Source organism: Tamandua tetradactyla, chromosome 16 (assembly GCF_023851605.1).
Source record: "Tamandua tetradactyla isolate mTamTet1 chromosome 16, mTamTet1.pri, whole genome shotgun sequence".
In the NCBI taxonomy this organism is placed as follows: Eukaryota; Metazoa; Chordata; class Mammalia; order Pilosa; family Myrmecophagidae; genus Tamandua; species Tamandua tetradactyla.
Genome location: NC_135342.1, coordinates 26,133,878 through 26,278,056, shown reverse-complemented (window position 1 = coordinate 26,278,056; position 144,179 = coordinate 26,133,878). Strand labels below are relative to the sequence as shown.

Sequence of the window (144,179 nt, the reverse complement as noted above, 5' to 3'; positions counted from 1 at the left end):
AGCTTTTGTGTACCTCTAGGACTGCTATATTCTACAATGCAATCTCTGAAACTACCTTTACCAGAGTCATAATAGCAAAATCATACTGTATCTGTCCCTTTGTGTCTAACTTATTTCACTCAGCATTATGGCCTCAAGATTCACCCTTGTCATATAGTTCAGGACTTCATTTCATCTTATGGCTGCATAATATTCCACCATATGTATATACCACACTTTGTTTATGTACTCATCCATTGATGGGTATTTGGATTTTTTCTATCTTTTGGCAATTGTAAATACTGTTGCTAGGAACATCAATGTGAAAATGTCTGTTTGTATCACTGCCATCACCTCATCTGAGTATATAATGAGTATTGGTATAGCTGGGTCATAGGGTAACTCATTATTCAGTTTTCTGAGGAAACGCCAAACTGACTTCCACAGCATCTGCACCATTATACATTCCCATGAACACTGAATAAGTATCCCTGTTTTTCCACATGCTTTCCAACACTTTTGGTCTCCCTGCACCAAGTCCATAACCCAGTATAATCATGACAAAAATACCAGACAAATTACAATTTGCAGAAATTCTACAAAATACCTGACCAGTCCTCCATCAAAACTGTCAAAAGTTCTCAAAAGCAAGCAAAGTATGAAAAACAATCACAGCTGAGAGGAAGCCAAAAAACATAAAGACTAAATTGTGATGGGTTATACTGGATAGGATCCTAGAAAAGAAAAAAAGTATATCAAGCAAAAATTAAGGAAATATGAAAAAAGTATAGACTTTAATTAATAATAATATATCAATATTGGTTCATTAATAGTGACAAGTGCCCCGTAAAATCATAATGATAGTGGAAACAGGATATGGGGTGTTGTGCCGGTTTGAAAGAATTATGTGCCCTAGAAAAGCCTTTTAATAATCCTGATCCATGTTGTGGAGGCAGCCATTTCTTTTAATCACTATCAACACTGTAGGCTGGAAGCTTAATTGGATTATCTCCACAGAGATGTGACATGCCCAATTATGGTTACTGACCTTTGATTACAGGGAGATGTGACCCCACCCATTCCAGGTGGGTCTTGATTAGTTTACTGGAATCCTTTAAAAGAGGGAACATCTTGGAGAGAGCCACAAGAGCCATGAAAGCCCATGCAGCCAGAGACCTTTGGAGATGAAGGAAAATTCCCCTTGGGGGGCTTCATGAAACAAAAAGCCAGGAAAGAAGGCAGCAGATGCCATATTTGCCATGTGCCTTTCTAGCTGAGAAACTCTGAACTACATTGGCCTTTCTTAAGTGAAGGTAACCTCTTCTTGGAGCCTAATCTGGACATTTTTATAGACTTGCTTTAATTGGGGCATTTTCACAGCCTTAGGATTGTACACTTGCAACTTAATAAATTTGCCCTTAAAAAAGCCATTCCATTTCTAGTATATTGCATTCCAGCAGCTTGCAAACTAGAATAGGGGTATATAAGGAAAACTCAATACCATCTTCACAACTTTTCTGTTATTCTAAATCTATTCTAAAATAAAGTTTGTTAAAAAGAAACTCAATATCCTTCATTATAAAAACTTTCAGGACTCTAGGAATAGAAGGGAATTTTCAGTTTGTTCAAGGAATATAGGAAAAATGTACAGCTAACATATTTAATGGTGACATATTGAAATTTCTGCTCTGGACCCCAAGATTGACAACAAGGTAAGGATGCTTATTTTGATTTGCTAAAGTTTCCCAAATACAATATACCAAAAAAAGGGTTGGCATTCCAATGGGGATTCATTAGTTTGCAAATTTACAGTTCTAAGGCCATGAAAATGTCCAAATTAAGGCATCAAGAGGGAGATACCTTCTCTGGGGAAAGGCTGCTGGCATCCAGAGTTCCTCTGTCACAGGGGAAGTCACATGGTGATGTCTGCTGGTCCTTCTCTGGGTTCTGGTTTCAACAGTTTTCTCTCTCAGCTCCTCAGGGGGCATTTCCTCTCTCATCATATCCATGGCAAACTCTGGATTTCATTTCTTAGCTTCTCTGAGATCCCTGAGTTTCAGCTACCATTTATCCTCTTATAGAGAACTACAGCAAGGAGATTAAGACCACCCTGAATGGGCTGGGTCACATCTCCATGGAAGCAATCCAATGAAAAGGTCCCATCCAACAAAAGGTCTACACCCACAGGGATGGATTAAAAGAACATAGGCTTTTAATAGAGTCAATCCAGCACACTACTTTTTTTCCTTTTTTCTTTTTTTCTCATTCATGTCTTTATTTTATTACTCTTCTATCCATACACTGGACAAAGGGACCATCTGTCAAAAGGTTTTTACAAATCACCAGCCACACAATAAAAGCTATAAGGTTATATACTCATTATCAAAGATCAAGGTTGTTGGATTACAGTTCAACAATTTCAGATATTTTCTTCTTGTTTTTCCAATACACTAGAAACTAAAAATAAACATTGATATTATGATTCAGTAGTCATAATCATTTGCTAAAACCTAATTTCTCAGTTAGACCTCCTCCCTCTCATTTATCATTCTTCTCAAGAATACCCATTTTTACCACTTTCATTCAACATTGTACCAAAGGTACTGGTCAGTGCAACATGATAATAAAAATAAAATAAATGGGAAGACTGACTTCTGGGGAGATGGCAGAGTAGGGCAAACTGGATTCATCTCTGCTCCATAGAACAAGATAGGGGATGGGGAAAAAATAATCGGGACTGCAGTCCCAGAGGGTGAGTGATTGAAGAGGGTCTTCAATATTTTATAGGGAGGAGAGAGGTGGGGAGATGGGGACAGGGAGAACAAAGTGGGTCTGGTTGGCCATGAACCCCACCAGGGGTGGGCAGAGGTGCGCAGGGAAACATGGATCCAATCAGCAGACTGCCCTCCACTCCAGCCTGCCCCAACCGCTGGCTAGGGAAACATCCCTGCAAGGCTCTACAGCCAGCAATGCCAGGCCTGAAGGGAGGAGGTGCCGCAAGAGTGGCACCTGCTGTGAAGAACTGGTAAGTGCAGTCTGGCAATCTCCCTATCTGCCTAGGTTTTTTAAAAATATATTTTCTATATTTTTAAAAAATATTTTTATTGACAGAACAACTTACAAACATACATTCTTAACATATAAACATTCCATACATGTCGTACAATCAATGGCTCACAACATCATCACATAGTTGTATATTCGTCATCGCAATCACCTTTTTGAACAATTGCGTCAATCCAGAAAAAGAAACAAAATAGAAAAAGCTCATATATACCATACCCCTCACCCCACCTCTCACTGACCACTAGTATTTCCATTTACCCAATCTATTTCAGTGCTTGTTTCCCTATTATTTGTTTATTTTTATACATATTTTTTACTTATCTGTCCATACCCTAGCCAAAGGAGCATCAGACACAAGGTTTTAACATTCACACAGGACACTACAAAAGCTATATCATTATATAATCATCTTCAAGAAACAAGGCTACCAGAACACAGTTCCACAGACTCAGGTATCCCTCCAGACACTCTAACATACCATAAACCAAAAAGGGAGCATCCATACAATGCATAAGAATAACCTTCAAGATAACCTCACAACTCTGTTTGAAATCCCTCAGCCACTGACACTTTATTTTGTCTCATTTCTCTCTCCTCCTTTTGGTCAAGAAGGTTTTCTCAATCCTTTGATGCTAGGTTCCAGCTCATCCTGGGATTTCTGTCCTACATTGCCAGGGAAGTTCACACCCCTGGGAGCTATGTCCCATGTAGAAGGGGAGGGCAGTGAGTTCACCTGCTGTGCCAGCTTAGAGATAAAGGCCACATCTGAGAAAAAAAAGGGGTTCCCTGGGGGTGACTTTCAGGCCTAATTTTAAGCAGGCTTAGCTTATCCTTTGTGTGAATAAGTTTCATAAGGGCAACACCCAAGATCGAGGGCTGCACCTATTTATTTGGTTGTCCCAATGCTTGCTAGAATATCAGGAATTCTCCAAATGGGGAAGTTGAATAGTGGCCCCTTTCTCCCCGTTTCCCCAAAGGGACTTTGCAAATACCGCCTTGAGGAAACAGCTTCCCAGTCTCCAGTCTCCTCAGAGGAATCCACTATTCAACCTCCTCCTGATAAGGTTAACCATTCACCGCCTGCTAATCCCGTTGTAAGAATTTGAGAGTTTTGCCACGCAAAGGAGGACTCCAAGAGACGTTCTCTCATGCAACACGCAAGGGGTTTATTTACCACACATGTGTGGGGCTCACTGAACACACAGGAACAGAGAGCCCTGAGCCTGGGTTTCGGGAAGCTTTTAAGGGGTAGGAGGAGGGGGGTGAGGGTCGAGCATGGGTCACAGGTGCTGCTTCATGCAAGAAGCAGATAACAAACATTTTGCAAAAAGCAGATAACAAACATTTTGCAAGAAGCAGATAACAAACATTTTTCACGCATGAGTCATGGGAGCTGCTTCATGCAAGAAGCAGCTGTCTCGTTGTGCAAAACTCCCTTACTCAACCTTCTCAGTTGCATTCTTTGATAAACTTCCTCCAGCAGTTACAACCTTGCATAACCAAGGCAGCAGATAACCTTGCATAACCAAGGCAGCAGATAACTGCCCCTGGGAAGTTCTGGGTTGTTTTTCTTAGCCTGATGGGGCCCATAACTTTTTTCTTTACAATTCTTAACTCACACCAAATGCACAGCAGTGAATATAAAATGACACAAATGCTTTTGCTGGATATTTCTATCATTCAGAAGCTAAAATATATGTAAATGGCTAAATTAAGCAAGAAAAATTAGCTACTGTTAAGCTTTACAAAATCCTTCTTTACACCGTAACCACCTCCCCTGGGGAAACAACCCTCACTCTCTGTCTGGAGTGACTCATCATGTTTCACCTGATGAAGCTGCAATGGAACGCCCTGAAGTAACTGGCTTAAAAGACACTTCTATTTCTTTTCATAGCCCACATCCACAACCACTTTCCTTCAAGACCTATAACTAGACTAAAGCCCAAGAGGCCCAAAAAGGTGAGGTACAAAATGTGACCCATGAGGAGGTACAATATACTTCAAAAGAACTGTATGAGTTTTCCAATCTATATAGACAGAAATCAAGGGAATATTTATGGGAATGGATAAATATTCCAATAATGGTGGAAGGAAAATGAAGTTGGGTCATGCTGAATTTATTGATATTGGCCCACTATGCAGACTTTCTACATTGAATGTTGTAGCATGAGGGATTAGAAAGGACATTAATAGTTGGTTTGGGTGGTTGGCTGAAACATGGATCAAAAGATGGCTGGCAATACCTAACATTGAAATGCCAGAACTGCCCTGGTATAATGTAAATGAGGGGATCCAGTGACTTAGAAAGATAGTAATGTTAGAGTGGACTTACCATGGAAAGCATGGAAGATCTGCTCACATACCTCAGGAATATCCAAAGGACACATCTCTCACCAAAACCTTAAGAAATAAATTTATGAGACTAGTTCTCTCATCCCTGAAGAGCTATAGTTGCCCCTCTCTGAAGGTCAGATATTACCATAGGAACTGCTCTCACTGAACTGGAATCCTTAAACAATGGAAATGACTGGATCACAAGTTGGCAGAAGCCATGTGGTGATAGTTATTCATCATAGACAAGGTGAATGCAGCCACCATAATGGACAGCAGACTCAAAGCACCAGTCAAAATAACCAGACTTGCAAAGACTTCTGGGGTACCTAGAAGTAAAATAAATGGACACATAATGCTTTTTCCTAAATGCTTCCTCTTTTAAAGGATTTCAGTAAACTAATCAAGACCCATCTGGAATAGGTGGAGTCACATCTCCTTCTAATCCAAGGTTAATATCCACAACTGGATGCATCACATCTCTGTGGAAATAATCTAATCAAAAGATTCCAACCTAAATTATTGAATAGGGATATAAAGAAACTTTGCTTATGCAAGATTGGATTGGGATTAACGGTTTGCCTTTCTGGGGCACATAATCCTTTCAAACCAGCAGGCAAAATTACTAGGCAGATGAAAGGACTTAATTCCCTAAAAGTTGTACCTTCCCCAAGAGAAAGGAGGGGCCCAGTTCAGGTGGAATCCCTCTTTCAAGGAATTCAGGCCCCAGGGATTGGAAAACGGAAGCAATTAATGCCAACCAACAACTTCACCTCTGTCCCAACCATGCCCCCAGCAGGGAGAGTTTGCTGAAGTTAAAGGCATCTTATCACTTTATGTTGGTAGGAAGCCTCAGGCAGACAAGTGCAAAATACTGGGCAGGATAGGAAAAACACAGAGTCCAGAGGCTTCATAGGGAAGTCTGTCAATCTGCTCAGTTTCACCCTCAGGGAAAACTGTTACAGGTGACTCCTTCCTCCTGAGAGGAGGCCAGACCAGTCAGGAGAAATATAACTAGGGTCTATAATATCTGAGGAGACCCTCCTCAAAAAAGAAATAAAAGGCTCCATTATAGGAAGGCAAGAAACAGAAAAACAACTGAAAACTTCAGATCAATTAAACAGGACCTACATTAGAGGTCTAGACTAAGTTGAACTGAATATCACTGAACAGAAAGAGGACAAAATCATGCAACAAGAAAACCCTAGGTAAAAGAGTGAAACCAATTCCACAATAAACTAATTAAGGAAATCAAATATGCTTTGATGCCAACAAAAAATAACAGGTCATTCTAGGAAAATCAAAGATATGGCCCACTCAAAGGAACAAACCAACACTTCAAATGAGATACAGCAGTTGCAACAACTAATTCAGGATGTTCGAACAAACATCCTGACATTTCATTAAAAATGAAATCAATGGGTTAAAGGAGAATATAAAGAAGGCAAAGAAGAAATTGAAAATTTGAAAAAACAAACCACAGAACTTATGGGAATGAAAGACATTGTACAAGAGATGAAAAAAAATAGAAACATAGAATCATAGATTTGAAGAGGCAAGAGAAAGGACTAGTGAAGTGGAGGACTGTACATCCGAAATCTGACACACAAAAGAAAATAAAAGAACAAGAATGGAAAAATATGAGTGGGGTCTCAGGGAACTGAATGATAAAATGAAGCACAGGAAAATACATGTTGTGAGAGTCCCAGAAGGAGAAGAGAAGGGAAAAAGGAGGAGAAAGACTAAAGGAGGAAATTATCACTGAAATTTCCTGCTTCTTACAAAAGAAATAAATTACAGATCCAAGAAATGCAGCATACCCCAAACAAAATAGATCCTAATAGAAATACTTCAAGACACTTGCTAATCAGATTGTCAGATGTCAAAGAGAGAGAACTATGAAAACAGCAAGAGAAAAGAAATTCATCACATAAAAGGGAAGTCCAATAAGACTGTGTGTGGATTTCTCAGCAGAAGCCATGGAAGTGAGAAGGTACTGTTATGATATATTTCAGGTTCTAAAAGAGAAAAACTGCTAACCAAGAATTCTATATACAGCAAAATTATCCTTCAAAAATTAGGGGGAAATAAAAACATTTTCAGACACACAATCACTGTAAGAATTTGTGGCCAAGAGACCAGCCCTGCAAGAAACACTACAGGCAGCACTATAAGCAGATAGGAAAAAGCAGGAGAGAGGTCTGGAGTGGAGTGTAGAAATGAAGACTATCAGTAAAGGTAAAAAGAGAGACAGAGAGAAAAAAAGCTAGATGCAACATATAAAATCCAAAGGAAAAATGGTAGAAGAAAGAACTGCCTTTACAGTAATAACACTAAATGTTAAAGGATTAAACTTCCCAATTAAAAGACATAGATTGGCAGAATGGATTAAAAAACAGGACCCATTTATATGCTGTCTATAGGAGACTCATTTTAGACCCAAGGACAAACATAGGTTGAAAGTGATAGGTTGGGAAAAGATATTTCATGCAAACAGCAATCAGAAAAGAGCAGGAGTAGCTATACTAATATCTGACAGATCAGACTACAAATGTAAAACAATTCAAAAAGATAAAGAAGGACACTATGTATTAATAAAAGGAACAATTCAACAGGAAGACATAACAGTCATAAAGATTTATGCACCAAGCCAGAGTGCTCAAAAAACATGATACAAACACTGAAAAGAGAACTAGACACCTCTACCATAATTGTTGGAGACTTCAATTCCCCACTCTTATCAATGGATAGAATATCTAGACAGAGGATCAATAAAGAGAGAGGATTTCAACAATACAATAAATGAACTAAACTTCACAGATATTTAGAGAACATTACATCCAAAAGCAGTAGGATACAACTTTTTCTCAAGTGCTCATGGATAATTCTCAAGAATAGACCACATACTTAGTCACAAAGCAAGCCTCAATAAACTTTAAAAAGATTGAAACCTTCCAGGTCAAGATGGAGGCTTAACAACATGAGCGTTTTAGTTCATCCTCCAGAACAACTACTAAATAACCAGAAGCAGTACAGAACAGCTCCTGGGGCCACGTCAGTGACCAGACACACAGCATACCCCAGTCTGGACCAGCTGGACCAGCTGAGAGCACCCCCCAGAACCACACCTGTGCTGTGCCACTTGCTGTCACAATGACAGTGTTTACTGCATATCACTTCGATCTTCCCAGAGGCTCAACAAATGACTCTCCCACATGCAAAGTGGTGTTTCTGGTAAGTATATTAGGTTTAACAATTAAAAGTGCAAAGTCATCATCTGAGGATGTACTTTACCCAAGTTGAACTATGTAATAAGTAAATTTGAGGATCTAGAAAAGTGCCCAGGTGTTAGTTTTCATCCAGTTGACTGAAATTACCACAGGAATTGATACAATTTGGCCAAAGAGTAGCCTCCCAAAGAAAACCAATTCACTTTTCCACGTGACCCTATTGTGCTTCCTTCTGTTATGGTGTTTCAATTTCTTGCACTTTCCGTAAAATTGAAGCATAATAAACTGCAACATGTTTTGTAATTCAACCATTGCAAGCATTACACAGGATTGTTGATTTACTATGAGCTCTTTTTCCTTTTGAAAACTGCTTGCCATGATACACAAGTTTAAATTGCTCCAAAAAGTTTAATTATTTTCTGTACATAATGAGACATAAAATAATAAAAAGGGCATACTCATATACAATGCAGCTTAATTAATAGAATATTTCCTATAACTCCCATGTATACTTCTATAAATTACCATATTCCTTCCTTTTCACCAGAACTAATCGTTCCTAAAAGTTTTATTTATTATCTCTTTGCTTTTCTTTATAGATTTAACACATGGGTATGTTTCATTTAAAGAAACATGCTTACATAATGTTTGGGTTGACTTCCTATGGATGGCAATATACTATATTATTCTTATCAAAATTAGGTTTTTATGATAATAAATGCACAGTTATATGATGATATTGTGAACCATTGATCATATACTTTGGATTATTACATGGTATATGAATATATAATATATAACAATAAAAAAGAAAAAACTGGGTTTTTACCCTCAAAGATATGTGTATATGTAGGAATTATAGCATTCGAGGTTTGTAGTTGTAGCTAATTCATTTTCTCTACTGCATTGCATTATATTTTGTGAATATACAGTCTTTTTTTCATTTTTCCATTTTTAGTTGACAAATAACAAGTTATTTCTACTTATTTCACATGGCCCAGAGTGCCATAATCAACAAACCTCTGTCTGTCTTAAAATACAGTTACATATTGAGGATACAGTTACTTAATTTTTTTCTGGTCTACCTAAAAAGGTATGGAATTTGGGATATTAAGGTATTCAGCCCTTTAGTTTCACTGGATGACTTCAAATTATTTTCCAAAGTGGACATTTATATAACTAATAGCAGTGCTGAAATATTTTTTATTCTTCACATGCTTACCACTATTAGGTATCAGAGATTCTAACATTTAGCAATCTGATGAATTTAAAATGGTTTCTCTTTAGGGTTTGTTATAACAAGGAGTCAAAATTTTTTTAATGTCTTCAGTGTCTCTCATGGCTCATGATCTATGAAATCTTTCCTATAACTTTTGACCATTTTAAATCAGGGGTTTTGTATTTTTGTGATGATGCTAAATAATCTGCTATATACTATAAATATCATTCACTATTAAAAAAAAAAGATTGAAACCATACAAAACATTTACTGGAATCATAAACGAATCATAAAGGAAATCAATAACAGCAGAGATCCAGAAAATTCACATATTTATGGAGATTAAACAACACACTCATAAACAACCAGAGGGTAAAGGAAGATTCCAACAGAAAGTAAATACCTTGAGGAAAATTAAAATGAAAACACAACAAATCAAAATTTATGGAATGCAGCAAAGGCAGTGCTTAGATGGAAATTTATTGCTTTAAATGCCTATATAAAAAAAGATGAAAGAGGAAACACTGAGGAATTAACAGTTCTCTTGGAAGAACTAGAGAAAGAACAGCAACCTAACCCCAGTGCAAACAAAAGGAAAGAAAAAAATGAAGCTTAGAGCAGAAATAAATAAAAATGAGAACATGAAAACAATCGAGACAAACTTGGTTCTTTGAAAAAATCAATAAAATGGATGGACACTTAGCTAGGTAGACAGAAAGAAAAAGAGAGAAGATGCAATAAATAAAATCAGAAATGTAAAAGGAGACATAACCACTGACCTTGCAAAAATAAAGGAGGTAATGAAAGGATACTATGAACAAATATATCCTAAAAAACTAGACAATGTAGATGAAATGGACAACTTCCTAGAAAGGCAAGAACAACCACCATTGACTAGAAAAGAAATAGATAACATCAACAGATCAATCACAAATAAAGGGATTGAATCAGTCATCAAGAAGCTCCCAAGAAAGAAAAGCCCAGGACCAGACAGCTTCACATGTGAATACTAGCCAGCATTCATGAAAGAATTCAAACCAATCATACTTAAACTCTTCAAAAAAATTGAAGAGGAGGGAAGGCATTCTAGGAAGCCAACATCACCCTCATTCCAAAGCAAGACAAAGATACAAGAAAAGAAAATTACAGACCCATCTCTTTAATGAATACAGATGCAAAAATCCTCAACAAAATTCTTACAAATCAAATCCCATAGCAAATTAAAAGAATTTACACTATGACCAAGTGGGATTTATTCCAGGTATGCAAGGATGGTTCAACACAAGAAAATCAATTAATGTAACACACCATAACAAAAAATCAAAGCAAAAAAAGCACATGATCATCTCAATTGGTGCAGAAAAGGCATCTGAAAAAATTCAACATCCTATCTTGATGAAAACACTTCAAGGATAGGAATAGAAGGGAACTTCCTCAACATGATAAAGGGAATATATGAAAAACCCACATCATCCTCAATGGGAAAAGAATGAAAGCTTTCCCTCTAAGATCAAGAACAGCACAAGGATATCCACTGTCACCATTTTTATCCAACATTGTGTTGGAAGTTCTAGTCAGAGCAATAAAACAAGAAAAATAAATAAAAGGTATCCAAATTGGAAAGGAAGAAGTAAAACTTTCATTGTTTGCAGATGATATGATACTATAGGTTGAAAATCCTGAAAAATCCACAGCAAAACTATTAGAGCCAATAAATGAGTAAAGCAAAGTGGCAAGAAACAGGATCAACACCCAAAAATCAGTAGTGTCTCTATACACTAATAGTGAGCAATCTGAGGAGGAAATCAGGAAAAAAATTCCATTTACAATAGCCACCAAAAAAAATAAAATATTTAAGAATAAATTTAACTAAGGTTACAAAAGACCTATATGCAGAAAACTACAAGAAACTGCTAAAAGAAATCATGGACGACATAAATAAATGGAAGGGCATTTCACATTCATGGATTGGAAGACTAGATATAGTTAAGATGTTAATTCTACCTAAATTGATGTATAGATTCAATGTAATACAAATTAAAGTGCCAAAAACTTACTTTTCAGAAATGATAAAAAGCAATAATTGAATATATTTCAAAGGACAGGGTGCCCCAAATAGCTAAAAAAAACTTGAGAAAGAAAACTGAAGTGGGAGGTCTCACGCTACCTGACTTTAAAGCTTATTACAAAGCTACAGTGATCTAAACAGCATGGTACTAGCATAGAGATACATATACCAACCAATGGAATTGAATAGAGTGTTCAGATATAGACCCTCTATGAACAACTAATCTTTGATAAGGCAGTCAAGCCAACTTACCTAGGACAGAGCAGCCACCTCAATAAATGGTGCTTGGAGAACTGGATATTCATATGCAAAAGAATGAAAGAGGAGTCATATCTTACACCTTATACAAAAATCAACTCAAAATTGATTAAAGACCTAAATATTAGAGCAATGAATATAAAACATTTAGAAGAAAATATCTCATAAAACTTGTAATAGGAGGTAGTTTCCTATTACACCCAAAGCATGAGCATTGAAGAAAGAAATAGGTAAAGGGGAATTCAAAATTAAACACTTTCGTGGATCAAATAACTCTGTCAATAAAGTGAAAAGCCAGCCTACACAATGGGAAACAATATTTGGAAACCACATAACAGATAAGGGTTTAGTATCCAGAATATACAAAGAGATTCTTCAACTCAACAACAAAAAGACAAACAATCCATTAAAAACTGGACAAAAGACATGAACAGACACTTCTCAGAAGAGGAAATACAAATGGCTAAAAGGCACATGAAAAGATGCTCAACTCACTGGGTTTAGGGAAAAGCAAATCAAAACCACAATGAGATATCATCTCATGCCCACCAGAATGGCCATTATGAAAAAAACAAAAGAAAGAAAAGAACTAGTGCTGGAGAGGAGATGAAGAAAGAAGCACATTTATCCACTGTTGCTGGGAATGTAAAACTGTAGAAGGCAGTTTGGTGGCTACTCAGGAAGCTAAGTATAGAATTGCCATATGATCCAACAATCCCATCATTAGGTATCTATTCAGAGGACATGAGGGCAAGGACACAAACAGACATTTGCACACCAATGTTTATAGCAGCATTATTTACAATTGCCAAGAGATGGAAACAGCCCAAATGTCCATCAACAGATGAGTGGCTAAACAAGCTGTGGTATATACATACGATGTAATATTAATGCAGCTGTAAGATAGAATAAAGTCATGAACCGTGTAACAAAATGGATGGACCTTGAGGACATTACGCTGAGTGAAATTAGGCAGAAAAAAGGGACAAATACTGTATGGTCTCACTGATAGGAACTAACTTTAATGAATGAACGTGGAGAATAGAAGTTAACAACACAGGTTATCAAGAGACAGAAATAGGGTAGAGATTGGGCCACTCGTGCTGAAGGAATACAGATTGTGCAACAGGACTGAATATAAAAATTCAGAGATGGGTAAGACAATACTACTTAATTGTAGCACAATAATATAAGTACACTGAATTAAGCTGAATGTGAGTATGAAAAAGAGAGAGAAGGGATGGGGGTACGGATGAAACCAGAAGAAAACGTAGAGTATAAAGACTGAGATGGTATAATTTAGGAAAGCCTAGTGTGTACAATGATGGTGATCAAACGTACAAATTAAAAAATATTTTTGCATGAGGAAGAACAAAGCAATGTCAATTTTGCAGGGGGTTTAAAATAGCATATGGTGAAAAGTGCAATCAATGCAAGCTAGTGTTTATAGTCAATGGTAACATTGCTTCCAAAGAATGTACAAAGGCATGCCAAAATGAAATGTCAACAGGTAGGGGGATTGGGAAAGAGGCACGGATCCTTTGTGGAAGAAATGGAAATATCTTCAGATAAGTATGGTGGTGAAGGCATGTCTATACACTTAGGTTGGATTGTATAATGTGTAACTAAACTATTTAAAAAGGAACAGAAAGAAACAAGTGCTAGAGAAAATGTGGAGAAAGAGATGTACCTATTCACTGTCAGTAGGGAAATGAGAGGGGTAGCCCCTTGAAGGGCAGTGTGGTGGTTCCAAAGAAGGCTAGGGGTGGCTCTGCCACATGATCCTGAAACCCCATTCCTCAGTATATACCTCAGGTAGCTGAGTGTGGGGACACAAAAGGACATTTGCACATTGGTGTCTATGGCAACAGTGATCCTGATCCAAAATGAATGTGGGTGGCCTAAGTGTACAACAACTAAGGAACAGAGGGGAAACTATGGTATATATACAATGGGCTACTGAGTGACTGTAAGAGGGAATGAAGTTGTGAGACATGTAACTAGAAGAATGAAACATAAGAGCTGTATATTGAACGAAATGTCAGGAACAAAAAGACAAATATTATTATGCCTCAATCATATGGACTAACTATAATACAAAAATTTGGTGAACTAAAATTGAGAGCATCGGATATCAGGTTGGGGCCTATTGTAAAGGGTTGTAAGATACCAAGCTCTTACAGTAGTCGTATATATTCAGGAAGTATAACTTTTAATTCTAAATTATCAGATACTGAGCTATTTGTATAAACATGGTCTCTTCCAGAAACTTCGGGTATTTATGTGACACCTAAGACTCAGAGTTAGAGTTCTGAAGCTATGAAAGTCAGCAGTACCCCATATAGGAACTGTTCAAAAAGTTGAAAAAGTGATCAGACATTAAGTAGAGCCATGAATGAAGCTGATCTAGATAGGACTAACGTATATCAGAAGACTGGGTAAAGGGTGATATCATCCATATTTTAAAATTTCAACTTCCATATGAGACTAAAGGGAGGGATATTTATTTGGTGTAAAATTTATACTTTGGGTAGCGTATTTCCTAATTTAACTTCTATGGTGAGTTTCACCCAAAGAAGTGCATGGATGTGAATGGATCCAGTATTTCACTCAATTTTCAATACTGATCACACAAATACATGGAATCTTGAATAAGGGATGAGATTTTATTGATTTGTCCAGGTTAGTCCTGATAAATCCCAGAGTGATTTGCAGAGTGAATAAAAAAGTATTTCCAAAGTCCCCTTGGGGGAGTTGGATTCTCTAGAGAAACAGAACCAACAGGAAATATCCGCAAATATAAAATTTATAAAAATGCCTCACATAACCATGGCAATGTAGAGTTCAAAATCTGGAGGGCAGGCTGTGAAGCTGACGACTCTGAAGGAGGGTCTGGACAAACTCCACAGGAGAGGGTCACCAGCCAAAGCAGGAAGAGAGACTGTCTCTCCTGAATCCTCTTTAAAAGCTTTCCATTGATTAGATTAAATATCACTCATTGCAGAAGACACTCCCCTTGGCTGATTACAAATGCAATCAGCTGTGGGTGCAGATATTCTGATCATGATTTACTTTTATGAAATGTCCTCATAGCAACAGACAGGCCAGCACTTGCCCAAAGAGAAAAACGGGTACCATCACTTGGCCAAGTTGACACATGACAGACAGTCCACCCCTTGTCAACTTGGCAGCTATATACATCACCTTAAGCCATATTTAATTTCTAAATAGAAAACAATAAAAGACACATTTTTGTGTGTCTTTTATTGCATACAAAACTGGAAACCTAACCTGCATACAACTGGAAACACATTAAGTCTCCTCAGAATAGGGTGCAAGTCCTTGGGTAATATTCATTATTAAAGTTGATATCTTAAAACTTAAAAACTATAACATGAACAAAAGAGCTTTTCTGTAACTGATCATGTGGTCATAGTTCATATTTACAACTACCTTCTTCCACTACCCATTCCATGTTCCCTTTACCCTCAGCAAGCACTTCAGCTGGCCATGGTTCTTTGCCTGGTGGGGTGACCCAAACCTTTATTCCTGAAGTTTCAGAACCATTGGTAGCCCTGACTGGATTGGGTTGTTGCCACTTTCCACTGATTTAAATCACAGGGCGTGGTAGTACTAAAAGATGCCCTAAGGGATCGCCTATATTCCAGGAAAACTCTTCTTTACCTCCATAGTGTAATTGCAATCACATTTTCCCCTGATAGTCAGGGCCAATCACCCCAACCAGTAATGTAATCCATTTCTTGGCTTGTTGATCCCGGGGCATGAGAAGCCCAAACTGACTGGGTGGCAGTCTTAGCTACCAGTTCAATGGAATCATTGTTGTTTCTCCTGGTGGAAGTACTCCCCCTTTTGGAACTAAACCCTGTAGACCAGCAGAGCTCAAGGTCACAGGGACAGGAAGCAAAAATTTTCCTAATGGATCCCTAGGGGTAATAGTGAATGGTGCCACTCCCGTTTCCACCCTTTGGTTCCTGGACCCATAGCTCCTGGCTATGGGAAAAACGGCACCACACAGTGGACGCTCATTCGGAGCATACACAGCTTCCTGGAGAACATTACCCCAGCCCTTCGAGATATTGCCACCTAGTTGGCACCATGATTCAGTTTTCAAAAGGCCATTCCATCGTTCTATCAATCCAGCTGCCTATAGATAATGGGGTACATGGTAAGACCAGAGAACTCCATGAGCATGTGCCCATTCCCACACATCATTTGCCATGAAGTGTGTTCCTTTATCAGAAGCAATGCTGTGTGTAATACCATGATGATGGATAAGGCATTCTGTAAGTCCATGGATGGTAGTTTCGGCAGAAGCATTGCATGTAGGGAAAGCAAACCCATATCCAGAGTATGTGTTTATTCCAGTTAGAACAAATCACTGCCCTTCCATAAAGGGAGCGATTTAATGTAATCAACCTGCCACCATGTAGCTGGTTGGTTACCATGGTAAACGGTGCCATATCAGGCTGATTGTGGGTCTCTGCTGCCGGCAGATTGGGCATTCAGCAGAGTCTGTAGCCAGGTCAGCTTTGGTGAGTGGAAGTCCATGTTGCTAGGCCCATGCATAATCTCCATCCCTACCACTATGACCACTTTGTTCATGAGTCCATTGGGCAATGACAGGAGTTGCTGGGGAAAGAGACTGACTGGTATCCATAGAACGGGTCATCTTATCTACTTGATTATTAAACTTTCCTCTGCTGAAGTCACCCTCTGGTGTACATTCACGTGGGACACAAACATGTTCACATTTTTAGTCCACTCAGAAAGGTCTATCCACATACCTCTTCCCCAGACCTCTTTGTCACCAATTTTCCAATTATGGTCTTTCCAGGTTCCTGACCATCCAGCAAACCATTAACAACAGCCCATGAGTCAAACACATCTCTGGTCAGTTTTCCTTCCAAGCAAAATGAACAACCAGGTGCACTGCTCAAAGTTTTGCCCACTGGGAGGATTTCCCCTCATCACTGTCCTTCCAGGACGCCCTAGAAAGGGGTTCAAGAGCTGCAGCTGTCCCCTGCATATCATGCAGAACCATCTGTAAACCAGGCCTCAGTTTTCTCTTCCTCACTCAATTCACTGTAAGGAATTCCCCAAGAGGCCATAGCTCTGGTCTGGGAAAGGGAAGGTAATGTGGCAGGAGAGGAGAACATGGGCATTTGGGCCACTTTCTCATGTAACTTACTTCTGCCTTCAAGACCTGCTCTGGCCCTATCTTGTATATACCATTTCCATTTTATGATGGAGTGCGGCTGCATACACCCAACTTGATGCCTTGGTGGGTGAGACAACACCTGACTCATGATAGGCAAGTCAGGTCTCATGGTAACTTGGTGGCCCATGGTTAAGCGTTCAGTCTCTACTAAGGCCCAGTAGCAGGCCAAAAGCTCTTTCTCAAAAGGAGAATAGTTATCTGCAGCAGATGGTAAGGCTTTGCTCCAAAATCTTAATGCTGTGATTCTCTTAGAGGGGCCTGCCAAAGGCTCCAGACAACATCTCTACTTGCCACTGATACTTCCAGCACCATTGGATCTGCTGGATCATATCGTCCAACTGGCAGAGCAGCTTGTATAGCAGACAGGACCTCTTGCAGAGCCTCCTCTTGTTCAGCTCCCCACTCAAAATTAGCAGCTTTTCTGGTCACTCGATAAACAGGTCGGAGGAATAAACATACTGAGCAACTGGCAGAATCCTCACATTGGCTCTTTAACTCATGCAGTGAGGGCTATTATGGTGTGAAAGGCCAAGTGGAAGCCACTAGAACTGCTCCTACCTAGCAAAATAGTAAATCAGAAGCAATACCGAATTCCTGGAGGGATTGCAGTTTCTTGCAACTCTTAAGGACTTGAAGGTTGCAGGGGTGGTGTTCCCACCACATCCCCATTCAACTCTCCTATTTGGCCTGTGTAGAAAACAGGTGGGTTGTAGGAGATAGGATTAACATAAGACCTGCGGAACTACTTGGGAGTAGATGGCATTAGGGTGGTGGCGGCAGTAAGCTGCTTTATGTTATCTGATTTATGTAAGACAGTTTAGGAGGAAGAGAATGTTTGCTTACCCCAAATGGTTATTTTAAGTACGAAGGAAGAACACTGAAAGATAAGAACTTTATTCCCTCAGGAAATGCATGCATGCCTATTGTCATCCTGTGGTATATAACCAGGATCTGGTTAAGAATAAAATTGTCTGAAGTCAGTCTGAAGTAAACTCAAGCTTCAGACCCCCTGAGCCCATCTGTGTCTGTCTCTCTCTCTCTCTCTCTCTCTCTCTCTCTCTCTCTCTCTCTCTCTCTCTCTCCCTCCCTCCCTCCCTCCCTCCCTCCCTCCCTCCCTCTCTCTCTCTCTCTTTTTCCCTTCCCTTCCCTTCCCTTCCCTTCCCTTCCCTTCCCTTCCTTCCTTCCTTCCTTTCTTCCTTTCTTTCTTCCTTTCTTTTTTCCTCATCATTCCTTAATATCCTTCGAGCTCCGTTTCAACAGGAAGCAATATCTGGCACCCAACATGGGGCTTGAAGAAGAAGACTCCAAATCAATATTAAGGAACCAAGGAAAAGTCTCATTAGAGGCACGTATGTCCAGCCGATAGAAGAGGACTCAAGTCATATTGGTAAAGTAAGCATTTTCCTTGGATCATCAGGGTAATGGGTAATCATAATAGGCGGCTGGAGGAGTATGTATGTATGTATGTTTGTATGTTTGTGTGTTGAAAACATCATTAGGGTGCCATTACTAAAATAAGGTTCTAATAAAGTTTGAGTTATTTGTATTTTAAAGGAAAAAAGACTTTGTGGATAAAGCAGAGAAGAGTCTAAAGCAGACTCCCCATAGTGAGATTGGAGACACTGAGGGAAAAGGAGTGAAGAAAGTTCTGAATTGAAAACAGTTTTCCATGACAATACAGTGAGGCCACATGGGGCAAAAACAGAAGGGAGTTTAGGAAAAATAAAGAAACTGTGTTCTTGTTGTTAGGAAGAAAATAGTAAAGGGAAATAGTTAATAGCATAAAGATGACACAGCCAGGAAATAATAGCCAGGGACAAGGTAACTCTAGTTGGGAAAAAGAGGTTAAAAAAGCTTCTTCAAGAAAGAAGCTATTTATTAAAAAAAAAAACAAAAAACTTCAAAATAGAAACACAGAAGTGTAAACCTGAGGCAAGGGAAAAGGAAAGCAAATAAATAACTTAAGATGGGATGCATAATTATAAAAATTTTATATCAATATGAGCTGCCTTTATATAAAAATTCATATACACCTGAGTCAGAAAATATTCAATAGGAACAATGCCATGCCAAACAAAAGTCAGTACTGATTAATGGTTCCTGTAGAATTACAATAGATCGGTCCCCTAAGGGGTATGCAATTCAGGATTGTAGTTCTGACTCAAAGTGTTCTGTTAAGTTACCTTGGTTTAATCTAAATATTTATTCTACTGAAATTATACTTATGCTACAAATAATATCTGTGACAAAGAATGGGAATAGTAACCCCATCTCCTTTTGTTAACTTAGATTCTCAACAAGCAGCAATTTGGAAACTGGCCATGAGTTTAGCTCCTATTCATATTTTAAAAAGAAATATATTTTAAGAACTTTAAAAATAAAAATTCTTGTTAAAAACTATATCTTGATAGTTAATGCATATTTGAAACATTAATTAAAGTATTTTAAGTATTTAACATTATTCTAACAAATTTAATTTTGATGGTAATTATATGTGGTAAAATATTTGTTCAAAGTAATGATTTAAGTATGAAAAATATGAAAGATGTATTTTTATTAATAGGAAAACAGAATAGTTTTATCCTAAAATGAATAACTGTTACTAAATGAGAAAAATATAGGACAAAGCCTAAACTAATATAATAAGTGCTGAGAGTTTGTAAAAATAGAAATTATGGTTAAAATCAAGAAAGATTTAATGAGTCTAAAATGACAATGTTTTCTTGGACTCTTAGCCTGTTCTAATGAAAAGATTTAAAAAAATTTTTTTTCTAAATAATTAGTTAAAAAGCAAAGAGTCTGTGTTTTATCAAAATAACATGTTAACTTTTATCATGTTGTTATCTGTACAAAAAATACTGATTTTCTCCTGGGTATCATTATACTGGCAAACACTGCTTCTTTTCCTGCCCTAAACCAGGTGGCTTAATCTATTAACCTAAATACTATTACTATAAATGAATCTATTACTGGATAAATCATATTCAAATCGTATAAATACCTATATTCCTTTAAGCCAAAATATCTTAAGGCTTTGTCCAATCTTCATATAAACTACATATGTATAAACTAAATTTATCCTAAAATAACCATGGCTTATTTTGGGAGCAGATCAGATTTGAGGGCTGAATGCAAGGAAAAAATATACTTGTGGAGTCTTTTTGTTCACCTGATGTTGCCATTATATGCAACTGATGTTGCTATCACATGACCTTGGTAAGAAATAATTAAAATGTACACTCTAGCTGGGAGGACTGGCTATCCCCCCAGAAGGAGGTGTACTTTAATAAAGATATCTAGGTCTCAGGAAGCTCCTCTTGGTCCCTAGCCAGTTCCCAGAGGACCCAACTGGGCCCGGTCATGGAAGCAAATCGAAATTTGGCCACTATTGTGAGAAAATACCATAAAAACTGCATGCAATAAATTTAAAATTAGCAAAAACGCACAACCAATTATAAAGAATCCACATTCCCGCATTCCTTTTAAATCAATCCATTGAATTCAATTTTAAAAATCTGGTCATTTACTATGGGTACACGTCACTATTGGCACTCTGCATTCGTTTTTGCTACCTGCCACCTTACGGATTCCTAATTATATGTTACAAAACCTGTTTGATATTTTACAAGGAGATTCCGATTTATTAAGCAAAAGGCAGTTAACAGCTGCAGCTGAAAGAGAGTTACAGTTAATTGAACAATGCATTAAAAAAGGACAGCTTGTTCAAATAGATCTTAAAAAGCCTGTTGATTTTATTATTTTCTTTACCTTGCAATCTCCCACAGGCCTATTTTAGCAAGATGGTGTTTTAAATGGATTTTTTAACCAAACAATTGACAAAAATGTTTAAATACATATTTGCAAAAGATTATTTCGTTAATAGCCAAAAGCCACCAAAATATTATCAATTAAGAAGTCATGATCCTAATCACATAGTGTGTGATCTCACAAAGGAAGATTCAAAGTATATATATTTTCAATACCTCTTGGTAAATATCATTAAATAATTTAAAAGAACAAATGAATAATCATTTGCTATATCAAAACTTTTACAATTTTTAAAAAATGAACGCAATGGATTTTGCCTAAAATAGTTCTAGCTTCCCTGCTAGCTATTACTATCTTTACTGATAATAATATTAATGGGAATATGTCACCCCAATGGAAAACAAGTTAGAAAATGCCTTATACCTCAGTCCAGCGTACTGAATTAGCAGCTGTAATTCAATTATTGCAAAGTTTTCCACAATCTCTTAATATTGTTTCTGATTTTGAATATGTTTGCCAAACAGTTACTCACATTGAGACAGCTTCTTTGTTTGAAAGAGATGAACTCTCCGGAATGTTCTTACATTTACAAACATTAGTCAAAAGTCAAATTAATTCTCTTTTTATTGTGGATATAAAGAGCTCATACCAATCTTCCAGGTCCTCTGTCATTACAAAATCAGCAAGCAGATAGTCTTGTGAGTTTAATTCAAAATCCCACAACACTACACAAATTGACCGATATCAATAGCAAAGGGCTGAGAAAGAAATTTCCATCTTTATCTAAACAGCAAACTCAGGACATTGTTAGGACTTCTCAAATCTATGGAACTTTAAATGCTCATAAAATAAAAAGGGGGAGATCAGGAGGATGATGTTATGAAAATATGTACACCAAAACATCAATTAGTAAAAACCACTGTTTACTTTAAATTTTTTTAAACATTTTTTTCTTCTTTTTTTATTAATTAAAGAAAAGAAGAAATTAACACAACATTTAGAAATCATTCCATTCTACATATGCAATCGGTAATTCTTAACATCATCACATAGATGCATGATCATCATTTCTTAGTACATTTGCATCGATTTAGGAAAAGAACTAGCAAAACAACAGAAAAAGATATAGAATGTTAATATAGAGAAAAAAATAAAAATAATAATAATAATAATAAAAGACACAAACAAACAAAAAAAACTATAGCTCAGATGCAGCTTCATTCAGTGTTTTAACATAATTACATTACAATTAGGTAGTATTGTGCTGTCCATTTTTGAGTTTTCGTATCTAGTCCTGTTGCACAGTCTGTATCCCTTCAGCTCCAATTACCCATTATCTTACCCTGTTTCTAACTCCTGTTGGTCTCTGTTACCAATGACATATTCCAAGTTTATTCTCAAATGTCGGTTCATATCAGTGGGACCATACAGTATTTGTCCTTTAGTTTTTGGCTAGACTACTCAGCATAATGTTCTCTACGTCCATCCATGCTATTACATGCTTCATAAGTTTATTCTGTCTTAAAGCTGCATAATATTCCATCGTATGTATATACCACAGTTTGTTTAGCCACTCGTCTGTTGATGGAAATTTTGGCTGTTTCCATCTCTTTGCAATTGTAAATAATGCTGCTATAAACATTGGTGTGCAAATGTCCGTTTGTGTCTTTGCCCTTAAGTCTTTTGAGTAGATATTTAGCAATGGTATTGCTGGGTCATACGGCAGTTCTATATTCAGTTTTTCAAGGAACCGCCAAACTGCCTTCCACAGTTGCACCATTTGACATTCCCACCAACAGTGGATAAGTGTGCCTCTTTCTCCGCATCCTCTCCAGCACTTGTCATTTTGTTTTATTGATAATGGCCATTCTGATGGGTGTGAGATGATATCTCATTGTGGTTTTGATTTGCATTTCTCTAATGGCCAGGGACATTGAGCATCTCTTCATGTGCCTTTTGGCCATTTGTATTTCCTCTTCTGAGAGGTGTCTGTTCAAGTGTTTTTCCCATTCTGTAATTGGGTTGGCTGTCTTTTTGTTGTTGAGTTGAATAATCTCTTTATAAATTCGGGATACTAGACCTTTATCTGATATGTCATTTCCAAATATTGTCTCCCATTGTGTAGGCTGTCTTTCTACTTTCTTGATGAAGTTCTTTGATGTACAGAAGTGTTTAATTTTGAGGAGCTCCCATTTATTTATTTCTTCAGTGCTCTTGCTTTAGGTGTAAGGTCCATAAAACCGGCTCCAATTGTAAGCTTCATAAGATATCTCCCTACATTTTCCTCTAACTGTTTTATGGTCTTAGACCTAATGTTTAGATCTTTGATCCATTTTGAGTTAACTTTTGTATAGGGTGTGAGATACGGGTCTTCTTTCATTCTTTTGCGTATGGATATCCAGTTCTCTAGGCACCATTTATTGAAGAGATTGTTCTGTCCCAGGTGAATTGGCTTGACTGCCTTATCAAAGATCAAATGTCCATAGATGAGAGGGTCTATATCTGAGCACTCTATTCGATTCCATTGGTCGATATATCTATCTTTATGCCAATACCATGCTGTTTTGACCACTGTGGCTTCATAATATGCCTTAAAGTCCGGCAGCGCGAGACCTCCAGCTTCGTTTTTTTCCCTCAAGGTGTTTTTAGCAATTTGGGGCACCCTGCCCTTCCAGATAAATTTACTTATTGGTTTTTCTATTTCTGAAAAATAAGTTGTTGGGATTTTGATTGGTATTGCATTGAATCTGTAAATCAATTTAGGTAGGATTGACATCTTAACTATATTTAGTCCTCCAATCCATGAACACGGTATGCCCTTCCATCTATTAAGGTCTTCTGTGATTTCTTTTAACAGTTTTTTGTAGTGTTCTTTATACAGGTTTTTTGTCTGTTTAGTTAAATTTATTCCTAGGTATTTTATTCTTTTAGTTGCAATTGTAAATGGGATTCGTTTCTTGATTTCCCCCTCAGCTTGTTCCTTACTAGTGTATAGAAATGCTACAGATTTTTGAATGTTGATCTTGTAACCTGCTACTCTGCTGTACTCATTTATTAGCTCTAGTAGTTTTGTTGTGGATTTTTCCGGGTTTTCGACGTATAATATCATATCGTCTGCAAACAGTGATAGTTTTACTTCTTCCTATCCAATTTTGATGCCTTGTATTTCTTTTTCTTGTCTAATTGCTCTGGCTAGAACCTCTAACACGATATTGAATAATAGTGGTGATAATGGACATCCTTGTCTTGTTCCTGATCTTAGGGGGAAAGTTTTCAATTTTTCCCCATTGAGGATGATATTAGCTGTGGGTTTTTCATATATTCCCTCTATCATTTTAAGGAAATTCCCTTATATTCCTATCTTTTGAAGTGTTTTCAACAGGGAAGGATGTTGAATCTTGTCAAATACCTTATCTGCATCAATTGAGATGATCATGTGATTTTTCTGCTTTGATTTGTTGATATGGTGTATTACATTAATTGATTTTCTTATGTTGAACCATCCTTGCATACCTGGGATGAATCCTACTTGGTCATGATGTATATTTCTTTTAATGTGTTGTTGGATTCGATTTGCTAGAATTTTGTTGAGGATTTTTGCATCTATATTCATTAGAGAGATTGGTCTGTAGTTTTCCTTTTTTGTAATATCTTTGCCTGGTTTTGGTATGAGGGTGATGTTGGCTTCATAGAATGAATTAGGCAGCTTTCCCTCCACTTCAATTTTTTTCAAGAGTTTGAGGAGAGTTGGTACTAATTCTTTCTGGAATGTTTGGTAGAATTCACATGTGAAGCCATCTGGTCCAGGAGTTTTCTTTTTAGGAAGCTTTTGAATGACTGATTCAATTTCTTTACTTGTAATTGGTCTGTTGAGGTCATCTATTTCTTCTTGAGTCAAAGTTGGTTGTTCATGTCTTTCCAGGAACCCATCCATTTCATCTAAATTGTTGTATTTATTAGCGTAAAGTTGTTCATAGTATCCTGTTATTACCTACTTTATTTCTGTGAGGTCAGTGGTTATGTCTCCTCTTCCATTTCTGATTTAATTTAATGGCATCCTCTCTCTTCTTCTTTTTGTCAATCTTGCTAAGGGCCCATCAATCTTATTGATTTTCTCATAGAACCAACTTCTGACCTTATTGATTTTCTCTATTGTTTTCATGTTTTCAATTTCATTTATTTCTGCTCTAATCTTTGTTATTTCTTTCCTTTTGCTTGCTTTGGGGTTAGTTTGCTGTTCTTTCTCCAGTTCTTCCAAGTGGACAGTTAATTCCTGCATTTTTACCTTTTCTTCTTTTCTGATAAAGGCATTTAGGGCAATAAATTTCCCTCTTAGCACTGCCTTTGCTGCGTCCCATAAGTTTTGATATGTTGTGTTTTCATTTTAATTCGCCTCAAGGTATTTATTAATTTCTCTTGCAATTTCTTCCTTGACCCACTCGTTGTTTAAGAGTGTGTTGTTGAGCTTCCACGTATTTGTGAATTTTCTGGCACTCCGCCTATTATTGATTTCCAACTTCATTCCTTTATGATCCGAGAAAGTGTTGTGTATGATTTCAATCTTTTTAAATTTGTTAAGACTTGCTTTGTGACCCAGCATATGGTCTATCTTTGAGAATGATCCATGAGCACTTGAGAAAAAGGTGTATCCTGCTGTTGTGGGATGTAATGTCCTATAAATGTCTGTTAAGTCTAGCTCATTTATAGTAATATTCAAATTCTCTATTTCTTTATTGATCCTCTGTCTAGATGTTCTGTCCATTGATGAGAGTGGTGAATTGAAGTCTCCAACTATTATGGTATGTGTGTCTATTTCCCTTTTCAGTGTTTGCAGTGTATTCCTCACGTATTTTGGGGCATTCTGGTTTGGTGCATAAATATTTATGATTGTTGTATCTTCTTGTTTAATTGTTCCTTTTATTAGTATATAGTGTCCTTCTTTGTCTCTTTTAACTGTTTTACATTTGAAGTCTAACTTGTTGGATATTAGTGTAGCCACTCCTGCTCTTTTCCGGTTGTTATTTGCATGAAATATCTTTTCCCAACCTTTCACTTTCAATCTATGTTTATCTTTGGGTCTAAGATGTGTTTCCTGTAGACAGCATATAGAAGGATCCTGTTTTTCAATCCATTCTGCCAGTCTATGTCTTTTGATTGGGGAATTCAGTCCATTAACATTTAGTGTTATTACTGTTTGGATAATATTTTCCTCTACCATTTTGCCTTTTGTATTATATATATCATATCTGATTTTCCTGCTTTCTACACTCTTCTCCAAACCTCTCTCTTCTGTCTTTTCGTATCTGACTCTAGTGCTCCCTTTAGTATTTCTTGTAGAGCTGGTCTCTTGGTCACAAATTCTCTCAGTGACTTTTTGTCTGAAAATGTTTTAATTTCTCCCTCATTTTTGAAGGACAATTTTGCTGGATATAGAAGTCTTGGTTGGCAGTTTTTTGTCTTTTAGTAATTTAAATATATCATCCCACTGTCTTCTTGCCTCCATGGTTTCTGCTGAGAAATCTACACATAGTCTTATTGGGTTTCCCTTGTATGTGATGGATTGTTTTTCTCTTGCTGCTTTCAAGTTCCTCTCTTTCTCTTTGACCTCTGACATTCTAACTAAGTGTCTTGGGGAACGCCTATTTGGGTCTATTCTGTTTGGCGTGTGCTGCACTTCTTGGATTTGTAATATTAGGTCTTTCATAAGAGTCGGGAAATTTTCAGTGATAATTTCTTCCATTAGTTTTTCTCCTCCTTTTCCCTTCTCTTCTTCTTCTGGGACACCCACAACACGTATATTTGTGCGGTTCATATTGTCCTTGAGTTCCCTGATACCTTGTTCAAATTTTTCCATTCTTTTCCGGATAGTTTCTGTTTCTTTTTGGAATTCAGATGTTTCATCCTCCAAATCACTAATTCTGTCTTCTGTGTCTTTAAATCTACCATTGTAGGTATCCATTGTTTTTTCCAGTTTTTCTACTTTGTCCTTCACTCCCATAAGTTCTGTGATTTGTTTTTCCAGTTTTTCTATTTCTTCTTTTTGTTCAGCCCATGTCTTCTTCATGTCCTCCCTCAATTTATTGATTTGGTTTTTGAAGAGGTTTTCCATTTCTGTTCGTATATTCAGCATTAGTTGTCTCAGCTCCTGTATCTCATTTGAACTATTGGTTTGTTCCTTTGACTGGGCCATATCTTCAATTTTCTGAGCGTGATCCATTATCTTTTGCTGGTGTCTGGGCATTTAATCAGATTTCCCTGGGTGTGCGACCCAGCAGGTTGAAAGATTTTTCTGTGAAATCTCTGGGCTCTGTTTTTCTTATCCTGCCTAGTAGGTGGCGCTCGTGGCGCTTGTCTGTCTGCGGGTCCCACAAGTAAAAGATACTGTGACTCCTTTAACTTTGGAAAACTCTCGCTGTAGGGGAAGTGGCTTAGGGGAGTGCCAATCTGAACATCCCAGCCGGCACAGGAATCTGCACGTGGGGAGGGTCGCCGGCCTCCGCGGCTTGAGGGGATCGCCTGTCCAATTCTCCCAGCCGGCCCGGAGTGCCAAGCGTGGTGGGGGGCGCCGGCCTCCGCAGCTTGAGGGGATCGCCTGTCCAATTTTCCCAGCTGGCCCAGGAAGGAGGGAGGGAGGGAGGGACTCCGGCCACCTGCTGCCCCATCCCGGGGAAGCTCACGCCCCTCGGTGATTTCACCGCAGCAGGTTCTCCCAGCCAGTCAGCCATTCCAGAATGGGGTACGCTGTCTTCTTGGTCTCTGTCGTGGCTCCGGGAGCTGTTCTGTACCGTTTCTACTTCCCTAGTAGATGTTCTGGAGGAGGAACTAAGACCCGCACGTCTTACTAAGCCACCATCTTCTCTGGAAGTCTTTTTAAAACATTTTTGATAATTCATCACAGACTCCTGCAGAACAACATTTTAGTACTTTGGGAAAGAAAAATGATACAACCCAAACAGAACTGCAGCTGTAGCCAATCTATTGGAAAGATGTTAAAGATGATTTATGGAAACCAGGAATGGTAAAGGTGTGGGGGTAGGGGTTTTGCTCTTGTCATTGCAGTTGACGGAACCTCAGTTTGGATTCCCTCGAAGAGAATAAAACCCAGACATGTCAACCCGGACAAAAATAACTAAATGGGTAATGTATATTATAGGACATATAATTTTAATTGATGAAGGACAGGGACATACTTATACTTATTGGGTTTATCTGTGAGCCCTAACATGGGCCAATCCAACTTTACTAAAATAATCTAATACAAGTTTAGGATTCCCAGGTCCAGTAAGAAGAAAACTGGTGTCAAATTTAATTCTTCCATTTTTAGAAAGACCTGTATGCATAACTCTATGGATACAAAGGATACTTGCCTGATAGATGGGAAAGAAAGTTGGAATGGATGGCAGTCATGTCATATGGATCGAGCAGTTATCATAATTAATGATTCCTATGGAATTGTAAGATTCCCCTGTGGGGTTGAAGATAACTGAGACTATATGGATAGGCAAGTTAAACCAGAGTTATTACATAGAGGATGATTTGTGCCAAAATTTGGGATGATAAATACATTAGTCAGAGAAATTTATGGGAAATTTTTCTTAAGACTGGGACCAATTTTTACAGCGTATTCTGGTAACTATAACTTCTCTCTAAATAGCCACCATAAACACTATATACATACAGGAAGTCAAACTTTTAATTATAAGAATTATCCTCTATTCACTTGTCTCCAAGCATTTATATTGCAGAAAAATGAGACGATTATAGCAGCAAGGAGAAGAGGTATTTGGCTGCTGGTGCAGATGTCAAGATCTTTGCAATCCTCTCCAGAAACAAAAATCCTGATCCATTTGGCAAAAAAATATCTAAAAAGGACTAAGAGACTAATTGGACTCATTATTGCAGCTGCCATTGGAATCATTGGAAGCATCACAGTGGCTGCAGTCACTGGAACTGCATCGCATCAAACTATACAGATGCAGCATTGTTAGAAAAACACCAGTGAACTGTGGCATAGACAATCTCATTGATGAGCAAATTAATAATAGACTAAATGATATAGAAATGACATTGGTTCATATTAGAGATCAAATGTATAATTTAAATTTTTTACAAAGTTTAAAGTGTAAATGGAATGAGAACAGTTTTTGTATTACCCTCTTTTAACATATAACCTATCTGAAATAGAATAGAAAAAGGTAAAAAGGCATCTTTTAGGGCTTTCAGATAGTTTAAGTCCTGATATTTTAGAATTTAAAAAAAGGGGTATTAGAATTATCTCAGAATAATTTGCATGTAGCCTATGGAGGTGATATTACACAATCACTTACCCAAGAGCTAAATAATCTTAGGTTTGGGGCTTTTTATACTTTGCTTCCTCCTCAGCTGTGTTTAACAACAGATAATCAAAGTCAGAGAGCTTGACTGGCAGCCAATGACGGGTAAGACCCTTCAGAGCCTAAGGGCAACCTAAGACAGGCATGGTCACCTCGACTTATAAAATAAAAAGAGGGAAATGTAGGAGATAGGATTAACATAAGACCTGCGGAACTTCTTGGGAGTAGATGGCATTAGGGTGGTGGCGGCAGTAAGCTGCTTTATGTTATCTGATTTATGTAAGACAGTTTAGGAGGAAGAGAATGTTTGCTTACCCCAAATGGTTATTTTAAGTACGAAGGAAGAACACTGAAAGATAAGAACTTTATTCCCTCAGGAAATGCATGCATGCCTATTGTCATCCTGTGGTATATAACCAGGATCTGGTTAAGAATAAAATTGTCGGGCGGGCCGCGGTGGCTCAGCGGGCAAAGTGCTTGCCTGCCATGCCGGAGGACCTCGGTTCGATTCCCGGCCCCAGTCCATGTAAAAAACAAACAAACAAACAAAATACAATAAAAACAAGAAAAATGTTTAAAGATGTTTCCCTTCCTTCCTTCTCTCTGTCTTTCCTTCCCTTCCTCCCTCTCTCTTTAAAAAAAAAAAAAAAAAAAAAGAATAAAATTGTCTGAAGTCTGTCTGAAGTAAACTCAAGCTTCAGACCCCCTGAGCCCGTCTGTGTCTTTCTTTCTTTCTTTCTTTCTTTCTTTCTTCCTTTCTTTTTTTCTCATCATTCCTTAATATCCTTCAAGCTCCGTTTCAACAGGAAGCAACAGTGGGTCTTAGAGGATGACAGTGGATTATCGTAATCTCAGCCAGGTGGTAATTCCAATTGCAGCTGCTGTTCCAGATGTAGTATTATTGCTTGAGCAGATCAGTACATCCCCTGGTACCTGGTATGCAGCTATTGATCTGGCAAATGCTTTTTTCTCAATAGCTGTCAGTAAGTACTACCAGAAGCAGTTTGCTTTCAGCTGGTAAGGGTAGCAATATACTTTCACTGTTCTACCTCAGGGGTATATCAACTCTCCAACCCTATGCCGTAATCTTGTCCTCAGGGACCTTGAACGTTTCTCCCTCCCACAAAACACCACACTAGTCCATTATATTGATGATATCATGTTGATTGGATCTAGTGAGCAGGAAGTAACAACTACTCTAGACTTACTGGTAAGGCATTTGCATGTCAGAGGATGGGAAATAAACTCAACAAAAATACAGGGGCCTTCCACCTCAGTGGAATTTTTAGGTGCCCAGTGGTGTGGAGCATGTCAAGATATCCCTTCTAAGATGAAGGATAAGTTGCTGCATCTGGCCCCTCCTGTGACCAAAAAAGAGGCAGAACATGTAGTTGGTCTCTGTGGATTTTGGTGACAACATATTCCTCATTTGGATGTGCTACTCTGACCCGTTTATCGAGTGACCAGAAAAGCTGCTAATTTTGAGTGGGGAGCTGAACAAGAGGAGGCTCTGCAAGAAGTCCTGTCTGCCATACAAGCTGCTCTGCCAGTTGGACCATATGATCCAGCAGATCCAATGGTGTTGGAAGTATCAGTGGCAAATAGAGATGTTGTCTGGAGCCTTTGGCAGGCCCCTATAGGAGCTTCTGGAACTGGGGAAATTTCTACAGAATGGGTATGGGGGCCCTGCTGGACCCACTGTGAGATGGATCTCAGCTAAAACTCCATTGATCACCTAACCTCCACAACCCCCTACTCTGATTGGTAGACCAGAGTGACGTTTTGGGTCCCTTGGAATTAATGTCACTTCTGAACAGTGTCTAATAATCCCCCAAAATATCTGATCATTTCCTTTTCCCCAATGCACAGTTACCCTGGTAAAAGGCCACTGGTCTCCTTGGGGAAGGCTTGGAGGAAAATTAGCAGTATAAATTTGTGGCAGTGTAACAGGGTTCTCCCCCAAAGGAACCTGGCCTCCCCTTCATTCAAGGGGTTCTGGGTCTGTAAACTGTCTCAAGTCTGGGAATCGATTAAGGGGTCGTGACTCTGTATTTTTGTAATTCAGGTTAGACTTCTGTTCACTTGACCTAGAACTCTTTTGTTTATACAGCTCCAACAAGAATTTAGTAGACTGCCCTTCTATTGTATTTCTAGGTATCCCATGATTTACTAGCCAATGCTACAAATCTCTGCAAGTCAGATTATTCTGACTCCTGCTTTGAGTTTGCTGTCTATTATAATAGCTATCCTGTCTTTGGCCATTAAGTGCTGCCACCTGGTTTCTGCCAACTTGGGATCCGGTCATCCCCATTGTGTTTAAGGATTCCAGCTCAGCGACAGCAGTTCCTACAGTAATATCTGACCTACAGAGAAGTGCAACTACAGAGCTCTTCAAGGATGATGGTGCTAGTCTCACAAATTTATTTCTCACTCTTGTGGTAGAATTTGCATCCTCCGGACATTTCTGGGGTGTAAGAGCAGGCTTAGCATGATAAATCCATTCTGACATTCCAATCTCTCTAAGCCTCTGGATTCCCTCAACTACACTATACCAGGGCAGTTCTGGCATTTCAACCTCAGGTAATGTCGGCCACCTTTTTATCCACGTTTCAACCAACCATCCAAACAAACTGCTAATACCTTTTCTAACCCCTCAAGCCATAACACTGAATGCAGAATCTCTGCTTAATGGGCCCATATCAATAAATTCAGCCTGATACAGCCTCATATTCCCCCACCATTATCCCACACCCTTAAAAACTATTTCCACACATATTCCCCTGATTTCTGTCTATATAAATTGGAAAAATCACACAATTCTTTTGGAGTATAATGTACCTCCTCATGTGTGATACTTTGTACCTCACCTTTAGGGGCCTGTTGGGACTTTAGTCTAATTATAGATCTGGAAGAAATGAGGGGTGGTGGGAGTGGGTCATGAAAAGAATTAGAAATAAATTCCAAGCCATTTGCTTCAGGGCATTCATTTGCAGTTTCATCTGGTGAAACAGGATTGATCACTCTAGGGCTAATTCTTTCAGGAGGAGGTTCGGTAGCCAACTCCCCAAGGCAGGCTGGAGGTGGGGTGGCTATGTCCTCAGGGCAGACTATTACAGTGTTATCTAGAGAAGACTCAGCATGACCTAGGCTTTCAGCCTCACCCCCAACATCATTATCAATCCATATGTCACCATCCCATTTTTTAGGTCCCACTCCTTTCCAATCAATGCCCTCACTTTAACGGCAGTCACCATGCAACACTGGGATTTCAGTTTACATTGTAAAGTTGCTACTCTAACAATAAGATTCTGAGTCTGATTTTCAGAGATCTCAAGTCTAAGGCTGTAGGAAATAAGATTTTCCTTCAGGATCCTCATAGAAACATCTACATCTGTCAGATGGCACTTAAGCTTCTCGTTTGAAGCCATAAGCCCATTCGTTTCACTCCTTAATGTATCCAGTGTATCTAACAAAAAACAGCCAACATCTCTATACTTCTTATTTCCAAAAAACTCTGTAAAGTTGTCAAAAAACATTATCCCCCAGAGCCTGGCTTCGTACAAGCAAAGCATTAGGAGTACAAGCAAAGCATTAGGAGAATCAAACAGTGTTATTTTGACTATCTTTTTTGCCAACTCACTCCATGGATTGGGAGTGTCATTCTGATTATGGGAATCAAAGTCCTTAGTGCTTTGAGTCCAATCAGAGTAGAAAAACATTCATAAACACCCATTTTGAAGATTCTGTTTCTTAAGAACCACTCCCGGTACAAAGTTGTATTATTTAGCATTCTCTAGTGAAACAGAATCAACAGGGAACACTCGCAAATATAAAATTTAAAAAGTGTCTCACATAACCATGGGAATGCAGAGTCGAAAATCCACAGGGCAGGCTGTGAAGCTGATGATTTTGATGGAGGGTCTGGACAAACTCCACAGGAGAGGCTCGCCAGCCGAAGCAGAAAGAGAGCCTGTCTCTTCTGAATCCTCCTTAAAAGGCTTCCAGTGATTAAATTAAGAATCACTCATTGCAGAAGACCCTCCCTTTGGCTGATTACAAATGGAATTGGCTGTGGATGCAGCTGATGTGATCATGATTTAATTCTATGAAATGTCCTCATTGCAACAGACAGGCCAGCACTTGCCCAACCAGACAAACAGGTACCACCACTTGCCCAAGTTGACACATGAACCTGACCATGACAGAAAACAAGTCAGAAACAGAACTTTAGGTACCTCATGATTCCATTTATATGGTATCTAAAAAGGGGCAAAACTTATGTAAGGGGAATAAAATTTACAAAGTGGTTGCCTTGTAGAAGGGAAAAGAAGAGGTGACTGGGATAATCGAAATATTTTATATTGGTTTGAGCAGTTGCTACACATGTATACAATTGTCAAAACTCATCCAACCACTTTAATATCTGTACTTTTTATTAATTAAAACTCCAATAAACATCAAAAATTTTAAATATACATAAGGAACCTTAAGCTTGACTTTATTTCAAAATTTGTGAAACACAAATTTAGATAGCTGCACAAAGTTAGAAAACAATGATTAGAACAAGCACACATTATTTTAAAATTGCATTAATTGATGTAAATGAATTTGCTATAAGCTCAATAGTTGTTTTCTTTATGGGTCTGTTGTTCCTGGAATTTGTAAAAAGCTGGGTAAAACTCCTAGTGTTTAGGAAAAAATTTGCTCATCTTCCTGCTGCAGTAGAACTTACTAATAAAGTGATTATAACAGCTTTCCAAAAACAAAACATGATATAAAACCTTTTATTTTGCATTTTCTCCCATCTAAAAATATATGGAACATGACAGTCCTAGATTCTGCCTTTTTCTCCTAAGCCCCTTTGCATTTTGATTCCTCCCTCATGCCTCCAAACATTTCTCCTCCTCTCTAGCTCCTTCTCCCAAAGGGCTTCCTGATTTCTCCAACCTCAGAATCTGTTTCTTCCCTTGAGGTCCTAGCCCCTACCCCTAGCCTTTAGTTCTTCTACTATGTTCCCAGTACATTCAAATGGGCATAGCCAGAATCTTATTTGAGCCTCACAATAAGTATGAGTTTGCACACAATAAAACTGAAGCTTAGAACACATGTTAATTGCAGGGGAGGGATGTAAATCATGTTTTGATTCTACAATCCCTATTTTCATGCACACACTATCTCTCATTAGAATAGCATCCCATCAGAGACAAGCATTTCAATAGACATTATTATCACCATTTTCCTTTAAGAAAACCAAAACCTGAAATCAAAGAGCTACTAAATGAGTTAAAGAAATCAAAGAGCTTGTAAATGGATGAGAAAGGATTGGAATGAGATTTCTTCTGAATTCTCACTGAATTCTTAACTATTTCATTCTTTATCCCCATTATGTAGATGAGAACATTGAAGCTTAAAGATATTCAGGAACTTTGTAAAAGGGCAAAATTATAGCTTTTCTCTGCTTTCTCTCATATTAATGGTAAGTACAAAAATCACTGTACCAGACATTCTCCTTCCCAGACCCTCTGAGGGTCTGGGATAAAGAGTGCCAGGACAGACTTTTCTATCAAAGCCATCAGGTACTGGCCCCTAACCTTCTAACTGGAAAAAACAAATGTCCCTCTTTTAGGGCAAAGGATATTTGTTTTCTTTGACCATTTCCCAAGAGACTCTAGACTTAAAGAAGAAGAGAAACAGGCCAGGGTATTTGCTACAACTAAGAAATGTCATTTTATTCAGTATATAGAAACAGACCCTCTTCTAGCCCCACCTCTAAGTGGGCACCAAGTAAAGAGGTTTAAACTCTGTGGCCCAGGCTCATTTTCCAACAGGACCCCAAAGTCCTAATAGGTCAAATCAAAGAGTAGGAGTAGGGATGTTGGACAACTTCTCAATGAGGTTAAGAATCAACTTGTGGTAGGCTTTTCCAGGCAAGTTCTAGGAACCTATATTGGGCAATGCCCACAGGTTGGAGACTATATACAGTGTTCTGCCCAGGAAGGGGTATCACCTCCTGGAAATCTATGGGACCTGCAGTGGCTTGGGAACCACCACAAAATAAACCAAAGAACAACCGCTCACCAAGTACCAGCTCCTTGGTCTTCAGGGCTTTTTTATAGATGATCTCTTGGGGTTGGGGTTCCTCCCTCTGCAGCAAATCTAATAGAAGCCTCTGGATCCTGGGGGACTTAAGTTCATACAGGTCCATGAGCTGGTAGAATTGTTCCATCCAAGCAGTGCTGTCTTCTGCATATCGCTGTTGCAACATCTGTAAAACATGGTATAGTGCCAAAAATGTCTCCCATCGAGGTACTTCCTCCCTTTTTTTTAGAGACAGTCTGTGCTTTCTTTGCCACCATGGGCAATTTGGGAAATCTGTTCTTACCCTTAAAAGCCCAGAAGTTCTTCTGAAACATCAGTGCTAGTGTTTGCTTGTCCACAGAGGCACGGGCACCTGTGAAAACATCTCTTGTGAGAGGATAAAAATGTCGCGACATCATCTCTTTGCGAACATTGGTTAACTGCTGTGTCCGCTCACTCCTGTAAGGTTCTCCTAAAAGATGCCAATTTACAGCCTTTGGGACTTGAATCCTCTTGGTAGCTGATGATAACACTGGTGCAGAAATAGGCGGTGCTTTCTTCTTTGCTTTGGGAAATTTGGGGAGCTCACCCCTGCACTGCAAGACCTTGAAGTCCCTCTGGAATATCAAAGCCAATGATTTTTTGTCCATAGAGGGATAGAGAGCTGTGGGAAGATCTCTTCTAACTGGATAAAGATGCTTTATCTCCTTAACAGCAGTGAATACCTGTTGTGCCTCTTTCTTCCTGTAGGATTCGGCTAAGAGATGCCAATTGAAAGTCTGTGGGACACGATCCCTCTTTGTGGTTGATGGTAACGCAGCTTCAGGAAGAGGGAATGGATTTAGCCAGCTCTCCTTTTCTTTTCTTCTAATTGGAGGGATCACTTTTAAGTGCACTGGACTCAAAACAACCTTATAGAGTTGTGATATATCAGTGTGACTTAACTCTTGCTTCTGTCTGAGGTGTTTAGCAACAGCCTTGAGATTGGCCAGATGCATCCATTTCAAGTATCCCTTTGAACTGAAGTCTCTGAGGAACTGGCTCAGTCGATGGAAACTGGCCCTGGAAAGTTGCTCTCCTGCTTCCACCCTTATTAAAGCATTGCTAAACCAGTCCTCATCTGAGAAACTTGCTTCTGAATAGCCAGGCTTTTGGTATTTTTCAGCTGGCATTTCAGGTAAAAAGGGAAGGGCTGGGGCTGGGGCCGGGGCTGGGGCTGGGGCTGGAGCTGGAGTTGGGAAATCCTGATGATATTGCACAACCAACTTCCACCTGCCACCTGTGGGCCTGTGTTCATGTTTCTGTGCTTCCGTGTTAATATCAGATAACTGGAACTTTGGCTTATGGAGGCCTTTTGGGATCTGGGTTTCTAAGCCTGTTTCCATGGCTTGTAAAACATGTCCCTGGCTTTCTCCAAAAGTACATTCCTTTGTCTTCCCCATGAACTTGCTGTGGGGTATACTCTAAGAATTTGACTGTCCTGTCCATCCAAATCCAAATGATCCCTTAATATTTTCAAGGGCATTCCCCCCTTTTCCCTCATAGCTTCCTGGAGTGGTATTTTGAAGGAGATTTTTGTAAAACTTGACCACATAACCTTGTCCACAGTTATGGAGCCTCTCTGCATTCCCTCTTTCTTAAAAAGCATTTTCCTTCTAGCTGTATCCTTCCTTTCCTCAGCAAGATCTTCACCCGTTATCACTAGCTTGGATAAGCTCAATCCCTCCTTTAAGAGTGCTCTCTCTACATCTTTCTCCATTTATTCTTTTTCATTTTTCTCCACCTTCTCCAGCTCCTCCTCCACTTCCTCCTTGCTCAGACTCTCTTTTTCCTCTTCACTCAGGCTCTCCTGCCTCAGGCTCTCCTCCCTCAGGCTCACTTCCTCCTCCTCACTAGGACTCTCCTCCTCCTCTTCACTCAGTCTCTTTTCCTCCTCTTCACTCAGACTCTCCTTCTCCTCCTCCTCCTCCCTGCTCAGGCTCTTCTCTTCTTCACTCAGGCTCTCCTTCCCCTCACTCAGGTTCTCCTTCTTGCCAAGTTGCTCCTTTTCTTCCTCACTTGGACCCTCCTTTTTCTTCTTAGTCAGCCTCTCTTTCTCCGTAGTTAACCTCTCATCCTTTTCTTTGGTTGAGTCACTCTTTTTCTTATGTTTCTTAGCCAAACCCTCTAGTTTCTTTTCCCTCAGGCTTACCTTCTTTATCTTCTTCAGAATCAGGCTTTTCCCTTTCTCCTTCTTGGATAGGATCACCTTTTCCACAATCAGACTCTCCTCCTCTTTTTCCTTCTTGGGGGAAGTTAGACCTTCCTCTGTTTCCTTCTCAATCAAGTTCTCATATAATTCCTCAAACAGTATATTTCTCATATTCTTTAATAACCACTTCACCTGGATCTTTTCTGATTCATTCTTCTCAATCCTCTTCGAAAGCTCCTCTAGCTGCATTTTTTCAAACAGATATTGCTCCTGGATCTCCTTTAACATAATCTCTACCTGGATTTTATCTAATAGTGGCTTTTCCTGGACCTTCTCCAGTAACTTTCGGTCCTCCTCCAAGCTCTCTTCATCAGTCAGTATTCTCCTTTTCTGAGCCAGTTCTTTCTCTTCTTCAGTTATTTCTATTTCTTCCAAAGGCACATTACTCATTTTTCTGATTACCGTAGCCAAGATCTTCAACAGTTGATTCTCTTTCATCCTTAATAATTTCTCTGTAGAACTAGGCTTTTCTTCATAACTAATCCCCCTTTTCATAGCCAGTGTTCTCATTGCCTGTATTCTCTCCTCTTTGGGCATCTTCTCTTTGATCCTAATGTTATTAGTCAGTTTCCTCTCTTCCTGGGACAGTTTACCCTTTTTGTCCCAATTTTCTTTCTCTTCTTTCAGTATTTTCTCTCTTCTTTTAGTTATGGCAATTCCTTCCCTGGCTATTGCCTTTTCTTTTTTAACAATATGCCTCTCTTCCTTGACCAGTTTGCTATCTTTCTGGGCCAGTCTCTTCTCCAATGTTCTTGTCTTTTTTTCCTTGAACTGTTTCTCCATTTCATCAGCCTGTTCTTCCTTCTCTTGTGACAATTTCCTTTTTTTCCAGGCCTGTTGTTTCTTTTGCTTGACATCTGTCTCCTCTTTCCAGAACAATTTCTTCTCCTTCTGACCCCATATTCTCTCTTTCTTGGCCTGTTTCTCCTGTTGAAAGGCTAGTTTCTTACCCCAGGTCCATGGTTTTTTTTTTTTTTTTTTTTGTCAGTTGCTTTCCTATCTTTCCTAATCCATTTTCCCTCTTTCTCGGCCTGTTTCTCTTTTTCCATGGCCTGTTGTTTCTCTTCTTTCTGGGGGCTTTTCTCAACTTCCTCCACTCTTTTCCCCTCTTCTGGGGCCAGCTTCATTTTTTCTCTGGTGAACTGGGTTTTTTTCTCAGTCTCTCTCTCCACCTTTTGAGGTAATCTTTTCTCTTTCTGAGCTTGTCTCTCTTCTTCCTCAGCCTGACTCTCTCCTCCCTTGGCCTGGCTCTTCTCTTTCCAGGCCTTTCTCTTCTGTTCCAGGGCCTGCCTCTTTTCTTCCCGGGCTGATTTCTCTCCTTTTCATAAATATTTCTCCATTTCCCCAACCTGTTTCTCTTCTTCTAGGTCCAGTTTCTTTCTTTTCCAGGTTGCTTGTCTGTTTTTCTCAGCCTCTTTCTCTTCTTTCTGAGGCTGCCTCTCTCTCTGGTCTTGTTTCTCATGTTCATCCTGTTTTACAACTTGGTTTTTCTTTCCAAGATTTTGTTTCTTCATTTCATGAATCTGTTTTTCCTCTCTTCTATACCATTTCTCCTTTTGGGGGGTCAATTTATTCTCTTGGTCTGTCAAGCTCTCTCTTTCTAGCACCTCTCTTCCCTCTTCTCCAGACAGTTCTTCCTCTTCTGTAGACAAATATTTCTCTTCTGGGGTCAATTTCCCCCTTTTCCAAGGTTGTTTCTCTTCTTCATCAATATGCTTCTTCTCTTCCCATATGTGTTTCTTCTTTTCATGGGACTTTTTCTCTTCTTCTCTAACTTGTTTTTCTATGTCTGAGATTACTTCTTCTTCCCAGGCCAGTTCTTCTTCCCAGGCCAGTTCCTCTTCTTTCCCAGCCAGTTCCCCCTTTTCCCTGATCAGTTCCTCCTCTTCCTCACCCAGGTCCTCTGCCATCTGGGCCAACATCGCCTCTTTCCAGACCAGTAACCTCTCTTCCTTGGCCCACGTACCTTCTTCCTGTGCCAGCATACTCTTTGCCCAGGCAAGCTTTTTCCTCACCAAAGAGGATCTCCATTTTTTCCTGGCCACTTTCTTTCCTTTCTCTAGCAGTTTCCCCTCTTCTTCAGTCAATGTCTTGTCTTCTATGGCTATCTTCAGCTCTTTCTTTGTTAATTTCTTTTGTAAGAAAGCCAGTATTTCTTCTTCCCTAGACATTTTTCCTTCTTAATGGGTCAGTTTCTTTTGATCCTTGATTGGTTTTTCCTTGTCCTGCAATGATTTTTTCTCTGGCTTAGTCAGTTTTCTCTTTTCTTCAACTATTTTCCCTTCTTGCTTGGAAAGTTTCCTTACTTCCTTTTTAAATTTCCTTTTCTCTAAGTCTAGGTGATCTTCTAAGAAAGAAACTTTTTTTTTCTTGATTTGAGAAAATGTCCTGTTCTTCTTTAATGTTTTATTCTTTTGTTCCCTCAACTCCACTGTCCTTAAAGCTCTTTGATCTACTTTGTCTGCTATGATGGATGATTCCTTCAATACTCTCTTATTCAATTCTGACAAGAATCCTCCTGAGGCTTTTAATAGGGGGAAGATCTCTTGGAAGAGATCCCAGCTGGGCTGTCGGTCAACAAGCATAACCTGAGCCAACTCCACCAATTCTTTACCCAGGTCCTGTAACATTCCTGGATGGGAACTTGCTATCCTTGAGTGACAAGATAGCAAATGTCATCCCACCAAGAACTGATGCCTATTCTGCTTGTGTATCCAGGAGTCCCAGACAAACCATGGCTACTCTTTTTAAGTTTCTTCTTTATAACTTCTTTTTGTTCAGAAACTTGTATGACTTCTTCCTTGGGCTTTTCTATAGCCACCTGTGAAATATTCTGCAGATCTATTTTCTCTACCCTCTTCACATCGGCTTTCCTGAGGTCTTTCTGCACAGCCCTTTTCCAAAGCATTTTCATGTGTGCTTTTCTTTCCAGCTGAGAAATCACCTCTCTATCATCCTTCTTGTCATATTGATCTGTGACCCTCGTGATCTCTGTGACCTCCATGGCCCCTGTATCTCCCAGGGCTTCTGTGGCCTCCAATGTGATTTCCTTTGATTCAGCATTACCCTGGGACTGGACTGGGATGCAAGTGGTTAGTGGTGGCTCTGGTTCAAAGACAATACCCTTGGTATCAATTTGCCCTAAATCCCTGGTCTCTCTTTGTTCACCTTTCTCCTCTGAAGGCACCAGCACAGTGCTAAACAATCCAAATTCTGTCTTTCTGTGCTCCCTGGCAATTCTCAGGTCCTTTTTAACTGCAGAGACATTGGGAGAAAAATAGTTAAGAAAAACACAGTAGCTATTTGTCCGCCAGCCCGCCGCGCGGCGCCCACGCCCCGCAGCAGCCGACCCGCCCGCCCTCCTCTCCCCTCTTTGTCCGCCGGCCCGCCGCGTGGCGCCCACGCCCCGCAGCAGCCGACCCGCCCACCCTCCTCTCCCCTCTTCCGCCTTCACCGGCTACTCCGCCACCGGCCTCAACAGCCTTGCCACCCTCACCTATCCTTCTCCAGAACAGCTACGGGGGGAGTGGAGACAATACAGAGCAGCTCCCGGAGCCACGACAGAGATCAGAGGGACGGCGTACCCCATCCTGGAACAGCTGACTGTCTGGGAGAACCAGCTCCGGTGAGATCAGCGAGGGGTGCGGGCTTTCCTGGGTGGGAAGGCAAGCGGCCGGAGTCCCTCCCTTCCTCCTTCCCAGGCCAGCTGGCAGAATTGGACAGGCGGTCCCCTTGGGCCGCGGCGGCTGGCGCCCCCACCACGCGAGGCCCCCCAGACCAACTGAGAGAGTTCGGTCGGAAATCCCCAGACTGCGGAGAACAGTGACCGGGGGGTCCCTTCCAAACACATGACTCCCCGGTCCGGCTGGGAACAGTGCACTCTCCCGGGCTGCGACAGCTGGCGCCCTCCCGCCACGCTTGGCGCCCCGGGCCGACTAGGTAATTCGGCCAGACGCTCTCCCGTGCTGCGGTGGCCGGCGACCCTCCCCGCGTTCAGTCCCCCGGGCCGGTAGCACTCTTCCAAGACGCTTTGGCTGCCGAACCTCCCCTACGGCGAGAATTTTCCAGAGTTAAAGGACCCACAGCAACTTTCACTGGTGGAACCCGTAGACAAACGTGTGCCACAAGCACCACCTACTGGGCAGGATAAGAAAAACAGAACCCAGAGATTTCACAGAAATATCTTTCAATCTGTGGGGTACAACACCCAGGGAAATCTGACTAAATGCCCAGATGCCAGCAGAAGATAACGGATCACACTCAGAAAACTGAAAATATGGCCCAGTCAAAGGAACAAACCAATAGTTCAATGAGATACAGGAGCTGAAACAGGTAATGATGAATATACGAACAGAAATGGAAAACCTCTTCAAAAATGAAATCGATAAATTGAGGGAGGACATGAAGAAGACATGGGCTGATCAAAAAGAAGAAATAGAAAAACTGAAAAAAACAAATCAGAGAGCTTATGGAAGTGAAGGATAAAGTAGAAAAGATGGAAAAAACAATGGATACGTACAATGATAGATTTAAAGAGACAGAAGATAGAATTAGTGATTTGGAGGATGGAACATGTGAATTCCAAAAAGAAACAGAAACTATCCGGAAAAGAATGGAAAAATTTGAACAGGGTATCAGGGAATCCAAGGACAATATGAACCGCACAAATATACGTGTTGTGGGTGTTCCAGAAGGAGAAGAGAAGGGAAAAGGAGGAGAAAAACTAATGGAAGAAATTATCACTGAAAATTTCCCAACTCTTATGAAAGACCTAAAATTACAGATCCAAGAAGTGCAGCGCACCCCAAAGAGATTAAACCCAAATAGGCGTTCCCCAAGACACTTACTAGTTAGAATGTCAGAGGTCAAAGAGAAAGAGAGGAACTTGAAAGCAGCGAGAGAGAAGCAATCCATCACATACAAGGGAAACCCAATAAGACTGTGTAGATTTCTCAGCAGAAACCATGGAAGCTAGAAGACAGTGGGATGATATATTTAAGTTACTAAAAGAGAAAAACTGCCAACCAAGACTCCTATATCCAGCAAAATTGTCCTTCAAAAATGAGGGAGAAATTAAAACATTCTCAGACAAAAAGTCACTGAGAGAATTTGTGACCAAGAGACCAGCTCTGCAAGAAATACTAAAGGGAGCACTAGAGTCAGATACAAAAAGACAGAAGAGAGAGGCATGGAGAAGAGTGTAGAAAGAAGGAAAGTCAGATATGATATATATAATACAAAAGGCAAAATGGTAGAGGAAAATATTATCCAAACAGTAATAACTCTAAATGTTAATGGACTGAATTTCCCAATCAAAAGACACAGACTGGCAGAATGGATTGAAAAACAGGATCCTTCTATATGCTGTCTACAGGAAACACATCTTAGACCCAAAGATAAATATAGGTTGAAAGTGAAAGGTTGGGAAAAGATATTTCATGCAAATAACAACCAGAAAAGAGCAGGAGTGGCTATACTAATATCCAACAAATTAGACTTCAAATGTAAAACAGTTAAAAGAGACAAAGAAGGACACTATATACTAATAAAAGGAACAATTAAACAAGAAGACATAACAATCATAAATATTTACGCACTGAACCAGAATGCCCCAAAATACGTGAGGAATACACTGCAAACACTGAAAAGGGAAACAGACTCATATACCATAATAGTTGGAGACTTCAATTCACCACTCTCATCAATGGACAGAACATCTAGACAGTGGATCAATAAAGAAATAGAGAATCTGAATATTACTATAAATGAGCTTGACTTAACAGACATTTATAGGACATTACATCCCACAACAGCAGGATACACCTTTTTTTCAAGTGCTCATGGATCATTCTCAAACATAGACCATATGCTGGGTCACAAAGCAAGTCTTAACAAATTTAAAAAGATTGAAATCATACACAACACTTTCTTGGATCATAAAGGAATGAAGTTGGAAATCAATAATAGGCAGAGTGCCAGAAAATTGACAAATACGTGGAGGCTCAACAACACACTTTTAAACAACAAGTGGGTCAAAGAAGAAATTGCAAGAGAAATTAGTAAATACCTAGAGGCAAATGAAAATGAAAACACAACATATCAAAACTTATGGGACGCAGCAAAGGCAGTGCTAAGAGGGAAATTTCTTGCCCTAAATGCCTTTATCAGAAAAGAAGAAAAGGCAAAAATGCAGGAATTAACTGTCCACTTGGAAGAACTGGAGAAAGAACAGCAAACTAATCCCAAAGCAAGCAAAAGGAAAGAAATAACAAAGATTAGAGCACAAATAAATGAAATTGAAAACATGAAAACAATAGAGAAAATCAATAAGGTCAGAAGTTGGTTCTATGAGAAAATCAATAAGATTGATGGGCCATTAGCAAGATTGACAAAAAGAAGAGAGAGGATGCAAATAAATATGATCAGAAATGGAAGAGGAGACATAACTACTGACCTCACAGAAATAAAGGAGGTAATAACAGGATATTATGAACAACTTTACGCTAATAAATACAAAAATTTAGATGAAATGGACGGGTTCCTGGAAAGACATGAACAACCAACTTTGACTCAAGAAGGAATAGATGATCTCAACAAACCAATCACAAGTAAAGAAATTGAATTAGTCATTCAAAAGCTCTCCAAAAAGAAAAGTCCAGGACCAGACGGCTTCACATGTGAATTCTACCAAACATTCCAGAAAGAATTAGTACCAACTCTCCTCAAACTCTTCAACATAATCGAAGTGGAGGGAAAACTACCTAATTCATTCTATGAAGCCAACATCACCCTCATACCAAAACCAGGCAAAGATATTACAAAAAAAGAAAACTACAGACCAATCTCTCTAATGAATACAGATGCAAAATTTTTCAATAAAATTCTAGCAAATCGTATCCAACAACACATTAAAAGAATTATACATCATGACCAAGTAGGATTCATCCCAGGTATGCAAGGATGGTTCAACATAAGAAAATCAATTAATGTAATACACCATATCAACAAATCAAAGCAGAAAAATCACATGATCATCTCAATTGATGCAGAGAAGGCATTCAACAAGATTCAACATCCTTTCCTGTTGAAAACACTTCAAAAGATAGGAATACAAGGGAACTTCCTTAAAATGATAGAGGGAATATATGAAAAACCCACAGCTAATATCATCCTCAATGGGGAAAAATTGAAAACTTTCCCCCTAAGATCAGGAACAAGACAAGGATGTCCACTATCACCACTATTATTCAACATTGTGTTGGAAGTTCTAGCCAGAGCAATTAGACAAGAAAAAGAAATACAAGGCATCAAAATTGGAAAGGAAGAAGTAAAACTATCACTGTTTGCAGACGATATGATACTATACGTAGAAAACCCAGAAAAATCCACAACAAAATTACTCGAGCTAATAAATGAGTACAGCAAAGTAGCAGGCTACAAGATCAACATTCAAAAATCTGTAGCATTTCTATACACTAGTAATGAACAAGCTGAGGGGGAAATCAAGAAACGAATCCCATTTACAATTGCAACTAAAAGAATAAAATACCTAGGAATAAATTTAACCAAAGAGACAAAAAACCTATATAAAGAAAACTACAAAAAACTGCTAAAAGAAATCACAGAGGACCTAAATAGATGGAAGGGCATACCGTGCTCATGGATTGGAAGACTAAATATAATTAAGATGTCAATCCTACCTAAACTGATCTACAGATTCAATGCAATACCAATCAAAATCCCAACAACTTATTTTTCAGAAATAGAAAAACCAATAAGCAAATTTATCTGGAAGGGCAGGGTGCCCCGAATTGCTAAAAACATCTTGAGGAAAAAAAACGAAGCTGGAGGTCTCGCGCTGCCGGACTTTAAGGCATATTATGAAGCCACAGTGGTCAAAACAGCATGGTATTGGCATAAAGATAGATATATCGACCAATGGAATCGAATAGAGTGCTCAGATATAGACCCTCTCATCTATGGACATTTGATCTTTGATAAGGCAGTCAAGCCAACTCACCTGGGACAGAACAGTCTCTTCAATAAATGGTGCCTAGAGAACTGGATATCCATATGCAAAAGAATGAAAGAAGACCCGTATCTCACACCTTATACAAAAGTTAACTCAAAATGGATCAAAGATCTAAACATTAGGTCTAAGACCATAAAACAGTTAGAGGAAAATGTAGGGAGATATCTTATGAATCTTACAACTGGAGGCGGTTTTATGGACCTTACACCTAAAGCAAGAGCACTGAAGAAATAAATAAATGGGAGCTTCTCAAAATTAAACACTTTTGTGCATCGAAGAACTTCATCAAGAAAGTAGAAAGACAGCCTACACAATGGGAATCAATATTGGAAATGACATATCAGATAAAGGTCTAGTATCCAGATTTTATAAAGAGATTGTTCAACTCAACAACAAAAAGACAGCCAACCCAATTACAAAATGGGAAAAAGACTTGAACAGACACCTACCAGAAGAGGAAATACAAATGGCCAAAAGGCACATGAAGAGATGCTCAATGTCCCTGGCCATTAGAGAAATGCAAATCAAAACCACAATGAGATATCATCTCACACCCACCAGAATGGCCATTATCAACAAAACAGAAAATGACAAGTGCTGGAGAGGATGCAGAGAAAGAGGCACACTTACCCACTGTTGGTGGGAATGTCAAATGATGCAACCACTGTGGAAGGCAGTTTGGCGGTTCCTCAAAAAGCTGAATATAGAATTGCCATACGACCCAGCAATACCATTGCTAGGTATCTACTCAAAGGACTTAAGGGCAAAGACACAAACGGACATTTGTACACCAATGTTTATAGCAGCATTATTTACAATTGCAAAGAGATGGAAACAGCCAAAATGTCCATCAACAGAAGAATGGCTAAACAAACTGTGGTATATACGTACGATGGAATATTATGCAGCTTTAAGACAAGATAAACTTATGAACCATGTAATAACATGGATGGACCTAGAGAATATTATGCTGAGTGAGTCTAGCCAAAAACTAAAGGACAAATACTGTATGGTCCCACTGATGTGAACGGACATTCGAGAATAAACTTGAAATATGTCATTGGTAGCAGAGTCCAGCAGGAGTTAGAAACAGGGTAAGACAATGGGTAATTGAAGCTGAAGAGATACAGACTGTGCAACAGGACTAGATACAAAAACTCAAAAATGGACAGCACAATAATACCTAATTGTAAATTAATCATGTTAAAACACTGAATGAAGCTGCATCTGAGCTATAGGGTTTTTTTGGGGTTTTTTTGTTTGTTTGTTTGTTTTACTATTATTACTACTTTTATTTATTTTCTCTATATTAACATTTTATATCTTTTTCTGTTGTGTTGCTAGTTCCTCTAAACCAATGCAAATGTACTAAGAAACAATCATGCATCTATGTGATGATGTTAAGAATTACTGAGTGCATATGTAGAATGGTAAGATTTCTAAATGTTGTGTTAATTTCTTTTTTTTTCTTTCCGTTAATAAAAAAACAAAAAGAAAAACACAGTAGATCTGAATGAGATCCTTCATAATATCTAGTTCAGTGGACTTTTAAAGATACAAAGGCAAAGAAAACTGAAGTTTTATGATATAGAAATTTTCATAGTTTCATTCAGCTCCCAGAGCATAGACAAAGAAGACCTTGGTATTTGTTGTTGGGTAGATCTTTCCCTGGATGGTTTCTTTCTGTGAAAAATATCCTTCCACTTAACTCTGTTCCCACTGATATCTTCTGCTATACCTTGGCTCTACTGACCCTGTCTTTTAAGGCTCCAGAAGTGGCCCCCAAACATACTCCATAAAACACCTCACATGCTAAGCTTTTTGCTCTTTGCTTGAAGACTTCTCTTGCCTTTCTTCAGTTTGGTGGTCTTTTCAGATGCTGTAAAAGGTATAAGTGTTTGTCCAGCAGGGCCCTCAAATTCGCTAGCTTTTGATGGTTCAAAATAAAAAGCAAGTGGTTTCTCTTTATTTGATAAGGTCAGGTTTTCATTTAGCCGCTGCTCCACATAAGTAAGCAGGACCGTGATATCTGCAGCCTGAATCCCCAGCAGCAAGTCCAGAGAGACTTCTCCTATAGTTTCTTGCCTATAAAAGTCAAGTGAGAAGAGGGATAATGCAGAAGCAGTGATAAAACAAAATCTTTTAAAAAGAGAAGTTACAATGGAAGAGGTAGGGATAAGGTACCCATTTAGTATAGAGTAGGCTGAAGCAAAAGATGTATAAAGAAGAAAGAGTGGTCGGGATGTACTGCTTTGAAACTACTATGTACCCCAGAAAATTCATGTCCCTTTAATCTTAATCCAGTCTTGTGGGGGCAGACCCATTGTTTGGGGGGAACTTTTGGTTAGATTATTTCCATCCATTCAAGGTAGGTCTTGATTAGTTTGCTGGAGTCCTTAAAAGAACCGACATAGAGAGCTGACAGCCGATACAAAGAGGAGAGAGATGAAATGAGTACATAGACATTTGGAGAGGCGAAGCTAAGAATATTAAACTCAGAGTCTGCCCTGGAAAAGCTAAGTGAGGAACCACAGATGCTTGGAGGGCCATTGGAATCAGAAGCTGAAAGCAACAGAAAAAAGAAGGATGAGCAGACTTCAACCATGTGCCTTCCCTACTGACAGAGGAGTCCTAGATGCCAGCAGCCTTTCTTCTGAGAAGGTATCCTTTCATTGGTGCCTTAATTTGGAACATTCATGGCCTTAGAGCTGTACACTTATAACCTAATAAATCCCCTTTGTAAAAGCCAATCCATTTCTGGTACAGTTTATTTCATCAGTATTAGCAAACCAAAACACAGGGTGACACAATAAGCTTCTTTGGTTGGGATATTTGCAGACCTGCAACTTAAGGAATCTTAAATAAATGAGGAACTGATGAAAGGGCAGGCTAGTTAACGGTCAGGAGAAAAAGGCTAGGTGTTGGGAAAAGAAAAAATACAAAGAACACAGAAAGAGGAACACAGAAAAACAGCTGTAGGAAGTGGAAGAGGCACACAGATTCTGTAGACTAGGAGCTAGAAGAAATTACAAGAAGGAAGACCTATCAACCAACTCACTGCATTTCCTGTAAGATTTCTCGTTTCTACAGCAGGTGTACCAGCATGGTCTTAGTTTGGATGCCTGTGACTCTTGTCATAAGATATAAGGCCTTAGTCCGCACAGACTCATCATTGTCCATCAATCCCACAGTCAGTGGAATAGCAAAGAGATGATTCATAAGACCTAGTCTATCCAGCCCCTCCCAGGCTAGTGCACGGATACATGGATTGAAATGGGTTGTATCATCCAGTAGGTGACGGGCAGCCTCAGAGTGCAACCTTGGCGATACCTGGTAAGTGGAAAAATGTGGGCCAGGACACCAAAATATTTTTTGTATTTCTCTACAGAACAGAAAAACTGTGAAGTTGAGGACAGTCTCAATTAAATTATCCATAAGCCCATCACTAAATTTTCTTTCCATCCAATTTGTTGTGTTCATAAGCATATCAAAAGGTGTTCCACTCCACTCTTTGAATTTATCCACTTGTGTTTTCACTGAGATTCTCTCTTCTATCAGATTCAAAGGTGAGAGTTCTTTGGATCTGAAGAGCTCAGCCATGCGCCAGTCCTTATCTCAGCAAGGTGAATGCAGATCACAGTGCAGGAAGATTGGGGTACCTTCAGGCCAAAGACGAGCACGGATCACTGAGTTGGGGATATAGCCATCAGGAGCAAAGAGCCAATGCTGCCCTCGACCAAAGAAGTATTGTAATACATGGTAGATGCTGAGTCCATCCCAGCCAAACAGGCGTAACTGGGCAGGAATCATATGTGGGAGATGATCATTCCTGTGGTCAAGAGTGGACAGATCAATACCCTTATCCTTCAAAAACTGCAATTGAGATCCTTCTCGAATCCCAAAGAGGCTGTCTCTCTCTTCCTCTACAACATGGGGCACGGTATTGTCAAAGGCAATGATCCGTTTATTGATAAAGGACTCTAGCCCTTGTAATTCCTGCATCCCTTGTCCAAGGTAGACTAATTTGGGCACAAATACTATTTCAAAGGAAAAGAAGAAGCTAGGCAGGAAGGGCTTAGGAACTTCTTGCATTTCATCTGCATTGTTTAGAATAGCTAGATGAATCAGCAGAGATGGAGGGAACAATTTTAAGCAGGATACCAGATAGAGACTCTGGTTGACAGTCAAAAGCAGGTCACCCCGATTATTGGCAAAGCATACTGGGCCAAAATGCAATGCTGAATACAACTCAGCTATAAGTCTACCATGAAAGTCCCAGATCCGAACGGTGCCATCAATGGCCCCTGTGACAAAAAGTTTCAGAGAAAGGCAGACATCAAATGAAGTGATGGCACACTGGTGCAAGCATTTTGTCCCTTTAAATGTGGAGCTTTGTTTTGATTCTGAAGATGTCTCTAAGTCTTGGTAGTGCCAGAGACACCAGCAGCAGTCCTCAGTGATGGCACCCACAGAACCAGGTAGAAGTATCACATGTTTTAGGGGATAACTACTGAGAATTTTGCTGATAGGCTGAAGGATTACCTTGTTTACCTGAAGCACAGCCTCTGTTAGGTGTACAAAGTTATCCATGCCATAGGAACAGAGCAAGGAGTTTTCCTGGGGACCTTCCAGGGTAGACAGTGCCAATACTGCTCCAGAGTGAACAATCTTCTCTATTTGGGCACAGCTATAGTGGGAGAGGATTCTCACAATGCCACTCTGGTGCCCACAGAACATCAGTCCTTGTAGGCCCTTAACCAAATGGGATTGTCCATAGGCCAGGCATCTTACCATATCCCCAGAGTTTACTGACGTGTTCACAAGATACTTGGTTGTGCAAGGAGAGCGGGTTGCATCAAACACCAGCACATCAGAACTGCCTATTGCCACAAAAAGCTCCTCTCTGTCTGAGTCATAGGCCCAAGCCACAGCCTTATCCATAATAAGTAGAGGCCAAGTTATAACCAGGAGATTACCTGTTACTGGAGACGGGAAGCGCAACAAACCATCCTCAGTGGCACAGAGGATGCGGGTCCAATTATGGCCACAGCAGACCCGCTGCACCTTCTGGGATGCAGAACCACAGACACTGAAGAGGCTATAAAAGTAGGGCAGGTGGTGCAATGAGAAGGTATAAGTAGTCTGGCTGAAAAAAGTTGTATTATCAATAAACTGCAGTTGCTGCAGATCCTCATCAATATCCAGCTGCCTCAGCAAGTTCCCAGAAGTGAGATTCCATTCCTTGACTATGCCTTCACTGCCTGCTGTTAGTAAGGTGTGGATCTCTGGTTGGCTATGGACACATACCACTGATAAGGAATGGGCCTGGAAGCTGTGGAGGAAGTTGCCCTGGTCTAGACCCCAAGCATGGATCTCCCCAGCCCTGTTTCCAGCATAGAGATAGCCCTGAGAGACACAAGTGAAGGAGCAAGTGATGGAGGAGCCACTTGCTCTGGGAGTGAAACTCTTTACCTCTTCCAGTTGACCTTGGCCCTGGTGAGTGAAGGCCCTCATTGTATTCTCACACAGAGCCAGGGGGGAGCCGTGGGGGCCATTCAATGAAAAGCCCTGTACAAGCTCATGACCAGGCATGGGCAAAAATTGAGCCATCTGGAGGCCCTTGCCATTTGGTATGATAAACCAGGTAACTATAGCCCCTAAGGTACCAGACAGCAGCAGCTCAGTTTTTGAATCATAGCAGAGGCAGCTGATGGAGAAACGGCAGGGCACTGTACCCAGAGATGTGAAAGCTCTATGGTGATCTGCAAAGAGTCGCAGACACAAGTCACCACAGTAAGCAATTAACATGTGATAGGAACCAGCGTGGACCATTGCTTGGACGGGTGGCACTTGATCCACCATCTTCTCTACACTCCCTTTCATTTCTTCATTTTTTTGTTGTATCCAAAGTATTGCCTAAAAGAAGATGAGAGACAGAAGATTGACCATGGAGGAAGATCATCTACCAAAAGTTTGGAGAGGAAAGGGCTAAAAGTTTAGATAGTATTTTCTTCTTTTGGGGCTAAGGAAAGGGACTAGACAGCTTGACTGTGGAGTTTCCTGGTACTAGGAGGTGTGTATGTGATAGAAGCACCACGCTTACGGTCCTTTTTTGGCCTTCAGTTCAATTTATGGGGAGTATTGTAGAAGCCAAGAGTTTAAAGCAAGACCTACAGAATTTGTTGCAAGCTGCTGGCCTCAGGATGGCAGCGGTAAACTGTGGAGATTGTTATGTAGAGCAGTCTGGGAGGAAGAGAATGTTTACCCCAAACAGTTATGTTAAGTATGAAGAACACTGTGAGATAAAAATCTTGCTCCCTCAGGAAATGCCTGCATATCTATTGACATCCTGTGGTATATAACTAGGATCTGGTTGAGAATAAAATTGTCTGAAGTCTGTCTGAAGTAAACTCAAGCTTCAGACCCCCTGAGCCCGTCTGTGTCTTTCTTTCTTTCTTCCTTTCTTTTTTTCTCATCATTCCTTAATATCCTTCGAGCTCCGTTTCAATAGGAAGCAACAGAGTATGAACTCTGCTAGGTTCTAATGACTAAAGGTAAGAAAGGATCATTGCACCCAGGTCATGTTGGGACATGGAGATGGACACTTATTATAGCTAATTCAGAATCACCCCCATCATTCTGAAATGAGAGTAGTTTAAGTATGACGCATATAAATTGTATTAAGGAGGGGAAAAAACTAAGCAGTTTTACCTGCATTTGTGTAGTACATGGTTGCACCCAGTTTAAGGAGACAAAATAGTTGACATTGACGGAGTAGAAGCAGACAAAAGGCTTGTTACTGGGATGGTAGGATTCCTGATATAAAGTCTCGGGCCAGTCACTTAGTGCAACCACATCATTCTTTGGTTCTTCTTCACCAAACTGAATGAAAGGAACAGCCTGAGTCAAGAAGCCTGACACCTACTCATTTATTCATTTAATGAACATGTATTAAGAGATTAGTGGACATTTGTTTTTTGTTGTTGTTTTTTTAGATAGCCATTGTTTATTCACCCTACTACTAGAAAACATTGTTTGAAGAGTCATCTCTCGGAAATCCTCAGTTTGCAACAGAATATATCTTAATTGATCAAAGTAACCTCCAGCCTTTCCCAGCCAAGGTTTCATAAGAGAATTAAGCCCTAATGTTCTAATGTATCCGTTTCAAGTAAGAAATTAATTTCTCTCCTACATACCTAGAATGCTACTAGTTATATACTATCCTTTGAGAACTAAGAAAAATAGCTCCTCAGACCATTTTCTATGTTTTATCATTCAGATGAGGGACCCCAGTTGAGAAAAACTGATAAGTACTATGACAGACAGTAGAAATACAACATTAAGATAAGAGCCCAACAGGAGAAGCAAACATTAAACAACTACAACTGACTGTTCAAAGCAAATAAGCACTCTGTAAAAAAGGAATACAAACCTCTATGAGTATGACAAAGGAACCCAACCTTGGCAAATATCTATATACAAGTCATAGATGGAACAATTCCTCAAAGTTCCTTGTCTACACCCAAAGGACCATTCTTTTCACAATCACACACACATGATAAACTGCCTCTGGGAAACTCATACTTAACAAAAACATAATAGAATGCCCACCATCTGTGATAGCTAGACCCTGTGACATGTACTTCCTTCACTATCCTTATGTGCATCCAAGGAAACCTTATGCGTTTCTAAGGAAACTTTATACTATTCCCAACATGGAGTTAGCTGTGCTTCAGTTTTAACATTTTTGTATTCTGCCCCTATATTATATATACCTACATATATCACATATTATATGTAATATAATAGTATGTAATATTATATATATATATATATATATACCTTTTAACATATTACAAAGTAGGACGTATGATAATACACTATCTCCCAGGGCTGCAGCATATGTCAGTGGTATATATATGAGCTCCTTATAACGATCACTCAAAACTAAGCTTCACATAGTTTGTCTTTGGGATCTCAGTGCTATACCTGTCTCCTGAACATCCTCTGTGAATATACCTCTCCTATTTTCTTCACATCAAAATTTCTATTACACCTATGTGAGAAAGTAAAATACTGAATTAAACTGAAATATTAATACTTCTCTCTTATACTATCCACCATACCCGCTTTCCGCATCCACAGAGGATCTGACACTATACTAAGGCCAATGTCGGCAACTCAGAATCTCTTTTCTCCCTATATTTCTCATTGTTTAGATTTCTTGAGAGCTTCTATCACCCATTATCAATGCTGATTCAGTGGCTGCAGCAGAGTTGAGAGATAGCTCTCAATACTGCAAACATCTTAATTGAAACAGAAAGCTCCTTTGTCTATCACTTATTGCATTAATCACTTTCTTTTCAGCTTTTCAGCCACCGTGTACAAATAATTCCTTCATTTATTCAACAATATTAATAATTTTCTACAAGGGATGCTAAAAGTCTAAGAATATCTGTGCCCGACACTATTGGTGCCTACTCTATATCAATCCTTTTCTCTCCTTCTGTCACCTTCTACCCTAATAAAACTTTGGCTTTGTTTAGGGTGATCATGGACCCAGAAAATCTTGCCACATAGAATGACACCATGGTACTCCAAGGCTGGAGCAGTCCTAAATACTCTGCCCTTCCCTCTTCTACCTAGTATTTGATGTGATACCTGGAAGTGTAGCCACTATCATGTAACTTTAGGGCAAGAAGTAAACTTACTAAGGATGGTGGAAAAGAAAGAAAAAGAACTTAAGTTTTCATTAACATGTAAGACAAAGATGACTTCTATTAGCTTAAATCACTGTTAAGACCATTTCCTATTATTTGCAGCAGTACATGTTCTAATTATATCTAAAGCTATCATCTTTATCTAAAAGGGGGAGTTGTTAGGAGGAATTGGTAGGACCTTTCCAAAGCTGTGCTCATCTTGTCAATGCCATAGTCTGCCTTGGCAGGGACAAATAATTAGTCCATCCCACCATTTGTGTACCTCTCATACACATCACCTTTATATTCTTCAGGCTCTCATATATGAGGTGTTTCAAGTCCTTCCACTCAGGAATAAGTCTGTGTGGAGATGCTATCCTAGTCATATCGCAGCTCTTTACAGACATCTTGGATCACAGAACCTGCAGAAGGTAAAAATGACAATCAAAATATCTGATATGAGACTGTAAATTAAGGAAACTGAAAAAGAGGAAAGATCACAGGTTAAAGTTAGAAAAAGAAGCAGAGGTACTCCTTTAGAAACAGGCTAAACTCATTCATAGGGGTAAGAATGAACTGACACACCCCACAATATGGATGAATCTCAAATAGAAGCCAGACACAAAAGGATGCATTATATCATTTCAATGGAATTTTATAAAAGAGTAAACTATCCTTTAGGGACTATCCTTTAGAAAGCAAATCAGTGGTTACCTGGGGCCAAGGATTCAAAGAGATTGCCTGGGAAAGGGTAAAAGGAAACTTTTGTGCTGATGGAAATAATCTAGCTGTTGATTGTGGTATGGTTACATGGGTATATAAATTTCTCAAAATTCATTGAGGGAGTGCAAGGGTAGATCAGTGGTAGAATTCTCACCTGCCATGTGGAGGACCCAGGCTTTATTCCCAGCTTATGCACTTTCCAAAACAAACAAACAAAAATTCAACAAATGGTACTGCAATAATGGGATAATCACATGGAAAAAGAATGGAATGTGACCCCGACCATACAGTACACACACAAAAAAACCCCATCTAAATGTAAACTCAAAATGGGTGCACTTTATCAGAATGTAAGTTACATGTAAATAAATTTGATTTTTAAAAGAAGACAGGAAAGAAGAAAAAAAATGCAGCAGGAGAAAGGTGAGTTAAGGTGATTCGGCTGTAGCATGCTGAAATAATGAAGGCACCTGACTTTCTAGTCCTCTCTTAACTCTTTTTATTGAGTAGCTTTTTTGTTTAAATAATTTTATCTATCAACCATCTAAAACTCATGTATGTGAAAGTCACTCACTTGCTCAACAAATATTTATTCAGTGCTTATGAGCACTGAAAAAAAAATTATTACCTGCCTGTGTGGAATTTACCATTCTAGTATGGAATGCAGTCATAAAGAAGTTAAGTAGAGTTCCAGTTCTGGCAAGATGCCAGATGAAAATAACCCCAAAACTTCCTACTATAAATTTGTAGAGATTCTGGACAAAATAACAAGTAGCTTAGCTACAAGAACCAGAAAGACAGTGGTGGGCAGGGGTAGGGGAAGAGAGACAGTACAATGAATGAAAACTACTGCTGTGATGGTCCTGGGGATGGTATAATTGTCAGACCTCAAACTGATCAATAATCTCTAGGGGTTTTGGTAGTATTGTCCTGACATAGACAATAGATAAGGACTCAGGCCCATAAGAAATAGGAAGGAAGTTGGCCCAAGTTAACAGGTCAAGCCCTTGATCTTGAGACTTGCTCTTGTAAAGCTCATTTATGTAGCAGGGAAGCCAAGCCGACCTATAGTTATGCCAAAGAGTTACTTCCAGAGGACCTCTTTTGTTGTTCATATGTAGCCTCTCTAACCCCAATGCTGCAAGTGAAATCATTACTCTCCACCCTACGTGGGACATGACATTAAGGGGTGAAAGTTTCCTTGGCAATATGGGATATGAACTCCCAGGGATGAGCCTGGCCCTGGCACCACGAGACTGATAATGCCATTCCAACCAAAAGGGGGAAAAGAAGTGTAACAAATAAGGTATCAGCGGCTGAGAGAGTTCAGAGACAAGAGGCTACTCTGAAGGCCACTCATAGGCAAGCTTCAGCTAGACACTGCTACCTATCATGGTTTGCCAAACTCTAACCAAAAATATTCCTGTTAACCCTAAAGAACACCTATGGTTTTATCTGAGATTCTACAAAGGTTTCATGCACTATGATTACTTTCCAGAAACCTATAAACACTACATGGTTCCTACGCCAGATAAGTCCTGAAACTCAGAGGGGCCAGCCTCTCCAGAATACCAAGTAGTTCCATATCCCTATCCCATATTGCATTAGTAAGCTGCTGGAATGTGATATACCAGAACTGGGGCAGCTTTTAAAAAGGGGAATTTAATAAGTTATAAGTTTACAGTTCTGGGGAAGTGAAAGTGTCCAAGTTAAGGCACCAACAAGAGTTCGTTCTTCACACAAGAAAAACTGATAGGCTTAGAACTCCTCTGTTAGCTAGAATATTAAGTGGTTGGCATCTGCCGGTCCCTTGTTCCTGGGCTCTGTTGCTTTCAGCCTCTGTTCCTGTAAGTGGTTCCTCACTTTACTTCTCCAGAGCTGGTTTTCATCTCTTGGCTTCCCTTGGCTTTTTCCAGGTTCTGGCCTGCTTAACATCCCAAGGCAACATCTGCTGGCTTCCAAACATCTCCAAACATCCATGTCTCTGTTCTCACGTCTGCATCTGTGTCAGCTCTGTTGTAAAGTTTCTGTTGGCTCTGAGGTTTCTGTCCATTCTGACTCTCTCCAAAATGTTTCCTCTTTTAAAGGATTCCAGGACCCACCTAGAATGGGTAGAGTCACAGCTCCGTTTAATCAAAGTTCACATCCACAGTTGGGTGAGTCACATCTCCATGGAGATAATCTAATCAAGTTTCCAACCTACAGTGCTGAATTATTAAAAGAAATAGCTGCCCAACTCTGCAAGTGAAATCACTGCCCTTCCCCCTGTGTAAGATATGACATTCCGGGGTGAAAGTCTCTCTGGTGGCATGGGAGATGACTCCCAGGGATGAGTCTGGTCCTGGAATTGTGGCAGCAACAATTTTCCCCTGACCAAAAGGGGGAAAAGAAGTGTAACTAATAAGGTATAGAGTTCAAATAGAGTCAAGAGGTTACTCTGGAGGTCACTCTCAGGCAAGCTTCAGTTAAGACATTGCTATCTATCATAACTTGCCAAACCCCAACCAAAACCATTCCAGCCAATCCTAAAGAACACCTAGGGTGATATATAAGATTCTACAAAGGTTCCATGCACTAGGGTAACTTTCCAGGAACCTACAACCTCCAGATAAGTCCTGAAATGCAGAGGGACTAGCCTCTCCAGAACATCAACTAGTTCCATTCCCCTATCCCATATTATCAACAGCCCCTTCCAACATGAAAAAGTTAGAATGGGCATAACCCAAATACCCTTAAAGAATGGGAGAAAGAGCAAAGATAATTGTAGTGTTATACAGAGAAGGTAGAGTTTAACAAATGAGTATGATTGCTGAATCATTATATTGATATTTCTTTTACCCTCCAATATCTTAGAGCAGCTAGAAGTGAAAATCTAAAATTGTGAAATTGTAACCCATATCAAACTCTGAAATCTGTTCTATAACTAACTGTTGCTATGTGCTTTGAAATGTATTGCTTTTTTTGTATATATGTTATTTTTCACAAAAAAAAGAAAAGTCAGTTGTGATGATAAAAAAAACATATATTCCTTCTACCTTCCTGTATTCTAGAAAAGCTAGAAGGAAAAATTTGAGATGAAGGAATAGTAGCAAATGACAAACTCTGGGATCTGTTCTGTAATTACTTACTGAAGAGTGCTTTGAAAATTGTTGCTTTTTTCTTTTCTTGCTTTGTACATACATTATACAATTTTTAAAAAGTTTAAAAAATGGTCACCTCCACAAGATTGAATCAGGATTAAAACATGGCTTTTACTTTCAAACTGGCACACATATTATCGACAACCCCTCCCAACATGAAAAAGTTAGAATGGGCATAACCCAAATAACCCTAAGGTTAGGACAAAGACCAAAGAAGAAGGTGGATTTATACAGGGAAGATGGGGTTTAACAAATTGGTGTGACTGCTGAATTATTATATTGATATTTCTTTTAGTCTCAGTGCCTTGGAGCAGCTAGAAGTAAAAACCTAAAATTATGGAATTATAACCCATACCAAACTATGAAATCTGTTCTATAACTAAACTGTTGTGGTGTGCTTTAAAATTTATTGCCTTTTTGTATATATGTTATTTTTCACAGTAAAAAAAAATGAAATAGGGAGTTGAAACTGAGAACCCTCCAAAAGACTAGGGATACTTGGCAAAACAAACACAAACATACTTTGGAGAGACACTTTCATAGACAGAGCCGTCTCCGGACCACTTCCTGAAATCTATATATCTTTAAGCTTTTTTCCAGGCGTGAGTCAGAAATCTACATCTCCCTGTATTACAGGGAAGGACTTTCTCCAAATGGTCCTCTAATGTGTCCCTCACTTTGACTCATGAGAAGAAAAAAACAAGAGTAGAAACACCACATAACACACCAAGAATTCTCTCTAAAGAAGTCAGCATTTAAAATCTAGAGCCAAGAGGGTAATGAACTAGGAGTCATAAAAATATTCACAATCTCTTAGCGTGAGTATTCTGAATTGGTTAATTTACATCTAATGTTCTCAAATAAAACTCCCAGAAAACTGAAAGCCCAATTTAATATCTTGTTAAATGTACATATTAAAATTGTAAGGTGACCCCCCTATAGATACTTTGAAAAACCAGCAACAGGCAGAACCATCTTTTTTTTGCTTAAACAATGGCAATTTATTGCCTCATGGTTTTGAGGCTAGGAAAAGTCCACATCAAGGCATCAACAAGGCAATACTTTCTTCTAGGATACTGTGGTATTCTGGGGCTGGTTGTCAGTGATCCTTGGTCCTGGGATCCTCTGTCACACGGCAGTGTACATGGTGGCCTCTCCTAGCCTCTCCCTTCTCTTCCAGGTTCCACTGACTTTCAGCTTCTGGCTGCTTCTTCTGGCTTTTCTATCTGTCTCAAGTCATTTTGCTTATAAAGGACTCCAGTAATAGAATTAAGACTGGACCACAACTTAACCTTTCATTGAAAGGTCCTATATACAATGGGTTCACACCCACAGGAACAGATTAAGTTTAAGAATAGAAGCATCTTTTTCAAAGATCAGAAAACAGCTACTGAAGGAACAGGGTGAGCACCAAATCAAGAAATAGGTTACTTAAAAGCAGTAGGATCTCATGGCATCCTGCTTCTCCTCCCCCACCCCACCAGCTCATCTCACAGCTGGCCCAATGTGATTCCCAGCCCTGGTTCCAAAGGGAAAAGAGTAACCCTTGTGCACACACAAGGAGCACACATGGCCCAATGTGTCTGGTGATGGCCTAAGACACCCACCTTCACAGAACTTACCCTATATGTATAAAGGTAGCTCACAGAGCTCTCATGTAGAACACTATGGGAGAACAGTCAAATGGCTGCCTGGAGCAAGGGTTTGTTGGCTGTGGGATATACAGTGCAGTGAGGGAACCATTTCCTAGGGAAAAGGGGATATTTGTATCCATGTAAACAGGGTAATTTCTAGGATTGGTCACATACAATGCCCAACATAAGAGGAATGTACAGAAAGGACCAGGGAGGACATAAGTTTTAGCCTGCGACTGTTGGCTAAACTCATTGCACGGATAAACCCTAAAGGAGAATGCTTCCAAAGGTCAATCTACATAGACTTTCTCTTTCTTTTTCTTTTTGTTAGCTCCTGGCATTCAAGGAAAGCTCTACAATAACACTAGCAGGATACAAGCTTAAGAAACTGATGCCCCAGAGTCTAAGTTCCAGTGATAACACAATAAAACATCAGAATGTTCAGGCTTCAATAAAAGGTTACAAAATGTGCAAAGAAACAGGAACAGATGTCACAGGCAAAAAAGACAGTTAGAACCCACTGGTGAGGAGGACCAGACCTGAATATACCACACAAAGACTTTAGAGAAATGATCCTAAATATGCTCAAAGGGCTAAAGGAAAGCATGGACAAAGTACTAAAGCAAATCAAAAAACAACAGTGAACACAAAAAGAATAGCAATAGAGAGATGAAAATTATGAAAAGGAACCAAGCAGAACTGAATACCATAGTAACATAAATTACAAATTCCTTAGGGGATTCAATAGCTGATTGGAGCTGGCAGAAGAAAGAATCAGAGAACTTGAAGATAAGAAAATTACAATCATCCAGTCTAAGGAGCAGAAGGAAGAAGAAGAAAAGTGAACAGAGCCTAGAAACCTACCAATATACTTATTACAAGTATACCAGAAGAAAGAGAAACAGGAGCAAAGAGAATACTCACAGAAATAATGGCAGAAACTTCACAAATTTAACAAAAAGACAAGAATATACACATCCAAGGCACTTAACTAACTACAAACAGGACAAACCCAAATGTCTATAGAACCATGCCATGTGGCACGTTATAATCAAACTGCTGAATACGAAAATAAAGAGAATTCTGAAAGCCACAAGAGAGAAGCAACAGGGCATATACAAAGAGTCAATAAGATTAAATGCCAATTTCTCATTGGAAATCATGCAGGCCAGAAGGCCGTGGAAGGATATATTTAAAATGCTGAAAGCAAAAAAATGCCATCCAAGAATTCTATATACAGCAAAAGTATCTTTCAAATATGAGAGCTATCTGAGACTTCATAAAAGTTTCACTCACTAAATTTATTTTATAACCTCCAGATGGTTTCTAGGCTAGATAATTCCTGAAACTCAGAATTACCAGACTGTCTAAGAATATCAACAAGTTGTATCCCCTCCCACACACCCCTTTTTAATACGAAGAAGTTAGAATGGCCATTGCCAAAAGAGCCCTAAGGATTAGGAAAAGGACCAGAGGAGGAGGAGTTGTATCATAAAAGACAGGATTTAACAAATGAGTATAACTACTGAATCATTATATCGATATTTCTTTTTAGTATGTAGAGTTTTAGAGCAGCTAGAACAAAACACCTGAAATGGTAACTGTAATCCATACTTTGCTTTGAAATTTTTTCTAAAACCACTTGTTAAAGCATTTTGGAAATTTATCACTTTTTCATATATATATTTCATAATAAAAATATTAAAGTTTAAAAAATTAAAACTGCCAGTAGCAGCCACATTGAGAACATGAATGGGTGATATTTCTAAAATGCAGATCTGATTAAGTCTCTTTCTTGCTTTAAAGTCTTTCAGAAAATACTCATTGCCCTCAAGATAAAATTCAGAATAAAGCCATAGCACGCTTACAAAAAAGGAAAACTATGAGGAAGCAATTACGACATTCCCATATAAATAAAAGCTGAGGGAGTTCATCACCACTAGACCAGCCTTATGAGAGATGCTAAAGAAAGCTCTATAGGTTGAAAGGAAAGGACAACAGACAACAGATCAAAGCTGCATGAGGAAATAAAGATCTCCAATGAGGATAACAAATGAGTAATTATAAATGAAAGTAATGTCGTATTTTTTGTTTGTAACTCTATTTTTTTCCTATATGATCTAAAAGACAACTTCATAGAATGTAATGAGGCGTCAGTGGTTTTAGACTCATAATGCATACACATGTGATTCGTAACAAGAGCTATATAAAGGTGGGGGACGGAGAGGTATAGGAACATAATTTGTGTATATTATTTACGTTATCAAAGCAAATGAGATTGTTATAAATTTAAGATTTTAAAGTGAAGCCCAATAGTAACTACAAAGAAAATACTGCAGAATATGCAAGCTCACAGACACAGAAATTACAGTACAGGTTGCTAGGAGGAGAAAGAATGGGAGGCAATGCAAAATGGGTGTAGGGTTTCTGTTTGAGGAGACAGGAAAAGTTTAGTAATGAAAGGCGGTGTTAGCACTGCGATATTGTGAACATGATTAAGCCCACTGAATGATATGCTTGGGAGTGTTTTAGAAGGGAAAGTGTATGTTGTATATATGCTCCCACAATTAAAAAAAAAAAGATAAAAAGAGCAACTAAAGAGACAATGACAATTCAGTGCAATACATAATCCTAAGTAGGATCTAGCAACATAGGAGAAAAGGCTCAGAGGGACATTATTGGGACATATGAAAAATTGAAATATAAACTGTAAACTTCATATCAATTTAAATTTCTTGAACTTAATAACTGGACTTAATTCAGATAAAGCCATAGCATGTTACAAAAAACAAAAAATATAAGGAAGTGACTATCTTTGTTCTTAGGAAACGTACATGTATTCAAAGAATATGATGTAAACAACATATGCTCAAGTGTTCAGAAAATGGGTAAAGGGACAGACAGATGGATAGATAGAATACTATGGAAAATGGAGAAAAATGTTAAAATTGGATTTGGGTATATGGGGGAGTATGTTAGAGTTCTCTATATAGGGTTTATATTATTTTTGCAGCTGTTCTGTATGTTTGAAAGTAGATCAAAATTAAAAGTTAAAAAAATAAGGAAGCCACCAAAAAGAAAGAATCAAATACAATATACAATTTAACCAGTTTAGAGGAAAGGATGGGAATTAAAAGAATGCAAAGTAACCCAATGGAAGGACTAAAAGAAGAAAAATAAAAAGGAAAAAAAAAACATGATACAAGAAAAAGGAAATAATGCAATAGGAACAATTCTAAATATGTCAGTATCACAATTAACAGACTAAATTAACCAGAAAATGACAGATTTTCACATTGGATTTTTTAATGAATAAGGTACAGATGTACACTGTTTAACAAAGAAACTTTCAAGTATCATTATTACCATGGCTGTCCCTGAAAGTCATTTTAAAGCAATACAGACACTGATAAAAAAAAAAGGTTGCATACTCAATAACAAAATCAGGAGCTAAATATGATCAGTGAACAACCAATTACATGTAAGGCCTAGAAAAAGTAGCTGAAATCAGGAATGACTATGAGAGAGGAACTGGAGAAAAGTGTGGAGAGTTCCAGGAAGATGGCAGAATAGGATAGATAGAGGACCCTTCCAGGTCACTTACACCCCTGCTCCAAGGAACAGCTAGAAAAGGGACAGGAAGGTGACTGAGATGGCGATTTTGGGGTGTAAGTGACCTGGAAGGGTCCTCTATACAACACAGGGAGGCCCTGATAACAAAAGCTGAAGCACTGAGATGGAGAGAACCTGAGACCGGACAGGCTGGTGCCTAAAGCATCCCTTTTCAAATGGAAGCCCAGGCCCCTCAGGAGTGACAGACAGGGAGATGGGTAACAGAAAATAAGCCAAGCCAAGTGCCTTGAACCTGCTACCCTCACCAGTACAGCCCCATGACCTGCAACTCACCCTACACCCCATGCACCTAAACCCCAGCACCACCCTCTGCCATACCCCAAGCACCCCTGCCGCCACTCCATCCGTGTGTACCCCCACCCTGAAACAGGTACATACCTACCCCAGCCAAATCCCCCCTCTCCTACACAAAGTCTCACTCTACCCCTTCCGAGACCCACCTTCTATGCCCTGCACTCTGCAGGCAGTAACCAGCACATACATTAAGGCTGCAGAAGTTCACCTTCATACCCAGGCTATACCCATCCCCAGCCAATAGTCACGCAATCCCATCCCACCTCCCTGAGCTCTATGCACATGTACATCACTTGACGGCCCTCCCAGATGTGTGCGCGCATACACACATAGCCCCTAGATACGACCCCCAAGTCTGATCAAGCGCCGACCTGCAAAGCCAGGTCATGCCTGTCCCCAGCCCATGCAATAGCAACCTCGACCTATTGTCCCTGAGCTCTGTGCATGTGCACATAAGGGCCTGCCTCCTAGACCAGCATATACCATTACCCCACACCCTAGACTCGCAGACCCACACAGCCACTTCCAATGCATTTGTGCACTGACTTCTGGACCACTGCACCCCAACCCCCACCACACAAATGTGCATACTTGCCCCACCTCCCAGCAAAAGTGCCCTGTCCCCACACCTGGCAGGGGCTCACGGGCAAATCTGTGCTACACAGCCCCCGCACTGCACATGCATGCACACCTGCTCCAACCCACTCCACACCTGTGAACCCATGCCAGGGCACCGCCTACCAATGGCACCACCCCCCCGGCCCATGTCCCCCAACTCCAGTGACCTACACCTGGCCCTACACACACCCACATCCAAATTTAGGGCCCTCTGGACACCCCCCCATGGAAAGACACACCCGCGCCCTCCCACCCTGTGCCCCAACCTCTGTGCCACCTACCCTACACACCGATACCTACAAGCCCCATGTGCCATGTACCCACCTACAGACTATCTGCACACCAGCCTCTGTGCATCCACTCAGCCTCCCCATCTACCTCCCACCACATTCTACCTCTGTGTCCTGCATACCGCACTGTACTCCTGCGCTTCAAGAACCACCTGAGCTGCACCTCGTACCCTCGGCTCTAGCAACGCACCTCCACTATCCTGCGACTGTCACCCTATGCTCACAGCACATAACATCTGTAACCTGTGCCTATACCTGTGCTGCAAAGCATTACCATACTGTTGTGCCCTGCCCCATGCCCCATATCCTGCTCCATATCCATTCCGCAAATACAAACTTTAGACTACTGAAGGATACCAACTTCCAAAGTAAACCTATCAAGATATATACATGCCTCAAAGAAGAGATCACTAAGTCTATCATGATGCACATAGATATAGCCCAGCATAATAAACAAATTAAAACACCCGAGGAGACACAGACTTTGGAACAACTAATCAAAGATGTTCAGAAAACTCTACTGAATAAAGTAAATGGGATGGCTAATGACATAAAGGAGAACAAGAAGATACAAGAAAAGCATAAAGACGAATTGGAAAGAATGAACAGAAAAACAGCAGCTATCACACAGATTAAAGATGCTATACACCAAATCAAAAATATACTAGAGATACACAACAAGAGACTTAAAGAGGCAGAAGAAAAAATAAGTGAACTAGGGGACAGGATAACTGATTTCGAACACAAACTAGCACATGGCAAAAAAAGGATGGAAAAATTTGAATTGGAATTCAGGGAAATGATGGACAAAACAAACCGCACAAATATAAGAATCATTAGTGTTCCTGAAGGAGAAGAGAAAAGTAAAGAGCTAGGAAGATTAGTTGAGGATATAACGGGGATAAATCAATTAGTCTAATACAGTACATTAACAAATCAAAACGGAAAAATCACATGATCATCTTGATTGATGTTGAAAAACCGTTTGACAAAATTCAACATTCCTTTCTGATAAAAACACATCAAAAGATAGGAATCAAAGGTAACTTCCTCGATATGATTAAGGGCATATATGAAAAACCATTAGGTAGCATCATGCTCAATGGAGAGAGACTGAAAGCTTTTCCCCTAAGATCAGGAACAAGACAAGGATGTCCTCTGTCACCACTATTATTCAACATTGTGTTAGAAATTCTAGCTAGAGCAATTGGGCAGGACAAAGAAATAAAAGGTATCCGAATTGGAAAAGAAGAAATAAAACTTTCATTATTTGCAGATGACATGATTCTATATGTGGAAGATCCTGAGAAATCTACAACAAAGTTACCTGAGCTAATAAACAAATTCAGTAAGGTGGTGGTATACAAAATTAATGTGCAAAAATCAGTAACATTTCTGTACACAAGGAATGACTGAACTGAGGAGTCAGTTACAGGAAACATTCCATTCAAATAGAAAGTAAAATAATCAAGTACCTAGGAATGAACTTAATTAGGGATATAAAGGACTTGTATATAAAAACAACATAACATTGCTAAAAGAAATCAAAGAAGATCTAATTTGGTAGAAAAGCATTCCTTACTTATGGATATGAAAGTTAAATATAGTTAAGATGTCAATCCCACCCAAATTGATTTACAGATTCAACACAGTACCAATCAAAATTCCAAAAACCTACTTTAAAGATTTGGAAAAGCTAACTACCAAATTCATCTGGAAGACAAAGAGACCCCGAATAGCTAAAAGCATCCTGAAAAAGAAGAACGAAGTGGAAGGATTAATACTCTGACTTTAAAACCTATTATAAAGCCATAGTGGTGAAAACAGCATGGTACTGGCAAAAAGACAGAAGTATTGATGATTGGAATTGAATTGAGAATGCAGAAATAGACCATCAAATCTATGGTCAACTGATTTTTGACAAGGCCCCCAAATCCACTGAAATACTTTGTTCAATTAATGGGCATGAGAGAATATCAATAGCCAAAAAAATGAAAGAGGACCCTTACCTTTCACCTATACAAAAATTACCTCAGAGTGGATCAAACACCTAAGTATAAGAACTAGTACCGTAGAGAAACATCTTCAAGACCTAGTAATAGGAGGTAGCATCTTAAACTTACCCCTAAAGCACAAGCAACAAAAGAAAAAAATAGATAAATGGGAACTCCTCAAAATCAAATGCTTCTGCACCTCAAAAGACTTTGTCAAAAAGGTGAAGAGGCAGTCAAATCAATGGGAGAAAATATTTGGAAATCACACACTGGACAAAGGTTTCATATCCTGTATATGTAAACAAATTATACAACTCAACAACAAAAGAACAAAGAACCCAATGATAAAATGGCTAAAGATATGAATAGGCATTTTTCTGGAGAGCAAATACAGATGGCTAAAAAGCACATGAAAAAAATGCTCATTTTCATTAACTATAAGGGAAATGCAGATCAAGATTACAATGAAATACCACCTCACACCTATAAGAATGGTTGCTATTAAACACATAGGAAACTACAAATGCTGGAGAGGATATGGAGAAATTGGGAAACTTATGCACTGCTGGTGGGAATGTATGATGGTACAGCCATTACTGAAGACAGTTTGGCATTTCCTTAGGAAACTAAATATCAGTTTGCCCAAGACCCAGCAATACCACTGCTCGGTATAAACCCAGAAGAGTTGAAAGCACTGAAACAAACAGACATTTGTACACTGATGTTCACGGCAGCATTATTCACAATTTCCAAAAGATGGAAACAACCCAAATGCCCATTAACACATCAGTGGATTAACAAATGTAGTATACACATACGATGGAATATTATACAGCAGTAAGATGAAATGATGTCCTGAAGCACATGACAAGATGGATGAGCCTTGAGGACATAATCCTGAGTGAAATAAGCCAGACACAAAAGGATAGATACTATATGACTCCACTTTTATGATCATGGTAAAGGTAAAATCAGAGGCTTTATATTACAGAATATAGGGGACTTAGAGATACATAGAAGCTAGAGATGGGTGAAAAGTTAGCTAATGAGGTTGAACTCAAATGTAAGGGAATAGACAGAAGTGAAGGTGGTTCACTAGTGGATCTGTAAGTAATATTACCATATTGAAGGTGAACATGATTGTATAGACCTATATGTCCCACCGATTAACAACAGAAATATAATTTCTTGAACAAACTATTTCAAAGGAATGATTTTTGTACAAGGAGTGTTTAAGTTCAGGGTACAGGGGGAAAACTGCTGTTGCATGCTATGGACTATGTTTAACAGGAAAGCCACAGCAACAGAAGGGGTAAAAAATGGAGGGAGGGACAAGAGTTAATGGGAGGTTTAGATTTCCTATTCGTTGAGGGTGTGTTTATTGGTTATCTTCATCTTAGGAACAGTAAAATTATCTAAAATTTAGAGTATTTGATGGACTGTAGACTTTGGACAATATACATGATGCCATAGAATGCAGGTGGCTGAAGAATGCACTGACTGAGAAGTAGATTGACAAATGATGGTGTATACATACGATTAATACCGTGCTGCTACAAAAAAGAATGAAGTGAGGCATGCAAAATTGTGAATGAACCTATGGGACATTTGGAGAGGCAAAATAAGCCAGAAACAAAAGCAAATATTGTATGGTCTCATTTAGAAAATGCTTATAAGAAAACAGGGGCCTAGATTGTAAGCTCTTATAGCAGTCACATTTAGTCTAAAGTGGTAATTACTATTTTTGCATTTTGAGAGACTGTTTTATATATGTATAACCTGGTATTTAGAAATAAGAAAGAAGCCAATCAGGTCAGGATTAAGGTAATTCAGAACACAGAGGTAAGGAAGACATTGTCTATATTTTAGAACCTCACTTACTCTTTGAGACCAACGGAAGAAAGATTTATTTGTCCAGAACCTAAATTTTCTATAGCATATAATCTAACTCAACCTGTCTGGATAGCTCATTTAAATAATCGAAACACAGGAAGCCCAGGATAAGAATGAGGGCCTTCAATCCTGTATAGCTTAATGTAATGCCTGGATATAACTTAGATTATACTAAGCAGATAATTAAAACATATTGGCAAAGTCCCTTGAGGGGCGGGAGAAAAAACATGGAACTATTAAACTTTACCTCCAGGGAAACCTCTGATATGTGTCAAACATTAGGGATACCCAAATCAATAGGCCAAATCAATAGATCTTGAGGCTTGCTCTTGTGAAGCTTATATATACAGTGGAGAAGCTTAGCCTACCTATAGGTATGTCTAAGAGTTACTTCTGGAGGACTTCTTTTGTTGCTCAGATGTGGTCTCACTCTCTGTAAACCCAAGTCTGTAAGTGAAATCATTACCTTGCCCCCTACATGGCACATAACATCCAGGGGTGAAAGTCTCAGGGTGTATGGGTGGTTCAGTGGTTAGAATGCCTGTCATCCATGCGGGAGACCCAGGTTCAATTCCTGGACTATGCACCCCTCCAAAAAGAAAAAAAAGAAAGTCTCCCTGGTGGCACAGGAGATGACTCCCAGGGATGAGTCTGGTCCTGGCACCGTGGGAGCAACAATTCCATTCTGACCAGAAGGGGGAAAAGAAGTGTAACAAATATAAGGTATCAGTGGCTGAGACAGTTCAAATAGAGTCAAGAGGCTACTCTGGAGGTCACTCTTCAGTTAGACGTCGCTACCTATCATAACTTGCCAAACCCCAACCAAAACCATTCCAGTCAATCCTGAAGAACACCTAGGGTGATATATAAGATTCTATTAAGGTTCCATGCACTAGGGTAACTATCCAAAAACCTACAACCTCCAGATGGGTCCCTAGCCCAGATAAGTTCTGAAACCTTGAAGGGCCAGCCTCTCCAGAATATCAGCTGGTTACATTTCCCTACCCATATTATCGACAGCCCCTTCCAACATGAAAAAGTTAGAATGGGCACAGTCCGAATGACCTTAAAGAGTGGGAGAAAGACCAAGGGTAATGGTGGAGTTATACAGAGAAGGTAGGGTTTAACAAATGAGTATTTTTGCTGAATCATATTGATATTTCTTTTAGTCTCCCATATCTTGGAGCAGCTAGAAGTAAAAACAAAAATTTGTGGAATTGTAACCCATGCGAAACTCTGAAATCTGTTCTACAACTAGTTATTGTGCTGTGCTTTGAAATTTATTGTTTTATATATACGTTATTTTTCACAAAAAAAGTTGATTATGGTGATAAAAGAAAATACTTATTCCTTCTAGCTTCCAATGTTCTGGAGCAGCGAGAAGGAAAAATCTGAGGTGATGGTATGATAGGCATGACAAACTCTGGGAGCTGTCCTATTACTACTTGTTGAACAGTGCTTTGAAAACTTATTTTTTTCTTTCTCAGCTTTGTATACATGTTATATTATACAATAAAATTAAAAATAATAATAATAAACGAAGCACTGTGGAGAGAAATTGGAGCAGAAAGAGGGATCAACAACGGCAATCCTAGAAAGCTAAGGAAAATTAAATTTCTGAAAAACGGGGACCCACCACTGGGTGAAAAATCCAAACACCTTAATGAAACTAAACTGCAAGAAAGTGGTAAGCATAAGCAGAGCAGAGCTGCTCAATCCCTCAGATAAGTCATATTTTGTGGCAAAAGACAGGAGATTAGCTTTAATATTGAGAAAACCAACTAGCCCAGAAATCCACACTAGACCCTTCAATACACTAAGGAACCTCTTACCAAGAACTAGTTCAGGAAAATCCACCTTAGACAATGCTGTACAAGATAAAAAGCAACCAGTGCTACATTTTTTAAAAAACTATGACGGAATGCAATGAATGGGGAAAAAAAACAACCTTAACCATCAATTACCTCTATGATGGAAGAACTCAAAATGCAAAAACTTAGGGAAGAGATGGTGGCAGAACAGACAAGATAAAAGGTAAGCAGGCAGAACTCAGGAAAAAAGAGAATAAAATCAAATATCACAAATATAAAGAGAAAAAGTTGAAGGAAAGCAAGGGAGGAAAACTCAGTAAGAAACACAGAGGATAAAAATAGGAAAGGCAAACAAAGGAAATAGAAATAGTTAAAAATAATCACCTAGAAAATTATAGCGTTTAACAAATAGTACTGAGAAAATTGGGATATCCACAGGCATAATAACGAATGTGGACCGCCCTCCCCACCCCCATCTCACACCATATGCAAAAAATAACTCAAAAATAGATCAAAGAGGAGTGTACCCACCCCACCCGTGCAGCGGCGGCTCGGGCTTTCCCACGCTGCTGGCCCCGCTGGGGTCACCTTCTCCGCCCATTCCCGCACCTATTTCTTCCGCTGCAGCTGGGGGGCGGGGAGCTCAGACACAACCTCCCAGGCGCCCGTAGCTTCCATTGGGTCAGCTACGTGAGGGACCCGCTGCGGCACCTCGTCCGAGCCACCGGGCCAGTTGTACACCCAGCAGACTGGCCAAGCTCCCTTCCGTGTCCTCCGGTTGGTCCGGGAGGATCCGTGTACCACCTAGACAGAGACCCCGCTGGATGTGCGAAGTGGGGTGACCTGGCTCGGCAAGCTAGTGTCGTTATGAGGCACCTACCCTACTCCTGCCCCAGTCAGGCGATGCGGGACTCCAAGCAGCTGGTCATCCCCACTAACTTTCCTTAACAAGGAGTTGATGAGCTTCCAGCTGATAAATGCCAGCCACTTAAGAAATCCTTAAGATGGTGGTAAGCATTAGGATGGAATACATACTACAAGAATAGAGAAAAAGTCTATGGAAATTTACATAATGCACACATTCAAAGAGGACTTGTAAGGGGAAGTGCTCAATATGGCCATACTTGCCTACCTCAGACCAGAAAAGAACTTTGATTCTTTAGAATCCCTTATTTCAGCAATTCAAGGTGATATTGAGGATGCTAAAAAATGACTAGAATTACCAGAACATGTGAAACTTAAAGAAGACAATTTCTTCCAGTTTCCTAAAAGCAAAATAATGAATGGCCACAGCTGAAAAATCATCTTATTTATTCATTCACTGTTTCCTAGTATTTCACTGCTCATAACTACACAGTCTCATGTCGGTGATATTTTAAAAATCATTTTCCTATAGCTGTGAATTAGTTTAAACAGCACAATATAATTACTATACTTATGCTTCAGCTATTAAATTAAACCCATCATGCCACTGTACTAAAAAGATTTCATTTAAAAATTGAGATTATTTTTTATGTAAGTATGGGTAAAAAAGTGTATCACTAGTTCGAGATGAGACATGATTCACAAAATACCAGTATGTATGTAAGTACTTGTATAGCATGTCCTGCTAAAGAGAGGCTTGTAGAAGTAAATGCATTAAACAGAAGTCTGGTAGTCTATTATAAACCTAAGAGGAAAAATTAAGACTGTATTTTTTATAATTGTGCATTCATTTTTTACATTAATATAGTTTATTATAGACATGAAGTCTTGTGAAATTTCATTTCAGTAATTTCCCTCATGAGGTGACCTGCCTCAATTCTAAATGGTCTTGACTTCCTCCTTCCAATAATTTTTTATTTGTATTTTAAGTCAAAGAAAAATTAGTTTTTCAAATCTGCATTTCTCATTTTTGTGTTGACTAACACTTTTCTCCCTCTTAAGAGGAGATGTTCTTGTTCTTCAACTTTTTTTTTTACTGGCTCCTTTTCCTTTAAATGATTGTTAGTGTTGAGTTTTTAATTTTGTTTTTTCCATTTGGATTTGCTTACAACCATACACCTACAGGAGACTGAATGTATCTTTACCATTTTATCCTTTCACCATATGAGCAGTGATGGCCATGCATATCTGTGTTGAACGTTTACAAATAAAGCTTCTGTAAGTTTCTTCAAGATTACATGTTAGCATATAATATATAGCAGTTCATTTATATATACCAGTTTCTAAAGAACACAAAATTCTTGTGGCTCCACACCCCTGAAACTATTTAAGAATCAAATCAACTATGAAAGAGCTTGAAAGTTATTTTTCATGTAATTATATGCCCCCCAAAATCTAAACTCTGTAGTTGTGTATGTTCAATGCCAGACTAAAGAGTGCCTGTAGCTTGGGGGGGAAGCATAAATAGTAAAGTTCTAGTTAAATAATCTTCATTTCATACATTTTCCTTCCTGCTAACTATGTGATTTTTGGCTATTTGAGTCTTTTTGTTTATGTAGGCAGAAACTGGAAATTGATATTGGGGAAATTAAGGTTAAAGATTGCTTTGGGCCTCTGAAATACTACATTGCATCATTTTTCACTTTAGCACTGGATATGCTAGAAAGAAGGGTCAATATATAGAAGGTGTTCTAGTTTGCTAGCTGCTGGAATGCAATGTACCAGAAACAGAATGGCTTTTAAAAAGGGGGAATTTAATAGGTTGATAGTTTACAGTTCTAAGGCTGAGAAAATGTTCTAATTAAAGCAAGTCTATAAAAATGTCCAAGCTAAGTCGTCCAGAGAAAGATACTTTGGTTCTTGAAGGCTGATGACATTCAGTGTTCTTCTCTCAACTGGGAAGACACATGACAAACATGGCAACAGTCTGCTAGCTTCCTCTCCTGGCACCTGGTTTCACGCAGCTCACCTGGGGGCTTTCTCTCTCTTCATCTCCAAAAGTCACTGGCTGGTGGACTCTGCTCCTCCTGGCTGTGTCATTCTGAAACTTTCTCCAAAACGCTTCCTTTTTTAAAGGATTCCAGTAAACTAATCAAGGCCCATGTAGAATGGGTGGAGACACGTCTCCATCTTAACCAAGTTTAATATTCACAATTGATTGAGTCAAATCTCCATGGAGATAATCTAATCAAGTTTACTGAATTGGGATAAGAAGAAACCGTTGTTCTCACAAGAACTGATTAGGATTTAAAACATGGCTTTTCTAGGGTACATAACTCCTTTCAAACGGCACAGAACGTTATTTTAAAGATGAAAACAACTCATTATAAATCAGTTTCCCTAATCTGCATAAATGAATTAGAATAAAGTATATAGAAAAACATCTAAAGTCACATTGGATTATTGGGAAACAGATAAATTCAGCTAGTTGTATTTTACTTTATGGTGTATGACTTTGTGGCAAATGGCAGTATGTGACATTTTTCATTTCTTCATAAAAATATTTAGAAAATAAAATGTTAGAAATATAATACTTGAACAAAAGATGCCTCAATGTTTTTTCATTTTATTTTTTTATTATGACCGTTCCGTTCTACATATATAATCAGTAATTCATAATATCATCACATAGTTGCATATTTATTATCATGATCACTTCTTAGATCATTTGCATCAATTCAGAAAAATAAATAAAAAATAAAAAGACAACAGAAAAAATTCATACATACCCTTACCCAAACATGCAAAGTGTAAAGACAGTTTTGTGCTTATTTTGTTTGACTAGTTTGTGGCTAATTATGTTCTCACTTAAGTGTATGAAAGTTATTTGATATTTTATTGTTGCCTTGTTTTTTTAAATAACAATTCTTTTAAAAATCTGATAGTGTCAACATTTTTTAAAGCTTATATGCGAAGTTTATATTTATGTATTTCAAGAAATTACAGTAGTACAATTTTAATTAGTCTGGATGTTCCCAGACATTGAAATAAATCTTGACTAAGAGAAAGAAAAATAGATCAAATACCTAAATGTTGGATATAAAACTATAAAAACTCTTAGAAGAAAGCATAGGTGTAAATCTTCATGAACTAGGGCTAAGAAAAGGTTTTATAGATATGACACCTAAAGCAGAAACAACTAAAGAGAAAACAGATAAAGCAGACTTCCTCAAAATGTAAAACTTTTGTACATTAAAGTACAAGTTCAAGACACTGAAAAGACAACCCAGTGAATAGGGGATTGTGCTGATTTGAAATGATGTATGTACCCTAGAAAAGCCATGTTTTAATCAAAATCCCATTTTGTAAAGGCAGAATAATCCCTATTCAATACTGTACGTTTGAAATTATTTCCCTGAAGATGTGATTTAATCAAGAGTGGTTGTTAAACTGGATTAGGTGACATGTCTCCACCCATTTGGGTGGGCCTTGATTAGTTTCTGAAGTCCCATAAAAGAGGAAACATTTTGGAGAATGGGCGATTCAGAGAGAGAAGAATGACATAGCCATGAGAAGCAGAGAGCCCACAAGCCAGCGACCTTTGGAGATGAAGAAAAAAAACGCCTCCCAGGGAGCTTCATGGAACAGGAAGCCAGGGAAAGCTAAGAGATAATGCCTTGCTCACGATGTACCCTTCCAGCCAAGAGAGAAACTGTGACTATGTTCGCCATGTGCCTTCTCACTTGAGAGAAAAACCTTGAACTTCATTGGCCTTCTTGAATCGAAGTATCTTTCCCTGGATGCCTTTAACTGGACATTTCTATAGACTTGCTTTAATTGGGACATTTTCTTGGTCTTAGAACTGTAACTAGCAACTTATTAAATTCCCCTTTTAAAAGCCATTCCATTCTTGATTTTCTCACAAGCAGTGTGGACAACCAAAGCTATAGGCTGAGCCCCCAGTCTTGGGGTTTATTCATATGAAACTTAACCCCACAAAGGATAGGTCAAGCCTATTTAAAATTAGGCCGAGGAGTCACCCTCAAGAGAACCTCTTTTGTTACTCAGATGTGGCCTCTCTCTCCAGCCAACACAAAAAGCAAGCTCACCACCCTCCCCCTGTCTACGTGGGACATGACTCCCAGGGGTGTGGACCTTCCTGCCAACATGGGAGAGAAATCCTAGAATGAGCTGACACTCAGCATGAAGGGATTGAGAAAAACCCTAGAATGAGCTCAGGCTCAGCATCAAGGGATTGAGGAAACCTTCTCGACCAAAAGGGGGAATAGTGAAATGAGACAAAGTGTCAATGGCTGAGAGATTCCAAACAGAGTCAAGAGGTTATTCTTATGCATTAAGTAGATATCACCTTGTTATTCAAGATGTAATGGAGAGGCTGAAGGGAACTGCCTGAAAATGTAGAGCTGTGTTCCAGTAGCCATGATTCTTGATGATGCCTGAATAATGATATAGCTTTCACAATGTGACTGTGTGATTGTAAAAACCTTAAGTCTAATGCTCCTTTTATCTACCTTGTCAACAGATGAGTGGAACATATGGAATAAAAATAAATAATAGGGAGAACAAATGTTAAAGTGAATTTAGTTTGAAATGCTAGTGATCAATGAAGGGGAGGGGTGGGGGTACGGTATGCATAAATTTTTTTTCAGTTTTCTTTCTATTTCTTTTTCTGAATAGATGCAAATGTTCCAGGAAATTATTATGATGATGAATATGCAACTATGTGATGATACTGTGAATTACTACTTATATATGTAGAACGGAATGATCAAAATAGGAATGTTTGCATTTGCTTTGTATTTTCTGGTATTTAAAAAAATAAAATTAAATTAAAATTAAAAAAAAAATGTTACCAGAACACATCAATGTAAAGTGAAATTTGGGATATCTTTGCCCTCTTCTTTGTACTTGTCTGTATTGTTTGAATTCTTTTATATTGAATATGTACCATTTCCCCCAAACAGTATTTTATTGTCTACAAATAATGAAAAGGAATCCTCCTGAAAAAAAATATAATAAGCCCATTAATTCTGTAAAACTACTGCACAAATGCCATATGTAAAAAAATATATAAATAAGTGCTACCAGTTTTAAACAATTCACTACAAGAAGATGATGCATTCATTATAAATACTACTTCTCGGTTAAAAAAATTCCATCCAGGTGTTATTCTCATCTAAATACTCAAAATGTACATATTGGGGTTTCCATAAATTAATTTATACAAAACTCACCTTGAGTTAATGACTTGTGCTGACCAGTTACACAGATGTTGTGACACTCTAATGTCACCTCACAGTTATCATGAGAAAGTGGGGACAGCAAGCAGCAAGAATGAAATTGCAGACATGAGGACTCTCGGCCCAGCCTCAGGGAGGCCTTGGCAGGAGACCCCTGCAGAGTGGCTTCTAGTACCTTCCTTTGCTGTTGAACTCCTGTCACTGGGGTCCCTCAAAAGACCCAGAGTGATGGAGCAGGGGACTTTCCTAGACAGTTCTTTGCCCTCCCAAGTTGGCCCTGAGCAAGCGCAGGAAGGAGCCCACACACGCTATGAGACATGCCATATTGTGGTCACCTGCCAGCTCCCTGCCATGCAGGACCTCTATCCCTTCCACAAACCTTAGCCCTGGAGAACCCTGCTCTTGAAAGCAAGCCAAACTTCACAAGAACTGACCAGAATAGCTTATAAATAGACCTAAAGCTTATTTGTTCTTCATTGTTTGTAATTTGAAAATGTCTAGGATAGAGATAGAAGATAAACATCCTCCTGTTTTCCCAAAGACCAAAAGCCCACAATGAGAAACAAGTGCATAAATATTAATAAAAATAAGGGCTTAAACAGTGGTGACAGTAGCACAAAGTATACATACTTTCTGAGTGCTGAGATAATGAGTTGTTCTCACTGGAATTCAAAACAAAACAGATTCACTAAATTCCAAGTCCACAGTTCCACAAGTGGCAGTCCAGCCACAGATGACATTCTAACTTAGTAACTGATAAAAATTTCTACCTAGTCATTCTGCACTTTAAAAAATGCTATTAAGGGGGCAGGCCATGGTGGCTCATCAGACAGAGTTCTCGTCTGCCATGCCGGAGACCTGGATTCGATTCCCAGTGCCTGCCCACGCCAAAAAGAAAAGAAAAAATGGTATTAAAAGTTTTTGGCAAAGTCAGTGTTCCCTTCCCAGCCAGAGGGGACAAGAGGGGCCTATCTGCCCCAAGGGCAGATTCTGAGACTTTCTTAGGACAATCCAGATCTCCTCCACTGAGAAAAACAGGTCTGAGCCAAGCATAGGAGCACTGCCCTCTCCCACAAGCTCCCAGAGGCACATCCAGGTCCAGTGCAGAGAAAATCAGGTCACTCAAAGAGTCTCAGCCACAAATCTCTTGGCACCCCAGGGGCTGGTGGAGGGTTCCCAAGAGGCAGCTTCCCACATGCCCAAGTCACTGACCATGGTGGGCCAAGCCCCTCGTGTCCCCTCATTTTCTGTGTCTGCCCAAGACTGGCAGGGCCAGTGGCTGCACAGATGCACCCTGATGATGGTAACTGGATGAGCAGGTCAGATGACAGCCTCACCTGCAGTCTACAACTAGCCTCCGACAGTTACAGCTCTGACCACACAGACTCTCAGGAGCTGCATTACCAGAAAACAACCTCTCAAAGCACTGTGTAAAAACTAAATCTGAGGCTGAGACTTCCGGAGAAGATGGCGGCTTAGTAAGACGCGCGGGTCTTAGTTCCTCCTCCAGAAAAGCAACTAAAGAAACAGAAACAATACGAAACAGCTCCCGGAGTCAAGACAGAGACCAAAAAGACAGCGTACCCCATTCTGGAACAGCTGACGGGCAGGGAGAATCTGCTGCGGTGAGATACCCGAGGGGCGCGCGTTTTCCCGGCCGGGGCAGCTGGCGACTGGGGTCCCCTCCACGCACGTGGCTCCCCGGTCTGACTGGGAACGTTGGATAGCAGGACCCTCCCTTCACGCTTGGCGTTTCGGGCCAGCTGGGCAATTAGGACCGGCACTCTCCCAAGCCGCGGCGGCCAGCGACCCCCGCCTCCACGCGCGGTTTCCCGGGCCGACTGCCGTGCAGACAGACGAGCGCCACGAGCGCCACCTACTGGGCAGGAAAAGAAAAACAGAGCCCAGAGATTTCACAGAAAAAACTTTCAACCAGCTGGGTCCCACACCCAGGGAAATCTGATCAAATGCCCAGACACCAGCAGAAAATAATGGATGACGCTCGGAAAATTGAAGATATGGCCCAGTCAAAGGAACAAACCAATAGTTCAAATGAGATACAGGAGCTGAGACAACTAATGCTGAATATACGAACAGAAATGGAAAAACTCTTCAAAAACCAAATCAATAAATTGAGGGAGGACATGAAGAAGACATGGGCTGAACAAAAAGAAGAAATAGAAAATCTGAAAAAACAAATCAAAGAACTTATGGGAGTGAAGGACAAAGAAGAAAAAATGGAAAAAACAATGGATACCTACAATGGTAGATCTAAAGAGACAGAAGCTACAATTAGTGAACTGGAGGATGGAACATCTGAATTCCAAAAAGAAACAGAAACTATAGGGAAAAGAATGGAAAAACTTGAGCAGGGGATCAGGGAACTGAATGACAATATGAAACGCACAAATATACGTGTTGTGGGTGTCCCAGAAGGAGAAGAGAAGGGAAAAGGAGGAGAAAAACTAATGGAAGAAATTATCACTGAAAATTTCCCAACTCTTATGAAAGACCTAAATTTGCAGATCCAAGAAGTGCAGCGCACCCCAAAGAGAATAGACCCAAATAGGCGTTCTCCAAGACACTTACTAGTTAGAATGTCAGAGGTCAAAGAGAAAGAGAGGATCTTGAAAGCAGCAAGAGAAAAACGATCTGTCACATACAAGGGAAACCCAATAAGACTATGTGTAGATTTCTCAGCAGAAACCATGGAAGCTAGAAGACAGTGGGATGATATATTTAAATTACTAAAAGAGAAAAACTGCCAACCAAGACTCCTATATCCAGCAAAATTGTCCTTCAAAAATGAAGGAGAAATTAAAACATTTATAGACAAAAAGTCACTGAGAGAATTTGTGACCAAGAGACCAGCTCTGCAAGAAATACTAAAGGGAGCACTAGAGTCAGATATGAAAAGACAGAAGAGAGAGGTATGGAGTAAAGTGTAGAAAGAAGGAAAATCAGATATGATATATATAATACAAAAGGAAAAATGGTAGAGGAAAATATTATCCAAACAGTAATACTAAAAGTTAATGGACTGAATTTCCCAATCAAAAGACATAGAATGGCAGAATGGATTACGACCCAGCAATACCACTGCTAGGTATCTACTCAAAGGACTTAAGGGCAAAGACACAGACGGACATTTGCACACCAGTGTTTATAGCAGCATTATCTACAATTGCAAAGAGATGGAAACAGCCAAAATGTCCATCAACAGACGAGCGGCTAAACAAACTGTGGCGTATACCTACAATGGCATATTATGCAGCTTTAAGACAGACTAAACTTATGAAGCATGTAATAACATGGATGGACCTAGAGAACATTATGCTGAGTGAGTCTAGCCCAAAACTAAAGGACAAATACTGTAAGGTCCCACTGATGTGAACCGACATTCGAGAATCAGCTTGGAATATATCATTGGTAACAGAGACCAGCAGGAGTTAGAAACAGGGTAAGATAATGGGTAATTGGAGCTGAAGGGATACAGACTGTGCAACAGGACTAGATACAAAAACTCAAAAATGGACAGCACAATAATACCTAAGTGTAATGTAACTAGGTTGGAACACTGAATGAAGCTGCACCTGAAATATGGTTTTTTGTTTGTTTGTTTGTGTGTTTGTATCTTTTGTTTTTGTTTTTTTCTTTTTCCTTTTTATATACATATATATTATTAGTATTATTATTTTAATTCTCTTCTCTATATTAACATTCTGTATCTTTTTCTGCTGTTTTGCTAGTTCTTTTCCTAAATCGATGCAAATGTACTAAGAAATGATGATCATGCATCTATGTGATGATACTAAGAATTACTGAGTGCATTTGTAGAATGGAATGATTTCTAAACGTTGTGTTAATTTCTTTTCTTTTTTTTGATTAATAAAAAAAATTACAAAAAAAAAAAAAAAAAAAACTAAATCTGAGCCTTCTGACACATTCTTCCATAACAGCAGGATACACTTTCTTCTCAAGTGTTCAGGGATCATTCTCACATGCTGGGTCACAAAGCAAGTCTCAATAAATTTAAAAAGATTGAAATCATAGAAAACACTTTCTCAGATCATAAAGGAATGAATTAGAAATTAATAACAGCTAGAGGGCCAAAAAGTTCCAGGATACTCATATCAGACCTGCCCTCCCAGAACTTGCCCTGCAGGCAGAAGCAACATGCAGACAACTATAACAATGTAAAAAACAATTAAGGGCAGGCCACGGTGGCTCAGCAGGCAGAATTCTCGCCTGCCATGCTGGAGACCCGGGTTCATTTCCTGGTTCCTGCCCATGAAAAACAACAACAAAAATTAAGTCAAAGCAGTCTCGGACAAATAATTACATAAAGTTAGACTACAGAGCACCTGGGTGCAGGGGTAGGAGTCTATTTCATAGGCAGGAAGGGGCATTCGAATTCTGGGGAAATAAGGGGATTTCTAAGGCCCTGGATAAGCCCAGGATAAGACACAGGCTAAGAAAAGAGAGGGAAGACACTCAGGCAGATTTTCTTAAAAGAAGAGCTATGGGTTCAATTTCCAGACTATGTACCTTCTACCTCCCCCCCCCAAAAAATAAGGGCTAAACTCTGAAGAAGACAGCATCAGCCAATGGAGAGCCAATTTGCCAAGACTGTGAAAGGTGTTTTTATGAATTGTTTTTTTTTGTTGTTGTTAATTCCTGGCACTCAAGAAAATCTCTGTCACATCACCAACTAGATACAAATTTTAGAACAAGAGCGCTCAAGGACTAAATCCCAGAATTAACACTTAAAAATATTAAAATGTACAATATGTAACATAAGATTACAAGACAAAGAAACAGGAAATAATGGCCCAACCAAAGGAACAAGACTTTAAAAAATGGATCTTCAATATGCTCAAGGAGAGAAAGGAAAACATGAGGAACTAAATGAGATCAAGAAAATGATGAATGGCTGTGTTGGTTTGAAGTTATTATGTGCCCCAATAAATCTGTGTCTTTTAATCCTCATTTAAAATTATTAGGTGGGATCTTCTTTATCATTTCCATGGAGATGTGATCCACCCAACTGTGGGTGATAACTTCTGATTAGATGGTTTCCATGGAGATATTTTCCAACCATTTAAGGTGGGGTTGCTTACTGGAGCCCTTTAAGAGGGAATCATTTTGGAAAAAGTTCAGAACCAGCAGAGCCCACACAGCCAGAAATCTTTGGAGATGTGGAAGGCACCCCAAGGAAGGCCTTATGAAATGAGGTGAGAGAGCTAGCAGATGTCACCACATGTCTTCCAAGCTGAGAGAGGTGTCCGGAACCCAAAGACCCCAGCAGATGCCAGCCACTTGCCTTTCCAACTGACAAAGCCATTCTGGACAGCATCAACCTTTCTTAAGTGAAGGTAACCTCTTATTGGTGCCTTAAAACTGTAAACTTGCAACTTCATAAATTTTCCTTTTTAAAAGCCATTCCATTTCTGGTACATTGCATTCCAGCAGCTTACAAACTAAAACAATAGCCAATATGAAAATCTCAATAAAGTGATAGAATTTTTTAGAAGGAACCAAACAGAAATACTGGGACAGAAGACCATAATAACCAAAATGAAAAATGCCCTCAATGGTTCCAACAAATCAGTGAGATTGTATTATAGGAAGATGGTGGAGAGGGAGGTTAGTTTCCTGGGAAACAGAGGGGACAACAAAACTCCTGTAAACATGGGAACGCCAAATAACTAACAAGCAAAAGCCCAGGACAAGACACAGGCCCAGAGACAAGGGATACCATGCACACTGCTTTCGTTTTAAGCAGACCTTCCTGATAGGAGGATTGAAAATCAAAAAAATCTATGCCTTATCACCAGCAAAATTACAAAATCAAGAAACAGATATCTCAGGGAATAAATCCCAGCATTAACATCTTAAAATATTAAAATGCACAGTGTGCAATAAGGGTAAAAGACATACAAGAAATAGCAATTATGGTCCATAAAAGAAGAGGATAAAAATCCAGAAAACACCAACGAAGAAGGGGAGAATGTGGACATAATGAGCAATGTCTTTAAAAAAGTGACTATAAAAATACAGACAAAGACTAAAGAATATCAGGAAAACAATGAGGGAGCAATTCCTTTCTTTATCTTAATAAAGAGATGGAAATTTTAAAAAGAAACAAACTAAACTAATGGAATTGAAATCCACAATAAATGAAATGAAAAATGCCCAGGGAGGTTTCAAGAGCAGAATGGAGTTGGCTAGAAAAAGGAATCAGTGAACCTGAATCAGACACTCAAATGAGTCAGGCTGAGAAGCAGAAAGAAAAAAGAATTATTAAAAGTGAAAATAGCCTAAGACAGGACAAGCTTGTGCACATGCACATGCATGGGGTGGGGGTGTGGTGCAGGAATGCATAGGGAAGGGGTTGGGGTACTGGGAGTGAGGTGGGAGGGTGGGGTTCAGGTGTGGGGGCAGTTGTAGGTCACAGGCAGTGCACATGCTGGCGGCTTTCAAGGAGTGTAGCTTGGCTTGCTTCCTTGTCTCCATCTCCTTGTCCATGCAATCCTGTGGGCTCTAGGCCTCCATTTGGAGGGGGGTACTTTGGGCTGTTTGCACTGGCCGGACAGTATTCAATTCTCTGCATCTCAATTCTTCTGCTTTTTCAATCAGGGCCTCCCTATGTGGTGTGGAAGACCCTCCCAAGTCATTTATGCCCTGGAATCGCTGTCCTGGTAGATTTCCTGTCACTTCTCTGGCTGTTCCTTGGAGCAGGGGTGAACTCAACCTATCCTATTCTGTCATCTTTCCAGAATAGGAAGATTCACCCTACAATATTAATTCAGGATTAAAGAACATGGCTTTTCTGGGGTACACAACAGTTTCAAACCAGCACACCATCAGAGATTACAGAAATCTGATGATCTTGAGACAACCATACTTTTGGAGAAGCTTAAATTGAGCTGCCTAGAGAAGCCATAAGAGTAAGAAACAAAATGCTTGGATTGGCAGTTCAGATGAGACTCCAGCCTACATCCACACCAACTGTTAACTCTCTTGGACATTCCAGAGCAGTTGAATTTGCAAATCACTACAGTCTCAGTTGATATCACATGGAGCACAACTACCCAGCTCCTCATGTTCAAGGAAGTCTTTCAAAACACTTCTGGATATAGTTAAAAGGAGCAGAGACTTCAGTGAATACTTGCTATAAGGAATACAGTCACTGCAAAAAAGAAGTTTGGAAAAATCACTAATATGAAATAGACTACCAGAGCTTTCAACAATAATTTTGTTCAAAATAGAGATAACTGGGAAAGGGGGAGGATCTGATATCCAGAGTTATCACATTATAATACCCAAATATCCAGAGTTCAAAAAAAAAATGTACAAGGCAAACAAAGTAACAAGAAATTATTATTCAAAGAAAAAAAGTAAGGTGACAGAAACTGTCCCTGATGAAGACCAGATATTAGACTTACTTTAAAGTTTTAAAAACTTTAAAACAACTGTCTTAAATATACTCAAATAGATAAAGGAAAACCTCTACAAAGAACTAAAGGAAATCCTGAATCTAATGTATCAACTAAATGAGAATATCAAAAAGATAGAAACTATAAAAAGGAATGAAACAAATTCTAAACTGAAATGAAAATTTCCCTATAGGGTGTCAACAGCAGATCTGAGCAAACAAAGAAATAGGATTAGTGAACATGATGATAAGACAGCTGAAATGATCTACTCTTATGATTATAAAGAAAAAGAGGAATGAGAACACTGAACAGACCTTGCCACCCTATCAAGAATAGCAATAAATACATTTTCAGAGTTTCAGAGGAGAAGGGTGGGTTGGGGGGGCACAGATAGAATATTTGTAGAAATAATGTCCAAAACTTCCCAAATTGGATGAAAGACATGAATGTACACATCTAAGAATTTCAACAATCTGCAAATAGGATAAACTCAAAGAGATCAACACTGAAATACATTATAATCAAAAAGTCAAAAGACAAAGATAAAGGGAAAATCTTTACATCAGCAAGAGAAAAGCACCTTGTCAAATGAAAGGGATGCTCAACTCAATGAACAGCCAACTTGCTATCAGAAACTATGAGGGCCAGAATGCAATGGGATGGCATATTTAAGTGCTGGGGAAAAAAAATCTGTCATCTAAGAACTCTCTATCCAGCAAAACTCACCTTCAAAAATGAAAGGGAAAGTAAGATATTCCAAATAAAAGCCAAGGGAGTTCAATACCACTAGACTTGCCTCACAATAAATGGTAAACAGGTAGAAATTAAATGATGGTAGTAACTCTACACCATATGAAGAAATAAAGATCTCCAGTAAAGATGGACTGTGAATTACACAAAAACTACTGCATAGGCATGCCCAAGACTGTGAGCCCATCTCCAGACCTGGGTTGCTATAAATGGATCAGCATGTGACAATCCCTGACAATTGTGCATTGAGTTCAGATTTATGGATGACACAGAAGAAGTCCTCATTAACTTGCAGGACTACCACTTATCAGCAGATAAGGACAAGGAAAGAGCTCTGAGAGTTGCAAGAGAAAAGGAACCTGTTACATACAAGGGAGTCCCAATGAGATTGAGCACCAGTTTCTCATCAGAAACCATGGAGGCAAGAAGGCACTGCATTGAAATACTTAAAGTGCTGCAAGAAAACAACTGCAAACCAAGAATTTTATATCCAGTGAGACTTTCTTTCAAAAATGAAGCAGAAATTAAGACATTCCCAGGTAAGCAAAAGCTGGGGAAGTCCATCATCACCAGACCTACCCCACAAGCAATGCTAAAGGGAGTTCTTTAGACTGAAGGGAAAGGACACCAGATAGTGACTCAAGGCAGTATAAAGAAATTAAGACATGCAGTAAAGGTAACCACTTGGGCAATTATAAATGCCAGTATTACTGCAATGTACTGTTAGGCAGGTAACTCCATTTCTTCTGTCCTACAGGTGCTAAAAAGCAAATTAATAAAAAGTAACAATAAATCTATGGTTTGGACATACAATGTACAATGTACAAAGATTTAATTGGTAATAAACCAGCCTTCTGGTTTACTAACCAGCCACAAAGTGCCTTTGCAGTAACAGTTAGGCCAGCAGTTGCTTGACCAGCAACTGGGTGCGATCATCTGGCCAAGGTGACACATGAACCAAACTATAAAAGTTTACCCCTTTGTCAACTTCGCAGCTATACATATCACCTTAAGCCATACTTAATCTTTAAACAGAACACAAGAATAGATATATTTTTCACCTAACAAAACTCAACTACCTTGCATACAACCAGAAACACACTAAATCTCTCCAGAATAGGGTGCAAGTCTTTCAGTAAAATTCACTCTTAAGCTTCATATTCTATAACTTAAACAATATGACACAACAATACAACTTATGCCATATGATAAGGGGGTTAGACAGAGAAAAAAACAAACATATTTGCTTTGTGTACAAATCATCAGAAAACAAGAAGGAAACAGTCATGCCATCACAGTCTTGGTTTACCAAGGTGTGTCTTCTGGGTATTCCTGGGGTGTGTGAACAGGTCTTCCATGATAAATCCACTCTAGCATTCCAATCTCTCTAAGCCTTTGGATCCTATCCTCTACATTATACCAGGGCAGTTTCTGGCATTTCGACTTCAGGTAATGTCAACCACCTTTTGATCCATATTTCAGCCAACCACCCAAACAGTTAATGTCACTTCTAACCCCTCAAGCTACAACACTGAATGTAGTATCTCTACTTAGCAGGTCCATATCAGTAAATTCAGCCCAACCCAACTTTATATTCCTTCCATCATTATCCCACACCCTTAATATCCATTCCCACACATATTCCCCTGATTTCTGTCTATATAAGTGAGAAAACTCATGCAGTTCTTTTGGAATATGGCATACTTCTTCATGGATCAACCTTTGTACCTCACCTTTGAGGGGATGATGGGACAGTACTCTAACAAAAAGAGGGGTGCTGGGGGTGGGTTATGAAAAGAATTAGAAGTGTCCTTCAAACCAACTATCTCAGGGCATTCTGTTGCAGTTTCTTTTGGTGAAACAGGATTAATCTCCAGACACAGGAGTGAGGGCTGTTTTGGGGTGGGGGGGTTACAAGTTTAGCAGGCAGTGAAGGGTTAATCTCTTTAGGAGGAGGTTGGATGGCTGACTCTTCAGGGCAGACTGGAGAGCAGGAAGCTGTTTCCTCAAGGCAGGCTGGAGGTCAGGGAACAGGCTGGAGATTGGGTGCCTGTTTCCTCAGGGCAGGGTGGAGGTGGGGGTAGGAGCTGTTTCCTCAGGACAGACCACTGCAGATTTATCTAGCAAAGACTCAGCAGAATCCTGGGTTCCCATTTCCCCGCTGCTATCATTTTCAATTGATATGTCCCCATCCTAATTTTCAGGATCCCATTCTTTTCCAGTCAATGCCTTTTCTTTAACAGCAGACACCTGCAATTTAAGATTTTAGTTTATGTTACAAATCTGCTACTCATACAATGGGGATCTGGGTCTGGTTTACAGAGATCTCAAGTCTACAACCAAAGGAAATAAGATTTTCTTTCAGGGACCACATAGAAACTTTTACATCTTTCATACGGTATTTAAGTTGCAAATTTGAAGCCTTTCTCTTATAACTGAATCCAATGTATCTAAGAACAACCAGCCAATATCATTATACCTCTTAACATCAAATAACTCTGTTAAGGTGTTAAAAACACTGTTACCCAGACCCTTGTCTCATATAACCACACAATTGACAGAATCAAATGTTGATTTTTTTTTTGTTGAAATACGCTGGGAGGCACAGTAAAATTTGTCTTTATGATTTACATTGAGTAATTAAACACATGAAGGAATAAACACTGTTAAGATGGCCCTATGTAGCTTAGGAAATAACTGGTCCCAGTTCAATCATAAAATTAAATCAAATGGTGATATTCTGAGCCTCTATATTGCCAATTCACACCATGGAATGTCAATACCATCCTTAATATTGGAAATAAGAGTCATTAGTGTCTTCGAGTCTAATTAGAGTAGAAAGCCACTGGATAAAAACCCATTTTTAAGATTCTGTTTCTCAAGAACTACCCTACTCCTGATACCAAGCTATATCAGTCAGGGTTCTCCAGAGAAACAGAACCAATAGGTAATATCTATAAATATGGGATTTTATAAAAGTGTCTCATACAAATGAGGGGTTACAAATTCAGTAAGGCAGGCCACAAGCTGACAGTTTCAATGAAGGTCTTCAATGAACACCCCAGGAGAGGCTGGCAGGCTGAAGTGGAGAGAGATTCTCTCCTCTGACTTCTCCTTTAAGGCAACAGCTGATGAGATTAAATGTCACTAATTGTGGGAGACATTCCCTTTGGCCAACTGCAGTTGTAATCAGCCATGGATGCAATCAACATGTAATGATTTAATAAGCCAGCCTTCTGGTTTATTAAGCAGCCATGAAATGTCCTTGCAGTAGCAGCTAGGCCAGTGCTTCCTTGACCAGACAACTGGGCACCATCACCTGGCCAAGTTGACACATGAACCCAACCATAATAAAATTCAAAAATAATGAAATCATGCAAAATATATTCTCTGACCACAACCTAATAAAGCTAGAAGTCAATAACAGAGGGAAAGATGGAAAATTAATAAATATGTGCAAATTTTAAACAATGTACTGTTTAAACAAACAATGGCTTAAAGAATAAATCAAGAAAACTTAGGAAATATCTTGAGGTGAAAGAAAATGAAAATATGACATATCAAAACTTATGGAATGCAGAAAAGGCAATGCTGGGAGGGAAATTTACACCTCTAAGAGCATACATCAAAAAAAGAAGATTTCAGCTCTTTGTCCACCGGCCAGGCGCAGCGCTCACGCCCTGCCAGCCAGCTCGCCCTCCTCTCCCTCTTTGTCCGCCGGCCCGGTGCGGTGCTCACGCCCCGCCAGCCAGCCCGCCCTCCTCTCCCTCTTTCCCCTTCTGCTCCAGCGGCGCTCCATCCACCATCTTATCCTTACCTTTCTCCTCCTGCTCCGGCGGCTCTCCAACCACCACCGTGCCCTCTTCCACCTTCACCGGCTCCTCCGCCACTGGCCTCGACAGCCTTGCCACCCTCATCTTTCCTCCTCCAGAACAGCTACTGGGTTTGTGGAGACGATACAGAGCAGCTCCCAGAGCCATGACGGAGATCAAAGGGACAGCGTACCCCATCCTGGAACGGCTGACTGTCTGGGAGAACCAGCTCCGGTGAGATCGCCGAGGGGTGCGGGCTTTCCCGGGTGGGACGGCAAGTGGCCGGAGTCCCTCCCTTCCTCCTTCCCAGGCCAGCTGGCAGAATTGGGCAGGCGGTCCCCTCGGGCCACGGTAGCTGGCACCCCCACCACGCGAGGCCCCCCGGACCAACTGAGAGAGTTGGGTCGGAAATCCCCAGACTGCGGAGAAGGGTGACCGAGGGGTCCCTTTCAAACACGTGACTCCCTGGTCCGGCAGGGAACAGTGCACTCTCCCAGGCGGTGGTAGCTGGCGCCCTCCCGCCACGCTTGGCGCCACGGGCCAACTAGAAAATTCGATCTGGCGCTCTCCCGGGCTGTGGCGGCAGGCGACCCTCCCTGCGTTCGGTCCCCCGGGCCGGTAGCACACTTCCAAGCCGCTACGGCTGCCGAACCTCCCCCAAGGCGAGAGTTTTCCAAAGTTAAAGGACCCACAGCAACTTTTACTGGTGGAACCCATAGACAAACGTGTGCCACGAGCGCCACCTACTGGGCAGGATAAGAAAAACAGGACCCAGAGATTTCACAGAAAAATCTTTCAACCTGTGGGGTCCAACACCCAGGGAAATCTGACTAACTGGCCAGACGACAGCAGAAGATAACAGATCACGCTCAGAAAATTGAAAATATGGCCCAGTAAAAGGAACAAAACAATAGTTCAAATGAGATACAGGAGCTGAGACAACTAATGCTGAATATACGAACAAAAATGGATAACCTCTTCAAAAACGAAATCGATAAATTGAGGGAGGACATGAAGAAAACATGGGCTGAACAAAAAGAAGAAATAGAAAAACTGAAAAAACAAACCACAGAGCTTATGGAAGTGAAGGATAAAGTAGAAAAGATGGAAAAAACAATGGATACCTACAATGATAGATTTAAAGAGACAGAAGATAGAATTAATGATTTGGAGGATGGAACATCTGAATTCCAAAAAGAAACAGAAACTATCCGGAAAAGAATGGAAAAATTTGAACAGGGTATCAGGGAACTCAAGGACAATATGAACCACACAAATATACGTGTTGTGGGTGTCCCAGAAGGAGAAGAGAAGGGAAAAGGAGGAGAAAAACTAATGGAAGAAATTATCACTGAAAATTTCCCAAGTCTTATGAAAGACCTAAAATTACAGATCCAAGAAGTGCAGCACACTCCAAAGACATTAGACCCAAATAGGCGTTCTCCAAGACACTTACTAGTTAGAATGTCAGAGGACAAAGAGAAACAGAGGATCTTGAAAGCAGCGAGAGAGAAGCAATCCATCACATACAAGGGAAACCCAATAAGACTATGTGTAGATTTCTCAGCAGAAACCATGGAAGCTAGAAGACAGTGGGATGATATATTTAAGTTACTAAAAGAGAAAAACTGCCAACCAAGACTCCTATATCCAGCAAAATTGTCCTTCAAAAATGAGGGAGAAATTAAAACATTCTCAGACAAAAAGTCACTGAGAGAATCTGTGACCAAGAGACCAGCTCTGCAAGAAATACTAAAGGGAGCACTAAAGTCACATACAAAAAGACAGAAGAGAGAGATATGGAGAAGAGTGTAGAACGAAGGAAAGTCAGATATGATATATATAATACAAAAGGCAAAATCGTAGAGGAAAATATTATCCAAACAGTAATAACTCTAAATGTTAATGGACTGAATTCCCCAATCAAAAGACATAGACTGGCAGAATGGATTAAAAAACAGGATCCTTCTATATGCTGTCTACAGGAAACACATCTTAGACCCAAAGATAAATATAAGTTGAAAGTGAAAGGTTGGGAAAAGATATTTCAGGCAAATAACAACCAGAAAAGAGCAGAAGTAGCTATACTAATATCCAACAAATTAGACTTCAAATGTAAAACAGTTAAAAGAGACAAAGACAAAGAAGGACACTACATACTAATAAAAGGAACAATTAAACAAGAAGACATAACAATCATAAATATTTACGCACCGAACCAGAATGCCCCAAAATACGTGAGGAATACACTGCAAACACTGAAAAGGGAAATAGACACATATACCATAATAGTTGGAGACTTCAATTCACCACTCTCATCAATGGACAGAACATCTAGACAGAGGATCAATAAAGAAATAGAGAATCTGAATATTACTATAAATGAGCTAGACTTAACAGACATTTATAGGACATTACATCCCACAACAGCAGGATACACCTTTTTCTCAAGTGCTCATGGATCATTCTCAAAGATAGACCATATGCTGGATCACAAAGCAAGTCTTAACAAATTTAAAAAGATTGAAATCATACACAACACTTTCTCGGATCATAAAGGAATGAAGTTGGAAATCAATAATAGGCAGAGTGCCAGAAAATTCACAAATACATGGAGGCTCAACAACACACTCTTAAACAACGAGTGGGTCAAAGAAGAAATTGCAAGAGAAATTAGTAAATATCTCGAGGCGAATGAAAATGAAAACACAACATATCAAAACTTATGGGATGCAGCAAAGGCAGTGCTAAGAGGGAAATTTATTGCCCTAAATGCCTTTATCAGAAAAGAAGAAAAGGCAAAAATGCAGGAATTAACTGTCCACTTGGAAGAACTGGAGAAAGAACAGCAAACTAATCCCAAAGCAAGCAAAAGGAAAGAAATAACAAAGATTAGAGCAGAAATAAATGAAATTGAAAACATGAAAACAATAGAGAAATCAATAAGACCAGAAGTTGGTTCTATGAGAAAATCAATAAGATTGATGGGCCCTTAGCAAGATTGACAAAAAGAAGAAGAGAGAAGATGCAAATAAATAAGAACAGAAATGGAAGAGGAGACATAACTACTGTCCTCACAGAAATAAAGGAGGTAATAACAGGATACTATGAACAACTTTACGCTAATAAATACAACAATTAAGATGAAATGGATGGGTTCCTGGAAAGACATGAACAACCAACTTTGACTCAAGAAGAAATAGATGACCTCAACAAACCAATCACAAGTAAAGAAATTGAAACAGTCATTCAAAAGCTTCCTAAAAAGAAAAGTCCAGGACCAGACGGCTTCACATGTGAATTCTATCAAACATTCCAGAAAGAATTAGTACCAACTCTCCTCAAACTCTTCAAAAAACTCAAAGTGGAGGGAAAAGTACCTAATTCATTTTACGAAGCCAACATCACCCTCATACCAAAACCAGGCAAAGATATTACAAAAAAAGAAAACTACAGACCAATCTCTCTAATGAATATAGATGTCAAAATCCTCAATAAAATTCTAGCAAATCATATCCAACAACACATTAAAAGAATTATACACCATGACCAAAAGGATTCATCCCAGGTATGCAAGGATGGTTCAACATGAGAAAATCAATTAATGTAATACACCATATCAACAAATCAAAGCAGAAAAATCACATGATCATCTCAATTGATGCAGAGAAGGCATTTGACAAGATTCAACATCCTTTCCTGTTGAAAACACTTCAAAAGATAGGAATACAAGGGAACTTCCTTAAAATGATAGAGGGAATATATGAAAAACCCACAGCTAATATCATCCTCAATGGGGAAAAATTGAAAACTTTCCCCCTAAGATCAGGAACAAGACAAGGATGTCCACTATCACCACTATTATTCAACATTGTGTTGGAGGTTCTAGCCAGAGCAATTAGACAAGAAAAAGAAATACAAGGCATCAAAATTGGAAAGGAAGAAGTAAAACTATCACTGTTTGCAGATGATATGATACTATACGTCAAAAACCCAGAAAAATTCACAACAAAACTACTAGAGCTAATAAATGAGTACAGCAAAGTAGCAGGTTACAAGATCAACATTCAAAAATCTGTAGCATTTCTATACACTAGTAATGAACAAGCTGAGGGGGAAATCAAGAAACAAATCCCATTTATAATTGCAACTAAAAGAATAAAATACCTAGGAATAAATTTAACTAAAGAGACAAAAGACCCATATAAAGAAAACTACAAAAAACTGCTAAAAGAAATCACAGAAGACCTAAATAGATGGAAGGGCATACCGTGTTCATGGATTGGAAGACTAAATATAGTTAAGATGTCAATCCTACCTAAATTGATCTACAGATTCAATGCAATACCAATCAAAATCCCAACAACTTATTTTTCAGAATTAGAAAAACCAATAAGCAAATTTATCTGGAAGGGCAGGGTGCCCCGAATTGCAAAAAACACCTTGAGGAAAAAAAACGAAGCTGGAGGTCTCGCGCTGCCTGACTTTAAGGCATATTATGAAGCCACAGTGGTCAAAACAGCATGGTATTGGCATAAAGATAGATATATCGACCAATGGAATCGAATAGAGTGCTCAGATATAGACCCTCTCATCTACGGACATTTGATCTTTGATAAGGCAGTCAAGCCAACTCTCCTGGGACAGAACAGTCTCTTCAATAAATGGTGCCTAGAGAACTGGATATACATATGCAAAAGAATGAAAGAAGACCCATATCTCACACCCTATACAAAAGTTAATTCAAAATGGATCAAAGATCTAAACATTAGGTCTAAGACCATAAAACAGTTAGAGGAAAATGTAGGGAGATATCTTACAAAACTTACAATTGGAGGCGGTTTTATGGACCTTAAACCTAAAGCATGAGCACTGAAGAAGGAAATAAATAAATCGGAGCTCCTCAAAATTAAACACTTTTGTGCATCAAAGAACTTCATCAAGAAAGTAGAAAGCCTACACAATGGGAGATAATATTTGGAAATGACATATCAGATAAAGGTCTAGTATCCAGAATTTATAATGAGATTGTTCAACTCAACAGCAAAAAGACAGCCAACCCAATTACAAAATGGGAAAAAGACTTGAACAGACACCTACCAGAAGAGGAAATACAAATGGCCAAAAGGCACATAAAGAGATGCTCAATGTCCCTGGCCATTAGAGAAATGCAAATCAAAACCACAATGAGATATCATCTCACACCCACCAGAATGGCCATTATCAACAAAACAGAAAATGACAAGTGCTGGAGAGGATGCAGAGAAAGAGGCACACTTATCCACTGTTGGTGGGAATGTCAAATGATGCAACCACTGTGGAAGGCAGTTTGGCGGTTCCTCAAAAAGCTGAATATAGAATTGCCATACGACCCAGCAATACCATTGCTGGGTATCTACTCAAAGGACTTAAGGGCAAAAACACAAACGGACATTTGCACACCAATGTTTATAGCAGCATTATTTACAATTGCAAAGAGATGGAAACAGCCAAAATGTCCATCAACAGAAGAATGGCTGAACAAACTGTGGTATATACATACGATGGAATATTATGCAGCTTTAAGACAGGATAAACTTATGAAGCATGTAATAACATGGATGGACCTAGAGAACATTATGCTGAGTGAGTCTAGCCAAAAACTAAAGGACAAATACTGTATGGTCCCACTGATGTGAACGGACATTCGAGAATAAACTTGGGAATATGTCATTGGTAACAGAGTCCAGCTTGGGAATATGTCATTGGTAACAGAGTCCAGCAGGAGGTAGAAACAGGGCAAGATAATGGGTAATTGGAGCTGAAGAGATACAGACTGTGCAACAGGACTAGATACAAAAACTCAAAAATGGACAGCACAATAATACCTAATTGTAAAGTAATCATGTTAAAACACTGAATGAAGCTGCATCTGAGCTATACGTTTAGTTTGTTTGTTTGTTTGTTTGTTTTTGTTGGTTTTTTTTTTACTATTATTATTACTTTTATTTCTTTTCTCTAAAAAAAAAAAAAGAAGATTTCAAATCAGAGATCTAACTTCAAATCTGGAAAAACTTGAACAAGAAGAGCAAACTAAACCTTTCTTAAGCAAGCAGAAGGAAGGAAATAATAAAGATTAGAGCAGAGATGAACGAAATTAAAAATAACAGAATCAAGAAAACCTTTTGGACTGACAAAGAAAAAAGAGGATACAAATAACTAAAATCATAAATGAAAAGGGGGACATTATTACTGACCTGCTGAAATAAAAAGAACATAGGAGAATATCATAATCAGCTAAATACCAATAAATTAGATAACCTACATGAAATGAACAAACTCTTAGAAACACACAAACTACTTACATTGACTCAAGAAGAAACAGAAGATCTCAATGAACCAATAACAGTAAAGAGATTGAATCAGTAATTTAAAACCTCCCAACAGTGCCTGCCCATGCAAAAAAAGAAAAAAGAAAGAAAAAGAAAACAGCTCCCAACAAAAAGCCCAGGACTAAATGGCTTCACAGAGGAATTTTATGAAGCATTCCAAAAAGAATTAATTCCAATTCTGCTCAAACTATTCCAAAAATCTGTATAGGAGGGAACACTCTATGAGGCCATTATCACCCTTATATCAACGTCAGAGAGAGATACAAGAAAACTACAGAACAATATCTCTTATGAATATAGATGAAAAAAATCTTCAACAATATATTAACAAATCAAATCTAATAGCATATTAAAAGAACTGCATATCATGATCAAGTGGAATTTATACCTAGTATGTAAGGTTGATTCAACATAAGAAAACCAATTAATACCTCACATCAACACAATAAAAAAAACATGATCATCTCAATCAATGCAGAAAAGGCATTGGACAAATCCAGCACCCGCTCTTGATAAAAACACTTAGAAAATTAGGAATAGGACTCAACACTGGCCCAGCTTCCTAGCGGCCTCATGCACCTCTGGCATGCCCAGTGTGAGGGTAGTGGCCCTGGCCCTGCCCCTGCCCCTGGGAGAGCCACAGCTGAAGCAGGTGGCTGGGCACTGAGCAGCCAAGCAGGCCTGAGACCGACAAGGGGCCAGGATTGGCCAGAGCCTGGGTGGTGAAGCTGCCAGGTCCTTCATGATGAGAGATTTTGGGGTGTTTCTCCCTCTGTGTAGTTGGTAGTTTGGATGGTGACAAGATGGCTGACAGTGTCAAAACCTTTCTCTGGGACCTTGGCAGGGGAATCAAAGAGTCCACATGGGGCATTTATACCATCTCTAAGCTGGATGTTCAAATCCAGCAAGAGAGAGGAAAAGCAGCAGTGAAGAGCAAGTAGTGTCTTGGCCCAGTGGAGAGACCAGAGCATAGAGCAGAAGCAGGAGTAAACCACGCATTCTTACTAGAAGTTTCCAATGCTGTGCTTGGCATGGCAGGGTATTCTGGTTCAGTCTCCTCTTGCTTTATCAAGTGTTTATTCCTGTCTTCAGTCAGTAACAGCACAAATTATTGGTGATCTGTCACTACATGGAGATGTTTGGCCACAGCTGGAATTCTTCCTTACATCAATTTTCAGAGCTCTTTGGGTGCTCCCCCTGTTTGTGCTTAGCAAAGTTGTCAATGCCATTTGGTTTCAGGATATAGCCAATCTGGCATTTGAGGTATCAGAGAGGAAGCCCATCTATTCTTTAGTACCAGCAAAACAATTGCTGACATGCTCTTCAGCCTTTTTCCTCATTTAGGGAATATTTATGAGTTTCTTTCCCATCCATCTTATTGGCCAGCTTGTTAATCTCCTGCATATGTCCCTTTTCTATTCTCTTTACTGCTTCAAATATTCCTGATTCAATAAAGGAATTGAAATGCACTGGCAATTGTTAAATATAGAAAGGAACTAGCCTTACTACTTTGGACTTGTTTTGCCCCTAGCCTTTCTAACAGCAGTGCAGTCCTCATACATTATCAGTAGCTGCCTCTTCTCTATCTTCTTTCCTTTATTTGTCAACAGCATCAATGAAGCAAAGACCCCTGGCAAAGCCTACTTTTCAAGTTGTGCCTCTTCTCCTTGGTGATCTTCTTAAGCAAAAGACTCTTCCACAAGTCTGTCTATCTACAGCCCGCCCCGAGTAGGTCAATCTCTGCAGAGAAGTTCTCTTCACCACATTCACTGCCTGCCAAATTGAAGGTTGCTGCAGGCCACTGAATCTCCTGCCATCTGAAGGGGATGGGTGAGATTAGAAGGAGGCTGTGGCAGATCTTTTCCATGTTCGCTTCCCCTACTCAGGGAGGGCAGGAATCACTCTGCCAAGGGCCCTCTGCATATCCTCTTCTCTCTGAGCGATTGGAATTTTTGTCTCTGGTGTATGCAAGCCAGACTCTCCTGACACCAGTATGCGGATTTTTAAAACCACTATTGAGTCCGAAAGAACCACAGGTTTTTCTGCAACTATTTTCTAGTGTTTGCCAGCCCCTGTGCCTGGATTTGAGGTATGAGGGAGGAAGCCTGATTTGAACACTTTGTTTTCTTCCTGTGTCATTTACCCTCCTGCCTCCCCTCCCTACTTTCCACCACCCTTGGATGAGTGGATTTTGTAAATCTACCTGTTGTAATTTGTGGATTTGTTATTTGAGTTCTTTTCTATGAAGCACATACACTGGATGTGGGGGTAAAGGAATTATTCCTGGTCACTCCCTTTAGAGCCATTACTGTTTTGTTTCTTATAACTCGGGTTAGGTTTTGGTCTTTTATACCACTGCGGGGGGGAAAAAAAAAACAGCCTGAAGATATGGATCAGGAGGAGAGACCTCCCAGCCAGATCTACTGGGTTTTGAGGACTCCTTTTCTTTCTTCTCCTTGAAGGGGAAAAAGCTTTGTTTACTGTACATTTAAAGTTCCCCAAGCATGGGGAGGTACCAATTCTGGACAAGTCACTGTAATACAGAATGGTCAGAGAACCTAAACTTTTAAACTCTGAAAGGTCTGAAATGTACTACTGGCCACTACCATGTCTGTCTGGTATTTCAGAGGAATAATGGGTGCTGCAAATAGGAACTGATGAGGTAAACTTATTAAACACATTATACTTATGGAAAAAAAAGAAAGGAAGAAAACTAGGAATAGAAGGAAATTTTCTCAACATGATAAAGAGCAAACATGAAAACCCCACAGCTAACAGCCTACTTAACGGTAAAAGCCTAAAAGCTTTCTCTCTAAAATCAGGAACAAAATAAACATGCCCACTGTCACCACTGTTATTCAAAATTTCGCTGCATGTCCTTACCAAAGCAAATAGGCAAAAAGAGAAAGAAAGAAAAAAGGTATCCAAAGTGGAAAGGAAGAGGTAAAATTTTCCTGATTTGCACATGACATGATCTTACATACAGAAAATCCTGAAATATCCACAACAAAGCTCTTACAGCAAATGAATGAATTCTGTACAAAGTGGCCGAGTAAAAGATCAACATCCAAAAGTCAGCAGTTGCTATATATAAGCAATGAATAATCAGAAGGAAAAAATTCCATGCACCCAAACCCTGTCACCTGCTCCCATTCCCCATGCTCCAGGCACCCCTATCCCACCAGCCCCCAGTGCACAAACCTGCCCCCCACCCCCACATCAAGTGCAGCTTAGCCCACCTCTCCTGCATGCCTCCTGAGCCCTACCTCCCCCTCCTTTATGTGTTGCCAGCACATAAAGGCTTTGGGCACTAACCTCCATACATACGCTACCCCTGCACCCCCTCACACCTCATCACTTCCCCCCTGCCCCACTCCCCCCCACCCATAGTGCTGCACAGCCTCATGCCCCATCTGAGCTCTGCGCATCCATTTACAGCACTCTCAGGCCCACACGTGCACGTGGACCCCCAATCACATCATTCAGCTCTGGGAACCACACTTAACAGTAGTCCTGGAACAATGCATGTGCACGGCCCTCAGCCACACTTCCCAGCTCTGAGAAAGTGCTGACTTGTGCAGCTGGGTCACATCTGCGCCCGATCCACGAAAGAATAATGTGGACCTGCTGCCACAGCTCTACACTTGCTCACAAACGGCACATGCCTTAGACTAGCGCATACCAGGGTTATGCCCCTCAGACCGGTGTACCCACACAGCTACATCTACCCTGGCCGCTGGGCACCCACATTCACAAGCATCAGCACAATATCCCCAACCTGCGCCTATGCCTACCCTGAAATAAATAACCGCACTGAGTGTCCACCCCATGCTCTACTCCCTGCTGTACAACCATCCTGCAAACACAAGGTCTTAGACTACTGAAAGAAATCAACTCCCAAAGTAAATAATCAAGATATTTACATGTCACAAAGACAGCAGAAGATCAATAAACATATCACAATGCAAAGACAGATATATTCCTGCCTAATAACCAAATTAAAACACCAGAGGAGACACAGACACTGGAACAACCAATCAAAGATGTTCATACAACTCTACTTAATAAAATAAGTGGAACAGCAAATGACATAAAAGAGATCAAGAAGGCAAGAGAAGAGCATAAAGAGGTATTTGAAAGAATAAACAGAAAAATAATGGATATCACAGAGATTAAAGACCCTGCTGACCAAATAAAAACATACTAGAGGCACACAACACCAAATTTGAAGAGACAGAAGAAAGGATAAGTGATACAGAGGACAAGATAATTGACTTCAAAAATTCAAAACAGCAAAAAAAGATGGAAAAAACTGAATGGGAACTCAGAGAAATGATACAAAACAAACTGCACAAATATAAGAATCATCGGTGTTTCAGAGGGAGAAGAGAGGAGTAAAGAGCTAGGAGGAGTAAGTGAGAATATAATGGAGGAAAACGTCCCAATCCTCATAAAGGACATAAATATACAAGTCAAAGAAACCCAAAGAACTCCAAACAGAATAAATCCAAATAGGCCTTCCCCAAGGCACATACTAATCTGTCTGTCAAATGTTGAAGAGAAGCAGAAAATTCTGAAAATGGCAACAGAAAAAACAATCTACTATATAAAAGGGAAATCATATAAGACTGAGTTCAGACTACTCAACTAGCACCCTGGAGGTGAGAAGGCAGTGGTATGATATATTCAAGATCCTGAAAGAGAAAGATTTCCAACCAAGAATTCTATACACAGCCAAAACGGCCTTCAAAATTGAGGGACAGATTAAAGTTTTCACAGACAAAGAAGTCCTGAAAGAATTTTTCAATAAGAGACCGGCCCTACAAGAAATACTAAAAGGAGTTCTGCCGGCTGAAAAAAAAGGAGAGGGAGGTCTGGAGGAGGGCACTAGGAATGCAAAGATGGTTCAACACAAGAAAATCAATTAATGTAACACACCACATTAACTAAACAAAAGAGAAAAATCACATGATCATCTCAATTGATGCTGAAAAAGCATTCAACAAAATTCAGCATCCTTTTCTGATAAAAACACTCCAAAAGATAGGAATCAAAGGTAACTACCTCACTATGATAAAGAGAATATATGAAAAATTAATAGCTAGCATCATACTTAATGTAGAGAGATAGAAAAGCCTTCTCCCTAAGATCAGGAACAAGACCACAATCCCTACTGCCACTACTACTACTCACCATGTACTAAAAGTTCCAGCTAGAGCAATCAGGCAGGATAAAGAAATAAAAGGCATCCAAATTGGAAAGGAAGAAGTAAAACTCTCATTATTTGCAGATGATGTGATACTATACTTGGAAGATCCTGAGAAATCTACAGCAAAGTTACTTGAGCTAATAAACAAATTCAGCAAGGTGGTGGGATATAAAATTAATATGCAAAAATCAGTAAAATTCCTATACATTACCAATTACCTATCCGAGGAATCAGTTAAGGAAAAATTCCATTCAAAAATAGCAACTAAATGAATCAAATACTTAGGAAAGAACTTAACTAGGGACGTAAAGGACTTACACACAGAAAACTACATAATGTTACTAAAAGAAATCAAAGGGAGATCTAAATAGATGGAAAGATATTCTTTGCTCATAGATAGGAAGGCTAAATATAGTTGAGATGTCAATTCTCCCTAAATTGATCTACAGATTCAACACAGTACCAATCAAAATTCCAACAACCTACTTTGAAGATTTGGAAAAGCTAACTACCAAATTCATCTGGAAGGGAAAGAGACCTCAAATAGCCAAAAGCATCCTAAAATAGGAGAACGAAGTGGGAGAATTAATACTCCCTGACTTTAAAACCCACTATAAAGTCACAGTAGTCAAAACAGCACAGTACTGGTACAAAGACAGAATCATTGACCAATGGAATCAAATCAAGAGTGCAGAAATAAACCACCAAATCTATGGTCAACTGATTTTTTACAAGGCCCCCAAATCCTTGGTATTGGGACAAAATAGTCTTTTCAATAATTAGGCACGGACGAACTGGATAGCAATAGGCAAGAGAATGAAAGAGGATCCCTATCTTACAGCTTACACAAAAATTAATTCAAAGTAGATCAAACACCTACATATAAGAACTAGCACCATAAAGCTGCTAGAAGAAAATGTATGGAAACATCTTCAAGACCTAGTAATGGGAGGTAGCTTCCTAAGCTTTACACCCAAAGCACAAGTAACAAAAGAGAAAAATAGATAAACAGTAATTCCTCAAAATCAAATGCTTCTGCACCTCAAAAGACTTTGTCAAAAACATGAAGAGGCAGCCAACTCAATGGGAGAAAATACTTGGAAATCACATATCAAATAAAGGTTTGATTTCCTGTATAAGTAAAGAAATCATACTTCTCAAGAACAAAAGACAAGCAATCCAATTATAAAATAGGCTAAAGATATGAATAGGCATTCTTCTGAAGAACAAATACAGATGGCTCAAAAGTACATGAAGAGATGCTCATTTTCACTGGCTATAAGAGAAATGCAGATCAAGACTACAATGAGATACCACCTCACACTTATAAGAATGGTGCTATTAAACAGGAAACTATAAATGTTGGAGAGGATGAGGAGAAACAGACACTTATGTACTGCTGGTGGGAATGTATAATGGTGCAGCCGCTATGGAAGACTGGCTGGTGGTTCCTTAGGAAACTAAATATTGAGCTGCCCTATGACCCAGCAATAGCACTACTTGGTATATAACCAGAAGAGCTGAAAGCAATGACACAAACAGACATGTGCATGCAGATGTTCACAGCAGCATTATTCACAATCGTCAAAAGATGGAAACAAACCAAATGCCCATCAACAGAAGAAGAGTGGATCAACAAAGTGTGGAACATACATACGATGGAATATTATGCAGCAGTAAGACAAAATGATGTCCTGAAGCACATGACAAGATGGATGAGCCTTGTGGACATAATGCTGAGTGAAATTAGCCATACACAAAAGGATAGATATAGTATGATTCCACTTTTATGACCAGCATAAAGGTATAATTAGAGGCTTATAATACAGTATATAGGGGACTTAGAGATACAAAGAAACTAGAGATGGGTGAACCATTAACTAATGAGGTTGAACTCCAATGTATGGGAATAGATAGGAGCGAAGGTGATTCTCTAGTGGGTCTAGAAGTAATATGACCATATTGAAGATGAACAAGAGTGAAAAGGGTTTGTACAAACCTACGTATCCCACTGATTCACACTAGAAATGTGAATTAGTTCTTTTAAGAATTACTTCAAAGATATGATTCTTGTATAAAGAGTGTTAAAGTCCAGAGTACAGGGGGAAAACTGCTATTGCATGCTATAAGTTATGTTCAAAAGGGAACCATCAGCACAACTACAGCAACAACAGAGTTAAATAATAGGGTGAGGGACAAGAATTAAGAGAAGGTTTGGATTTCCTATTTGGCGAGGGTGTGTTTATTGGTTTTGTCTCTTAGGAACAATGAAATTATCTAAAATTGAGAATGTTGATGGACTGTGGACTTTGGGCCTTCTATATGACGCCCAATGAATGCAGGTGGCTGAAGGATGCACTGATGGAGAAGTAGGTTTGTGAACAATGGTGTATACTTATGAATGAAGGTTGTGCTGCAACAAAAGGAACAAAGCCGTGAGGCATGCAACGATGTGAATGAACATGTGAGACATTTGGTGAGACAAAATAAGCCAGAAACAAAAAAACAACAATGGTATGGTCACCTTAGGAAATGCTGATAAGAAAACAGGGGCCTAGATTGTAACTTTAAGAGGAGACACATTAAGTCCGGAGTGGGGATTATTATTACTGGATTTTGAGAGGCTGTTTTATATATATAACCTGATATTGTAAGATGAGAACAAAGCCGAAAAGGTTGGGGTTAAAGAAATTCAGAACATAGGGGTAAGGAAGACAGTGTCTATATTTTAGAACCACACATACTCTTTGAGACCATTGGAAGAAAGGTTTATTTGGTCTGGAACTCAAATTTTCTGTAGTGCATAATCTAATTCAACCTACCTGTATAGCTCATTTGAACAACTAAATCACAGGGAGCACAGAATAAGAAAGAATTCCTTTAATCCTGTATAGATTATTGTAATATCCTGGAATATATAAAGCAGATAATCAAAAAGTATTGGCAAAGCCCCCTGAGGGAGGGGAGAAAGAATATGGAACTATTAAACCTTACCATCAGGGAATCCCCTGAGACTGTCTCTGACTTTAGGAACACCCAAATCAATAGGCCCTCAATCATGAGGCTTACTCCTGTGAAGCTTATGTAGGTATTGGGGAGGCTTAGACCACCTATAGGCATGCCTTAGAGTTACTTCTGGAGGATCTCATTTCTTGCTCAGATGTGGCCTCACCCTCTCTAAGCCCAACTCTGCAAGTGAAATCATTGCCTTCCTCCCTATATGGACAGGACATCCAGGGGTGAAAGTCTTCCTGGAGATGTGGGAGATGACTCCCAGGGATGAATTCAGACCTGGCACTGTGGGATCAACAATTACATCCTGACCAAAAGGGGGAAAAGAAGTGTAATTAACCAGTATCAGTGGCAGAGAAAATTCAAATAGAGTCAAGAGGCTATGCTGGAGGTTGCACTTATGCAAGCTTCAGTTAGACCTTGCTACCTATCATAACCTGCCAATTCTAAAGAACACCTAGGGCAATATATAGATTCCACAAGGGTTCCATGCACTAGAGTAACTTTCCAGAAACCTACAACCTCCAGGTGGTCACTGGTCCAGATAAGTCCTGAAACCTAGTCTAGCCTCTCCAGAACGCCAGATAGTTCTATCTGCCTACCCCATATTAGTGACAGACCCTTCCAATATGAAAAATTTAGAATTGCCATAGCCCAAACACACCTAAAGAGAAGGATGGAAAGATCAATGGTGCTGGTGGAGTTATACAGAGAAGATAGGATTTAACAAATGAATACGAATGCTGAGTCATTAAATTGATATCTCTTTTAGTCTCCAGTATTTTAGAACAGCTAAAGTAAAAACTTAAAATTGGGAAATTGCAACCCATGTCAAACTCTGAAATATGTCCTACAACTAATTGTGGTGCTATGCTTTGAATTTATAGCTTTTTTGTATATATGTTATTTTTCACAAAAAAGAAGAAAAAATGTTGATTGTGATGATAAAAAAATATTTAAGCCCTCTAGCCTCCCATATTCTGGAGCAGTTAGAAGGAAAAATACGAGAGGATCGTATGGTAGCCTATGGCAAACTCTGGAACCTGTCCTGTAACTACTTGCTGAAGAGTGCTTTGAAAACTATTGTTCTTCCTTTGTTTTGTATATATGTTATACTGTACAATAAAAAAAAGTTAAAATTTTTAAAAAATACGGTAGAAATTTAAGTGGTGTTTTATATAAAATGCAATTTACAAAACTAATATATCCTAATTTTTACGTTTTGAACTACAAATGAAGAGAATACTTTAAAAAGTGAATGGGATACAATTTTACTTATCAGATACAATTTGTGTGGAAGATTTATTTAATATAATTGGGTATATTGACGGAGGGTTCAACACTTTTGAAAGCAGTGTAAATACCAAATGACCTTGTTCTTTTGACTGCATAATTAGCTGAATTTATATACTATTCAAAAATGCCCTATTATGATGGTAATTAATATTTCAAAATGTCACCTGTATGTGTGAGACTAAAGCAAAAAATGTTTATTTGTTACAAAATTTATATTTTGACTAGAGCATTTCCTAATACAACTTATGTAGATAGTTTGATTGGACGTCATAAGTACTTGGAATCTCAGGTAGGACATGAGATTTTGTTGGTTTGTCCAGAGTGATGCCCCAATGAATCCCAGACTGATTTGATCAGTGAGTGGAAAAGTATTTGCAAGCCCCCTTCAGGGAATGGTGAGAGCAGGGAGAAATTCAACCTCCCCAAGTCGAATTCTTGATATTCTCACAAGCAGTGTGGACAACCAAAGCTACAGGCTGAGCCCCCCGTCTTGGGGGTTGTTCATATGAAACTTAACCCTACAAAGGATAGGACAAGTCTACTTAAAATTTAGGCCTAAGAGTCACCCCCAAGAGAGCCTCTTTTGTTGCTCAGATGTGGCCTCTCCCTCCAGCCAACATGACGAGCAGTTTCACCACCCTCCCCCTCTCTGTGTGGGACATGACTCCCAGGGGTGTGGACCTTCCTGCCAATGTGGGACAGGGATCCTGGAATGTGCTGAGACTCAGCATCAAGGGATTGAGAAAAACCCTAGAATGAGCTGAGAATTAACATCAAGGCATTGAGAGAACCTTCTCGACCAAAAGGGGGAAGAGTGAAATGAGACTGTCAATGGCTGAGAGATTCCAAACAGAGTTGAGAGGTTATCCTGGAGGTTATTCTTACGCATTAAGTAGATATCACCTTGTTGTTCAAGATGTAGTGGAGAGGCTGGAGGAAACTGCCTGAAAATGTAGAGCTGTGTTCCAGTAGTCATGTTTCTTGGTGATGATTGAACAATGATATAGCTTTCACAATGTGACTCTGTGAATTTGAAAACCTTGTGTCTGATGCTCCTTTTATCTATCATATCAACAAAAAAATAGAACATATGGAATAAAAATAAATAATAGGGGGAACAAATGTTAAAATAAATTTAGTGTGAAATGCTAGTGGTAAATGAAAGCGAGGGGTAAGGGTATGGTATGTATAACTTTTTTTCTCTATTATTGTTTTATTTCTTTTTCTGTTGTCTTTTTATTTCTTTTTCTAAATCGATGCAAATGTTCTAAGAAATGATGAATATGCAACTATGTGATGATATTAAGAATTACTGATTATATATGTAGAATGGAATGATATCTTATTATTTTGTTTATTTGTTGTTAATTTTTTTTAACTAATAAAGAAATACTAAAGGGAGTCATATAAGTTGGAGAAAAAAAAAAAAGACAGGGAAGGTAGGTCTGGGGGAGGGTATGGAATTGAAAATACCAGTAACAGCAATTTAAAGGATAAAATGAAAGAAGGAAAATATGTATAAATCTGACAAATAATATATATAAATCTATATACATATATATGTAAATCTCTCTGTATATATATATATAATATATATAAATCTGATTGGCAGAAGGAATTAAAAATATAATCCATCTATATACTATTTACAAGATACACATGTTAGACTCAAGAACACAATTAGATTGAAAGTGAAAGGATAGAAAAAAATATACCATGCAAGCTGTAACCAAAAGAAAACAGGAGTAGCTATACTAATATCAGATAAAATAGACTTTAAATGTAAAAATGTCATTTAAAAAATGCCCTATTATTTGTCAATTGCCATGCTAGAAATGGTCTTTTTAAAATTAATTTAGTTTAATTTTTATTTTAGTATTTTATTTATTTATATCTTTGTGGAGATTTATTTTGGCCATTTTCCTCTTCCTGGCCATTTCATATAAATGTATCTTTCAAAAATTACATTTAAAAAAATGAGGGAGAGATTACAATTTTCACAGACAAATGAATCCTGAAAGAATTTGTCAACAATAGACCTAACCTATAAGAAATACCAAAGGGAGTTCTCCAGTTGAAAAAAAGGGGTAAAAAAGGAGAGGGAAGTCTGGAGGAAGGCACAGAATTGGAGAGTACCAGTAAGGGTAACTTAAAGGATAGAAAGAGAAAGAGGGAAAAGAATATATAGATCTAACAAATAAAATAAAAAAGATAAGATCATGGATTTAAGAAACGCCTTTTCAGTACTAACTTTGAATGTTAATGGACTAATCTTACCAATTAAAAGATACAGATTGGCAGAATGGATTAAGAAACATAGTGCAGGCTATATGCTGCTTACAAGAGACTTGACACATGGATACAAATAGATTGAAAGTGAAAGGATGGAAAAAGATGTTCCATGCAAGTTAAAACTGAAAGAAAGCAGGAGTAGCTATACAAATAACAGGTAAAACAGACTTTAAATGTAAAGACATCATAAGAGACAAAGAAGGGCACTATATACTAATTAAAGAGACAATTCAACAAAAAGAAATAACAATCATAAATGTTTATGCTCCCAATCAAGGAGCTCCTAAAGTACATGAGACAGACACTGGCAAAACTGAAGGCAGCAATAGATGATTCAACAATTATAGTAGGAGACTTCAATAAACCACTCTTCTCTATAGATAAAACAACCAAACAGAAGATCAACAAGGAACTAGAGAAGTTAAACAACTTGATAAATGAACTATACCTAACAGACATATATGGGTCATTATACCCCAAAACACCAGGATATACATTTTTCTCTAGTGCTCATGGAACTTCTCTATGATAGATTAGGTTCTGGTTTGCTAGCTGCCGGAATGCAATATACCAGAAAAGGGGAGAATTTAATATGCTGCTAGTTTACAATTTTAAGGTCGAGAAAATGTCCCAATTAAAACACATATATAAAAATGTCCAATCTAAGGCATCCAGGGAAAGAAACCTAGGTTCAAGAAGGCCAATGATGAGGCCAAGATGGCGGCTTAGTAAGGTACGTGCGTCTTAGTTCCTCCTCCTCCAAAGCAACTACTAGGTGAACTGAAACAGTGCAGAACAGCTCCTGGGGCTACGGCAGGGAATGGACACACAGCGTACCCCAGTCTGGACTGGCTAGTCTGACTATGAGACTCAGCTGCGGTGAGATCCCCGAGCAGCGCGCAATTTCCCGAGCAGCGGCAGCTGTGGCGGCCGGAGCTACTCCCTCCCTCCTTCCTGGGCCGGCTGAGAGTCTCAGAGAGGCAAGTTTCCCAAGCCGAGGAGGCCGGCACCCCTCTTTTGCGGATGGCTTCGAGTCTCAGCTTCGAGTCCGCGGCTACGAGTCTCGGATCAGAGGGCTATCCAAGCGGTGGTGGCACACCCCCGCACGGGCGGCTTCCTGGTCCGGTGGGGAATTCCCCAGGCTGTGGCGGCCAGTGACCGACGCCCCTCCCCCGCGGGCGACTTCCTGGTCCGGTGGCGAATTCCCCGGGCCCGCTGCGGCCAGCGACCAGCCACAGGGTCCCCTCAAGCCGCGGCAGCTGACGCCCCCAACACGCGTGGCCCCTGAACCAATGGAGAGAATTGGATTGGAAATCCCCAGGCCGCGGAGATCGGTGACCGGGGGGATCCATTCCAAACACGTGAGACAAACGTGTGCCACGAGCGCCACCTACTGGGAAGGATAAGAAAAACAGAACCCAGAGATTTCACAGAAAAATCTTACAACCTTGTTGGGTCCGACACCCAGGGAAATCTGACTAAATGCCCAGACGCCAGCAGCAGAAGATAATGGTCCATGCTCAGAAGATTGAGAATATGGCCCAGTCATATTCTAACTAAGGAACAAACCAATAGTTCAAATGAGATACAAGAGCTGAGACAACTAATGCTGAATATACAAACAGAAATGAAAAACCTCTTCAAAAATGAAATCGATAAATTGAGGGAGGACATGAAGAGGACATGGGCTGAACATAAAGAAGAAATAGAAAAACTGAAAAAACAAATCACAGAACTTATGGAAGTGAAGGATAAAGTAGAAAAGATGGAAAAAACAATGGATACCTACAATGATAGATTTAAAGAGACAGAAGATAGAATTAATGATTTGGAGGATGGAACATCTGAATTCCAAAAAGAAACAGAAACTATCAGGAAAAGAATGGAAAAATTTGAACACGGTATCAGGGAACTCAAGGACAATATGAATCGCACAAATATACGTGTTGTGGGTGTCCCAGTAGGAGAAGAGAAGGGAAAAGGAGGAGAAAAACTAATGGAAGAAATTATCACTGAAAATTTCCCAACTCTTATGAAAGACCTAAAATTACAGATCCAAGAAGTGCAGCGTACCCCAAAGAGATTAGACCCAAATAGGCGTTCTCCAAGACACTTACTAGTTAGAATGTCAGAGGTCAAAGAGAAAGAGAGGATCTTGAAAGCAGCAAGAGAAAAACAATCCATCACATACAAGGGAAACCCAATAAGACTATGTGTAGATTTCTCAGCAGAAACCATGGAAGCTAGAAGACAGTGGGATGATATATTTAAATAACTAAAAGAGAAAAACTGTCAACCAAGACTCCTATATCCAGCAAAATTATCCTTCAACAATGAGGGAGAAATTAAAACATTCTCAGACAAAAAGTCACTGAGAGAATTTGGGACCAAGAGACCAGCTCTGCAAGAAATACTAAAGGGAGCACTAGAGTCAGATACAAAAAGACAGAAGAGAGAGGTATGGAGAAGAGTGTAGAAAGAAGGAAAGTCAGATATGATATATATAATACAAAAGGCAAAATGTTAGAGGAAAATATTATCCAAACAGTAATAACACTAAATGTCAATGGACTGAATTCCCCAATCAAAAAACACAGATTGGCAGAATGGATTAAAAAACAGGATCCTTCTCTATGCTGTCTACAGGAAACACATCTTAGACCCAAAGATAAACATAGGTTGAAAGTGAAAGGTTGGGAAAAGATATTTCATGCAAATAACAACCAGAAAAGAGCAGGAGTGGCTATACTAATATCCAACAAATTAGACTTCAAATGTAAAACAGTTAAAGAGACAAAGAAGGACACTATATACTAATAAAAGGAACAATTAAACAAGAAGACATAACAATCATAAATATTTACGCACCGAACCAGAATGTCCCAAAATACGTGAGGAATACACTGCAAACACTGAAAAGGGAAATAGACACACATACCATAATAGTTGGAGACTTCAATTCACCACTCTCATCAATGGACAGAACATCTAGACAGAGGATCAATAAAGAAATAGAGAATCTGAATATTACTATAAATGAGCTAGACTTAACAGACATTTATAGGACATTACATCCCACAACAGCAGAATACACCTTTTTCTCAAGTGCTCATGGATCATTCTCAAAGATAGACCATATGTTGGGTCACAAAGCAAGTCTTAACAAATTTAAAAAGATTGAAATCATACACAACACTTTCTCGGATCATAAAGGAATGAAGTTGGAAATCAATAATAGGCGGAGTGCCAGAAAATTCACAAATACGTGGAGGCTCAACAACACACTCCTAAACAACGAGTGGGTCAAAGAAGAAATTGCTAGAGAAATTACCAAATACCTTGAGGCGAATGAAAATGAAAACACAACATATCAAAACTTATGGGACGCAGCAAAGGCAGTGCTAAGAGGGAAATTTATTGCCCTAAATGCCTATATCAGAAAAGAAGAAAAGGTAAAAATGCAGGAATTAACTGTCCATTTGGAAGAACTGGAGAAAGAACAGCAAACTAATCCCAAAGCAAGCAAAAGGAAAGAAATAACAAAGATTAGAGCAGAAATAAATGAAATTGAAAACAATAGAGAAAATCAATAAGGTCAGAAGTTGGTTCTATGAGAAAATCAATAAGATTGATGGGCCCTTAGGAAGATTGACAAGAAGAAGAAGAGAGAGGATGCAAATAAATAAGATCAGAAATGGAAGAGGAGACATAACTACTGACCTCACAGAAATAAAGGAGGTAATAACAGGATACTATGAACAACTTTACGCTAATAAATACAACAATTTAGAGGAAATGGACGGGTTCCTGCCTGGAAAGACATGAACAACCAACTTTGACTCAAGAAGACGTAGATGACCTCAACAAACCAATCACAAGTAAAGAAATTGAATCAGTCATTCAAAAGCTTCCTAAAAAGAAAAGTCCAGGACCAGACGGCTTCACATGTGAATTCTATCAAACATTCCAGAAAGAATTAGTACCAACTCTCCTCAAACTCTTCAAAAAAATCGAAGCGGAGGGAAAACTACCTAATTCATTCTATGAAGCCAACATCACCCTCATACCAAAACCAGGCAAAGATATTACAAAAAAAGAAAACTACAGGCCAATCTCTCTAATGAATATAGATGCAAAAATACTCAATAAAATTCTAGCAAATCGTATCCAACAACACATTAAAAGAATTATACATCATGACCAAGTAGGATTCATCCCAGGTATGCACGGATGGTTCAACATAAGAAAATCAATTAATGTAATACACCATATCAACAAATCAAAGCAGAAAAATCACATGATCATCTCAATTGATGCAGAGAAGGCATTTGACAAGATTCAACATCCTTTCCTGTTGAAAACACTTCAAAGGATAGGAATACAAGGGAACTTCCTTAAAATGATAGAGGGAATATATGAAAAACCCACAGCTAATATCATCCTCAATGGGGAAAAATTGAAAACTTTCCCCCTAAGATCAGGAACAAGACAAGGATGTCCACTATCACCACTATTATTCAACATCATGTTGGAGGTTCTAGCCAGAGCAATTAGACAAGAAAAAGAAATACAAGGCATCAAAATTGGAAAGGAAGAAGTAAAACTATCACTGTTTACAGACGATATGATAGTATACATCGAAAACCCGGAAAAACCCACAACAAAACTACTAGAGCTAATAAATGAGTACAGCAAAGTAGCAGGTTACAAGATCAACATTCAAAAATCTGTAGCTTTTCTATACACTAGCAATGAACAAGCCGAGGGGGAAATCAAGAAACGAATCGCATTTACAATTGCAACTAAAAGAATAAAATACCTAGGAATAAATTTAACTAAAGAGACAAAAAAACCTATATAAAGAAAACTACAAAAAACTGCTAAAAGAAATCACAGAAGACCTAAATAGATGGAAGGGCATACCGTGTTCATGGATTGGAAGACTAAATATAGTTAAGATGTCAATCCTACCTAAATTGATTTACAGATTCAATGCAATACCAATCAAAATCCCAACAACTTATTTTTCAGAATTAGAAAAACCAATAAGCAAATTTATCTGGAAGGGCAGGGTGCCCCGAATTGCTAAAAACACCTTGAGGAAAAAAAACGAAGCTGGAGGTCTTGCACTGCCTGACTTTAAGGCATATTATGAAGCCACAGTGGTCAAAACAGCATGGTATTGGCATAAAGATAGATATATCGACCAATGGAATCGAATAGAGTGCTCAGATATAGACCCTCTCATCTATGGACATTTGATCTTTGATAAGGCAGTCAAGCCAACTCTCCTGGGACAGAACAGTCTCTTCAATAAATGGTGCCTAGAGAACTGGATATCCACATGCAAAAGAATGAAAGAAGACCCATATCTCACACCCTACACAAAAGTTAACTCAAGATGGATCAAAGATCTAAACATTAGGTCTAAGACCATAAAACAGTTAGAGGAAAATGTAGGGAGATATCTTATGAATCTTACAATTGGAGGCAGTTTTATGGACCTTAAACCTAAAGCAAGAGCACTGAAGAAGGAAATAAATAAATGGGAACTCCTCAAAATTAAACACTTTTGTGCATCAAAGAACTTCATCAAGAAAGTAGAAAGACAGCCTACACAATGGGAATCAATATTTGGAAACGACATATCAGATAAAGGTCTAGTATCCAGAATTTATAATGAGATTGTTCAACTCAACAACAAAAAGACAGCCAACCCAATTACCAAATGGGAAAAAGACTTGAATAGACACCTCTCAGAGGAGGAAATACAAATGGCCAAAAGGCACATAAAGAGATGCTCAATGTCCCTGGCCATTAGAGAAATGCAAATCAAAACCACAGTGAGATATCATCTCACACCCACCAGAATGGCCATTATCAACAAAACAGAAAATGACAAGTGCTGGAGAGGATGCAGAGAAAGAGGCACACTTATCCACTGTTGGTGGGAATGTCAAATGGTGCAACCACTGTGGAAGGCAGTTTGGCGGTTCCTTGAAAAACTGAATATAGAACTGCCGTATGACCCAGCAATACCATTGCTGGGAATCTACTCAAAGGAATTAAGGGCAAAAACTCAAACGGACATTTGCACACCAATGTTTATAGCAGCGTTATTTACAATTGCAAAGAGATGGAAACAGCCAAAATGTCCATCAACAGACGAGTGGCTAAACAAACTGTGGTATGTACATACGATGGAATATTATGCAGCTTTAAGGCAGGATAAACTTATGAAGCATGTAATAACATGGATGGACCTAGAGAACATTATGCTGAGTGAGTCTAGCCAAAAACTAAAAGACAAATACTGTATGGTCCCAATGATGTGAATCGACACTCGAGAATAAACTTGGAATATGTCATTGGTAACAGAGTTTAGCAGGAGTTAGAAACAGGGTAAGATAATGGGTTTGGAGCTGATGGGATACAGACTGTGCAATAGGACTAGATACAAAAACTCAAAAATGGACAGCACAATAATACCTAATTGTAAAGTAATCATGTTAAAACACTGAATGAAGCTGCATCCAAGCAGCAGTTAAAAAAAAAAAAGAATTTGTTAAAACATGGTGATTGACTGTAGAAAATAGTAGGGTTTTTTTTCTGTATTTTCAAACCCTTGGGCATAAGGTACTAGATAAATACTTGGAAGATGGGAAGTGTTTATGGTTTGGAGAGATGTTAAAGTAGTTAAGGTCCTTGTCTTGAGAGGAGGAACTTAGAGATTCTGATTAAATTTAGACTTTTTTAGAAAAACAAAAAAAAAGAAGGCCAATGATGTTCAGGGTTTCTCTCTCTGCTGGAAGGGCACATGGCAAACATGGCAGCATCTGCTGGATTTCTCTCCAGGCCTCTTGTTTCATGAAGCTCCCCAGGAGACATTTTCCTTCTTCATCTCCAAAATTCACTGGCTGGTGGACTCTCTGCTTCATGGTTCTGCAGCATTCTGTCATTCTTCTCTGCTCTCTCTGAATCTCCCGAATCCTCCAAAATGATTCCTCTTTTATAGGATTCCAGTATACTAATCAAGACCTACCTAAAGGGATGGAGTCACATCGCCATCTAATCAAATTTAATAACCACACCTGATTGAGTCACATCTCCATGGAGATAATCTAATCAAAGTTTCCAGCATACAGTACTGAATAGGGATTAGAAGAAATGACTGCCTTTACAAAATCAGATTAGGATTAAAACATGGCTTTTCTAGGGTACATACATCCTTTCAAACTGGCACAGATCATATGCTGGGATATAAAACAGGTCTTTATAAATTTAAAAAGACTGAAATTATTCAAAGCACTTTCTTAAATCACAATGGAATGAAGCTAGATCTCAATAACCACCAAAGAATGAAAATAATCACAAATATATGAAGATTAAATAACACACTCTTAAACAACCAGTGAGTCAAAGAAGAAATTGCTAGAGAAATTAGTAGCTATCTGGAGACTAATGAAAATGTAAATACAACATATCAGAACTTATGGGATGTGGCAAAGGCTGTGCTGAGAGGGAAATTTTCTGCCCTAAATGCCTATATTAAAAAACAAGAAAGAGCAAAAATCGAGGACTTAGCTGCTCACCTAGAAGAACTTGAGAAAGAACAGCAAACTAACCCCAAAACAACAGAAGAAGACAAATAACAAAGATTAAAGCAGAGTTAAATGAATGGGAGAACAGAAAGAAAGAATTAATAAAACCAAAAGTTGATTCTTTGAGAAAATTTTTTTTTAAATGATGGGCCAATTTATTGAAAAAATTCTCAGCAAAATACTAGCAAATCGAATCCAACAAAATATTAAAAGAATTATACACCACAACCAAGTGGGTTTATACCAGAGTTGCAAGAACGGTTCAAAATAAGAAAATCAATTAATGTAATATAGCACATTAACAAATTGAAAGGTAAAAAATCACATGATCATCTCGATTGATGCTGAAAAAGCATTTGACAAAATTCACATTCTTTTCTGACAAAAACACTTCAAAAGATAGGAATCAAAGGTAACTTCCTCAATATGATAAAGGGCATATATGAAAAGCTGACAGCCAGCATTGTACTTAAAGGTGAGAGACTGAAAGCTTTCCCCCTAAGATCAGGAATAATCTGTCACCACTACTACCGAACATTGTACTAGAAGTACTAGCTAAAACAATCAGGCAGGACTAAGAAATAAAAGGCATTCAAATTAGAAAGAAAGAAGTAAAATTTTCATTATTTGCAGATGACATGATACTATACTTGGAAAATCCTGCAAAGCTAACAAAGTCAGTTGAGCTAATAAAAAAAATTCAGCAAGGTGACAGGATACAAGATTAATGTATAAGCATCAGTAATGTTTCTATACACAAGCAATGACCATAACTGAGGAGTCAGTTAAGGTAAAACTTTCATTCAGAATAGCAACTAAAAGAATGAAGTGTCTAGGAATAAACTTAACTAGGGATGTAAAGACCTTGTACACAAAAAACTACATAACATTGCTAAAAGACTTCAAAGATCTAAATAGGTGGAAAGACATTCCGGCTCATGGACAGGAAGGTTAAACGTAGTTAAGATGCCAATTCTACCCAAATTTATCTACAGATCCAACATAATACCAATCAAAATTCCAACAACATACTTTGAAGACTTATATAAGCTAGTTACAAAATTTATCTGGAAGGAAACGAGACCCCAAATAGCTAAAAGAAAGAAGAAAGAAGAACAAAGTGGGAGAATTAACATTTCCTGATTTTAAAACTTATTATAAAGCCACAGTGGTCAAAACAGCATGGTACTGGCACAAAGATAGACATTTTGACCAATGGAATTGAATTGAAAGTGCAGAAATAAACCATCAAATCTATGGCCAACTGATCTTCAACATGGCCTCCAAATCCACTGAACTGGGACAAAATAGTCTTTTCAACGAATGGGCATGGGAGAACAAAGAATCAAAGAGAACCCTTACCTTACTTCCAATACAAAAAATTAACTCAATATAGATCAAACACCTAAACATAAGAACCAGTACCATAAAGCTCCTAAAAGAAAATGTAGGGAAACATCTTCAAGACCTAGTAACAGGAGGTAGCATCCTAAACTTTACACCCAAAGCACAAGCAACAATAAAAAAAATAGATAAATGGGAACTCCTCAAAATAAATGCTTTTATGCCTCAAAAGATTTTGTCAAAAATGTGAAGAGGCAGCCAACTCAATGGGAGAAAATATTTGGACATCACATATTGAATTAAGGTTTGATATACTGTATATATAAAGAATCATACAACTCAACAACAAAAGAACAAACAACTCAATAATAAAATGGGCTAAAGATATGAATAGGCATTCTTCTGAAGGGCAAATACAGATGGCTAAAAAAGCACATGAAGAGATGTTCGTTTTCATTAGCTATAAGAGAAATGAAGTTCCAAACAACAATGAGATAACACCTCACACCTATAACAATGGTGGCTATTAAACAGGAAATTACCAGTGCTGGAGAGGATATAGAGAAATTGGAACACTTATGCACTGTTGATGGGAATGTATAATGGTTCAACTGCTATGGAAGACAGTCTGGTAATTCCTCAGAAAACTAAATATCAAGTTGCCCTACTACCCGACTATACCACTATTTAGTATATACCCCAAAGAACTGAAAGCAGTGACACAAACAGACATTTGCACACCGTTGTCCATAGCAGCATTATTCACAATCACCAAAAGATGGAAACAATCCAAGTGTTCAAAAATACACGAGTGAGGTAACAAAATGTGGTATACACATACAATAGAATATTATGTAGCAGTAAGACAAATGATGTCCTGAAGCACATGACAAGATGGATGAGCCTGCAGGACATAATGCTCAATGAAATAAGCCAGGTACAAAAGGATAGATACTGTATGATGTCACTTTTATGACCAAGGTAAAGGTAAAATCAGAGGCTTATAATACAGAATATAGGGGACCTAGAGATACATGAAGCTAGAGATGATGAATGGTTAGCTAATGAGGTTGAATTTAAATGTAAGGGAATAAGATGGAAGTGAAGGCAGTTCACTTGGTCTATAAGTAATATTACCATATTGAAGGTGAACATGATTGAAAGGGATTGTATAGACCCATGAGTCCCACTGATTAACATTACAAATATAAATAAGTTCTTGCATGAACTACTTCAAAGTTATGAATCTTGTACAAAGGAGTGTATAAGTTCAGGGTATAGGGGGAAACTGCTATTGCATGCTATGGGCTGTGTTTAAAGGAAAACATCAACATTACTACAGCAACAGCAGGAGTAAATAATGGGGGGAGGGATAAGAGTTAAGGGGAGGTTTGGATTTTCTATTTGGTGAGGGTATGTTTAATGTTTATCTTTCACCTGGAAGCAATGAAATTATCTAAAATTGTGAGTGTTGAGAGACTGTTGACTTTGGATAATGATGCCTACTGAATGAAGGTAGCTGATAGATACACTGTTGAGAAGTAGATTGGTGAACAATGGTGTACACACATGCTCGAATGTTGTGGTGCTACAAAGAGGAATGAAGTTGTAAAGCATTCAATGCTGTGGTATATACACATGGTCAAATGTTGTGGTGCTACAAAAAGGAATGAAGTTGTGAGGCATCCAATGCTGTGAATGAAGCTGTGGGATATTTAGTGAGGCAAAATAAGTCAGAAACAAAAGGGCAAATATAGTATGGTCTCATTTAGAAAATACTTATAAGAAAACAAGGGGCCTATATTGTAAGCTCATATAGCAGTCACGTTTAGTCCAGAGCGGTAATTATTATTTTAGGATTTTGAAAAGCTATTTTATATACATATAACCTAGTATTTAGAGATAAGAAGGAGGCCAGACAGGGTAGGATTAAGGTAGTTCAGAATACAGGGGTAAGTAATATATTGTCTGTATTTCTTCATCTATTCTTTGAAACCAAAGGAAGAAAGGTTTCTTTAGTATAGAACCTAAATTTTCTGTAGCATGTAATCTAAAGTCATGCTGTCTGGATAGATCATTTAAACAATCCAAACACAGAGAGCCCAGAATAAGAATGAGGGCCTTTAATCTTGTACAGCTTCATGAAATGCCTGGATACATTCCAGAGTATATTAGGCAGATAATCAAAAAGTATTGGCAAAGTCCTTTGAAGGATGTGAGAAAAAATATGGAACTATAAAACTTTACCACCAAAGGGTTTAATTCCCGGTGCCTGCCCATGAAAAAAAAAACTTTTCTGCCAGGAAACCTGATACTGTGTCAAACATTATGGACACTCAAATTAATAGGCCATGTTTTTTATCTTGAGGCTTGCTCTTGTGAAGCTTATATATGTAGCGGACCAGCTTAGCCTACCTATCGGTATACCTAAGAGTCCCCTCTGGAGGGCCTCTTTTACTGCTCACATGTGGCCTTTCTATCTTTAAGCCTAACTCTGCAAATGAAACCATTTCCCTCACCTCCTATGTGGGACATGACATCCAGGGGTGAAACTCTCCTTGGCAGCACGGGAGATACTCTGAGGGCTGGCCCTGGCACCACGGAATCAACAATGACATCCTGACCAAAAGGGGGGAAAGAAGTGTATCAGTGGCTGAGAGAGTTCATATAGAGACAAGAGGGTATCCTGGATGTTACTCTTAAGCAAGCTTCAGTTAGATATTGCTATCTACCATAACTTGCCAAACCCATTCCTGCCAATCCTGAAGAACACCTAGAGCATTATATGAGATTCCACAAAGGTTCCATGCACTAGGGTAACTTTCCATAAAACTACAACTCCTAGATGGATCCCTTGACCAGGTAAGTCCTGAAATCCAGGGGGGCCAGGCTCTCCAGAATGTCAGCTAGTTCCATCCCCCATCCTATATTATCGACAGCCCCTTCCAACATGAAAAAGTTAGAATGGGCATAGCCCAAATACCCCTAGAGAGTGGGATAGAAATATCAAAAGTGATGGTGGAGTTATTCAGAGAGGTCAGGTTTAACAAATGAGTATGACTGTTGAATCATTATATTGATATTTCTTTTAGTCTCCAGCACCTTAGAGCAGCTAGAAGTAAAAACCTAAAATTGTAGAATTGTAACCCATACCACACTCTGAAATCTGTTATACAATGAATTGTTGACATGTACTTTGAAATTTATTGTTTCTTTTTGTATATATGTTATTTTTCACAAAAAAGAAAAAGAGAGAGAAGAAGGAGTATAATAGAGAAGTTAGGATTTAACAAATGAGTATGACTGCTGAATCACTGTATTGATATTTCTTTTGGTCTCCAGTGTCTTGGAGCAGTTAGAAGAAAAAACAAAAAATAACAGAATTATAACCCACACCAAACTTTAAAATCTGCTCTATAACTACTTGTTAAAATATACTTGAAAGGTTATACAACCTTTTTTTTTTGTATATATGTTATATTTCACAATTAAAAAAACATTATTAAAAAAAGGCTTCCTGGAGGCATGGGACATGACTTCCATGGATGAGCCTAGCCCTGGCACTGTGGAAAAAGAAAGAAAAAAAAGGCAATTGTGGTGGTAAAAAATATATTTAAGACTTCTACCCTCCTATATTCTAGAGCAACTAGAAGGAAATTCTGAGAGGATAGGCCCATGAGAAGCTCCGGGACCTGTCCTATAACTGCTTGGTGAGGAATGCTTTGAAAACTATTGCTTTTTTATTTCTTTGTTTTGTTTATATGTTATACTATAACAACATGTATTAGGGTTCTCAAGAGAAACAGAATCAACAGGGAACACTCGCAAATATAAAATGTATAAAAGTGTCTCACATGACCGTGGGAATGCAGAGTCCAAAATCTGTAGGGCAGGCTGTGAAGCCAATGATTTCGATGGACAGTCTGGATGTACTCCACAGGAGAGGCTCGCCAGCCGAAGCAGGAAGAGAGCCTGTCTCTTCTGAATCCTCCTTAAAAGGCTTCCAGTGATTAGATTAAGCATCACTTATTGCAGAAGACACTCCCCTTGGCTGATTACAAATGGAATCAGCTGTGGATACAGCTGACATGATCATAATTTAATTCTAAAAAATGTCTTCATCACAACAGACAGGCCAGCACTTGCCCAACCAGACAAACAAGTACCACTACTTGGCCAAGTTGACGCATAAACCTGACCATGACAGTCCATCCCTTGTCACCTTGGCAGCTATACATATCACCTTAAATCATACCTAATTTCTAAGTAAAAAAACAATAAAACAAACCTTTTTTCTTTCACCTAACAATACTCAACTCCTGCATATAACTGGAAACACACCTCTAAGCCTCTGGATCCCCTCATCTACATTATACCAGCGCAGTTCTGGCATTTCAACCTCAGGTAATGTCGGCCACCTTTTGATCCCCGTTTAAACCAACCATCCAAACAAACTGCTAATACCTTGTCTAACCCCTCGAGCCATAACACTGAATGCAGAATCTCTGCTTAATGGGCCCATATCAATAAATTCAGCCTGATCCAGCCTTATATTCCTCCCACCATTATCCCACACCCTTAAAATCCATTGCCACACATATTCCCCTGATTTCTGTCTATATAAATTGAAAACTCACACAGTTCTTTTGGAGTATAACGTACCTCCTCATGTGGGATACCTTGTACCCCACCTTTAGGGGCCTATTGGGACTTTAGTCTAGTTATAGGTCTGGAAGAAATGAGGGGTGGTGGGAGTAGGTCATGAAAAGAATTAGAAATATCTTCCAAGTCATTTGCTTCAGGGCATTCATTCACAGTTTCATCTGATGAAACAGGATTAATCATTCTAGGGCTAAATATCTTCAGGAGGAGGGTGGGTGGTCAACTTCTTAAGGCAGGCCAGAGGTGGGGTGGTGTATTAGTTAGGGTTCTCTAGAAAAACAGAATCAACAGGGAACACTTGCAAATATAAAATTTATAAAAGTGTCTCACGTGACCGCAGGAACGCAGAGTCCAAAATCCACAGGGCAGGCTGCGAATCCGACGACTCCATTGGATGGCCTGGATGAACTCCACAGGAGAGGCTCACCAGCCAAAGCAGGAATGGAACCTGTCTCCTCTGAATCCTCCTTAAAAGGCTTCCCATGATTAGATTTAGCATCACTAATTGCAAAAGACACTCCCCTTTGGCTGATTACAAATGGAATCAGCTGTGGATGCAGCTGACATGATCATGACCTAATCCTATGAAATGTCCTCATTGCAACAGACAGGACAGCACTTGCCCAATCAGATAAACAGGTACCACAACTTGGCCAAGTTGACATGTGTCCCTAACCATGACAGTCCACCCCTTGTCAACTTGGCACCTATATATATATCACCTTAAACCATACTTAATTTCCAAATGAAAACAAATAAGCACACATTTTTTTTCTTTTACCTGACAATACTCAACTGTCCTGCATATAACTGGAAACACATTAAATCTCTCCAGAATAGGGTGCAAATTCTTGGGCAACATTCATTCTTAAACTTGATATCTTACAACTTAAATAGTATAACATGAACAAAACAGCATTACAGTCCTCGTTTCTGTAACTGATCACGTGGTCGAAGATCACATTTATCACTACCTTCTTCCACTACCCATTCCATGTTCCCTTTACCCTCAGCAAGCACTTCAGCTGGCCGTGGTTCTTTGCCTGGTGGGGTGACCCAAACCTTCATTCCTGAAGTTTCAGAGCCATTAGTAGTCCTGCCTGGATTGTGTTGCTGCAGTTTTCCATTGATTTTAATCACAGGGCACGGTAGTACTAATAGACGCCCCAGGGGATCTCCTATATTCCAAGAAAACTCTTCTTTACCTCCATTATGTAGTTGCAGTCCTACTTCCTTCTGATAGTCAGGGTCAATTACCCCAGACAATAATGTAATCCCCTTCTTGGCTGGTTGATCCAGAGGCATAAGTAGCCCAAAGTGACCAGGTAGCAATCTTAACTTCCAGTTCAGTGGTATCACTGTTGTCTCTCCTGGAGGAAGCACACCCTGTTTTGGAACTAAAACCTGTAGACCAGCAGAACTCAGGGTAGCAGGGACAGGAAGCAAAAATTTTCCTAGTGGATCACTAGGGGTAATAGTGAGTGGTACCACACCCATTTCCACCCCTTGGTTCCTGGACCCATGGATCCTGGCTATGGGAGAAATAGCACCATACAACAGACACTGATTCAGAGCATACACAGCTTCCTGGAGAACATTACCCCAGCCTTTCAAGTTTTTGCCACCTAGTTGACACCGTAATTGACTTTTCAAAAGGCCATTCCACCATTCTATCAATCCAGCTGCTTCTGGATGATGGGGAACATGGTAAGACCAGAGAATTCCATGAGCATGTGCCTATTCCCGCACTTCGTTTGCTGTGAAGTGTGTTCCTTGATCCGAAGCAATGCTATGTGGAATACCATGACGATGGATAAGGCATTCTGTAAGCCCATGGATGGTAGTTTTGGCAGAAGCATTGCGTGCAGGGAAAGAAAACCCATATCCAGGTATGTGTCTATTCCAGTTAGAACAAATCGCTGCCCCTTCCATGAAGGGAGTGGTCCAATGTAATCAACCTGTCACCAGGCTGGTCATCTCGGGGAATGGTGCCATATCAGGGGCTGAGTGTGGGTCTCTGCTGCTGACAGATTGGGCACTCAGCAGTGGCTGTAGCCAGGTCAGCCTTGGTGAGCAGAAGTCCATCTTGCTGAGCCCATGCATAACCTCCATCCCTACCACCATGACCACTTTGTTCATGAGCCCATTGGGCAATAACAGGAGTTGCTGGGGAAAGAGGCTGACTGGTATCCACAGAACAGGTCACCTTATCCACTTGATTATTAAAATCTTCCTCTGCTGAAGTCACCCTCTGGTGTGCATTCACATGGGACACAAATATCTTCGTGTTTTTAGCCCACTCAGAAAGGTCTATCCACATACTTCTTCCCCAGACCTCTTTGTCACCAATTTTCCAATTATGGTCTTTCCAAGTCCCTGACCATCCAGCCAAACCATTAGCAACAGCCCATGAGTCAGTATACAAACGCATCTCTAGCCAGTTTTCCTTCCAAGCAAAATGAACAACCAGGTGCACTGCTCGAAGTTCTGCCCACTGGGAGGATTTCCCCTCACCATTGTCCTTCAAGGACACCCCAGAAAGGGGTTGTAATGCTGCAGCTGTCCACTTTCAAGTGGTACCTGCATATCATGCTGAATCATCTGTAAACCAGGCCCGAGTTTTCTCTTCCTCAGTCAATTCACTGTAAGGAACTCCCCAAGAGGCCATAGCTCTGGTCTGGGAAAGAGAAGGTAATGTGGCAGGAGTGGAAACCATGGGCATTTGTGTCACTTCTTCATGTAACTTACTTGTGCCTTCAGGACCTGCTCTGGCTTTATCTCATATATACCATTTCCATTTTACAATAGAGTGCTGCTGTGCATGCACAACTTTATGGCTTGGAGGGTCAGACAACACTCAACTCATGTTAGGCAACTCAGGTCTCATGGTAACTTGTTGTCCCATGGTTAAGCGTTCAGTCTCTACTAAGGCCCAGTAGCAGGCCAAAAGCTGTTTCTCAAAAGCTTAAGCGCCGTCTGAAAGATGTAGATGTTTCTATGAGTATCCTGAAGGAAAATCTTATTTCCTGTAGCCGGAGACTTGAGATCTCTGAAAATCAGACTCAGAATCTTATTGTTAGAGTAGCAACTTTACAACGTAAACTGAAATCTCAGTCTTGCATGGTGTCTGCCATTAAAGTGAGGGCATTGATTGGAAAGGAGTGGGACCCTGAAAAATGGGATGGTGACATATGGATTGATAATGATGTTGGGGGCAAGGTTGAAACCCTAGGCCATGCTGAGCCTTCTCTAGATAACCCTGTAATAGTCTGCTCTGAGGACATAGCCGCCCTACCTCCAACCTGCCTTGAGGAGTTGGCCACCCAACCTCCTCCTGAAGGGATTAGCCCTAGAGTGATTAATCCTGTTTCACCAGATGAAACTGCAAATGAAAGCCCTGAAGCAAATGGCTTGGAAGATATTTCTAATTTTTTTCATGACCCACCCCCACCACCCCTCGTTTCTTCTAGACCTATAACTAGACTAAAGTCCCAAAAGGCCCCTAAAGGTGAGGTACAAAGTATCACACATGAGGAGGTATGTTATACTCCAAAAGAACTGTGTGAGTTTTCCAATTTATATAGACAGAAATCAGGGGAATATGTGTGGCAATGGATTTCAAGAGTGTGAGATAATGGTGGGAGGAATATAAGGTTGGATCAGGCTGAATTTATTGATATAGGCCCACTAAGCAGAGATTCTGCATTCAATGTTATAGCTCGAGCGGTTAGAAAAGTGTTAACAGCTTGTTTGGGTGGTTGGTTGAAACATGGATCAAAAGGTGGCCAACATTACCTGAGGTTGAAATGCCAAAACTGCCCTGGTATAATGTAGATGAGGGGATCCAGAGGCTTAGAGAGATTGGAATGTTAGAGTGGATTTATCATGCAAAGCCTGCTCTTACACCCCAGGAATGTCCAGAGGATGCACCTTTTACCAGAACAGTGAGAAATAAATTTGTGAGACTAGCACCATCATCCCTAAAGAGCTCTGTAGTTGCACTTCTCTGTAGGTCAGATATTACTGTAGGAACTGCTGTCACTGAGCTGGAATCCTTAAACACAATGGGGATGACCGGATCCCGAGTTGGCAGAAGCCAGGTGGCAGCACTTAATCGCCAAAGACAGGGTAGACGCGGCTATTATAATAATTAGACAGCAAACTCAAAGGAGGTGTGTCTGCTGCAATGAGTGATGTTTGACTTAATTGGCTGTTGCTTAAATGAGAGATCGCAATGTAGTACAGCTAAGCAGCTCGGCATTCCTCATCTCAGCACTTGCAGCTCAGCCCAGGCCTTTGGAGATGCAGAAAGAAGTCACCCCGGGGAAAGTTGTTGGATCCTAGGAGCCTGGAGAGAAGACCAGCAGAGACCATCCTGTGCCTTCCACGTAAGAAAGAACATCAGTGGAAAGTTAGCTGCCTTTCCTCTGAAGAACTAACAAAATAAATCCCTTTTATTAAAAGCCAATCCGTCTCTGGTGTGTTGCATTCTGGCAGCTAGCAAACTAGAACAGGTGGCTATGTCCCCAGGGCAGACTACTACAGGGTTATCTAGAGAAGACTCAACATGACCTAGGGTTTCAACCTCACCCCCGACATCATTATCAATCCATTTGTTACCATCCCATTTTTCAGGTTCCCACTCCTTTCCAATCAATGCCCTCACTTTAATGGCAAACACCATGCAACATTGAGATTTCAGTTTACGTTGTAAAGTTACTACTGTAACAATAAGATTCTGAGTCTGATTTTCAGAGATCTCAAGTCTAGGGCTACAGGAAATAAGATTTTCCTTCAGGATACTCATAGAAACTTCTATATCTGTCAGACAGTGCTTAAGCTTCTCGTTTGAAGCCTTAAGCCCATCCCTTTCACTCCTTAATGTATCCAGTGTATCTAACAACAACCAGCCAACATCTCTACACCTTTTATTTCCACAAAACTCTGTAAAGGTGTCAAAAACATTATCACCCAGAGCCTGGTTTTGTACAAGCAAAATATTAGGAGAATTGAATGGTGATATTTGGGCTATTTCTTTTGCCAACTTAATCCATGGATTGGGAGTGTCATTCTGATTATGGGAATCAGAGTCCTTAGTGCCTTTGAGTCCAGTCAGAGTAGAAAACCATAAACACCTATTTTTAAGATTCCATTTCTTAAGAACCACTCCTGGTACCAAGTTATATTTTAGGGTTCTCTAGAGACAGAATCAATAGGGAACACTTGCAAATATAAAAATTTGCATCTCCCTACCCCATATTACTGACAGATCCTTCCAACATGAAAAAGTTAGAATGGGCATAGCCCAAATAACCCTAAAGAGTGGGAGAAGGATCAAAGGTGATGGTGGAGTCATCCAGTGGGTCAAAGAAGAAATTGCTTGAGAAATCAGTAGCTCTGGATATGAATGAAAATAAGAATACAACTTATCAGAATGTATGAGATGTGGCAAAGGCTGTGCTGAGAGAGAAATTTATTGCCCTAAATGCCTATATTAAAAAACAAGAGGGGAGTCCAGGTAGCTCATCAAGCCCAGTTCTTTCCTGCCATGCCAGTGACCCAGGTTTGATTCCCGGTGCCTGCCCATGCAAAAAACAAGAAAGAACAGAAATCAAGGGCTTACCTGCTTTATTGTTTTTGTATATGTTATTTTTCACAAGAAAAAGAAAGAATTAGTACCAATCCTATTCAAACTCTTCAAAAAAATTGAAGAGAAGGGAAGGCTACCTAACTCATTCTAGAAAGCCAAAATCACCCTCATACCAAAGCCAGACAAAGATACAACAGAAAATAAAAATTACAGACCAATCTCCCTAATGAATATAGATGCAAAAATCCCCAACAATGGGGCGGGCCGCGGTGGCTCAGCGGGCAAAGTGCTTGCCTGCTATGCCGGAGGACCTCGGTTCGATTCCCGGCCCCAGCCCATGTAACAAAAACGGAGAAACAGAATACAATAAAACAAGAAAATGTTTAAAAATGTTTCCCTTTCTTCCTTCCTTCCTTCCTTCTATCCTTCCTTCCTTCTCTCTGTCTTTCCTTAAAAAAAAAAAAAAAAAAAAAAAAAAAAAAAAAAAAAACCCCAACAAAATACTTGCAAATCAAATCCAGCAGCACATTAAAAGAATTATACACCATGACCAAGTGGTATTTATTTCAGGTATGCAATGATGGTTCAACACAAGAAAATCAATTAATGTAATACACCATATCAACAAATCAAAGCAGAAAAACTACATGATCATCTCAACTGATACAGAAAGACATTTGAAAAAATTCAACATTCTTTCTTGTTGAAAACACTTCAAAGGATAGAAATAGAAGGGAACTTCCTCAACATGATAATGGGAATATATGATAAACCCACAGCTAACATGATCTTCAAGGTCACCATTGTCATTCAACATTGTGCTGGAAGTTCTAGCCAGAGCAATTAGACAAGAGAAAGAAATAAAAGGCATCCAAATGGAAAGGAAGAAGTAAAACACTCACTGTTCACAGATGATATGATACAATATCATGAAAGCCCAAAAAAATTCACAGCAAAACTACTAGAGCTAATAAATGAGAATAGGAAAGTATAAGGGTACAAGATCAAACACCCCAAATCAGTGGAGTTTCTATATACTAGTAATGAGCAATCTGAAAAGGAAATCAAGAAAAAAATTCCATTTACAATAGCAACCAAAAGGTCAAATATTTAGGGATAAATTTAACTGAGGATACAAAAGACTTACACACAAAAAAACTATTTAAAAAATTGCTAAAAGAAGTCATGGAAAACATAAATAAATGTAGAAGCACACCATATTCCTGGATTGGGAGACTAAGCATAGTTAAGATGTCAATTCTAACCAAAAAGATTTATAGATTCAATGTAATACCGATTAAAATCCCAAAAACTTACTTTGCAGAAATTGATAAACCAATAATCAAATTTATTTGGAAGAGCAGTGTTCCCCAATGTTCTAGTTTGCTATCTGCTGGAATGCAATATAACAGAAATGGAAGGGTTTACAAAGGGAGAATTTAATAAGTTGCAAGTTAACAGTTTTTAGGCGATGGAAATGTTCCAATTAAAGCAAGTTTATAGAAATTTCCAATCTAAGGCATCCAGGGAAAGATACCTTGATTCAAGGAGGTTGATGAAGTTCAGGATTTCTCTCTCAAATGAAAAGGCACATGGTGAACACAGTCAGGGTTTCCTTCTCAGCTGGAAGGACACATGGCGAACCCAGCGTCATCTGCTAGCTTTCTCTCCTGGCTTCCTGTTTCATGAAGCTCCCCGGGAGGGATTTTCCTTCTTCATCTCCAAAGTCTCTGGCTGGTAGACTCTCTGCTTCTCATGGCTATGCCATTCTCCTCTGCTCTCTCTGGATCTTTCACATTCTCCAAAATAGTTCCTCTTTTACAGGATTCCAGTAAATTAATCAAGACCCACCCAAATGGGTGGAGACAGGTCTCCACCTAATCCAGCTTAACAACCACTCTTGATTGAGTCACATCTCCAGGGAGATTATCTAATTACAGTTTTAAACATACAGTACTGAATAGGGATCTGAAGAAACAGCCGCCTTTACAAAATGGGATTAGGATTAAACATGGCTTTTTTAGGGTACATACATCTTTTCAAATTGGCACAATCCACCCTCTGTACCCTAAAAAAGACATGTTTTTCCCATATACAAAATATATTAATTCCATCACAATATCAGAAATTCTTAAACCATTTCAGTAGCAATACAAATGAAATACAAAGTTAGAAACAGTACAAACTCCTATCAAAGTTAGTTAAAGGCATAGTCTGTCCTAAAGCAAAGTTATCCTCTGGCTCTGGACCTGTAAAAACTCAAAACAAGTCATGTGATGCCAACATACAAAGAACGAACAATCATAGGATACATATTCCCATTTCCATAGGGAAGAAAGAACACAGGGGTCACCGGACCCATACAGTTTCGAAAAACTGCAGGGCAAAGTCCATTATATTTCAAAGTCTGAGAGGCATTTATCTTCAGGGCTTTAGAAAGCGGCAGTCCCTCCCTTTCCAAGGGTCTAGAGAACTGAACACAAACACAATCTTGAGGGACACTGGAGAGACCACCTTTTTCTCAGTTCCACCATCTCCAAGCATCGGGGCTGCACCCAGGCTCTCTGCCATCTCTGGGGCACATGCTCAACCCCTCCATGTGGTGGCAGCCAGGGTTTTCCCAAACCCCAAGGAATATGCTTCACCCTCTCCAAGGCCTGGGGTGGCACAACTCTTCCACTACAACAAGATGGAAGGCCCATCCTCTGTCTCTGGGGCAAACTCACACTCTCCACATGCTTGGGTGGGTCTGATCTCCTGGCCCGAGGCTTCTTGACTTCAGACCCCGGCCTCCACGATTTTGCCTCTGAAGATATTTTTCCTCCAATGTGTCCATTCTCTGTCCTTCTCAGTCCTGACCGGCAGTGGTTCTCTTCTTACAGATCCTGCAACACTCTCATTGGCTTTCTGTGTAGTAGCCTTGGATCATGCCCATCAGACATAAGGAGTTTCCACAAATCCTTCCTGGATAACTCCACATCCTATCCTGGCTTTCTCTGAAATGACTGACTGGTTCCACATTTGGCCAACTCCTCACATGGGACACTATTCTCTGGGTCTCCTTTCCTGGAAGCCCAGAATTTTCCAAAACATCAATTTCTGGTTTCTTTGTACCCAAGAGCTCAGTTCTCAGCTTATCTCTCCCCTGTCATATTTAACTAAAAGCTGTAAGGAGAAACCAGGCTGCACTTTCCATAGTTAATTTGGAGATCTCTTCTGCTAAATATCCAAGTTCATGGCTTTTAAAATCTGCCTTCCAGCTAAAGTCACTAGTCAATTTTGCCAGATTATCTGCTATTTTAAAACAAGGATTGTCTTCCTTCCAGTTTGAAATAGCACATGCTTCATTTCTGTTTAAGGCCTTAGCAGAAGTGTCTTTAGAGTCCACATTCCTACCAACAGTCCCTTCAAAGCATTCCAGGCCTTCTCTATCAAGTGTCTCACAATTCCTCCAAAATCTTCCCCTTATCCATTTAAAAAGCCATTCCAGCATGTTTGGTATTTACAAACCACAGCAGCACCCCACTCCTCTGGTACCAAAGTCTGTTATAGTTTGCTAGCTCCTAGAATGCAATATACCAGGAACAGAATGGCTTTTTAAAAGGGGAATTTAATAAGTCACTAGTTTACAGTTCTAAGGCCAAGAAAATGTCCCAATTAAAATAAGTCTATAGTAACACCCAATCCAAGGCATTCAGGGAAAGATATCTTGGTGGAAGAATGCCAATGAAATTCAGGGTTTCTCTCTCAAGTGAGAAGGTACATGGTGAACACAGTCAGGGTTTCTCTCTCAGCTGGAAGGACACATGGTGAACACAGCATCACGTGCTAGCTTTTTCTCCTGGCTTCCTGTTTCATGAAGCTCCCTAAGAGGCATTTTCCGTCTTCATCTCCAAAGGTCGTTGGCTGTTGGACTCTCTACTTCTCATGGCTATGTCGTTCTTCTCTGCTCTCTCTGAATCTCCTAAATCCTCCAAAATGTTTCCTCTTTTATAGGATTCCAGTATACTAATCAAGACCTACCTAAAGGGATGGAGTCATCGCCATCTAATCAAATTTAATAACCACACCTAATTGAGTCACATCTCCAGGGAGATTATCTAACTACAGTTTCAAACATACAGTACTGAATAGGGATTAGAAGAAATGACTGCCTTTACAAAATAGGATTAGGATTAAAACATGGCTTTTCTAGGGTACATACATCCTTTCAAACTGGCACACCCAAATAGCCAAGAATAACTTGAGAAAGAAAAATGAAGTGGGAGGTCTCACCTACCTGACTTTAAAGCATATTACAAAGCAACAGTCATCAAAACACTATCGTAGGACTTGGGGAGAAGATGGTGGCTTAGTAAGGCGCGCGGATCTTAGTTCCTCCTCCAGAACAACTACTAAAGAACTAGAAACAGTACAGAACAGCTCCCGGAGCCATGACAGAGACAAAACACACAGCGTACCCCATTCTGGAATGGCTGGACCGGCTAAGAGTCTCTGCTGTGGTGAGGTCCCCGAGAGGCGCACGCTTCCCCGGGCTGTGGCGGCTGGCGGCCAGAGCTCCTGCCCTGCTTCCCGGGCGAGCTGGGAGCTCTGGATTGGGTTCCCCAAGCTGCAGCGGCCAGCACCCCTCCCCACGCGCGGCTTCGCGGGCCAGCTGGGAGCCTCAGAGTGGCGATCACCCAACGCGCAGTGGCCGGCAACCGGAGCCCCTTCCACACACGCGGCTTCCCGGGCAGGCTGGGAGATTTGGATTGGCGGTTCCCCAAGCCACGGTGGCTGGCACCCCTCCCCGACAGGCGACTTTCTGGAGGGAAAGGAAAGAGTCTCCAACAGTAGAAGAGACTGAGCCCAACCTAACACCAATAGTGGCATTAATGAACAACTTCTGACTACTAAAAATAGGCCCTCAGCTCAGGCAAAACTGATCAAGGCGGAAATCGCCGATTGGGCTAACTGAAAAAGAGGAAAGGCAGCAAAACAGAGCCTTCTGCGGCTTTTTCTATGGAGGCTTCGTTGCCTCTGGGCTCAGCGCTGGGATTACATAGGTTACAACTGCCCCGAACGCAGAAACAGGCTGCTTTCAGGGCTCTCTACCACCTGAATCTTCCCCGTGGGAGGGGTGAAATGCAACTCAGGTGGAATCCCTCTCTCAAGGAACTCAGATCCCAGGACTTCACAATTTGAAGCCATTAAAACCAACCTACAACCTTTCCTCTGTCTCCACCACACACCCAGCAGCGAGAGTCTTCCAAAGTTAAAGGACCCACAACATCTTTTGCTGGTGGGACCCGCAGACAGACAAGCACCACATACTGGGCAGGATAAGAAAAACAGAGCCCAGAGACTTCACAGGAAAGTCTTTCAATCTGCTGGATCCCACACTCAGGGAAATCTGATTAAATGCCCAGACGCCAGCAAAAAATAATGAATCACACCAGGAAAATTGAAGATATGGCCCAGTCAAAGGAACAAACCAATAGCTCAAATGAGATACAGGAGCGGAGACAACTAATTCTGAATATACAAACAGAAATGGAAAACCTCTTCAAAAACGAAATCGATAAATTGAGGGAGGACATGAAGAAGGTATGGGATCAAAAAAAAGAAGAAATGGAAAGTCTGAAAAAACAAATTACAGAACTTATGGGATTGAAAGACACAGTAGAAGAGATGAAAAAAACAATGGAAACCCACAATGGTAGATTTAAAGAGACAGAGGATAGAATTAGTGAACTGGAGGATGGAACATCTGAAATCCAAAAAGAAACAGAAACTATAGAGAAAAGAATGGAAAAATTTGAGCAGGGGCTCAGGGAATTGAATGATAATATGAAGCGCACAAATATATGTGTTGTGGGTGTCCCAGAAGGAGAAGAGAAGGGAAAAGGAGGAGAAAAACTAATGGAAGAAATTATCACTGAAAATTTCCCAACTCTTATGAAAGACCTAAAATTACAGATCCAAGAAGTGCAGTGCACCCCAAAGAGAACAGACCCAAATAGGCATTCTCCAAGACGCTTACTAGTTAGAATGTCAGAGGTCAAAAAGAAAGAGAGGATCTTGAAAACAGCAAGAGAAAAACAATCCATCACATACAAGGGAAACCCAATAAGACTATGTGTAGATTTCTCAGCAGAAACCATGGAAGCTAGAAGACAATGGAATGATATATTTAAATTGCTAAAAGAGAAAAACTGCCAACCAAGACTTCTATATCCAGCAAAATTGTCCTTCAAAAATGAGGGAGAAATCAAAACATTTTCAGACAAAAAGTCACTGAGAGAATTTGTGACCAAGAGACCAGCTCTGCAAGAAATACTAAAGGGAGCACTAGAGTAAGATATGAAAAGACAGAAGAGAGAGGCATGGAGAAGAGTGTAGAAAGAAGGAAAATCAGATATGATATATATAATACAAAAGGCAAAATGGTAGAGGAAAGTATTACCCAAACAGTAATAACACTAAATGTTAATGCACTGAATTCCCCAACCAAAAGACATAGACTGACAGAATGGATTAAAAAACAGGATCCTTCTATATGCTGTCTACAGGAAACACATCTTAGACCCAAAGATAAACATAGGTTGAAAGTGAAAGGTTGGGAAAAGATATTTCATGCAAATAACAACCAGAAAAGAGCAGGAGTAGCTACACTAATATCCAACAAATTAGACTTCAAATGTAAAACAGTTAAAAGAGACAAAGAAGGATACTATCTACTAATAAAAGGAACAATTAAACAAGAAGACATAACAATCATAAATATTTATGCACCGAATCAGAATGCCCCAAAATACGTGAGGAATACACTGCAAACACTGAAAAGGGAAATAGACACATCTACCATAATAGTTGGAGACTTCAATTCACCACTCTCATCAATGGACAGAACATCTAGACAGAGGATCAATAAAGAAACAGAGAATTTAAATATTACAATAAATGAGCTAGACTTAACAGACATTTATAGGACATTACACCCCACAACAGCAAGATACACCTTTTTCTCAAGTGTTCATGGATCATTCTCAAAGATAGACCATATGCTGGGTCACAAAACAAATCTCAACAAATTTAAAAAGATTGAAATCATACACAACACTTTCTCGGATCATAAAAGAATGAAGTTGGAAATCAATAATAGGCAGAGTGCCAGAAAATTCACAAATACGTGGAGGCTCAACAACACACTCTTAAACAACGAGTGGGTCAAGGAAGAAATTACAAGAGAAATTAGTAAATATCTCGAGGCGAATGAAAATGAAAACACAACATATCAAAACCTATGGGGCGCAGCAAAGGCAGTGCTAAGAGGGAAATTTATTGCCCTAAATGCCTATATCAGAAAAGAAGAAAAGGCAAAAATTCAGGAATTAACTGTCCACTTGGAAGAACTGGAGAAAGAACAGCAAACTAAACCCAAAGCAAGCAAAAGGAAAGAAATAACAAAGATTAGAGCAGAAATAACTGAAATTGAGAACATGAAAACAATAGAGAAAATCAATAAGACCAGAAGTTGGTTCTATGAGAAAATCAATAAGATTGATGGGCCCTTAGCAAGATTGACAAAAAGAAGAAGAGAGAGGACGCAAATAAATAAGATCAGAAATGGAAGAGGAGACATAACTACTGACCTCACAGAAATAAAGGAGGTAATAACAGGATATTATGAACAACTTCACGCTAATAAATACAACAATGTAGATGAAATGGACAAGTTCCTAGAAAGGCATGAACAACCAACTCTGACTCAAGAAGAAATAGACGACCTCAACAAACCAATCACAAGTAAAGAAATCGAATCAGTCATTCAAAAGCTTCCTAAAAAGAAAAGTTCAGGACCAGATGGCTTCACATGTGAATTCTACCAAACATTCCAGAAAGAATTAGTGCCAACTCTCCTCAAACTCTTCAAAATAATCGAAGTGGAGGGAAAGCTACCTAATTCATTCTATGAAGCCAGCATCACCCTCATACCAAAACCAGGCAAAGATATTACAAAAAAAGAAAACTACAGACCAATCTCTCTAATGAATATAGATGCAAAAATCCTCAACAAAATTCTAGCAAATCGAATCCAGCAACACATTAAAAGAATTATACATCATGACCAAGTAGGATTCATCCCAGGTATGCACGGATGGTTCAACATAAGAAAATCAATTAATGTAATACACCATATCAACAAATCAAAGCAGAAAAATCACATGATCATCTCAATTGATGCAGAGAAGGCATTTGATAAGATTCAACATCCTTTCCTGTTGAAAACACTTCAAAAGATAGGAATACAAGGGAACTTCCTTAAAATGATAGAGGGAATACATGAAAAACCCACAGCTAATATCATCCTCAATGGGGAAAAATTGAAAACTTTCCCCCTAAGATCAGGAACAAGACAAGGATGTCCATTATCACCACTATTATTCAACATCGTGTTGGAGGTTCTAGCCACAGCAATTAGACAAGAAAAAGAAATACAAGGCATCAAAATTGGAAAGGAAGAAGTAAAACTATCACTGTTTGCAGACGATATGATAGTATACATCGAAAACCCGGAAAAACCCACAACAAAACTACTAGAGCTAATAAATGAGTACAGCAAAGTAGCAGGTTACAAGATCAACATTCAAAAATCTGTAGCTTTTCTATACACTAGCAATGAACAAGCCGAGGGGGAAATCAAGAAACGAATCACATTTACAATTGCAACTAAAAGAATAAAATACCTAGGAATAAATTTAACTAAAGAGACAAAAAAACCTATATAAAGAAAACTACAAAAAACTGCTAAAAGAAATCACAGAAGACCTAAATAGATGGAAGGGCATACCGTGTTCATGGATTGGAAGACTAAATATAGTTAAGATGTCAATCCTACCTAAATTGATTTACAGATTCAATGCAATACCAATCAAAATCCCAACAACTTATTTTTCAGAATTAGAAAAACCAATAAGCAAATTTATCTGGAAGGGCAGGGTGCCCCGAATTGCTAAAAACATCTTGAGGAAAAAAAACGAAGCTGGAGGTCTTGCACTGCCTGACTTTAAGGCATATTATGAAGCCACAGTGGTCAAAACAGCATGGTATTGGCATAAAGATAGATATATCGACCAATGGAATCGAATAGAGTGCTCAGATATAGACCCTCTCATCTATGGACATTTGATCTTTGATAAGGCAGTCAAGCCAACTCTCCTGGGACAGAACAGTCTCTTCAATAAATGGTGCCTAGAGAACTGGATATCCACATGCAAAAGAATGAAAGAAGACCCATATCTCACACCCTACACAAAAGTTAACTCAAGATGGATCAAAGATCTAAACATTAGGTCTAAGACCATAAAACAGTTAGAGGAAAATGTAGGGAGATATCTTATGAATCTTACAATTGGAGGCAGTTTTATGGACCTTAAACCTAAAGCAAGAGCACTGAAGAAGGAAATAAATAAATGGGAACTCCTCAAAATTAAACACTTTTGTGCATCAAAGAACTTCATCAAGAAAGTAGAAAGACAGCCTACACAATGGGAATCAATATTTGGAAACGACATATCAGATAAAGGTCTAGTATCCAGAATTTATAATGAGATTGTTCAACTCAACAACAAAAAGACAGCCAACCCAATTACAAAATGGGAAAAAGACTTGAACAGACACCTCTCAGAAGAGGAAATACAAATGGCCAAAAGGCACATGAAGAGATGCTCAATGTCCCTGGCCATTAGAGAAATGCAAATCGAAACCACAATGAGATATCATCTCACACCCACCAAAATGGCCATTATCAACAAAACAAAAAATGACAAGTGCTGGAGAGGATGTGGAGAAAGAGGCACACTCATCCACTGTTGGTGGGAATGTCAAATGGTGCAACCACTGTGGAAGGCAGTTTGGCAGTTCCTCAAAAAACTGAATATAGAATTGCCATACGACCCAGCAATACCATTGCTAGGTATCTACTCAGAGGACTTAAGGGCAAAGACACATCGGACATCTGCACACCAATGTTTATAGCAGCATTATTTACAATTGCAAAGAGATGGAAACAGCCAAAATGTCCATCAACAGACGAGTGGATAAACAAACTGTGGTATATACATACGATGGAATATTATGCAGCTTTAAGACAGAATAAACTTATGAAGCATGTAATAACATGGATGGACCTAGAGAACTTTATGCTGCGTGAGACTAGCCAAAAACTAAAGGACAAATACTGTATGGTCCCACTGATGTGAACCGACATTAGAGAATAAACTTGGAATATATCATTGGTAACAGAGACCATCAGGAGTTAGAAACAGGGTAAGATAATGGGTAATTGGAGCTGAAGGGATACAGACTGTGCAACAGGACTAGATACAAAAACTCAAAAATGGACAGCACAATATTATCTAATTGTAATGTAATTATGTTAAAACACTGAATGAAGCTGCATCTGAGCTATAGTTTTTTGTTTGTTTGTTTGTGTGTTTTTTTATATATGTTTTTTGTATTTTTTATTTTATTTTTTTCTATATTATCATTTTATTTCTTTTTCTGTTGTCTTACTATTTCTTTTTCTAAATCGATGCAAATGTACTAAGAAATGATGATCATACATCTTTGTGATGATATTAAGAATTACTGATTGCATATGTAGAATGGAATGATTTCTAAATGTTGTGTTAGTTAATCTTTTTTTTTAATTAATAAAAAAAAATCAGTGAACACGAAAAAAAAAGAAAAAAAACACTATCGTAGGTTTGCTTCCTGGTGCCTGCCCATGCAAAAAACAAAAAAAAAACAGCATGGTACTGGCAAAAGACAGGTACACTAACCAATGGAATCGAACAGAGTATCCAGATATAGACCCTTTCATATATGGACAACTGATCTTTGATAAGGCAGTCAAGCCAACTCACCTGGGACAGGGCAGCTTCTTCAATAAACGGTGCTTGAAGAACTGGATATCCATATACAAAAGAATGAAAGGATTCATATCTCACAGCCTATAAAAAATTAACTCAAAATGATCAGAGACCTAAACATTACAGCTAAGACTATAAAACTTTTAGAAGAAAATGTAGGGAAATAGCTCATAAGACTTGTAATAGGAGGCAGTTTTCCAGATCTTACACCCAAAGCACAAGCATTAAAGAAAGAAATAGATAAATGGGAACTCCTCAAAATTAAACACTTTCATACATCAAAGAAATTCGTCAAGAAAGTAAAAAGGCAGCCTATGCAATGGGAGACAGTATTTGGAAACCATGTATCAGATAAGCGTTTAGTACCCAGAATATATAGAGATTCTTCAACTCAACAACAAAAAGACAAATGACCCAATTAAAAAATGGGCAAAAGACATGAACAGACACTTCTCAAAATAAGAAATACAAATGACTAAAAGGAACAATGAAAAGTGGCTCAACTTCACTGGCTATTAGGGAAATGCAAATCAAAACCACAATGAGATATCTGACACCCACTGGAATGGCCATTATGAAAAAAAAAAAAAGACAAGTGCTAGAGAGGACATGGAGAAATAGGCACACTTATCCACTGTTGGTGGGAAAGCAAATGATACACCCACTCTGGAAGGCAGTTTGGCAGTTACTCAGGAAGCTAAGTATAGAATTGCCATATGATCCAGCAATCCCACTGCTAGGTATCTATTCAGAGGACATGAAGGCAAGGACACAAAGGGACATTTGCACATTTGTAGCAGCATTATATACAACTGCCAAGAGATGGAAACAGCCCAAATGTCCGTCAATGGATGAGTGGCTAAACAAGCTGTGGTATATACATACCATGGAATATTACACAGCTATAAGACAGAATAAAGTCATGAAGTACTTAACAACATGAATGGACCTTGAGGACATTATGCTGAGTGAAATTAGCCAGAAACAAAAGTACAAATACATATGTCCTCACTAATATGAACTAATATTAATGACTGAACTTGGAGAATTGAAGCTGAGAACACAGATAACCAGGAGATAAAACTAGGATAGAGATTGGGCAATTGGTGCTGAAGGAATATAGATTGTGCAACAGGACTGAGTGTAAAAATTCAGAAACGGATAGCACAATACTACCTGATTGTAGCACAACAGTGTAGGTACACTGAATGAAGCTGCAAATGAGTATGACAGAGGGAGAAGGGCTGAGGGCCCATATGGAAACCACAAGGAAAGGTAGAGGATAAAGATTGACAAGGTATAATTTAGGAAAGCCTAGAATGTACACTGGTAGCAATTAAAAATAAAAATTAAAAAATGCTTTTGCATGAGGGGGAACAAATGAATGTCAGTATTGCAGGGTATTGAATATAGATGGCATATGAGAAAAGTACAATCAATGTAAACTAGGGTCTATAGACATCAGTAACATTGTAATATGCTTCCAATAAATGTAATGAAGGCATTATGCCAAAACTAAATATCAATAGGCAGGGGGATTGGGAAAGGGGTATGGATTCTGTATGGAAGCAAAGGAAATGTCTTCAGATAGAGTATGGTGGTAAGTCATGTCTATACAATTAGGATGGATTGTATGATGTGTGAATAAAACTATTTAAAAATGAACAGAGAGAAGGGTAGGACATAGTGGCTCAGCAGGCAGAATTCTCGCCTGCCATCCTGGAGACCCGGGTTTGGTTCCTGGTGCCTACCGATGCAAAAAAAAAAAAAAGAAACAAGTGCTAGAGAAAATGCTAGTACCTGTTCACTGTTGGTAGGGAAATGAGATGTCTAGCCCCTTGAAGGGCAGTGTGGTGGTTCCACAGGAAGCTAGGGGTGGGTTTGCCATATGATCCTGAAATCTCGTTGCTCAGTGTATACGTGGAGGAACTGAGTGTGGGGACATGAATGAACATTTGTACACTGGTGTTTCTGATGGCAGTGTTCATGATCCACAGTGAATGGAGGAGGCCTAAGGGTATAACAAATGAGGAATGGAAGGGGAACTATGGTGTACACATACAATGTACTACTGAACAGCAGCAAGAAGGAATGAAGTTGTGAGGCATGAAACTAGATGAAATGAACCTTAAGAGCTTGTATGAATGAAATGAATTTCCTGAATGAAATGTCAGGAACAAAAAGACAAATATTATCATGCCTCAATCATATGGACCAACTATAATATAAAAATTTGGTAAATTAAAATTGAGAGCATGGATTACAGGTTGGGGCTTATTGTAAACATTCCTAGATTGTAAGGTTTATATAGCAGTCACTATATTCAGGAGGTGTAACCATTAATTATAAATTCTGAGATACTGAACTGTTTGTATATAACATGGTCTTTCCCAGAAACTTCAGGTATTTATGTGACACCTGAGACTCAGAGTTAGAGCTCTGAAGCTATGATGTCAGCAGTATCCAATACAGGAAATGTTGAAAAAGTTGATCCCCAGTGCCAGGGCCGACTCATCCCTGGGAGTTATCTCCCATACCTCACCAAATGTCCCACAGGTTCATTCACGATGTTGCATGCCTCAAAACTTCATTCCTTTTTGTAGCGGCACAATATTTGATCATATGTATATACCATCATTTGCCAACCTATTTCTCTGTCAGTGCATCCTTCAGCCACCTGCATTCGTTAAACATCATGTATAATGTTCAAAGTCCACAGTCCATCAACACTCTCAATTTTAGATAATTTCACTGTTCCCGAGAGAAAGATACCCAGTAAAACACGCCCTCACCAAAATGGAAATCTAAATGTCCCCTTAACTCTTGTCCCTCCCTCATTATTTACCCCTGGTGTTGCTGTGGTACTGCTGATGTTTTCCTGTTAAATATAGCCCATAGCATGCAATAGCAGTTTTCTCCCTATACCCTGAACTTAAACACTCTTTGCAGAAGAATCATACCTTTGAAGTAGTTCATGCAAGAACTTATTTATATTTGTAGTGTTAATCAGTGGGACACATAGGTCTATAAAACCCCTTTCAATCATGTTCACCTTCAATATGATAATATTACTTATAGACCCATAGTGAACTGCCTTCACTTCTATTTATTCCCTTACATTTGAGTTCAACCTCATTAGCTAACCATTCAGCCATCTACAGTTTCTATGTATCTCTAAAGTCTCCCTACTCAAAGAAGAATTTTTAATGAGAAAACTAAACATTTAAATGTTGGGAGGAAGAAGCCATTAAAAAAGAAGAGTGATGATACAGGACAGATAGAATGGGCTACTACACCAAGCTGACATGGAAAGGATGAGGGTGAGCTCCCACAATTTCAGAGGCTCCCTAAAGTTTCTTCTGGTGTTTAAGACAAGGAGCTCCAACTGAGAAAACGGAGAGTGCATGAAGCTTTTGACTAAATCCAGGGCTAAGACTTCACTCCACCAGATTGAAAAGAGTCAAGCATTTTACTCTATTTTTACTCCACACTTTTACACTTCATGCTTGCCCTCAGGGAGGAATATCCCTCCTCTTCTCCCTACTACAGGCTTTAGGAAAATAAAATGAGATAACTGAAATTCAAAAGGCTTTCCAATGAAAGTGTAATATAAACTCAGGGTGCTGCACTATTATAGTGAAAGAGGTGAGGGGCATGCTGAGCTTCAGGGAAAATAGGAGAGATGGAAGAGAAACTTTAGAGTCAGACCTACATTTGCAATTCTACATTCTGCCACATTTCCTTTTTTTCCTTTAGACTTCTACACTGAATAATCTTATTCTACATTATAGCAGATGCCTTAATGAGCCCAGTGGGACCAACGATACTCAATAAACATTCTCCAAGCTAGGAAAACTTGTTAATACCAATAGGGGATCAGTCAATATTCCCTTCTAACTCACAAAAGCTTTATTATCTACAAAGGATAGCATACCCCTAATCCTGGAAGAGACAGACTCTAGTCACAACCTCCCATGGAAAGAATGTCACTGGCTCCAACATCATAATGCCTCAGACGCCCCATCACACTCCACCACACACACACACACACACACACACACACACGTATCCACTGACACAGCACCAACATTATTAAGAACCTGAAAATCCCACATCAATGTACCAAGTGCTGGGAGGCAGGGGGAATCTGGCCCTTTGTGATAGTGGAGCAGAATCACTATATTACAGTGGGGTGGAGAGGGATTTAAACTGACCTTTTATGATTTAGTGGCTTTCTGCGGGGCTGGCAATAAGAGATAGTACAGCCAGAGGACCAGAGACACTATATACTGGGGGGGGGGGGGGGTAAGGGACAGTGGGAGGAGTTTTTGCCTTTCACATAAATGAAATGTATTGTGTGTTTACATGGGCCAGGCACTGTTCTAAAGACTGTTCCTGCACTGTCTCCTAACAATGACTGAAAGCGGTGTTGGCAGATAAAATACAGCATTCCCAGTTAAATTTGAATTTCAGATAAACAGTACTTGGAATATAATTAATATTTTTAAAGTATCTGGTTTTTTAACTGAAATTCAAATTCAACTGGATGTCCCACACTTTTATCTGCTAAATGTAGCAAGCCCACTTCGTGGTATTATTATCCCATTTCTCTAGGTGAGGAAAACCCCAGACATCCAGCTTAGAATGTGGGAGAGCCAGTGAATCATACTCCAGCCATGTTCTAAGCTATTATGCCATTGTCACTTGTCTAGCAGGGGTGTGTGAATGAGGCCTTTATGACAGAGGGCTGCATCATCGGCCGGCTCTTTGTGCATGGCCCACTCTTCTGCTGTGGAAAGGGGAATCACTGTGGCCATTTATGATGGCAGTACCCAAGCCCCACGGTGTCTAAAGAAGCTCCAAAGTCCAATCTACTATAAAAATAACAGTGGTAGAACACAGACAGGCAGTACCCAAACGTTTTTCTGGATTCTTTCCGCACCACCCCCAGCAGAGGAAAACAGGTGGGGAAGGGAGGTCACTGAAAGGCAAACCCGAGGACAAAGTACCCCTAGTCCGCCCAACCGTTCTCCCTCCTCCCCCCAACAATGACTTAAAGCAGCGTTGGTAGATAAAATACAGGATTTCCAGTTAAATTTAAATTTCAGATAAACAGTACTTGGAACATACTTATATATTTTGAAGTATCCATTTTTTAAAGTATCCTCTGAAGGTCATTGGACAGTAGCTGAGATAGATGTCTGGAACCGGTCAAGGGTCTTTCCTGCGCAAACCAAGCCGACCTGCACAGCTTCATCTCGGCTTTGTCTGGGATCAGAAACGCCGCAAACACACGCTGGTGGTAAAACCCGCAAGAATCATCGACTACGCATCCTTTCAACATCAGTGGCTGGGCTAGGATACACGAGACAATAAGGGACGTGGGCCTCAGGACCACGCGCGCGTGCGCGCGGAGAGCGAAGACAGATGCTCGGGAAAGCTCCGCACTACACCCTACTTCCGGCTGAGGGCAAACTCGGAAGCTCTGGTCCCACTCCCTTTGGTAAGTACCACCCTTTTTTCCTCACATGTTCTTCCGCCCTTTTTCTCTAGGTTCTTGCCGGTATCTTCCTCTCCAGTTCAGAGCAGTGGCTTGCACCTGGCTTTCCAAAAAGAGAACGAGGAGGAAGGAACAGGGAGAATGGCGTGAAAAGGTGGCTGGACGGGAATAGCGAGACGCCCCTACGGATGCCTCGGTGCCGGATGGATCTCCCTCAGGGCTGGAGGCTTCATCTTGCTGGGCTGGGGGCTTGAAATGGTATTCGGCAATGACAAATGGACTACAGTTCGCAGTTAGGACCGCGGAGGCGGGACTACCTGTCCCAGCGACCATGGCGCAGCCCTCCTAAGCCTGTGCCTTTCTCATTATCTCCAGGGGTCTGATGGCCAGTGATCTAGATTTGCCTTCCTTGTAGAAACTCAGTTTCCAATAAGACCTCTCCGGAATTCCATCGATTTTGCCATCTCCTTCAGTCTAACCTGTTCCCTAGTGTCCCCTAACGTCCCCTAGCGATAGTAGATAGGGAACATGACAGGTAAACTAAAGCTTCTTATGTGCCCCGCCTTAGGGACTGCAGTTCCCAATACGGTGGGGGAAAGCTCCTTGAGCTTTACGGCCGGGTAAATCCAATCCCCTTGCTCAGTATTGCCTGAGACAAGTTAACAGGCATAGAAATGGGCGATGAGAGGACTACAGCTCCTAATGTAATGTGGTGTGACATTGATACACTGCAAGTCCTAGTATGCACCACCCATAGCTCTTGGTGTATGGTCTCTTCCACCTCCTCAAAGTTCCTAAGATTTGAGTACATTTGGTGGAGGCAACAAGTGGACTACAGTTTCAAGGACTTCCCGAGGATAGAGGAAGCCTACACTCCCAGTAGATGTCTTAAGTAGCATACCTACCCCTGAGCCCTGGATGTGCTCGGAGAAAAGTACACTGCCACTTTTACCTTTTTCAAATTGTAGCTGTGGTTTAGACCCAAGGACAAACATAGGTTGAAAGTGAAAGGTTGGTAAAAGATATTTCATGCAAATAACAATCAGAAAAGAGCAATAATAGCTATACTAATATCCAACAAATTAGACTTCAAGTGTAAAACAGTTAAAAGAGACAAAGAAGGACACTATGTATTAATAAAAGGGACAATTCAGCAAGAAGACATTACAATCATAAATATTTATGCACTGAGCCAGAATGCTCCAAAATATATGAGGCAAACACTGAAAAGATAAAAAGACACAACTACCATAATAGTTGGAGACTTCAATTCCCTGCTCTCATCAATGGACAGAACATCTAGACAGAGGATCAATAAAGAAACAGAAAATTTGAGTAATACAATAAATGAACTAGACTTAACAGACATTTATAGAACATTACACCCCACAACAGCAGGATACACTTTTTTCTCAAGTGCTCATGGATCATTCTTAAGAATAGACTATATGCTGGGTCACAAAGCAAGTCTCAATAAATTTAAAAAGATTGAAATCATACAAAACATTCCCTCGGATCATAAAAGAATGAAGTTGGAAATCAATAGCAGGCAGAGGGCCAGAAAATTCACAAATATATGGAGTCTCAACAACACACTCAAGGAAGAAATTATAAAAGAAATCAGTAAATATCTCAAGGCAAATGAAAATGAAAACAGAACATAACAAAATTTATGGGAT

The 144,179-nt window shown here is 39.4% G+C and overlaps 1 protein-coding gene and 1 pseudogene across 1 annotated transcript; one reads left to right on the top strand and one right to left on the bottom strand.

Annotated features, from left to right (window-relative positions):
* Positions 1-35,303: 35,303 nt before the first annotated feature.
* LOC143658371 (WD repeat-containing protein 87-like) lies at positions 35,304-142,430 on the bottom strand. The gene is given in 11 exon segments (XM_077130475.1): positions 35,304-35,816; positions 35,818-36,089; positions 36,360-36,797; positions 37,586-38,370; positions 39,366-39,808; positions 40,277-40,472; positions 47,662-47,937; positions 48,911-51,768; positions 52,564-52,734; positions 54,851-54,973; positions 142,131-142,430. Coding segments are annotated over 10 exon segments (5,976 nt in total). The 5' UTR covers positions 54,959-54,973; positions 142,131-142,430; the 3' UTR covers positions 35,304-35,387.
* Positions 95,882-96,883, top strand: LOC143660225 (etoposide-induced protein 2.4 pseudogene; annotated as a pseudogene).
* Positions 142,431-144,179: the final 1,749 nt, after the last annotated feature.